General features: G+C 49.7%; 4 protein-coding genes across 5 annotated transcripts; 1 reads left to right on the top strand and 3 right to left on the bottom strand.

The window, feature by feature from the left end:
* Nucleotides 1-20,829: 20,829 nt before the first annotated feature.
* Nucleotides 20,830-33,035, bottom strand: AMER1 (APC membrane recruitment protein 1). The gene is made up of 2 exons (XM_068151949.1): nucleotides 32,937-33,035; nucleotides 20,830-30,226 (listed from the first exon to the last, which is right to left on the bottom strand). Exon 2 carries the CDS (start codon nucleotides 30,130-30,132, stop codon nucleotides 26,839-26,841), a length of 3,294 nt encoding a protein of 1,097 aa, XP_068008050.1. The 5' UTR covers nucleotides 30,133-30,226; nucleotides 32,937-33,035; the 3' UTR covers nucleotides 20,830-26,838.
* Nucleotides 33,036-34,917: 1,882 nt separating this feature from the next.
* On the bottom strand, nucleotides 34,918-39,725 carry ASB12 (ankyrin repeat and SOCS box containing 12). 2 transcript variants are annotated; one of them, XM_068151947.1, is made up of 3 exons: nucleotides 39,546-39,725; nucleotides 36,607-37,449; nucleotides 34,918-36,171 (listed from the first exon to the last, which is right to left on the bottom strand). In XM_068151947.1, exons 2-3 carry the CDS (start codon nucleotides 37,394-37,396, stop codon nucleotides 36,020-36,022), a joined length of 942 nt encoding a protein of 313 aa, XP_068008048.1. In that variant the 5' UTR covers nucleotides 37,397-37,449; nucleotides 39,546-39,725; the 3' UTR covers nucleotides 34,918-36,019. The 2 variants fall into 2 exon arrangements, with proteins under 2 accessions (XP_068008048.1, XP_068008049.1); XM_068151948.1 differs by lacking the exon at nucleotides 39,546-39,725 and adding an exon at nucleotides 39,398-39,471.
* Nucleotides 39,726-46,583: 6,858 nt separating this feature from the next.
* MTMR8 (myotubularin related protein 8) lies at nucleotides 46,584-77,340 on the bottom strand. The gene is made up of 14 exons (XM_068151946.1): nucleotides 77,268-77,340; nucleotides 75,382-75,504; nucleotides 74,546-74,708; nucleotides 71,388-71,545; nucleotides 68,957-69,085; nucleotides 67,387-67,521; nucleotides 64,733-64,865; nucleotides 61,815-61,924; nucleotides 60,163-60,288; nucleotides 58,010-58,059; nucleotides 56,976-57,176; nucleotides 55,232-55,360; nucleotides 53,970-54,096; nucleotides 46,584-52,087 (listed from the first exon to the last, which is right to left on the bottom strand). The coding sequence occupies exons 1-14, from the start codon at nucleotides 77,289-77,291 to the stop codon at nucleotides 51,800-51,802; spliced, it is 1,896 nt and encodes a 631-aa protein (XP_068008047.1). The 5' UTR covers nucleotides 77,292-77,340; the 3' UTR covers nucleotides 46,584-51,799.
* Nucleotides 77,341-103,516: 26,176 nt separating this feature from the next.
* Nucleotides 103,517-105,926, top strand: LOC137448076 (protein shisa-1-like). Its single transcript, XM_068152241.1, has 2 exons — nucleotides 103,517-103,787; nucleotides 105,008-105,926. Exons 1-2 carry the CDS (start codon nucleotides 103,517-103,519, stop codon nucleotides 105,490-105,492), a joined length of 756 nt encoding a protein of 251 aa, XP_068008342.1. The 3' UTR covers nucleotides 105,493-105,926.
* Nucleotides 105,927-124,384: the final 18,458 nt, after the last annotated feature.

Here is a 124,384-nt window from a genome sequence, read left to right as displayed (position 1 = left end):
TAAGTCTTCCTGGAGCCTTCTCTTCTCCAGACTGAGCAATCCCAACTTTCTCAGCCTATCCTTACAGCAGAGACCACACCATTCAGCTTGGTATCATCAGCAGACTTGCTGAGGGTGCACTCAATCCCACTGTCAAACTCATCTTCCCCTTTCCACCCCAGAAAAACACCCCTTGAGAAAAATAACTTCCAAGCAGCACTGCCTGAAAGCTTCTAATGATGCAGTAAGACTCTCCCACCCCAGCTACACGTTGTCCTCCCCACCTCTTTGAGGAGCTCCTGTGCACCCAACGGTGCTCCCAGTCTGAAGGTGCTCTTGCATGCATAAACAGGAACTCACACAAGTAAAGGAGTTGCTTCTGTCAGAAGAAACAGTCTTTCTAACCTTAAAAACAGTGGAGGGAGATGAAATCCTTATTTATGCAAAGCTCAGTGTGTTTAATTGCTGCTTTTCCACTGTGTGTAATCGGTGGTTTAAGTTATATTAGCAATGTTTGGCAGAGAGAAGCAGGTGTGAGCAGTGGAAAGAGGCTGGGATTAATGGGGTAACCACAATTAAGTGTAATTGGGATCAGCTCATCATATCAATCCCTCCCTCCATGGAGCAGCACCTGTTTTCATGATTCTTTCAGTGATGCATCAAACTGCTTTGGGCACAGACAGCCAGAAGTCCCTCAACTTTTTACACCTTCAACCCATCCATGGAGAGTTAACCTGAGGGCCAGAAGTTCACTCCTGTTGCTCCAGCACTCCCTGCAAAAACACATACCTATCCCACCCTGGCTTGGGGTAGAGCCTTCATGCCACAGAGCTGGTGTTTCACTTTTCACTGCAGAGATTTGTTGACATACCTGAAAGCAGGATGGATCTGAAAGAGAAAAGCATCAGCAGGCAAAACTGGCTGCCCTTGAAGGCTTCATTTTCCACAGGAAGAGTGAGATGTTGAGAATGCTCATCAAGCTACAGCATCACTGAATGGCAGGGGTTGGGAGGGACCTCTGGAGATCATCCAGTCCAAATCAGCAGCTGGTGGGATTTGGCTGGGCCACCAACAGCTTGGGCAAGGACCAGGTCTAGCAAAAACTGGCAGCTAGCTGGGGCCATAGACAAGGTGGTGTCCCCCTCAGTTGCCATTGCTTCCCACCCTCAACACCTCTCCCCCAGCAGATCCCTCACTTCAAATACCATCATAGCTTCATAGAGTTATTTAGGTTGGAGAAGACCCTTAGGATCATCAAATCCAACCATTAACCCAGCATCAAGGACATTGCTGCCCTGGGGCTGCCTAAACACGACTCCCTCAGTATCCTGGAAGTGAGAAGAAACCAAAACAAAAGCGATAAGGGATGAGAAATTAACAGCTTCTTGGAAACCCAAAGTTCCTGTAGCCAGGCAGGCATCAGAAGCTGGGCTGCTGTGGGGAGCTCAGCCCTATGGCAATACAAAAGCAGCTCAGCAATCACCCCATGCCTGGTCAAGGAGACCTCAAGCATCTACAGGGCTTCAAATTTAAGGACTGGGCTGGGCTGGGAGTGGGTTGAAAGTGTCCCTGTTTGAGAAGAAAAGGGCCATATATTCTAGTGGAGGGATGCCCAGTCCTGAGGATGTTACCCCATTCCATAAAGTCCTTTCTGCTCTCTATAGTCAACCCACTATCAGACTCCTATCTCTCTAGTGTGCACTGAAAGCAATGAAAACACGAGGTCATAGAATCATAGATGCTAATTTTTTAATTCAGGCACCCTGAGCAGGTGCTTCAGGCTCCTCCTCTCCTTCCAGAAGGGTTAAGTGCACCATTTATTCCTTATCTCTTACCTTCTTCAAGCAGTATCTTGTTAATTGTCTCCTTTGCTTTTCTATTACATTTAGTTCAGCTGAGAGAGGACCCCTGGCCACATCACCCTTTCACCAAAGCTGGGCATCAAATCAGATTGCTTGTAGGCAGAGGATGGGATCTCAGCCTATCCTCACAGCAGAGGGGTTCCAGTCCTCCCACTATTGCTGTGACCTCCTCTGGCAGGTCCATGTCCGTGCTGTGCTGATGATTCCAGAGCTGGCCCCAGCACTGCAGGTGGGACTCAGCAGAGCAGAGTGGAGCAGAGGGGCAGAAGCCCCTGCCTTGACCTGCTGGTGATCTTGGCTTGCAGTCTCAAAGGACACAGGCTCTGGGAGACAAAGTCCAACACCCCATTTTATGATCCATTTCAGTGACCTGTAGGCCAGGCAAGACAGCCCAGGGTTAGCTTGGGGATGTGAATGGGGACAGCTTCCACTCTGCCGGTGCCAGCATGATGCTGTGTTGAGAACGGTGGGCTGGAAGATACAGCCTGGTGCCCAGCAGCATCATTTAGTCTACCTTTTAAACAAAGCCCAGCCCTGCAGCTTCAGTGACACCATAGCATGGTGCAGCAGCAGGAGACTCATCTGCCCCATGGCAGGACAAATGAATGCCCTCACCCTGGAGTTAGCACCTCATCTTTGGAGGGTTTGGTTTTCTTCCAAGTTCCAAGGGCACATCCAAGATAAGACAGTCCCCTATAGCAGGAGATTGGAAACTCTTTTTCTATCCCCTATTTGAAGTTTCAAAGGCTGGAGGATGGGGCAGAGAAACCTTCTGCTCTTGAGCCCATCAGCAAACCACACTCATTAACTCCAGATTCACACCATTATGAGGCTTCATTAATGCTCCTTGTCCCCCTTTTACCAAGCCAGCTGGGTTTATTCATGGGTGACTTCTAATCTTGCCCTGGGCCTTGCTTGTTCCTCATCTGCAAGTGTAATTGGGTAGGGAAGGGAAAGAGAGCCTGGGAGCCGTGTTCCTGGACCTACACAGGAGCCTTCCCAGCAGCTTCACACCCTGCGGGTGGCAAACCACAGTTGGAAGAAAATCAAGGATGGGAAACCTGGAGGAAAGGCTGGGATCCCCAAAGTGAGAGCTGAGCACAGGCCGCATAACTGGTGTGGCTCCACTTCTGCAGGATCTCACAGGACTCTCACCCTGCTGCAGTCCCTGGCTGCTCCTCCATAACTCTGCAGAAAGTTTGACAGATGCAATTTCTTGCCATCTCCACTCCACTGGCTGGTGCTTCCCAGGGCAGGTTTTGCCCTCCTGCAGCACCACTGACTTGCTGCTCTATGTGCAGAGGTTTGTACTTTTGTCTGCTCAAGCATCCACCACTCAGGTCTCCTTCCACCCCCATTTCTGCCCTCCACAGAGCACAGTGTAGACTTCAGCTCCATACATTATGGCTCTTCAGCTCCCTTAGGGCTGTGCCCTGCAGCAGGCTTGGCTCCATCCAGGAACATATTGAGGAGGATCTTGTCTTAACAAGAAACCAACTGGCAGAGGGGCAAACAACAAAGAGTTAGCACACACCCCCGCCACTGCTCAGCGCCACAAAGCCACCCCGTGGAGATGGCAATGTTTCTCCCACCCTCTTGTGAAAACAGATGGGCACTTTTGACAGCAGCTCCACAGGCTTTGGGATTTGGAGCTTAAGTTGCTCTTTGCTGAGCTCAAACCCTGTGCCCAAGCCTCCTGCCCTGAGCACCTGAGAGAACATCCCCACCAGCAGCCTCCCCAGCTACCTGCAGCCATGGGGCCACCTGGGGAAGAGTAGGACTGCTCAGCAGTAACACAGACAAGGTAGGAAAGGAAAGTGGGAGCCTTTTGCAGTTGCACCCAAGGCAAACATGTGCCTGAAGCTGGCAGAGCAGAGCCCATGTGCTGCTGGTCCTTGGAGCTGCAGGAGGGGACTGACCATCAGAGCCACGGTGTGGGAAGGCTGTCCTGTTGTGTCACCTCAGAGCCTGTCCTCTGTGCACCACCTGGTTTTCCAGTCTCCACCTACCACAGAGCTTTCACATAGGACTGGGAGGGAACAACACTGAGAGGTAGGAGATGCCCCATCCCTGGAACCATTCCAGGTCAGGTTGTTTGGAGCTCTGAGCAATCTGTTCCCGTTGCAGATATCCCTGCTGACTGCAGGGGGTCAGACTGGATGAACTCTAGAGGTCCCTTCAACCCAAACCATTCCACTATTCTATGAACAGTGCCCCAAAATCCACAAGTAAGGATACCCTTTCTCCCTTCTCCCCAAGAAAAAGCCCCTAGATCACTCTCCTCTTTCTAAGCTGCTCTGACATGCCTCAGCAAGCCTTTGCTCTCTTGCCATCCCCACAATCCCTACTTCTTTAAACACCTTTTCCACAAACTGAGCTCTCCCAGAGCTATCCTCCAATCCCTGAGTCCAGGCTGGGCTGGGCAAGAAGGGCAGGGAGCAACAGGCAGGGCCCAGAACACCAAGTAGGAAAACAAGGAAACATTTCCACCTATTAACTTCATTTCCTTCATTTCCTCCAGCCCAGCAGCCTCCTTGGTGGGTTATTAATAGCACGTTGCAGAAGAACACTGGGGCTGATCCAGCCTCCCAGCACCCTTCCATGCCCAGGAGGGGACAATGCCAGTGGGATCCACTCATTAAATGCCCAGAAAATCCATGTGCCATGCCAAAAGCCCCTCAGGAAAAGAGCATTGAGGGTAGATCTGAGTGATACCCAGGTTCTTGCTGCTTGCCCAGCTCAGGATGCTGGAAACCACATTTTAAACATCAAACCTCCTGAAGCCTCATTAATTTCTCTTTGTGGAGGAGGAGGATACACTTTCCTGTGTCTACAAAGCAAATGGTGTTGGGAGACAGGGCAGCAGAAGGAGCAGAGGGGAAGCAGCCAAAAGCAAAGCTGCTGCTCAGGTCAGGAGCTTGTCCCAGCAGCACCCACAAAAGCTGAAACCCCAACAGCTCCACCACTCCCAGGATGGAGGAGGCTTCCCTTGCAGATTTCTTAAAGAACATCTTTTAACTCAAGAGGTGGCCTTTTGAGCAAGCAATGGATAAGACAGAACGAAGCTGGATACTTGTGAGGCAGGCAGGGAGGTTTTGGGTCCCCAGCAGCAGCTTTGTGACTGATGTGCTGCCCAGGATGAGCTGGCAAGAGGAAAGGGGGACTCCTCTGCAGCCCCTCACTGACATAACTGGGACCAAAAGCTGTTTCCCCATCAGCTCCCAAGGCCTCCAGGTCTTTCCTCAGGGAGAGGAGCAATTCTCTCACCCCAGCCCAGCTCCCCCATCACTGGGATGCCAAACCATTAACCCAGTTAAGCAGCTCTGCTTCAACCAGTCCCAACGTGCAGGCTGGCGCTGGGCATGATCTCCAAGCGCAGAAGCCAGGAGCAGCCCCGGGGAGATTTCTGCAGCGTGACTCATGCCCACCCAGTCCCAGAGCAGCTCGTGGAACTGAGCAAAGCCACCCACAGCCCAGCAAGGCTGGAGCCCAGCAGAGCTGCCAGCCAGCCCTCACTGCTGGGACAGCTCCTGCTCATGGTAGTCACACCAGTGAGGAGCCTGGGACAACAGTACTGCCAAACTACAGTGAAGATGCAGGAGAGCTGGAAAACAGAGGAGTGCTGGCAGAGACCCTACCCACCTCTGGATCCTTCAAAAATAATCCCCAAGGACCCTTTTCCTCGGTAGGTTCTGCAGGCTGCTTCAGCAGGCAAGGAAAGAAGGAGGTGTGGAGGAGACAGGACAGAAGACCCAGCAGCTGGACAAAATACTGCCGTGCATTTGCAGCCTGGAGGAAAGAATTTTATTTTTCCAGCATGCCCTGACTCTCTGGAGCTGTGGAATATCACCTGCTGATGGCTGCTGACCTGGAGATGCTGCTGAAGGAAAAACCAACGTTGGAGAAAGCACAGAAACAAAGCCTTCAGAGCAACGGAGAGTGGGCCACCCGCCTTGCAAAGCTCCCCTAGGCACCAACTAACCTCTGAAACCCCTGGACTTTGTGTTTTGTGGGAGATGGAGACCCTTGCAGTCCAAACCAGCTGGTTGTTGACTCTGAAAGCTGCATGTGCAACCAGGCAAGTCACACTCAACAGTATCAATCTCACTTCAAACAAGCATTGATTCTGGAGCTGAAAAACTGGTGGCTTATTCATCTCGCCACAGAAGCACTCAGTTCCGTTTCCCACCAGCTCCTGCTCAGCTGCCAAACCCATTGCCTTGGACAAAAATCACTCTCATTTGCTTTGGGAAAGAATGGAAACAGTATTTCCTGATGGCACCAGCAATGGGGTCATGCTCCTTTCTAGGGGAGGGTGGGTGGTGGGACAGCTGCTGAGGTCATGTTAGCACAGTTTTAAAGCCAGTCCCACAAAATGCCTCTTTGTGGCCACCTTTGCCTCTGTTATGTGATACCTTGGTCACCACAGCTTTCCTACTGTGAAGAGCTGAGTGTCTTCTCTAAATTCAGATGCCAGCATCTCTCCCAGATGCTAGGAGACTGCAGGACAGGTTTTGTTCTGTTTAATGGAAAACCAGAGGTGTCTCTCATGCAGCTAGGAAATCTACTGCATCCTCTTGTTTTGGGGGATCTTGTTGCATCCCTCTCTCCACCTTGGCACATGTCTCTCCTTATCCTCAAAACACCCCAAACTGGGAGCTGAGGCAAACAAAACTATTCCTAAAGGAGTCTGGTGTAAGAGGGTTCAAGAAGAGGCAAAAAGGCCCTAACTAAGTGCTGACAGCAGACATGTCACAGTAAAACAGCACCCAAACCCCACCCTGCTCCCTAGTTACTCACCACCGAAGAGCCATCTCCTGCAGACCAGCAGCTTGCTCCATCATCCAGAAGCACCTGAGCTGATGCTGGTTGGGGTCAATATTGGGGGCATTTGCTAAACCAGAGCACAGCAAAACTACAACCATGTCCCCAAAGGTGACTTGGAGCTGTGATGGGTCCTGGAGAAGCAATTCTGTGTCACCAGGTAGCCACCAAGCAAAACCAACATGCCATGAGGCCAGGAGAGACATTTTGGGTGTAGAATAGGAGCTTCAAGACCTGTGCTTCAGGCCCTGGAACCTCAGCCAGCAGTGTCACATTAATGACCAAGCTACAGGCACACACCAGGGAGTTTTCTTTTTCAGACCAGTTCATGGGGTTTGGGGAAGAAACAATGGGGGGGGGGGGGGGGGGGGGGGGGGGGGAGGAAGAGCATCTCCTCCCTCCCTGTGTCTGACTCAGGTCCAGATTTCACTTTTCCCCCTTCGTTTCACCCCAAGAAGCCCTTCACTACTGCAAACAAGCTCTTTCTCCAGAAGGGAGCAGGGCGGCAGGAGCCGGCATCAGGCGGCCGGGATCAGGCAGCCGGGATGAGGCATTTGGGATGAGGCAGAGCAACGCTGCCGGTGGAAGCCGGCAGGGCTGCGCGCATCGCCCTGCAGCGGCAGCGACCCGCGGCGCGGGAGGAAGGGCCTCAGGCACGCCGGGGACGTGTGCGGGCACCAACATGTGAGCTCCTGCCTTCTCTGGCTGCGCCTTGTGCGCAACGGCTCCGGCTCTTCCCACTGCCGAGCCCTCTGCGCCGACACGCAGGCGGGATTGGCCCCGGGAAGAGGCAGGGTGCAGCGCCCGGCGGGCTCGGGAGCATCTCCCAGGGCTGGCAGGAGGAGGTGTCGTTGGTACAATGCCCCCATTGTGCTGGGTGAGGTACTCCCGAGGAAAGAAAACCAGGGTGGAGCCCCACACATGACAATGGGATGAAGGAGGAATCACCCAGGGAATGGAGGTGAGCACCAAATCCCCACCTCTGGCATAAAATCGTGGAAAGTTTCAAGTGGGAAGGGACCTTTAAAGAGCACATACTCCAACCCTTGGCAGCCAGCAGGGACACCTGCAACTAACAGCAGGGTGCTCAGAGCCCCAAGCAGCCTAACCTGCAATGGTTCCAGGGATGGGACATCTGCCACCTCTCTGGGCAACCTGGGCCAGGCTCTCACCACCCTCAGTGTCAAACATTTTTTTCCTTCTCTCCAGTCTGAATCTCCCTCTTTTCGTTCAAACCATCACCCTGTGTCCTTTCACATCAGGTCCAGCTCAAAAGTCGGTCCCCAGCTTTCTGATTGGCCTCTTGAAGCCCTGAAAGGCAATCAAAGAGCCTTCTCTTCCAGGATGAACAACCTCAGCCCTCTCAGCCTGGTCTCACAGCAGAGGGCTTCCAGCCCTCCCGTCATTGCTATGTCCTCCTCCAGCCCTGCTTCAACAGGTCCTTGTCTCTGCTGAGGACTCCTGACCTGGACCCAGCACTGCAGGTGGGGTCTCCCCATCCCTGGAATGAACCAAGGAGCAAGGAGAAGACAGAACATAACAAACAGTGCTCTGAGCTGGAGTCTGGGCGGCTGCATTTGTGCGGTGAAGGTGGAGCCAAGCTCACCACCACCACCCTAGCTGCAGAAGAAACCTCTGCAGGTCTGGTTGAAGTAGCACAGCCTCCCTCCCCCATCTGCACCCACTCTTTGGAGATGCTAAGTAATGGCCTGGAAACCTTCCCGTGCATTTCTGAAGCCTTGGGAAGAGAAGGGAGTCTTCCTCAGCCAGCTCTTGGCACGAGAACAAACACAGCCGGCCTCGTGTGGCTTTATAAAGGGTTGGCTTGTTTGGATGTTGGCGGGTCTCTGGCGCCCTGCCCTTCTGACATCCCTTCTCCAAACATGGCAGCTCTTGCCTGGCCCTACAGCACCCTTTAGAGGCCTTTAGGGGCATCTGAGGTCAGCAGTGATAGCACCAACTGCACTGGCCAAGGGCCAGAAGCAATAACCCAGCTGGCAGAGCAGGAACCGTCCCTATAGCACCTTAGCAAGGTGACCTAGATGAGGATGATGGCCAAGGCTGACCAAGGCACATTCACAATGATGATGCAGCTCCATGGGAAGTCAACTTGTGCATCAGGATCTGAAGTTAGTTGTAGAGAGCAATAAGGTCTCCCCTGAGCCTCCTCTTCTCCAGGCTAAACAATCCCAGCTCCTTCAGCCTCTCCTGGGCTCCTGGCCCATGGGTGTGGGTCCCAGGTGAGGGCTGGTCAGGGCTGTCAAGGGCTATTAGTGCCCTCAGGGTCCTGGCAGCCTGAAGCTGTTCTGCAGGAAGAGAGAGGTGCTATGACCAAAAAGCATGAGTGGATGCAAAAGGAGTTGGGGCTCAGGGAGAGTCTGGTCATTGTTGGGGCCCTCAAAGCTCTCAGCAGCCCCTGTGAGAACAATACAAGGAAAGCACAAACCACCACCTTTGCTCAGCCCTGTTGGACCAAATCCATGCACAGCATCCATGGAGCAGCAAGGAAAGCCCAGGCACAGCAGGAAACAAAAGATCTGCCCCAAAAGATCCAAATGTGTCCCATCCAACACAAGCACAAGTCAGAGCCACTCCTTCTCACTGCTCTCTGGGCTGGGAGAAGCTGAGCTGCTGGGACCAGTGTTTCCATCAGCAGCTGCATAGTTTTCAGCACTGCAATAAATAGAAAAAGAAAAGAAAAAAGGAGGAATACCAACATACAATCCCCCCCAAAGTTCATAAAGAACATCTGTGAGGTCTGGGCTGCATCAGACTCAGGCTCTGAGGCTCTTCTTCAGCTGTGCTGAACATGCTGGGAGATCCCTGGCTTTATCTCATTGGGTTTCTTCCCTCAAGTCCTGTTTTTCAGAGTCAGCCTTAATCACTTTTTAATCACACCTGAGCCTTCTTTGCCTTTGGCATTCCTTAATCTTGGAGATGCTTCCCAGAAAACAGTTGCACCTGTCATCCCTCCTGAGGCTCTCACATGGAGGTCACAGATCTCACTCAAATGTGTCCTTCGTGTTAGCCCTGAAAAGCAAGGGGAAAGTGCACCTCTGCCTCCAGCTCTGCTACCAGCGCTCCAGAGCAGCTGAGGGGTCTTGACTGGGGTGACAGACAGTCTGGCTTGTCTCACTCAGGTGAATGCTCTTCCACAGTCCATGCAGTTTGTCGAGGACCACAGACCCATACTCATTAGGGTGGGTTTCTTAGCAGACTTCTGCTGGGAAGTGTCTCTCACTAACCACAGGCATCTAGTCATCGTTCTTCAGTTACTCTTCCACCTCTAAGAGCTGCCTGTGGCTAATGAAATCATCACCAATACCTCCCTCATGTCATCAAGAGGCTGTGTGACACCAGTGTCTCAGTTCCCTGGCTTTTGACAGAGTGCCAGCATGGTGGGGGTTTGAAGGGACTTCTTCTGGAGACCATCTCTTAGTTGCCACTGCAGTCTTGATGTTAGTGATGGGTAAATCCATGGATTCCCAACCACAGCTCCACTTCCCAGCCAGACCTGGGTCAAACCATGCTGCCTTGGGTTCATTGGGAACTTCGTGGTGCCTCCGCTGCCCCACTTCCTTTGAGCTAGGCTGGAGAGCTGAGCTACACTTGGGGCTCTTCTACCCTTATAAGGGGACAATGAAAGAGCAGTTTGGTCTCCTCCATTTCCCTGAGATCCCACCCAGGAGGGGACAGGGCACCATGACAGAAGATGGAGACACTCCTGTCCCCAGGTTCTCCCTTGAGCCTATCCCACCACAGCCACTCCACATCCCAGCCCTCCCTGCTTCAGAAAATGGACTCTTGTTTTGGCAACACAGAAACAGGAGGAAACAGATGAAAAGCTGGTGCCTGGGAGACTACAACCTCTGTCCTGCTTCCACTCCTTCCCACAGGAGAGACATCCCAGCAGTCAGCCACGTGGCACCTCCTGCTCCCCAGGCAATCCAGGTGAAAGTTATACTATTATCCTCCTCCAGTTACAGTCTGGTGAGACTGGTGGGAGGGAAGTGGGGTTCAGTGAGGCCTGTAGCATGGCTTGGACTCATCTGTCCCTCAGCCAAAAATACCTCCTGGGAAGGAGAAGGATGCAGGGAGGGAGGAAGTCCAGCTGCTTGGCACTGGCATCTCCCAGTGAGCAAAATATGCTAAGTTGGTTTGTAATATCACACCAACCTTCAAGCTTCACCTTATGGTCTCCAGAAAGCCCTAGAAGATACTTCCCCTCCCAAAACATGGCCAGGAGGTAGTTTGGAGGGTGGGAGCAGAGGGTTATGATGGCATCCTGCACTGTCAGCCCCCAAGCTCACCAGAGGGCAATGCCACCAGCTTCACCCAGTGCAGCATGTAGGAGGTGCTTTTGCTCCCAACCTTCTCAACCAACTCTCCAAACAACTACATAACCTCAGTCTGGGAGTGTTGCTGACCTGGAGCTGGCTTTTAAAGGTAAGACACATTCTCAGATTCTGTAACCAAAGGCAATGACCCAGACCTGCCCAGTGGCTGGGCTCTGAGAGACCTGCTGGTCTCAGGGGGGGCACTGGGCTGAGCAGGTCCATGATGCCCTCTGCTGCCTGAGCACGCTGCAGCAGTGCCTTTTCCTAAGCTGGGTCCCACTCAGCTGTGAAGCCACAAAGATTTGGCACCCAGGACCCCTGTCCTGTGTGCAGGAGCTGCTGGTGGTACGACCATGCAAGCCCTCTGCTGCTCCTAGCACCTGAAACACCTCCCAGACAGATGTCCCACAGATTTGGGTGCTACCAAAGCCACCATGGTCCCTGGTCCCCCTCTTTAAAGCAAGACATACAAGTGATGAAATACTGGAACAGGTTGCCCAGAGATGGGGCTGAGGTCCCATCCCTGGAGATATTCAAGGTGAAACTTGGTGGGGCCCTGAGCAACCTGAGATGTCCCTGCTCACTGCAGGGGGGTTGGACAAGATGACCTTCAAGGGTCCCTTCCAAGCCAATGCAATCTGTGATAAGCTCCCAGGGCCCTTGGGGGTTTCTTCTCCTCCTGTTTTTCATGGCTTTGAGGAGGGACAGTGAAAATGGCAACATGTGTGTGGCTTTGATCACAACAGCTTTCCATCATCACTGGCACTCATCCCTTGTGTGTGACACACAGCCACCACCACACCCCCATGAGACCAGCACTGGGGATCTAAACCAGCCATATCAGTGCCCCAGAATACCCCCTCTACCCCCCCTTCCTCTCTTACCTGTTCATTGGGTGGGAAAATAGGGGGGGAAACGATAAGGAAACATGGAGAAGCCCCTAAAGAAGCCCAGGTGGGGTGAAGCAGACCCATGCAGAGGTGGGCATCCAGCTGATGGTGCTGCAAGACCAGGAGGTCTGAGGTTTGTGTCCTTCGGCATGGTGGAGCTTGGCTGTGGCATTTTATAGGCACCACAGCCCTTGCCACGGGGCTGTGACCTGAAGCTGAGGATGCTGAAGGCTTGGAGGGGCAAAGCGAGGCCAGAAGACCCATGGGAGCATGAAGCTGCCTCTCCTCTCTGTGCTCACAGAAAGTGCTCCAAGCCCAAGGAGGGCAGACTTTGGGAACGACCCAGCTCAGCACGGCTCCGAGCAAGTGCAGTAACTGAGCTCTCCCTTAGAGGTCAGCCCAGCACCAACGCTGGTCCCGAAATCCCTGCGGCTGGCTGAGATTCCTGCACAACAGCTGCAAGCTGGTTAAAAAGGCCATTGGGGCGATGGTCCCCGGCACCTGCAGCCCCTCACCCTGCTGTTGCCAAAGAGTATTCCCAAAGGAGGAGCTCTCGTGCCCGCTGTCCAGCTCCTTCCCGTGTTTTAGCTGCTCCAAACCTCAAGTTCACCCCAGTCAGGGGGAGCCCCCCGCTATGGCAGATCCTGGCCAGCTCCAGTTGATGGCTTTGGGGGAGCAGGAGGACCAGAAGCTGCTGCTGCTGTTGTGACATTTTCCATACAAAGCAGCCAGGACCTTTTCTTTTGGTTTAATTCCCTTTTCCTCCCCACTCCCCCATTTCTAACAGACAAATGAGACTCAGAAAAAATGCCCCCACCCAGAAAAACAAACCAAAGCCTCCACTTCCAGGTCATCCCATAGAAAGAAAAGGACTCTTCTCTTTCTTTGCTTTCCCCAAATGCCTCTGGTATAAACCAGATTAACAATAAACCTCCAGCATGAGCCCTGCTAGTAAGCAGCACCCAGGGCTGATGGCAGCAGGACCTCAGGGCTGAGCTGTGGAGGGACTCAGAGCCCCATGGTGATACCAGGAACCCCCAAACCCAACTGCTGCACAGAGGACATGTACCCCAGGGCTCTCCTTGGCTGTGCTGATCCAGCAGGAGCCATTGGATGGGGACCACTGGCTCATGCTGGAATATGGGATGTCCTGGAGAGATGGGGGTGAGTCTCTTCTCCCTGCTACCAGGTGATAGAATGAGAGGAAATGGCCTGAAATTGTGCCAGGGGAAGGTTAGGTTGGATACAAGGAACAATTTGCTTCAAGAGTGGCCAGGCATTGGAACAGGCTGCCCACAGAAGTGATGGAGTCCCCATCCCTGGAGGTGTTCAAGATCAGAACTGGTCAGAGACTCAGGACCTTTATCCAGGCTTGTGGAGCAGCTTTGCCCAGTATCTACAAACTGGGGCTGGATCAGAGAGAAAACCAAACCAAACCAAACCAAACAAAACCAGTTGGAGTGATCACAGAATTGTTTGGTTGGAAAAGACCTCTAAGGTCACAAAGTCCAACCATCATCAACCCAACACCATGGCCATTATTAAACCAGTCCCACAGTGCCATATCCACATGTTTCTGGAACACCTCCAGGGGTGGTGACTCCAGCACCTCCCTGGGCAGCCTGTTCCAGTGCCTGACCACTCCTGCAGCAAAGGAATTGTTCCTAATATCCAACCTAAGCCTCCCGTGGTGCCACCTGAGGCCATTTCCTCTCATTCTATCACTCCATACAGAGCACTCTGCCCAGCACCAAGTGATCCTCAGGGCTGTGATCCAACCCCCCACAATCAGAGAACAATTAACAGTGGCCACTTGTTCCCTGACACGAGCCTGAGATGTCCCGAAGCACCCAGCCCTGCTGCTCCTCACGACATTCTTGTCCACTGTTTGTTCTGGCTCTGCACACTTCAGGCAAGCACAAAGGGGTTTGGATCCTTCCTCTGCCTGACCCCACCAGCTTTGAAAAGGGATTTACCTCGACTGATGCTCAGCTGTGCTGCTTTCACACCCCCAGAGCAGAAGGTTCTGCTTGAAGGGAGGATTTGGAGAGATAAAGATGAAATTAAACACTCAGCAAAGCTTGCTGGAGCAGGTCATGCAGCAAAAGTGGAGTCAGGAGAGCTTCCTGGCCACAGATCCCCACCAACTGCCTTGATTAATGAGTTGGCTGCTAATTACCACACCCAGCTTAAGAAATGAGGCCAGACTGGGCTTTGCCTGCCAGCCTGGCTCTAGCTGGGATCTCAGTGGGATCCAGGGATGTCAGACCCCAGGGAGCTCCTTGGTGCTGCTGTGTCCTCACAGCACCCACATTATTCGTTGAATCCCAGACTGGCTTGGGTTGAAAGGGATTTTTAAAGGTCATCCTGAGGTCAGCAGGGACATCTGCTACTAGAGCAGGTTGCTCAGAGCCACAACCAACCTGACCTGCAGTGGTGCCAGGGACGGGGCATCTCCCACCTCTCTGGGCAGCCTGGGATAAGGCTCTCACCACCTTCAGGGTCAAACATTTCTACCTTCTCTCCAGTCTGAATCTCCTTCCTTGAGTTCAAATCATCATTCCTTGTCCTGCCACAACCAACCCTGCTCAGAAGTCTATCCCCAGCTTTCTGATCAGCTCCTTTAAAGTCTCTCAGCCTGGCCTCACAGCAGAGGGCTTCCATCACTGCTGTGTCCTCCTCTGGCCCTGCTCCAACAGCTCCATGTCTCCGCTGTGCTGAGGACTCCAGGTCTGGCCCCAGCACTGCAGGTAGGGTCTTAGCAGAGCCAAGCAGAGGGGCAGGATCCCATCCCTTGGGCTCCAAGTCCTTGGAGCTCTGCAGCTGCCCTACATCTCCCACCTTTTCTTCCACCACGGTGAAGCTCACAATTTCCTCCTTGGGGTTTTTTAATGAGTGTCCTCAGCTGAGACCACAGCAGAACCAGGTTCACCCCTAGAAAGACTCAAGGGCTGGACCACCTCTGCTGTGAAGATAAGCTGAGGGAGATAGGGATGTTCAGCCTAGAGAGGAGAAGACTCCAGGGGATCTTATAGCTGAAGGGATCCTACAGGAAGGCTGGAGAGGGATTTCCCATGACAGTGCCCAGCAATAGGACAAGGGGAATGGTTGTAAGCTAAGGGAGAGCAGGTTTAGAGTGGATCTTAGGAAGAAGTTCTTCAGTATGAGGGTGGTGAGACTCTGGAACAGGTTGGCCAGGGAGGCTGTGGATGCTGCTTTCCTGGGGGTGTTCAAGGCCAGGCTGGATGAGGCCTGGAGCAGCCAAGTGTAGTTGAGAGGCACCCCTAGGGGCCCATGGCAGCGAGGTTGGAGTAGGTGATCTCTAATGTCATCTGCAAATTTACTGATGATGGACTCAATGCCCTCATCCAGATCATCAATAAAGATGTTAAAGAGCATGAGGCCCAGAACTGATCCTTGGGGCACACCACTGGTGACTGGCTGCCAGCTGGATGTGGCACCATTCTATGAGGAGAGGCTGAGGGAGCTGGGGTTGCTTAGCCTGGAGAAGAGGAGGCTCAGGGGAGACCTTCTTGCTCTCTACAACTACCTGAAGGGAGGTTGTAGCCAGGAGGGGGTTGGTCTCTTCTCCCAGGCAAGCAGCACCAGAACAAGAGGACACAGTCTCAAGCTGTGCCAGGGGAGATTTAGGCTGGATGTTAGGAAGAAATTCTTCCCAGAGAGTGTGATTGGCCATTGGAATGTGCTGCCCAGGGAGGTGGTGGAGTCACCATCACTGGAGGTGTTCAGGAGGAGACTAGACAGGGTGCTTGGTGCCATGGTTTAGTGGATTAGATGGTGTTGGGTGATAGGTTGGACACGATGATCTTGAAGGTCTCTTCCAACTTGGTCCATTCCATTCCATTCCATTCCATTCCATTCCATTCCATTCCATTCCAACCTCAGCCATTCTGGAGGTTGTGTGAATGTGCTCCAGGCCCTGGGAAGCAGGAGTCAGGAGGCAGCCTGCAAGTGACAGCTGCTCGTGTCTTGGTTCGTGGAGCAATGTTGTTGTGTCAGGGATTTTTCAATTGCTTTGGAGAAGAAAGAGGGGAAAAGGAACACTTCAAAGTGTGAAATGCATTTGCATGCTGACAAGTGACTCCTCCTGGGTTGTTTTTTTCGGTAGGACCTTGTTTGCACTGAGGGAGATGATTTGTATTTACTAGTGAGCAATTAGATCTGAAGGGCTGAACCATCCCCCGCGCCAGTCATGGTGTTCTCACCAGCAATGCTCTGCTACCACCATCAAATGCTTCTCCTGCCACCTGTACAGCAGGAAAGTGGTAGGAGAGGGAGAAAGCAGCATAGGGACAAGGTGAAATCCATCTCCTACAGGATCCTTATGCCAGTCTGTGCCAGATCATGGAACTGTTTTGGTTGGAAGAGACGTCCAAGATCATTGAGTCCGACCCTTAAACCACCACTGCCAGGTCTCTCAGCACATCATCTCCACAACTTTGAAAGCTCTCGAGGGATGGGGACTCCACCACTGCCCTGGGAATCCCAGGACAGGCTTTGACAACCCTTCTGGGGAAGAAATTGTTCTTTATGTCCAGTCTAAACCTCCCCTGGGGCAACTTGATGCTATTTCTTCATGTCCTATTACTTGTTCCTTGGGAGAAGAGATCAAGCCCCACCTTGCTCCAACTTCCTTCCAGGGAGTTGTAGGGAGCCAGAAGGTCTCCTATCAGCCTCCTCCTCTCCCAGCTGAACAACCCCAGCTCCCTTAGCTGCTGAGATCTGAGTGCATGACCCAAGAAGCACCAAGCACCACCAGACACATAACCCTCACCCAATAGCCCTTTTTTTCCTTCATGGATGAGATTTCCATCCTGGGCTGGGGACAGCTCTTGGCACTGCTGTCTCAGCCCCATGCTCCATGTCTCCCAGCTGATTAACTTCCAGGCCTCTGCCCATGATTGAAATGAAGGGAAATAATTGGAGCTGATCAATCAATGGCAGCAAGTTCCTGCCCTCTGCCCTTTCCCCTGGTGATTTTTGTCTTCCCTAAATTCAATTAGGGATGAGCAGGAGCTTGTCTCCTCAGAGACACACTGCCTGGTGGCCTCTCCCCCCGATGGTCCTGCTGTGCTTGTTGTCAGAGGTGGCCTCAGCTGTTGCCTTTGTCCCTCACTGTCTCCACCACGGGAAGGTCACACAAGTGTGCAGTCCCGTGGGATGGTTGTCAGGGACAGAGCAGGGGTGGAGCTGCTCAAACCCCCATCTCAGAGCTCACTTCTTCTTCTACAGCTCCTGGGTTTGGCAAAACACACCAAAGCTGCAACCAACATCAACCTCCCTGGGTGATGTGGTCACATTTTAAACTAGAGCAGGGTAGAATTAGATTGGTTCTTTACTCTGGGGGTGGTGAGGCACTGGAACAGGCTGCCTAGAGAAGTTGTGGACACCTCATCCCTGGAAGTGTTTAACACCAGGCTAGGTAAGGCTTTAAGCAACCTGGTTGAGTAGGAGGTGTCCTGACCATGGCATTGGGGGCTGGAATTAGATGATCTTTCAGGTCCCTTCCAACACAAACCATTCTGTGATTCTGTGAGATCTCCTCCCCATGGTAAAGCAACCAAAAAGCCCTTGGTTAAACCCAAAGGGAAAGGTACTGCCTCACCCCAGTGCACCCTGGCTTTGGGTGCTGCACCCTGGCTCCAAACAGCCTGAAGAAATCCTTTCCCTGAGGACTGGGAGATATTCCCAGCAGGTAGCCAGGAGACAAGGCAATGGGTGCAGCCTGTGGTCCCTTCCTGCCCCACTGAGCTCCCTGACAACCCCCAGCATCTCCTCCAAGCCCTAGAGCAATCAGCTCTTGAGTGTGGATTTCCCTCTTTCCATGAGGCTTGAGGGGGAAAAAAGGCTGCAAGGAGGAAAACCAATGAATTTGGTTAAAAGCCCTCTTTTGCTGTGGTGTGTTCACAGCATGAGGTGGGACCCGGTGGTGGGACAGCCTCAGGACATCTCTGCTGTGCCCAAAGCAAGAAGCTATTTGCTCTTCTCTGTTGAGAAAGCTCTTTAGATAACTGATAACCTTCTCAAGAGCCTCCCCACTGTGTTTTCTACTCCTTTACTACAATAAATGTTGGGTTTACACGTCACACCACTAGGCCCCAGCTGTCTCCCAGTAAAGGCATCAAGCATAAATGGAGGTGGCCTGTGCAAAGCTGAGCACAGAGTCATGGAGTAGCAGAATCACAGAATCCTTCTGGTTGAAAGCACCTTTAAGATCACCCAGTCCAACCATTCTCTAACACTACCAAGTCTGGTGCTAAACCATGTCCTTCAGCACCACAGCTCTGAGGCTTTGAAACTCCTCCAGGGTCTGGTGCTGCAGCTTTTTCTTCAGCTACATGCATCAATGGTTGGATGAGACAGTGGAAGGTGGCTGTGCCAAGCCTGGATTCCCCACAGCTGGTCTCTGGCCACAGCTGAAGGGGCAAAATTGGTGACCATGAAACAGCATGCTTGAGTAAAATCCAGGCTTGGCATGGGAAAGTGCTCCAAGGTGCAACGCTGGGGAGGTTCCTGTGGAGTGACAGAGGAGAAATCTCCACTTTCACAGATTTATAGAGTGGTTTAGGTTGGAAGGGACCTTCAAGATCATCTAGTTCCAACCCCCCTGCCATGGGGAGGGACACCTTCCACTAGACCAGGATTTACAGAGAGGATGCTCCCACCTGAGGAGGTTTGGGGCAGCACAAGGACAGGAGATATGAAACCCTGGTTGCTTGTAAACCTGCAGCAGAGGTTTTCCCCTCCCTGCAGCCTGATGGATGGAGTCAGAAAGGACAAAGCCTCCCCAGGGCACCTGCTTTGCAGCTGGGGCTCCCTCTGTGGCCGCTCTGGACTCATTAAGGCAGCAGCTCGTCAGGCGCGACAGATAATTACAGCTCCTGCAGATTGGATTTGTGTCTGGGGAACGGGGGGGAGGAAGGAAGGGAAAGGGGGGAAGAAGGACTCCTGGGCCTTTCAATGCAGTTTGGAACCTCGGGAGGTACCTGAGGAACTGCTGGCAAGGAAGGTGAGCTTTTGGGTGACGCTCGGAGCAGGCTGTGTGGGAAGGATGCTCCTGGAGCCTGCAGCAATGTTATGGAGATAGCATCATCAGTGCCACAGCAGTGCTGCAGCAGGACACTGGCAAACAGAGAAGGTGCCACCAGAAATGCAAGTGTTTGGCCAGGACAAAAGCCCCATCTCACTCTACTGCCTCACAGAATCATGGAATAGTTTGGGTTGGAAATGACCTCTAAGATCAAGTCCAACCTTCAACCTCACACTACCAGGGCTGTTAAACCTTGTCCCCAGGTGCCATGTCTACCTGTTTTTTGAACACCTCCAGGGTCCTGAGCAGCATCCCACACTGCTGCCTGCCCTTAGTCTGCACCTTGAGCTTTGCAGATTGTCAGCAAAAAGCCATTTTGTGGTGTGGTGTCTGCTGGGAGCCTCTCTAGTGCCCCACCAGCAGTGGGAGAGGTCCTGTATGCCCAAACAAACACGGGGTGATGCATCCCCATGGCTCTTGGGCCGGTGTTTCTGTGCTCTGAGGGCTGACCCCAGCTTCAGGGAGGTTTTGCAAATCTCATTTCAGCTTTTCTTTGGAAATCAGCAGTGAAATCTCCCCTGAGGCTGGGCAGTGAAGAAGGGGAGGAGGAGGAGCGTGAAGCAGGAGCCAGGCAAAGAAAGATGGCTTGCTGTTAAAGAGCTGCTGGAGCAGAGAGGGAAGAGCAGCTGCCCCAGCTCACCTCACCTCACAGGCTGCCCCATTCCTCACTCAGCCACATGCTTCTGAGCACCTCATCACCCAGAGCCATGCTGGAGAGGCTGGTAAGTAAAACCCACCCAGAGATCACTGCTCATCAGCTGGGGGAAGATGCAGCTCCTTGGTGCCTTGCCCAAGGGTACTCCTGAAGCCCTGGATACAGGGCTGCAAGCAGACACAGCCTGGCAACACTGACAGACTAGGAGTGAGAAACCAATGCTGCCAAATCCCTCCTCCCTGGAGGTGTTCAAGGCCAGGGTGGATGAGGCCTTGAACAACCTGGTCTGGTGGGAGGTATCCCTGCCCATGGCAGGGGGGTTGGAACTGGATGATCTTTAAGATCCCTTCCAACCCAGCCCATCCCATGATTAAATAATAGTGCTGACAACTTCCCTTAGAAATGCTTCTTGCAGAGTAAAAGCCCCAAATTAAACCCATCCCTTCAATCCTTCTACACCATGGAATCCACCAGTGAAGCCAGCCAGGTAGCACTGTGGGGAGGCAAAGCCATCACTGGTTTTCCCACCCCCAGAGATGAAACTGGAATTGCTGTTCTAGTAAATTGTGCTGAAAAGGAAGTAGCCCAACTTACCTGCAGCTGCTGGAGTCTGGTGAGGATGGAGGCCACCAGTGATGCTTTGGTAACTGGGAGCCACATGATTCTGGTTCCTGTCACCCACATCAGCACTGGTCACTGCCCCAGTCCAGTGCCAGCAAAGGATAAGAAATGAAGGGGAAAAAAATTCATTGTGGTGCCTTCTTCTCCAGGAAGAAATTCTTTACAGTGAGGGTGAGGAGACACTGGAACAGGTTGCCCAGGGAGCTTGTGGATACCTAAAGGTATCCAAGGCAAGGTTGGATGAGGCCTTGAGCAGCCTGGACTAGTGGAAGGTGTCCTTGCCCATGGCAGGGGGTTGGAACTGGATGACCTCTAAGGTCCCTTCCAACCCAAACCATTCTAGGATTTGACATTTGGCAGGGTTCATTTAACACCACAGGGCTTGCTGAGCAGTGTGTTGTGGTGCTCTTTAAAGCATCTCCTTGTTGCCTTCTGTCAGACAAGCCACTTGGCTTGCAAATAATCAAGAGATGGGAGAGGAGGGGAAAGAAAGAGGTTCTATAAAGCATGAAGCAAGCAGGGGTTAAAAAAGGCAAACCACGAGTGGAACTCCACGTTCTCTAAAAACCCAAAGTTTATTCATCAGTTTGCAGTGAAAGGAACATTCAGTTTAAAACACAATCAATACATTAAAAAGTCTGAAGGACTGGGGGCAAAGGAGACCAGAAAGGAAACGGGGGGGGGGGAATAAAAACCAGACAAGTTGGTCACCAGGAGCCACCCCTGCTCCCTGGGAACCTGCAGGGCAGTGGGATGGCAGCAGGGGAGCTCGGGGTGACCTGGCACACGGGAGAATGATTCTGTTTCTTTAGAACCCAGAGGCTTTTCTAGCTTTGCATTCAGCATTTCACCAAAGTGTAGCTTCTAGGATGGCTCCAGGATGCCAGTGAGAAGAGCTGGGAGCTCCAGCTGGAGGGGGAAGCTGGGAAGTTAAAGGGGCAGAAGGAATGAGAAATGCATCCCAGGAATGTTTGCTGAGTGATCCGCCCAGGGAGGGAGGATCTCCTCCCACTCTGCTCTGCCCTAGTCAGGCTACAGCTGGAGTGCTGCATCCTTCTGGGCTCCCCAGTTGAACAAAGACAGGGAACTACTGGGGAGAGTCCAGCAGAGGCTACAGAGATGCTAAGAGCCCTGGGGCTGTTGAGCCTGAAGAAGAGCAGCCCCAGAGGGGATGTGATCAATGCTCAGCAAGAGATACAGGGCTGGGGGCAAGAGGATGGGGCCAGACTCTGGCAAGTGGTGCCCAGGGACAGGACAAGGAGCAATGGGCAGAAACTGGAACCCAGGAGGTTCCACCTGAACAGGAGGAGGAACTTTATTGTTGTGAGGGTGCAGGAGCCTTGGAGCAGGCTGCCCAGAGGGGCTGTGGAGTCTCCCCCTCTGGAGAGCTTCCAACCCCAGCTGGCCATTGTGATCCTGGGCAAGCTGCTGTGGGTGCCCTGCTTGAGCAGGGGGGGTTGGACTGGATGATCTCCAGAGGTCCCTTCCAACCCCACCATGCTGGGATTCTGTGGACTGGGGCACATGCATTTCAGACAAATAGTTTCAAAAGCACCATTAGGTGAAGACCTCTTTCACTAAAAGCCATAAAAAGCTCTGCAGATCCCAATGCCTCAGCAGCACTCACTTCCCCTCTCTGCTGGCACTGAGGTGGGGGGGAAAGAAGGGTTAAACCCACTGTGCTTTTGGCTGTAGGCTTTTATCTTTTCAGCATTTCCTTTCCTTTTCACACCTCACTGAGTGGCACTGCTCTTGAGTTAATCACTGGGGGCTTCTGCTGAGGAGTTATTTCAGCCCTTAGACCCCACACAAGGTGGCAAACTCCACAGGGGCACAATTCCTGCAGAGCCAGGCAAACCAACAACATATTTATTCAACTCAATGAAAAAAACCAACCCAAACCAAGACAAAAACAAAAGCAAGAAGAGTCCCATCAACCACTGTGAGGCTGTGGCTTACCAGGAGCTCTCCTTGCTCTTCTGATCCTAATATTCAAGGCAGTGTTATTCAGGAAGATGTTTTGCCGATGCTGGAGCTCCCCAGGCTCCAGCCTGGCACAGCAGAGGAGGGGAAGAAGGTGGAAAGCCCTGCTAATCCCACATGGATCCTGGGATTATTTAAAGAGCCATCCTCAACCACAGAAGCAGGGCAAAAACTGAGCTGCCAAACCCAGCTGGGGAGCACCAAAGGGAGAGGAAATTGATCACTGGGTTCAAGAGCATCACCACGCACAGGCCAAGGGATTTAAGAAAGGCCTCAATTTTAGGATCAAATAATTTAAGCCACACAGAGGGAAAAGCCCCAACTGAAATCTGTAGGTTGCTACTTAAAAAAAAACAACCAAAAACAGCCAACAAGACTTGAGGGAGAAATCACCAACATCCACAAACTCAGCTTCAGAGCTTAAACAAAAGAACGAAGTAGACGAGGGCGACACAGTGACATCAACACAGCGACGGCTCGGCCATGTGTGCAAAGAGGGAGAGGGTGGATTGGTGAGGGACTGGTTGTACTGGTAAAGGGCTGGTTGTTCTGGTAAAGGGCTGGTTGTACTGGTAAAGGGCTGGTTGTGGGGCCAGTGCTGGGTATGTAGTGGAGCAGCAGGTTATGGAGGAGACGAGGAGCGCGGTGGTTCCCTTGCATTGCACGGGCAGCAGCAGCAGCAGCAGCAGCAATTGTCTGTTCTCCATCAGAAGCATGAACCCCAGCACTCCAGGAGGGGCACGAGTCAAAGAAGCAGTCTGTACAGTTTCCCCCAAATATAAAATGCAAAATGATACAAAAATAGAGGAGAACCTGACCGGTTTCTGATGTGTATAAAAAACAACCCCCCCAAAGAAGTCCCCCGAACGCAATGCAGAACCACTTGGTAGGCTGACCCAAATGGCAGTGGTTTCATCCCAAGTTAACAGCCAGAATTCCTCACCAGGAGGGCAAAACCTCCCCCAGAAGGGACACATCCAGGTGAGTCCCTCGAGGGGATGTTTTCCCTTCATCTCTTGGCTGGACAATCTGCCACGGCTGACTTTCAGCACTTCATTTTTTGGTTCCAAAGCCCTTTTTTCATGCCAAGCTTCAGTCACCATCCTCAAATCACTGACCAGGCTGCCCAGAGAGGTGGTGGAATCTCCTGCTCTGGAGTCATTCCAAACCCACCTAGACACATTCCTGTGCAACCTGTTCCAAGTGACCCTGCTTTGGCAGGGGGGTTGGACTGGACAATCTCCAGAGGTCCCTTCCAACCCCGACCACGCTGTGAAATTTGAGTTCCTTAGGTAAGGCAGTGTTTGACCAACAGCTTGATCCAGATCAAGGCCAGATCTGCTCCTATTTGCCCCGGGTGCTTTGGGACATTAGGCAGTGAAATCCAATCTCTACAGCAGTGATAACTCCCAGGCTGGTTTTAGCACGTGGAAAAATCTGATTTCTTTGGGTTAATGGGGCAGAAAGCGCCAAGAAACCAGCAAATGAGCTCCAAAAATACCCATCCCTTGAGGAAGCTCATCTTCCATCACCAGATATTTGCTTCATCAAGCTGACATCAAATGGAGAGGAGAAACCTTTGGTAGGAAGTCAGATTATCAAGCCCTGCCTGTATTGCTTTCACACATTCAAGTCTAGGAGCTGGCTTCACCAAACCTCTCCGTTCCGTACCTATGACCAGAAGGATTAATCCTAGAGACATGCAACTGGACATTCATTGTAGCACCAAAACACTCCCACACCTCACCAAGACTTTGGCAAAGGCTGCACCACGTCCAACCAACCCCCCTTGATGCCTTTGGTGAGATGCTAAACGAAACAGTAACTAAAAAAACCCAGAACCAGTAAGGGGCTGCTGCTCAGGGCAAGCGACCAGCAGTGCTTGGGGTGGTTTCTGTTCTGTGAGTGGTGGTGAAGAGTGAAGTGCTGGGACCTGACCCTGGACTTATTCTGAGACTAAGGAAGGGTTGTGATAAGAAGAGTGTGGCCAGCAGGTCCAGGGAGGATCTCCTGCCCCTCTGCTCGGCCCTAGTGAGGCCACAGCTGGAGTACTGGGGCCTGTTCTGGGCTCCCCAGTTCAAGAGAGATGGAAAACTACTGGAGAGTCCAGTGGAGGCTCCAATGATGCTGAGGGGCCTGGAGCATCTCTGTGAGGAGCAAAGACTGAGAGCCCTGGGGCTGTTGAGCCTGGAGAAGAGTGGCCCCAGAGGGGATCTAATCAACACTCAGCAAGAGATAAAGGGTTGGGGCCAAGAGGATGGGGCCAGACTCTGTAAGTGGTGCCCAGGGACAGGACGAGGGTCAGTGGGCACAAACTGGAACCCAGGAGGTTCCACCTGAACAGGAGAAGAAAATTCTTTTTTGTGAGAGTGCCTGAGCCTGGAGCAGGCAACACAACAGAGAGGTTGTGGAGTCTCCTTCTCTGGAGAGATTCCAAACCCAGCTGGCCATTGTGATCCTGGGCAAGCTGCTGAGGGTGCCCCTGCCTGAGCAGGGGCTTGGACTGGATGATCTCCAGAGGTCCCTTCCAACCACCCCCCATGCTGGGATTCTGTTCCAATTAGGCTATATTCCTTAGTAGACACTCACACCCTGGGGTAATGAGGGGAGAACACAGCCTCAGGGCTCTTTTGCTGGAAGATGTTGGGCCAGCATCAATAGACAGGTTTGTCCCATGAAATTCTCTCCAGTTGTGCAGTGGGATGGAAGAAAAGGACAGGAGAAAATAAACCATGACACAGCAGGTTCCTGCAGGAACTCCCTGCAGCAGAGCTGGTAGGAAAATCCTGGCAAATGATGGTTTAAGGCCATGGATACCCAAATGGGTCTGCTTCAGCCTCAGCACTCTGCCCAGGGAAGGGAAAAAACCTACTTAAACAAGTCAATCCATAGGCAAGCAAAGCCTGGCTTTGCCTTTCCCTGCTCCTTCACAGGTACATGAGGACAGGGCAGTCAGGAGCCTCTACTCAAAAAGGAATACTGGGACCTCAATTTGCTTGGGAGGGGAAAAAAAAAGACCTCAGACCAGCTCCTTGTGCCTGTAACTACAATGCCAAGGAACTGTTGATGTTTCCAACCAGAGCACCAGAGACACATTCATACCCATCATGGGCAGGGGTAGGCAGGGAAAGCAGGTTGGGGTGGGCAGAGCCACCCCTAGCCCCACACTTTGCTCTGGAGATGGAACAAAACTTGGACTATTCCCAGCTCAGGATTGTTTTGTTTAATGCTACCACCTCAGCTGCAAAGAACAGGGGCAGCTTGGAGGGTGAAACAGAAATCACCTTGGGAAACAGGATTAAAATCAGAATACAGAGTTTGGAGAGAAGGAAAAAGCTTTCTAAGTCATGGAGAGGGAAGTCTGAAGACAAGCATGTTTGAGGTCACAAAGGTGGGAGACACCTCAAGGACCTGAAACAGATGTTTCTAGGTGCTCACAGAACCTTCTCAGACACAGTGTGCCTCCATAGCTAGAGTCCCTCCCTCCATACTCCAAGAGGAAAAAAGAAATCCCAAACCAGCAGCAACCTCCAGCTTTTTTGTCCCCTCCAGCTAGGAGGAAGAAGCCACGAAGCCTAATTTAGGCTGCGTCACACCCCCTACTCCCGTGGACAGAATACTCTCCTCCTAGGAGTTTCTGCCAAGAAAACAACCCTACAACAATAATTCAAGAACCAAACCCAACCCACAAAACTTCCTTTTGAAGGAAGCAACAGCATCTGCAACCCCACAGCTACAGGCACAATGCAAATGCTGCTCGTTTCCAACACCTCATGTGTGTACCCACGGCCTGGGAGGCGAGGAGCATGGGAATGGTTTCAACCAGGAATTACAACCCCGTGAAGAGAGACCACAACAAAGAAGGGCCCAGTATTTTGTACCATGAAGGGGCACCACCAGCAGCACATCTCTCTCAGCGTGGGTATCCTTGGGCAAATTCAAAGCAGACCTGGGAAAGGTTACCAGCACACACACAAGAAGCTCCTGCTTTCCTTTGGGGAAAGGAGAAAACAAGTAATAAATAAAAGGTTACTGGAAAGATCCCCTTTCGGCTGACACCCCTCCTGCCCTCGCTCTCAAACAACTGGCACCCTTCCTCTCAGCCTCCCCAAACCCAGACTGAGATGGAAGACATTCAACATGAGTCTGAACCAAAACATTTCACCAAGGAAAGGAAGAAAGCAGACCCCCAATTCCTTCCCCAAATTCCCCCAAGGCTTGCTTGCCCATCCCGCAGCAAAGCCCCAAACCTGCCACGCTGGCAGCGGGTCCATTCCCAGCTCTTGTTCTAGCAGCAGCAGGAGCCTGTGGCAGGGGCTGCCAGGCACTGGGCCATGGAGGGCATGGGTTGGAGGGATGGGCTGGAAAACAAGACAGTGCCTGGGAAGTGACCTACAGATCCCAGCAGCAGCTCCAAGCCCTGCCAGAGCACCCACAGAGGCAAGGCCACGTACCACAGTGGTGGGAGAGGAGCTTGCCCTCACCAGCCCGGCTCTGACCCCACCTGCCTCACAAACTCCTCGCTGAAGGTTTCTTCTCTCCCTCCCTGGCCCTCTCCACACCCTCCTTGTAGCAGCTACTCAGTGTCAGGGATGTTGATGGTGGCAGGCAGCACGGGCAGCCCAGGGGTGGCTCTGCCCTTCAGGGGCTCTGCGCAGCGCTCCGGGCTCCAGAGGGCATCGGTGCTGCCGCTGGGGTGCTGAGGAACGCCCTGGGCGATGCCCACGGGCTTGCACTTGGGGCGTTTCTCCGGGGAGCAGGCGAAAGGGAAGCCGAGGGGCAGCTCGGGCTCCATCTCTCCCGAGGGTAGCAAGTGGGGCAGCTTTGTGGTGGTGGTGGCTTCTCCGTGGTACCTGTAGGACCCAGCTGCCTCCCGGGACCTCCTGGCCTCACCCTGCAGAGGTAAGTTGGAGGGTCTGAGAGGGTGTCTGTTCAGCTCTGCCTCCTGGGGCTGCATGTCCAGGGTTTCTCCAGGGATGCTCCGGGAAAGAGAGAGGAAAGGAGAGGACACGGTGCCAGGCTGCTCTGCTGGCTCCCAGGTGCTCTCCATGGCCACAGCTGGAGCAAAGTCCCAGTGCTTCACCCCCCCAGCGGCCATCTCAGTGTCACGCTGGAGGTGCTGCAAGCCTGGCCAGCTCAACCCACCATCAGGAGCCACCAACTCACCGTCCTCCTTGCTCCTGCTCCTCCTCGCTCCGCCCGAGTCCTTTTTGCCGCCCTCTCGCTTGGCCCAGAGGCGGCAGGGCTGAGGGCCACCCTTGGCACCCTGCGTGTCACCGAGCTCGAACTCCAGGCTCTCGGTGTCAAGCGAGCGGCTCCTGCGGTCGATGGAGAGCGGTGCTGGCATGGAGGGGCTCAGGCTGTGGAGGCGCAGGTGGCGGGGCAGGCTGGTGACACCCCAGTTGCAGCTCTGGAAGGAGCCCGGGGAGTACCCCGGGGACATTCTCTCGTCACATTCAGCCAATGACTCTTTCCGTCCGTAGCCGTCGTCGAACTCCTCAGCGATGTCCTCGCCGGCATTCATCTCGGGGTGCTCCTCGCACTCCCCCTCTCCTTCCTGCTCCACATCCACCACGTCGAAGGTGACCATAGTGGGGAGGGCAGGGAGGTTCTGGGTGAAGGAAGAGCCAGAGGCAGAGCTCCCCAGGCTTTCAGAAAGGCTGGAGAAGAGGGTCCCGCTGCTGGCAAACTCCACCAGTGCTTGGGAGAAGTTCACAGCGTGCTCGGGCTCACATTCGCTGTCCGCCTGTGGCTGGCTGCTGGTGGTTTCCACTCCACCATGCTCATGCTCTTGGAGTCTGTAGCCAGGGAACATCCCTGCTTTGGCTGGGGCCATGCCGAACAACCCACAGTCTGGGTCCGAATCGAACCCCGAGCTGCTCTTTGTGAGTTGATTAAGGCAACTTCCTGGGGCCTTTGGGCTGCTGTAGGAGCTCTCTGGGCACAGGGGCCCTGCAAAATCCCTCCACTCCGCATTTTCAGCTCTAGCCACTGAAACCCCACCATTCACACCCCTGCTCGGGGCATGGGAGGCCACCTGCTCGCCACCAAGGCCACTCTGACTCTTGCCGAGCGAGCCGGCCGCTCTGCTTTTACATTCCACGCACTGCTTTTCCCGGGGACACTTCTCCTTGCTGGGGACATCGAAGCGTTTCAAGATGGGCTCCCTCTGCAGCTCCCAGAAGAGCAGCTCCTTCTGGATGGCCGCCAGCCGCTCTTCTTCTGTTTCCATCACGCCTCTCTTCTGATCCATCATCTGGATCAGGCTCTTCTCAGCGGGGAGGCAGAAGTCCAAGAAGTAGCTGAAGATGCCCGGGCGCGAGATCTTGCTGTCGAACAGGGACTCCTCGCCATGAGAGGGACTCATCAGCGCGTCAAACTCGTAAAGTGCATCGCCGCTGTAGCTGTCCCGGGGCAAGCGGTCCTTCTTGATCTCACCCAGCCCATCCCCGCCTTCATCCTCTGGCCCTGGCGTGGTGGAGTCGTAGTAACCCTCGTCACTGTTAGGGGCAGACTCCTGCTGGTCACTCTGTGGTGTCAGAAGGTCAACACCGTCCATGGCCTCCCCCAGGTAGGGATGGGCTTCCGCCTCGTGTGAGGCGTGCGTCTCCAAACTGCTACTGGACACCTGGGCTCCGTATCTCCTGTCCCCTGCCACGCTGCCGTCCCATATCTGGTGGAGATACTCCTCTGCCTCCTCGGGTATGGCCATCTCCTCCCCACCGCCCTGGTAGGTGACCAGGCAGGAGCTACGCTTGGCAGCATCTCTGCTGCGCTCCACGGGGATGGTGCTCTCGGTGATGTCAGGCTCGGCGATGTCATCACCGCACCCTGTCAGGGAATCAAAGCTCTTCAGGGATGTGGCATCTCCCAAGATGAGGCTTAGAAGATCCCCAGAGTGTAGGCAGGGAGGGTCATTGTCCATTAAGTCTGGATGGAAATCCAGCAGCATGTCACTGTGGTCAAACTCTGTGCAGACAACACCATCAGCCTCTAATTTTGTATCCAGAGTGTCCCTCTTCCCTGCCATCACCACCACATCACCACCACAGTCCTCAGAGCTGCCTTCATCAGCCACAAGGCAACCAGGCTCAGCAGCCTCCCCACAGTTGGCCACTGTCCCTGCTGAGTGGTCATCCTCAGAGCTCCCTGGGCAGACTGTGGCAAGAGGGACAGGTCCTAGCCCTCTTTCCTCTGCAGTCTCTTGGCTCTCCACTCCCACTCCAGGAGCTTTGGTGGCCTCCTCCGAGTCTCCAGTCCACTCAGGGAGCTCTGTTTTCTCACACTCAGCAACTTTGCTCTTCCGGTGACGCCGGATGCTGTTAAAAAACCCTTTCAGGCCTTTTTTGGGTCTGGGAAAGGAGGACTTCTCACCATTGGGCTTTTTCTCACAGCCCTCAATGCTCCCTGGTGGAGAGCTGTCCCCCTGGCCCAAATCACACCTGGCGCTGGTGTCTACAGCTGAGTGAGCACTTTGGGAGCTTGGCAACAGGCAAGGCCGCGAGTCCCTGCTGCCCTCCGAGGAGCTTTCCAGCTGCACCCCATCGTATGCAGCACCACTGAGCCCATCGTGGGTCTTGCATTTGATGAGGCCCTTTTTAGAGGCTGCTTTCCCCTGGCCTTTGCTCCTGCCTCCAAAGAAGCTGGGCAGAGTACATATGCTCCTCTTCCCTCCAAACAGCTTGAAAGCCGTTTTCTTCAGCTTGCCAGGCGGTGGCTGAGGCTGCTGTGGCTCTGCAGCTGCCACAGAGACACTGCCCAGCTCAGGCCGCTGCTCCCCAGCCTCCTCCTGGCCACATCCCTCTGGCTGCCCACAGGCCACTGACTGTGGCCTGGCCTGGGCAGGCTCCTCTGGGCAGCCTGTTTCCATGGCAGCTGCTCAGTTTGGGTGCATCTAGCTGGAAACAGTGACTTTGGTGGCAGAGTCCTGGTCTGGCCGTGGAGATCGGAGCATCCCAGCAGATCTAAAGCCAAGATAAAGGGGAGAGAAGTGAGGAGGCTGAGAGGGGATCTTACTCATGCTTACAAATACCTAAGGGGTGGGTGTCAGGAAGATAGAGCCAGACTCCTCTCAGTGATCCCCAGTGACAGAACAAGAGGTAAGGGGCATAAACTTTAACATAGGAAGTTCCATCTAAACCTGAGGGGGAACTTCTTTACTGTGAGGGTGGCAGAGCACTGGAGCAGGCTGCCCACAGAGGTGGTGGGGTCTCTGTCTCTGGAGACTTCCAAGGCCCACCTAGACATGTTCCTGTGTGACCTGCCCTAGGTGATTCTGCTCTGCCAGGGGTGTTGAACTCTATCTCTAGAGGTCCCTTCCAACCCCTACCATTCTGTGAAATGCAATGGAGAGTGCAAAGCCAGAGGCATAGATGTAAAGAGACCAAGAACTTCTTCAACAGATGGACCCAGAGCTGCAAAAGCTGATGACACCCTCTCAGCAGCATTCACACCTTAAAGTCAAGCATAGAAACATCACATTTACCAGTTTTCAAGTGCAGGAAAACTACCTGTCTCCATATGGCAGCATCCCCACTGCAGAGGGACAAGCAGGTCTAGCCCTGATGCCACCTTGTTCCAAATCCTTTGGCTTCCCAGTCATTTTGCCACAGGGGTCACTGGTTACCAGTCACATATGAGAGGGGAAACACCAGTTGCTCTGGCACAGAGAGGGACTAACACCTGCTAAACCCCTCTCCCAGCTCTCTCAGCCTTAGTGCCAAGCTACAGAATCACAGAATGATAAAATGACAAGGGTTGGTAGGCACTCCTGGAGATCATCGAGTCCCAACCCCCCTGCCAAAGCAGGGTTACCTACGGCAGGTCACACAGCAATACATCCAGGGAGCATTTTGCTGAAGTCAAACCAGGGCACAGCCCTCACCCTAACCCCATGCCCAGGAAGAAAGCTGCTCACTGCATTTATTTATTCTTTTTAGGTGATTTCAGTTGTTTTTCGCCATCATCTGTCCAGCCAGGAAGAAGTGCATTAAAAACATCCACCATAAAGCACCCTGAGCAGATTATCTCCGTGGCACTGAGGTAGGTTTTAAATCCGATCCTGGATTAATATTGGAGGAAAGCTACAATAATGACAGTGCTTGGTTTGCAAAGGTGAGGTTGGAGAAGGTAAATGCAATAAAATCTTGAACACACTGCTGAGCTGGAACGCCTGGGGCGTAGCTCTTACTGGTGTGAAGCTTTGCATAGTGCTCAGCCTGAGATGTGGAATTAAAAATGCACCCAAATGATGGCCTCTGGCTCCTGCCACCCCGCAGCAGGCCTGTAAAGGAGGATTGCATTTTTTTTCCCTTCAGTCTGGGGAACAGTGCAGCTTTGCCTCTCAAATTACTGATAACCCCCAGCACCAGCCTGTCCCCCTCAAACCTATGCTGGGGCACAGCTGATGAGCAAACCATGCCTTCCATCAACAAAATGGGCTTCTCCAGCTCTGCCCAACAGCAGACCTAGGGTCCAAAGCCCCTCTGGAGTACCACTGCGCTATCTCTGTTTGGTTAGAGCTGGTGAGAAAGGCCTTCCACCACCTCAGGAACAACACTGAGGTGCTGGAGGGGGTCCATAGGAGGGCAATGAAGCTGGTGAAGGGTCTAGGGAACAGGTCTGGTGAGGAGCAGCTGAGGGACCTGGGGTTGTTCAGCCTGGGGAAGAGGCTCAGAGACCTTCCGGCTCTCTACAACTCCCTGAAAGGAGGTTGGACCCAGATGGGGTTGGTCCCTTCTCCCAAGGAACATGTGACAGGAGAAAAGAAAACGGCCTCCAGTTGCCCCAGGTAAGGTTTAGGTCAGACATGAGGTGCATTTTCTGCCCCATAAGGAATGTCAAGGCCTGGCTCAGGCTGCCCAGGGCAGTGGTAGAGTCCCCATCCCTGGAGGGGTCTCAAAGCCCTGGAGATGGGGTGCTGAGGGCTATGGTTCAGTGGTGACCTGGCAGTGGTACGTTAAGGGTTGGACTCTAATCTTGGAGCTCTTTTCCAACCCAAACCGATTCTGTTCTGCTCTCTGCTCTGACCGAAAATCACACACGTGCCTCTGCACAGACAAAAAGCAGGGGGGGATGAATCGAGACAGAAACGTGATTTCCAAAACCCTCTTTGAAGATGATTGGTGCCCAGCACCACGTCACCAGCAGCCACCGCTGCGGTCCCGCAGGTATCGGGAGGAGAAGGGAGGCACGGGAGGCGAGCAGCACCGCCGCGAACCGCTGAGGCGGGAGGTCACCCCCAGAGCCCCCAGCACGCGCAGACAAGGCGCGTCCCGGCCGCGCTCGGTGGCCCAGGGCAGGTTCGGGTGTAGCGGAGAAGGGCGGCTCCGCTCCGGGCCTCACGGAGGGGCCGGGCAGGGCAAGCCCAGGTGGCCCCGAGTTGCTGGTGGCCCCGTGAAGAGCCTCCGCCGCCCCGAGCCCCAGAGGAGGCACTGCAGCGCGGATCGCAGCCTGCGCTCAGCCGCGCTGCCCGAACTTTGCGGGGTGGGCAGCACCCAAAGGAACACGACCCCCTCGACAAAAGGAGCCGGGGCAGTACAGGCCCCCACAGTACCCCCCCAGCCCCGGACGGTGGCATAGGCGGGAGCCTGCGGGGGCCAGGCCCTCTCTCCGGCCGCAGCAAACCCACTCACGTTGCCCTTCCCGCCTCGATCCCCGCTCCCCGGCACTTACCGGCAGCGGCAGCCCCGCGGGGTGTGCGCGGAACCCGGGGGGTCGGGAGGGGGAGGACTGCGGCCGGGCCCGCCCGGGCCAGCCCAGGCCGGCGGCGAGTGGCGGGGTCCGCCCGGCGCGGCCGGCAGGGGCGGGGCGCCGTCACCGCGGGGCGGGGGCGGGGCGGGTCCGGAGATACGGCGGGGGCGGGGCTAAGGAGGACTGCGGGGGGGGCGTGGCCACTGATTGGTGTCTGCGGGGAGGGGGCGTGGCTCGTGATGAGGGCGTGGCCTCGCAGTGGAGGCATGGCCTTGGCGCTGGCGCGCGGACACCGCAGCGTTGTGACGTCAGGCCAGCCGATGGTATGACGTCAGACGGGGGGGGATATGACGTCAGGCATGGTGAGCGAAGGACACGGTGTGTGAGATACTGGTCACTGCCAGGGCCACTGAGCCCAGGGAGGGGAGTTTGTGACAGCAGGGAGGGGCTCCTGTGACATGCGTCCCACAAGGACAGGTGTGTAGGATATGCCACAATAGGCAGGGGGTGGTGCTGGCAGAGTGCCAGAGCACCCACAGTAAGTAACACCCCACTGCGCTCCCCCCCACTACAGCATCAGCTCACACCCCCCCTCCCCTCACACACCCCCTCCCAATTTCATCCCCACCCTCTCACTCCCCCTCCATCACCTCCACCCCTGGCACTGCACTCTCACACCCACCATCTCCCACCCCCTCACTCTCACCCCCCTAGTGCAGCCCCACCCCTTGCCTTTCCTTCCTTGCTCACCTACACATTGCAGCCCCAGCTCACAACCACCCATTAACCACCCTGCTGTGAGCACCCATCAGCAAAGATCAGCCTCATCACCCCAAACTGGGAATCTCCAGGCTCTGGGGGGTTATTCTGGGGAGACATCAGCACAAACCAGAACCTGAGTCACCCTCAGGTCCTTTGCGTTTCAGCTGGTGCTGCTCTGATGCACTAGATCCAGTTGGCAGCTCTTGGCACTTTTGTAGTGCCCCAAGAAACAAATCTTCTCAGCCTGGTGGAACAGTTCAGAATGATATCATCAAGCATCCAACACTGGGTTAGGGGTCTAACACATCTTTACCAACACTTCACAGCAGCAGATGGCTACAGCATTGCTGCCACTGGAGGTCGAGGTCAAGGGCATCCACCCTTCTGCTGGCCTGCTTCATGTCTTCCAGCAGGAGGTGGGTTAAAAAGAGGCTGCTTCAATGGGCTGGGGAAAAGCAAGAGCCTGCACCAGCCTCGTTTCCCACCACACCATCATTCTCCATGGAGCATTTCCCAACAACTTTTCCAGGCAAAGCCCTGATGATCCCCTCAGGAGATGCCCCACAGCCTGATTAGTAGATGCTGATCAACACACTCCACAGCCTTCGAAACAAGCCCATAAACAATGTAAAAATGGTTGGAGAAGATCAGTCCTTGAAGCTCCCCAAGGCCACATCCTTCTACCCCAACACCACTTGTTTTCAAGATTCAGTTAGGGTAGGTGGACCATGGGGATGTAGAATCATAGAATGGTCCAGGCCCGAAGAGACCTCCCAGTCCAGCCTCCCTGCAGTCAGCAGGGACATCCTCAACCAGACCAGGATGCCCAGGGCCTTGTCGAGTCTGACCTTGAATATCTTCAGGGAAGCGGCCTCAACCACCTCCCTGGGCAACATGTACTGCTGCATCCCAGATGTGGCCCACAGCATCTCTGGCAAATGTGTGCTGAGGAGCAGAGTGGTTCATCCATCAGGTCCTGGCATGGGGAGAACCATCAAGGCTCCTCCCATCACCACTAGCAAGGGCAAACCCTGATGTCCAAGGCTTATGAGCACTGTCCCCAGCACTGGTCACCAGAGCTGAAGAGCCACAGAAGACCTGCTCCAGGCTCAGCCTGGAATTGCCCAGCTGCATCCTCTCCCAACAACACTGGCTGGGCTCTTCCCATTAGAGGCCATTTCACCAAAGGGGTCACAAGAGATCAGGAATACCAACATTTTTAATTAAAACCCCCAAACCTGCCCCATCACAGAAGATCCATCAGCCATAACATCAACCACTTTGGAGAACAAGACGACGGAGCTGGGGTGGGGAGATGAGTGTCTGGGGACTCCAGATGCTTATCAGGGAATGGCTTGGGTTGGAAGAACCTTTGAAAGGCCATCTACTCCAACTCCCTGCAGTCAGCAGGAACATCTACAACTAGAGCAGGCTACTCAGAGCCCCAAACAACCTCACCTGAATGATTCCAGGGATAAGCCATCTACCACCTCTTGGTGTTGTTCCTTTCCAGTCTCATGTGAAAGCTCTGTGGTGATGGAGACTGAAAAGCCAGGTCCCACTTCTCTGGGTAACCTGGACCAGGGTCTCGCCATCCTCAGTGTCAAACATTTCTCCCTTCTCTCCACTCTCAATCTCCATCTTTGAGTTCAAACCATCAGCCCTTGTCCTGCCACAACAGACCCTGCTCAAAAGTCTGTCTCCAGCTTTCTGACTGCCCTTTTGAAGTCCTGAAAGGCCACCAGAAGCCCTCCCCAGAAACATATCCCAGCCCCTGCCTGGGCTCAGTGACACAGCAGTGATGGGCCAGGCATGCATGGCCAGGTCCAGCTCTATTCTACCCTCCTGAGCAAAGGAGGAGCTGGAAGGGTGGGACAAAAGGGTTTGGGGCAGCTGAGGCCATGCAGGCATGAAGCTGGTCATGGCCCCCTCCTTCCTGCTCTTCCCCAGAAGGGAATGAAGTGAAACCTGCCTTTTCTTCTCTGCCCTCCCAACTTCTTCCATCACCTTCTCCAACCACTATCAATTAAAGGTGTGGTGAAATCCTTCATTAAAGAGGCTCTAAGGCCAAACTCAACTATATCAGACCCTGCTCCACCATCACCCTGGTGTGGAGCTAGGGCTGAGGTCTCTGTTTTGTCCCACCCTTCCCTTCCCATCCTTTCACAGGGGCACCTCATTCTGGAGACACCTGGTAAGCAAACACTTACTTTGGGACCACAAATCCATGGTGGTTTCACACCCTACAGATGTCAGAGCAGCTTTTAATGTGGGTGCTCAACACTGGTATGGGGCAGGTGTCTCTAGTGGTGGGCTCTGCATCGTGGCTGGTGTTGGAGATAGTTCACCAGGACAGCTGGGATCTCCAGCTTGCCAAGGATGGGTGGGTAGCCAGCCTGCTTCAGGAGACGTCTCATCGCCAGCCTGGACTGAGACAGCAAGGACTTGGGGTGAGCTGAGTAAGAGAAGAAGGAGAAATCACAGAATCAATCAGGCTGGAAGATCCAAGATCATCAAGTTCAACCCTAACTAATCAACTAAACCATGGCATAAAGTGCCTCATTGAGTCTTTTCTTAAGCACCTCCAGGGACATCGACCCCACCACCTCCCCAGGCAGCCCATTCCAATGGGCAATCTCTTTCTGGGAAGAACTTCTAAGATCAAGCCTAAACTTCCCCTGGCACAGCTTGAGACTGTGTCCTCTTGTTCTGGTGCTGATTGCCTGGGAGAAGAGACCAACCCCCTCCTGGCTACAACCTCCCTTCAGGTAGTTGTAGAGAGCAATAAGGTCCCCCCTGAGCCTCCTCTTCTCCAAGCTAAACAACCCCAAATGAGAAGGTCACCTTCCTGGCAGTGCTGTGCTGACGGTCGGACCCCCAAGCCCATTACCTCTCGCCTGCAGCAGCAGCTGCAGGCCCTCGCTGTGGGTGGTCGCCTCATCTGGCCTGAGGTTGGGCAAGTACACATTGGCTCCAAAGTCAATGAGCAGCTGGACGAAGTCACTCCTGCAGCCGTGCCTCAGGCAGGTCTCCAGCACAGTCTTGGGCTCCTTGATCTGGGCGATGACCCTCTCGTCGGTGCAGTTGTAGTTGGGGTCGGCACCATACAGCAGCAGCAGCCGAAAGCACTCCAGGTGCCCGTAGGTGGCCGCCAGGTAGAGGGGCCCAGAACAAGCCACCGAGTTGGCAGCCCAGGGGGGCAACCTCGCGTGAACGTTGGCTTCTGCGCCGTGATCCAGGAGCTGCCGCAGGATGTCCGCGTTCCCATCCCTCGCGGCAATCAGCAGTGGGGAGCAGTTGTTGTAGATGCTGCCGGCGGGGCTGGCACCTGCCTCCAGGAGAATCTTCACGCACTCCTGGTGGCCGTTGCTGACTGCCATGAAAAGTGGTGTTTGAGCCTTCACGTCCAGGCTGTCCACCTCTGCTCCGTGGGCCAGGAGGACCTTGATGCTCCTGACGCAGCCCCAGGTGGCGGCCAGGCGCAGTGGGGTGCTGGGCACACCCCAGCCGCTCCTGCGGTTGATGAACCTTTTGTACCTGTCTTGGGACAGGAGCTCCTCCAGGGTTTGGTAATTGTCCTCAGACACTGCTTGGGTCAGCTCCTCGCTTTCTCCATTGTCATCTTCATCTTCTCTGGGCTGGAGCATGCAGAACATTTTGTTGATATCTATTAGGCTCATTTTCTCTTGCTCTGACTTCCATGTACTGCTTTCATCATAAAAGGTAGAGAGATCTATGGGACACCAAAACCAGCACCACCCCTGGGTTAGAACCAGCTTCCTGACTCCAACATCATCTTCTTCCTTTTTTATACACAATTTAAGGAACAGTCTCAATAACCCAAGAAAAATTAGCATTGGATGATGCTGCTGCTGGTATTCTAACTGCCCTGCCACCACAGGTGAGGAGATCAACTCTGGTGCAGGGCTAAAGCAGAAATGGAGGTGGTTGTGCAGCACACACGTGGGTCACCTCCGATTAAAACAGTGACCAAGAACGTGCTGAGGTAATTGACTCTGGTGCTGAGGTTCAAATGCTGCATGGGAGAGCCCCTGAGGTGGTAAAGAGGGTGGAACTACTCATGGTGTGCTCAGACCTGGAGCTCAAGAAGGCTCCTGGGTGGCCACAGGCTCCTGCAAGGACTCTGCAAACCCACTGCTGGACAAAGCCACCCACTTCCCCAAACCCCTCAGGAGTCACTCCATCCTTCTGTTCTCTGGAGGAGCTGCATGGTGGAGGTCATGTGGGGAAAGAGCCAGCATCAGCTCTACTTTCTACCAGCTACAGCTTCTGCTGGAAGCAACACCAGCACTTCCAAGTATTTTGGGATCCATGGAAAACTGGGAGGAGCTTTCTGCAGGAGGTGGCAGCATGGCAGGGGTTCTACACCCTGCCACCTTTTCAAGTGATTGAAACATTCAAGGCAAGGTTGGACAACAGGGCTCTGAGCAACCTGCCCCTCGGTGCAGATATCCCTGGTGACTGCAAGGGGGCTGGACTGGGTGCTTTAAGGTCTCTTCCAACCCAGCCACTCCATGACCCTGGGATTTGAAAACAGGAGATGAATGAAGGTGGTGGTTTGGTTACAGACCCTCAGTACCACCCTTCCCATAATTACACTGGTGTTTTGAAGTCACCAAACCCTCCCCTCTGTCCTGCTTGAGGAGCAGACAGGGAGCACAAGGTGGTGGAAGGTGAGGAGATGCTAAGCTGATCACTCTGGGACTGGGACTGAGCCCCACACGCTTGCAGATGCTCAGATGCAGGACCTGAGCAGGACAGAGGAATGCTGTGTCCTGGCTGGGAAGGGCAGAGGAATGTCTCACCACACATCTCAGATTTCCTCGGGAAGCGGCAGGGGAGGCGGAGCTGGGTCTCCCCAGTCACCTCCTCTGATCCTGCCTTGGAGGAGGCAAGGAGTGCACCAAGCAATTAACCTCTTTCTGCTAACAAGCCTGAAGGCAATGGGGCAGACACAAGAGGCTTGTCCCACATCTGCCTGCAGTGAAAGACTTGTGAGATGGGAGAGATCTCCACAGCTTGGTTAAGTAGAGCAAGTTTGATGTGAGGGAATGATGGAAAAGCTCTGCTGAGCTACCATCAGTTACCCAAAGCTGGGGAATTTAGACAGAAACACAACAAATCAGAACATCCTGTTTTCATTAGGCATGTTCCTAACAAGCTGTGGAGGTCTGGAAACCTGTCACTCATGTGGCTAACTGGGAGGGGGATTATTGAAGATTCAACTCAAAAAGAAGGTCCAAGAGAATCTGAGAAAGTGACAGCTGGCTCCAAGGTTTCCTGAACTCAGAATTAAGCATCTCCACATGACGTTACTTTGGCAGCATAAACATTCATATGTGGAGAATGGTGAGGTTGGAAGGGATCTCTGGAGATCATTCAGTCCAACCCCCCTGCTCAAGCAGGGGCACCCACAGCAGCTTGCCCAGGATCACAATGGCCAGCTGGCTTTGGAAGCTCTCCAGAGAAGGAGACTCCACAACCTCTCTGGGCAGCCTGCTCCAGGGCTCCAGCACTCGCACACCAAAGAATTTTCTCTGGTTCAGGTGGAACCTCCTGGGTTCCAGTTTGTGCCCATTGCCCCTTGTCCTGCTGCCAGGCAGCACTGGGAATAGTTTGGCTTCATTCTCAACCAGCAGAGCCCAAACCAGAATTCTTACCTGAAAGAAGCTGTGCTTGAATCTGCAGAGCCCCAGAGACAAAGGTTATGTTGGAGCTGAAGGTGACAGTCCACTCGTGCTTTTATAAGCGGTTACCAAGCACCCTCTATTGCCCAGTGCTGCCAAGGTGTCATCTGTTCTGCCTTACCTTTGGGAGGTGATGCTCACAGGCAGGGTGGAGGAGGCAGTGGTGGTCTCATGGTGAGTTCTTCCTCAATTTCAACCAAAAAAAGAGAAGAAAAGAGGGAGGCTCTTCCTCTGTTGGGGACTGACGGCAGCTCCGAGCGACCAGAATGATGCAGGCTGTGCAGCTCGCAGCTGAAATGCCACCGTGGGGAGCAGGGCCAGGGCTCTGGGGCTAATTTTAGCCCCTTCAGGAGGTTTTATCTTACCACTTCCATTCTTGGAAAGTTCCTCCTGGGTAAATATAGAGAGGGGCAGTGAGGCGGGGGGAGGCTAGGACAGGTGCTGGAAGCTGCTTGACCCATCTGAGCAGACACCAAGTGTTTGCTTCACACTTTCCTTGCAGAAATCACAAGGTAAGAGGTGATTTGAATCTTCTACCAGGCCAGCAGCTTCCTAGCCTCTGTGTTCTTTTGGCTGCTGTCAATCACCTATGTGGATTGATAGACTCACAGAATGGTTTGGATTGGAAAGGACTTTAAAGATCATCTAGTTCCAAACCCCCTGCCATGTTCAGGGACACCTCCCACTAGACCAGGTTGCTCAAAGCTTCAGCCAGCCTGGTCCTAAACACTTCAAGGGATGGGGTATCCACAACCTTTCTGGGCAACCTGTTCTAGTGACTCACCACCCCCAGAGTAAAGATCATCTTCTTAATGTCCAATCTAAATCTCCCCTGCTCTAGTGTCAAACCATGGCCCCTCTTAACCCCTCTCCCTGCTGCCTTTCCCTCTTCCAAAGCAACACAAATGACCAGGGAGGTGGTGGAGTCACCATCCCTGGAGGTATTTAAGAGACTGGATGGGCTGCTTGGTGCCATGGTTTAGTTGATTAGATGGTGTTGGGTGATAGATTGGACTTGATCTCAAAGGTCTTTTCCAACCTGGTTAATTCTATGCTATTGGTAACATCCAAAGTTGTTTATTAAACACAAGGAGAAAAGGGGCCAAAGATGGTCTATTTCTCACCTGAGCTGCTCCTCAGGGCTTTTCTCCCTGCTTTGGCTTCAGGAAATGAAACAGTAAGCCTCTCAAGGGTGAACACAGCAGCACTGGGCCTGCCTTATCAAAAGCTGTCAGCTGGGAAGTGGAATGCTATTTTATCCAGCTCCCTTCAAACCTCTCCCAAACCCTTTGGCTCGGAGCAGGAGTGGCCTGACAGTTCCAGGCAGCATTATCAGCCATGCTAGATAACAAGAGGCGAACCCCATTACCCAGCAGCAAAATCTCTGCTGCTCCAAGAAGTGAGTTGAGTGGGCTCAGCCACACATTTGTGATGTCCCCCCACTGCCACCACTGTACTCACTGTTTGTGGTCATGCTGTGGAAAGCAGAGAGAGCAGGAAAACGTTCAGCATGGAGAAATTTGGGCTTCTTTGTAGCTTCACTCCCTCCACATTGATAGAATCACAGAATGCTTTGGGTTGGAAGGGACCTTAAAGATCCTCCAGGGACTCCTTCCACTAGACCAGATTGCCCAAGCTGGCCTTGAACACCTCCAGGGTGGTGGAATCCTTGCTGTGCAACCTATTCCAGTGTCTTACTACCCTCGGTGTGAATTCACTCAAAATAGGTTGTTACTTCAAAAAGTGATTACTATGAAGGGAATTGTGGAGGAGGAGAAACATGGATAACCATGAGAATACAAGTAGGGAGTCCAGGGTTTGTTCAACATCAAGAAGCTACAACTTGATCAGGCATTGGAACAGACTGCTCAGGGAGGTGGTGGAGTCCCCATCCCTGGAGGTGTGGAAGAAATGAGTGGGAGTGGCACTTTATGACATGGTTTAATGGCCATGGTGGTGATGAGTTGAAGGTTGGATTGGGTGATCTTGGAGGTCTCTTCCAGCTGAAACAATTCTATGATTCTATGAAATGTGGATAAACATAGGAGCATGAGTGGGGAGTTCAGGGTTTGTTGAGCATTGAAAAGCTACAGAGACAGCATAGCTACTGTGGTCATAAAAGCCCAGCCTGGCTGGAAACCCTGTCAGCAGAGGCAGAAACAGAAGCAGCAATTAACAAGACGAGATTTTTAAGGAGCAAAGGAGGAAGCAGACAGCAACAGAGTACACCTTAGAGCACGTGAAAGGAGGAAGCTGCACAGGAACCTGCAGATGAAAGGAAAAACCTTTGAGTGGAAAATTGGATGCTAAACTGCATCCTTTTTTGTTGTTGCTGTTGAGTTGTTACCTGAGAAATCTGAGAGACAAGAGCAGCTCTTGGGTGAGGAGCAGATTAAACTGAATACTAATGAAGCAAAACAGCCAACACACTCGCTGGTAAATCCTGCTGCCACCCTCAGCCGACAGGACACGAACTGACTTGTGCTTGTTCTGCTCCCTCAACAGCCAAAGAAACGCCTTCAGTGCCATCCTGTGCCAGCAGCTCCAGCAGCAGCTGGAGACAAAGCCCCACAGGAAGCCCAAGGAGAGGTGACTGACGGGTCTGACCAATTGTCATAGAATGGTTTGAGTTGAAAAGGACCTTGAAGATCATCCAGTTCCAACCCCCTGTCATGGGCAGGGACACCTCCCGCTAGACCAGGCTGCTCGAGGCCCTGTCCAACCTGACCTTGAACACCTCTGGGGAGGGGACATTCACAACCTCCCTTGGCAACCTGTTCCAGTGTCTCACCACCCTCACTGTAAAGAATTTTTTCCTAATCTTCAGTCTCAGTCTCCCCTCTTCCAGCTCAGAGACATTGCCTCTGGTCCTGTCACCACAAGCCCTTGTAAAAAGTCCCTCCCCAGCTCTCCTATAGCCCCCTTGAGGTACTGGAAGGCTGCTCTGAGGTCTCCATGAAGCCTTCTCCAGGCTGAACAGCCCCAATTCCCTCAGCCTGTCTTCATGTGGGAGGTGCTCCAACCCTTTCATCATCTTTGGGTAAGCTTCCCAAGACTTGGTCCACCAGGGAAAGCTGAGGAACTGGGAGAGGCCTCCACCTCCTGCCTGAGCCCAGAGCCAGTTGCCCCAGGCAAAGCAACTCCTTCAGCAGCTCTCTGTTATTTGGGGGAGAATTACAGGGCAGAAGGACACTGTCCAAGGCCAGGTTGGACAAGGCCTTAAGCAACCTGATCTAGTGGTAGGTGAGAGGACTGGAACTGGATGATCTCTGGGGTCCATTCCAAGCCAAAACATTCTATGATTGTGTGAGTGCCAGTCAAGAAGGTTTTTGGGGAAGGTAAATCCTGTCCAAGGGAGCTGCTTCCATTAAAGGGATTATTGTTCTTAAGGCAGCTGAAAGGAGGTAATGAGCTTGCTGATTTAAGGCTGCTAAGCGTCCTGGTTTAGAAGTTTACTGCTAAAGAGCAGCATATAAATCAGGGAGCAGGGATTAAGGAGTTACCACTGCTCCTCAGGGCTGGAAACAAAGAGTTACTGTGTGGCTGCTTCTGAACTCTACAGAACAGCCAAGCCGCAGCAAAGCCTTGGACCCCCTGTCCGAGCTGACCACAACATCTGCTCACAGCAGCCTTCTAGATCTCCCAGCTGCCTATTTCCCTGGCCACTTTCTCAGCACCCAGCTTGGGGGGGTGGGTCTCTAGCAGCAAAGTGATTCAGGTGAACCATGAGAGGGCAAGAACTTCTGCTCGCCATCCTCACCTGCACTGCACAGGGCCCCTTCTTAGGTGCTTCCCAATTCCTGGGTGTGTTAACACACTAAATATGTACTGAGAAACGAAGGAGGAACCCAGGAACAGTTTCTTCTCCTCCACTTGCTGCAATTCCTTGAGGAATTTCATCACTGTCAGAGCCCCAGGTGTTTGATGGTATTCCCTGCCCCAGCTGCCTTCCAGAAGCCCCTTTCCTTTTAGATCCAAGGACATTCTGGAGCCAGTGGCTGTGAAATGATGTGAGAAGGTAGAATCATAGAACCATTTTGGTTGGAAAAGACCTATAACATCATCAAGACCAACTGTTAACCCACCACTGCCAGGTCATCACTGTCCCTCAGCACCACATGTCCACAGCCTTGAAAGTCCTCCAGGGATGGGGACTCCACCACTGCCCTGGGCAGCCTGGGACAGGCTATGACAACACTCAAGGGGAAAAGCATTGTTCCTCTGGTCCAACCTAAAACGCCCCTGGCGCAGCTGGAGGCCACTTCTTCCTGTCCTATCGCTTGTTCCTTGAGAGAAGAGACTGACTTGGAGTCTGGAGCATCTCTGAGGAAAGGCTGAGAGCCCTGGGGCTGTTGAGCCTGGAGAAGAGCAGCCTGAGAGGGGATCTGATCAATGCTCAGCAAGAGCTAGAGGGTAGGAGGCAAAATGATGGGGCCAGACTCTAAGTGGTGCCCAGTGACAGGACAAGGGGCAATGGGCACAAACTGGAACCCAGGGGGTTCTGTGTGAACATGAGGAGAAGCTTCTTTGCTGGGAGGGTGCTGGAGCCCTGCAGCAGGCTGCCCAGTGGGGTTGTAGAGTTTCCTCCTCTGGAAGCTATCAAGACCTATCTGGATGAGTTCCTGTGTGATCTGCCCTAGGTGATCCTGCTTTGGCAGGGGGGTGGGGTTGGACTCTTAAGATCTCCAGAAGTCCCTTCCATTCCATGATTGCTTGGTACATACCTCCAACAAAATTCATTGCTCATCATTTTTACTCAGCAGAAGCTATTTGCTGAGAGCTGCTGATAACCCAAATTTTAGCAGTACTCCTAGCATGCCTCTGAATGGAAGCTGCCCCCTTGAAGCTCAAGTTGGCTTCCAGAGGGGAGTTTCAAACCACCCTCAGCAAAGATGCTGTCAGACAATGACTGTTCCCCAAACATGAATTGCAGCTTTATCAACTCCAGCCAGTGCTAATGCTAATAATCCAATTAAAGACGAGCAGGGCTCACTTAGGGAAATGAAGGACTTCTCTGCCAACATTAGCAGCACTTAAAATTAGCAAGAAGGGAGAAAAAAGCTTTTGAAACATCCAGGGACTGAGAATACTCAAGTGTCAGGCATGTTTTTTGCCTTAATACATAGCAAATTACCCAACCAATGCCCACCTGCCTGCAACCTCCTTTCAGGGACTCAGTGAGCCACAGTCACTCCTCAGCCTCCTTTTCTCCAGGCTGAACAACCCCAGTTCCCTCAGCTGCTCCTTACCAGACCGCTTCTCCAGACCTTTCACCAGCTTTGTTGCCCTTCTCTGGACCTGCTCTAGCCCCTCCATGTCCTTCTTAGAGTGAGGAGCCCAAAACTGAACCCAGTACTCAAGGTGTGAGCACAGGGAGACAATCCCCGGCCTGGGCCTGCTGGTGACACTACCTTCAGCCAGCTGTCAACCAGCACCCTCAGGTCCTTTTCCCCCAGGCACTTGTCAGCCACTCTGTCCCAAGCCTGAAGCATTGCATGGGGCCCTCGTGACACCAGGGCAGGGCCCAGCACATGGCCTTGTTGAACCTCAACAGAGACAGGGTAAGAAGACCTGGGTTTATCCCTTGTGCAGTCTTTCCACTCCCCAGCTGATGACAGAGTTCAGGGTTTAAGATTAAAAGCTGGGTGCTGTGCTGACCCGCATAAAACAGTTCCTGCATCTCCTGCTGACCCTCTGTGTGTAGAATGATTTGGGTTGGAAAGGACATTAAGGTGCATTTAACAAGTCCCATTCCTGTCAATCAGCTCCCCCACCACCCACACAGAGCTTTAAAACTCTCTGAACACTTATTTTAACATTAATTCCTAAATTTGCCTGCTCTGCTAAGCAGAGATGGAATTCATTTACATGAGCTCACCAATCCAAGGGGCACCCTGAAGCGTTTTGTAAAGCTCTATAAACATCCAATTAACTGGAATCACCTCATTTCTCTCTGCTTTGGGCATCTAGATTTAAGCCTAGGCTTTGGCTGGTACTGCATGGCTGTATTAAAGCACCAGCTCCAACCTTGGTTATGGACACCAGGCAAGTTTTGCACTCGGGAGACTCCTCCTTCCTTGAGTGATCTCCCACCTTGTAGTCAAAAACACCCTCCCTGACTCACAATCCAAAAGAATTGGATAAAAGAGCAATTTTCAACAATGCTATCAGGAGACAGTCTGATGATCCTCCACTCAAAGCTGCAAGAGCAAAAAAAATATCCCTTCACCTGGCACCACATGATGTCCATAATGGTCAGACTCACTTCCTTACAGCAGGTCAGGAGGAAGGCCTTGCTTGCTCCTCAGAGAGCTTTTGAAGTCAGCCTGGAGCCACCTGTAGAGAGACTTAACCATGGGTGAGGGACAGCTTTGCAGGAGGAAGAACACTCTACAGAGTGGTTTGTTTTAATATACAAAGAAAAAATATCTCATTACCACAAAATTACCAGGCCAAGCAAGTGCCCAGAAGACACAAAGATCTAACACAGCTTCACCAGTATGAGCAGCTGGAGAGGGACAGCTGGATTGGAGAGCTGCAGAGGGACTTGCTACAAAGGCCTGGAGGGACAGGGCAAGGGGTGATGGCTTCAGACTGGAAGAAGCTGGATTGAGATTAGACACTAGGAGGAAATTCATCCCCATGAGGCACTGGCACAGGAAGCTGTGGAGGCTCCAAGTCTGCCAGTGTCCAAAGCCAGGTTGGATGGGGCCCTGTGCAGCCTGATCTACTAGGAGGTGTCCCTGCCCATGGCATGGGGACCTGAACTAGATGATCTTCAAGGTCCCTTCAAACCCAAATTGTTCTGTGATTAGGTTTGGTGTTTTCAAAGGCACTGAGCAGTCCCTCCAAAACCAGGGAGGTCAGGGAGTTTCTCTTCCGGGTGGGAAGAGAAAAGAGAAGGGAAGGCAGAAGGAGAAAAGGGAAGAGAAAGAGGGAGGGAAAAATTAAAGTTTAAAAAAAAAAAAAAAAAAGGAGGAAGTAGGAGGAAAAAAAAAAAAAAAGAGAAGAAAGGATTAAAAAAAAAAAATGAGAGAGAGAAGCAAGAAAAAGTGGCATCACACTTTTCAGATAAGCTCCACTACTCAGGAGTCTTTAATTGACTTCACACTTCAAAGTGACTCCTGCTTTGCGTTTAAGCACCAGACAGACAAGTTGCTCACTTTAAAAAGGTATTTAATCTTTTTGTTTGCTTGTTTTGGTAGGGAATAAAAATAAACTGTGATACAAGTGAAACAAATACAGCCAGAGAAAAAGAAGACACAGTGCTCCTCTAACCACGGGACAATTTCAAGCAGCACATTCACGAAACGCTGGAGGCGTCCACAGCCAGCGCAGCACATCCCACGAACACAGGATTTCAGCACTCACAGTTTAACACCACCCTCCCTCAGGGCTGACACCACCACCACCAGCAACTGACTGACACAAACAGCACCACACAGTCACCAGCCTCACCCCTTCTGGGGAAGATTCCTACACATGGTCAGTTTGTGGAGGGCAGGAGGAGGACAGGTGGGTGCTGGGGTCATATGTGGCTGGATCCAGTGCTACGAATTATTCCAGTAGTACTCAACACAGACTGACACCCACAGAGAAATGACAGGCCAGCAGGTAACCTACCCTGCTTCTGCATTGATTCTGAGCTGAGATGCCAAAAGGGCAGAGTGCTGCCACCTTGAAATACTCACCCTAGTTATACCAGCTGCAGTTGGCACCAACCTGGCCTCTTACAAAAGCATGGAAGTTAGCATCTGGCTCAAGGCATTTCTCACCCAATTCATCAAGTGCTGTGGATTAATTGCAACAAAACTACGACATTCAGAACAGATTCTTACCCCACTCCACACCAAAGCATGGGAAGTGCAAAAGGGACAGTGTGTAAACTCTATTAGGTTCACAAAAGGAATGACCCCAGTGGTGGGATGGGGAGAAGAGCAAACAGACACACCTGGAGTTCTTCTGGTCACTTGTGAATCTTCATCACAACACAGAGCCAAGAAATAATCCCTTTAGGTGAGCGACCACCAGGTACTGACCTACCCAAAGACCAGCTTTGCCAGACAGGGAACTGCAGACTTGTCTGGCACAAGAGCCCTTGAACTGCTTCCCCCAGGTGCTACAGTTATATGAGGTCTAAGGGTGCTTCCTGAGCACCTGGGAGTGCTCAGCACCTCCAAACCTGATAGAAACAAGATACAGGACACTTCAACATGGAGATTTCCACCTTTAACCCAGGCAGAGATCTTGTGGCTCTGCACACCTTCAGCTCCCAGAAAATCTGAGCAGGGCTTGAGCAGCTCAGTGAAGGCAACTGAAGCAAATCAGCTACCTGCAAGCAACTCTCCTCCTCCATCCTAATCAGGGCAGTAAGTACCAGTGAGCACCTACCTGGTAGGTGGATTTTACTCCAGAACACTTTAATGAAAGGCATTTACTAAGAGCAGGGAGAGAATGTGCAGCTCAGAGCGTATGATGCCCACAGGCTTTGACAGACTGCTTCTCCTCTCCCATCCAGGAGGGTCAACCAAGAACTCCACCTAGGGGCAAACCAACGATTCCCTTTTTGTCTGGACACAAACAACAGCGATTGGATTCGCTCTACCACAGGCAAGGACAGCAAAACAAAACACAATTGAAGAATCCAGCATTGGGAAGTTCACATTAAGACACTGGAAATGAGAAATAAAGTTCCATGAGCTCTCTCTTCTACTCCAAGGAGCAGATTTAACACAGAGTATTACAGGCACTTGCCCACTGCATTTGTAGCAAGAGACACACTATGTAGAGCCATGAAAGCATGAGAACAGAGAGTATCTTGGTAAAAGAGACAGGGAAGTTTTACACAAAGAGAGTCCACCCATAGCAAAAAAATCCTTGCACCCTCCCAGTTGGAGGAAACCAAGTGGAAAGCAGCAAGTTGCATTGTTCCCTTTACAGCTCCAAATCAAACACAGTATTTGGGACTTCACAAAGCAGGGAAGGAATAAATAAGTTAGAGGAACTTTTCACCCCCACACACAGAAGATTCCTACAGAAGAGTTTTTTCCTTTACCACCTTTAGGGAACACGTAATCCAGTCAGTAACAAGCGAGCACAGGCGTCCTGCGAGGCTCTGGGAAGCTGATCCTGGCTCAGCAGAGACCTGAGGACATGCTGCAGCTCTCCACACAGCTTCTCATTTTGGTCTTGAAACACCCAAGAGTTCCCATCAAAACTAAAAAAAGCTTCCAGCTAATCAGTTTTCAAAGACATAATCTCATGGAAAGTCAGGAACCCCTGGATTCCAGCTCTGTAAACGTGGAGCACCAGCAGGAATGACTTTTGGGACGTTGTAGACTTTGCAACACATTAAATCCAAGAGGTTTAAAAAGACAAGACCATTACCTTGGGGTTTGGGGTTGGCTAGGGTTTGGGTTTTTTTTGGCTGGATTTTGCATTTCAAAGTATAAAATCATCCCTTGGTTTGTTGCTGAAGTCAAAAGCAGCGAGGCTACTACAAGCTTACTAAAGCTTTCAGTGCATGGAGTAATCTCTTCATGGTTACATGCACCTGCAGCAGTACTGCAGCCAGGAAGGATTCATGGAGGTGTCAGAGTCACGTTTTAGGGATAAGCAGAGATGCTTCTGCTTTGATGCAGGTGGTCTGTGGTAACTCCAAAGGCAAGGTGTAAACATTTAGAGAAACCTCCTGTGAAATGCTTTTAAACAACAACTGACTTGACTACTACAGGATTTAGACATGCCAACAGTTAACATCTGCTGCCATTCTGCATCTCTCAATTTTCATTAGCAAGGGCATTAAAAGAAAAACAGAACAGCTAGAAAAACTGGTCCTAAAAGATGCCTGGTTTGGTCTCATTGAGCACTTATGGGCTCTCCAAGAAGCTGTCACACTATATCTAGAAAGAAAAGACAGGGTTGATCCATCAGTCCCAAGAAATAGGCTCCAAACTGCAGATGAAATTGAGCTTTGACACTATCAAGAGGCAAAGGGAAATAATTTCCTCAGCACTCTCCAATAACAATCTCCAGCAGATCCCATCCCTGGGTATCTAGAGCAGGTTGATTTAGGCTTTAGGGTGCACTTAGGGTTCACATTGGTGGCCAACTCAGATGGCTGGTGGACCATCCAACTTCACGTTAGCTTAGCAGGTGTCTGGTTAGGAGCAGAGAGACTCAACCGCAGATCTTCATTTGAGATCAAGAGAAGATGCACCCAGCAACATGCAGCATTCAAACTAAACCCTAAAGCTGTTGCATGAGGCAGTATTTTTGGGATGGACTCACAGGATAAATTTCCAACACCTCGTGCTTAAGCATTGAGGATTGCATGTGCTGAGTTGTGAAACGTTGTAGTTCTCACTCCTGCCTTGAACACAACTACTTCACTCTCTTTAAAGGCTGAAAAACCTGCAACACTGAACCCCAAGTTCCTCTGGGCCACTGTAGGCAGTGAAGGATCTCTGTGTTCTCAGGCACTGCCCTTTTCCCTTGGGTTTGTCAAGATGCTTATTAAAAGACATCATTTTCTTACCCAGAGTGAGGCACTCAGGGCACTTTTGGGGCTTTTTCTTTTTCACTTGGTCTTGAACCCTGAAACTAACCATGTCATTTCAGCATGTGAACAACAGCTACTGCATTTTATGATGGACTGTTTCTGCTTCTTACTGTAGATCAGGATGGCTAACTTGGGCAAAGAAGCAGAAAAACACCTTGAAATCAACCTGCACAAAGGGACTCTCACATAGGAAACCTGGGTTTCAGGCCTAATGGCAGCACCTAGTTTAAACAACAGGATCCAACAGCAAGCAATAAAGCATCTTGAATCAAGCTGCACAAAGGGAAACTCACATCTCCAGGAGTGCTTTGGAACAACCTTCCAGGGCCATCACTTCCTTGGGGAGCCCTCAGTTCTTCACAAGACTTCTGTATAAATGGAGTATCCACCACTGTTTTCAAGCTGCAACTCTAAACTAGTATCTCCACCTGAGATGGCTGCAGCTTAAAAAGACCAAGTAGTGTTAAGAAGCACCACAGTTGAGTCCAAGACAGGGACAGCCATAAGCCAAGATGTCCACTCCTCATTCCAACAGGGGAACATCCCTTAATACCCCTTTCATGGAATGTTGAGTTCACTGCCATGAGATCTATTGCTCACCTCACCATGTCCACATCCAAGCTGGAAATGGCTCTGAGCAACCTAATCCAGTGTGAGGGGTCCCTGACCACGGCAAGGGTGTTGGAACTAGATGATCCTTGAGGTCCCTCCCAACCCTAACAATTCTATCATTCCATGTCTGGACAGACACAACATCTCTAAGGTTCACGTATTTTAACACTCACTGTAAACACTCAGTGTGGGAGGTGAAGTCACCATTTCAGGCCCCATTTCAATACCAGGACACACCTCACCTGCTGTTACTGCCTCATGGATGATGTGAGGAAACCACACTGAATCTAGTTTGAAACAAAGAGTTCCTCTCTTGCTGTAGTTGAATTTAAGATCATAAAACACGAAGAAAAAAAATATCTCCATATAACATTTTCCTCTCTTTTCTCACTTCTAATCAAGAATCCCTCTGTCTCAGGTTGTCTCTGGGGCTGGCTGCACCCTCACAAACAGTAAATGAGGTCCATAAAAGCTTATTCTTTGAAAGGTCTGCTTAGAAAGAAGCTACTAAAACTCAGGGGATCTGCAAAGATCCTGGAGAAGCTGGCAGCAGATAAAAACCTTACCTAAAAATACTGACTCCAACAAAGACCAAACACTGCACTCTAGACTACACCAATAAAACCAGTAGGTTGGGTGGCTGGACATCAAACTGGTCTCAGTAAAAAGGCACAGGGGGGTTTGGCTTTGTTTAACAAATCTGCATAGGAACCAAAAGACAAACCAGTTCTGCCACGAGGTGAGGGTCCATGCACTGACTCTTTCACAGCTAAGAGAAGGGATGGGGTTGTTTTTTGTCTTTTTAAGATGAACTATTTTTTTCATATCATTTTAAGATGGTCTTGGACCATCAGGAATAAATAGGTTGCATCTTTCCTCCTCCTCCAGCAGCTCCTAAGACTTCTTTCATCCAAGGTTTCTTTCGGCTTGAAGCACCAATCCTGGCAGGCAAACCTTGTGTGTCCACTGAGAAATGAGGTTTACACCAACTCAAGGGCAGCCTTCTGGGCAGCTCCTCATCATTTTAGCTGCCAAACAATGCAAACCAACCCATGTGCAGACTTTTCTCCCCAGGAGCACAGCTCCCTGCAAACACACCTACTCACAGCTCTCACAGGTTAGGGATCTCCAACCTGGTAGGGGCACAGCTCCCTCACACCTCACCACAAGCATCTGGTGCACTGGACAGAGTTCTGGGCTGGTCAGTGGTGCTGCAGCTTTCCATCCTTAGCTTCAGGGCCTAAAACCTCAGTGGAGTCATTAAGATCATGCAGGTCCTCCTGGTGATGGGACAGGCTGTCCTTGTGCTTTTGGTCCACAGCTGGCAGAAGATGAGCGTCCCCTTCTGAAGCACCGTTGCTCAAGGCGGGAGGTGGCTCCCCTTCGTAATCCTGAGGAGTGTTGAGCATTGGGGTTTTGGAAGCAGCACGCCCTGCTTTTGGTAAGGAGCAAGCTTCACTGGCCAAAGGACCATCAAGGAAAGGAAGTTTCTATAGAAATAAAAAGAGAGAAACCCCCATTCATGACAGGCCTTACTCTCAGTTGTTAAGGACATGCAAAACCCAACTGTCATCACACAACAGCTCTGTGCCAGTGCCTCTTCAGCTCTCCCATCTTACACACCTTGAGGGATTCAAAGGAATGAGTAGATGTGGCACTCTGGGACATGGTCATGGAGGTGGTGGGTAGAAGGTTGGACTTGATGATCTCAGAGGCCTTTCCCAACCTTAATGGTTCTGTGAGTCTCTATTTCAGCAACCTGGTCTAGTGAGAGGTGTCCCTGCCCAAGGCAGGGGGGTTGGAACTAGATGATCTTCAAGGTCCCTTCTAACCCAAACCATTCTGTGATCCTCTAAATTTTGAGGTCTGTGGTGACAAGTTGGACTCGATGATCTTTGAGGTCCCTTCCAACCTTAGTGATACTGTGAAATTCTGCACCAAATTGATACAAACATCACTGTTCAGGTCATCAGCAGTCACACCAACCTGGCAAAGTACACTGATAGGTCTCCTCACTACTGCATTTTTTGGGGCTTTTTTGTGGTTGCCTTTTTGGTTGGTTGGTTGGTTGTGGTTCTAGGTTGGGGATTTTATGGTTTGTTGGTGGTTTCTGAGGTGGTTTTTTGTATGCATAGAAAGAACATGCCAAGGAGGGGTTTAAGCACTGAAGAAAAGCCACTTTCATATTACTTGTGGGGGCTGGGGGTGGAAGGCAGGCCCACTCTTTTCTTCTCCCTTGAGGTTTGCTGTGAGTGGAGGTGAAACTCAGATTTCTTTCAACACCTCCTTCATATAGGGAAGTAGAACATCATGAGCCTGCAACAGGACTTGGCCAGTCACATCCTATCTTTCACCTAGCAGATGAGAATTGGGGTAAATCACATCTATTACAGCAGCATCACAGAATCATTTTTATTGGAACAGACCTTTCAGATCACGAAGTCCAACACTTAACCCAGCACTGCTATATCCCTCAGCACCACATCTCCAGGGTTTTGAAAGCCTTCCAAGGACAGGGACTCCACCACTGCCCTGGGCAGCCTGGGACAGGCCTTGACAACCCTCAAGACAAGGAAATTGTTTCTCATGTCCAGCCTAAACCTCCCCTGGGGTAACTTCTGTCCTATTGCTTGCTCCTTGGTAGAACTGAACAACCCCCACCTCACTCTAACCTCCTTTCAGAGAGTTGTAGAGAGCCAGAAGGTGTCCCCTCAGCCTCCATTCCTCCAGGATGAACAACTCCAGGTCCCTCAGCTGCTCCTCACCAAACCTGTTCTCCAGACCCTTCATCAGCTTCATTGCACTTCTCTGGACACGCTCCAGCCCCTCAATGTCCTTCTTGGAGTGAGGGCCCCCAAAACTGAACCCAGGATTTGAGCTCCAGCCTCACCAATGCCCAGAACAGGGACAGAATCACTTCTCCACTCCTGCAGGCCACACTATTACTGGTTCAGGCCAGGATGCTGTTGGCCTTTTTGGCCACCTGAGCACACTGCTGGATCATCTTCAGCCACTGTCACCCAGCATCCCCAAGTCCTTTTCCACCAGATGGTTTCCAGACGCTCTGTCCCAAGCCTGTAGTGTTCATGGGGCTGTTGTGACCCAAGTGCAGAACTCAGGCCTCAGTGAACCTCATCCCATTGGCTTCAGCCCATTCATCCAGCCTGGCCAAAGCCCTTTGCAAAGCCTCCCTACCCTCCAGAAGATCCACACTCCCACCCAGCTTGGTGTCATCTGCAAATTTCCTGAGGTTGCCCTCAATCCCCCAACTCTGCCCAGCACGCTGAAACAGCAGCTCAGTGCCAACGTCCAGTTCCAGCTGCAGCTGCCAAAACCATTATGTGACTTTCAGTATTAAGACCCAGGGCTCACATTTTCCAATTCAGATGCATTGTCCTCCAGTTTCATCTTCTGGCTCATGCAGCTCAGCAGATGATCCAGCACAGGCTGTTTTGGGTGCATTCCTTTGTCGAAGCGATTGTACATCCCACACCAAAACCTCAGGGGCAAGGCAAGACAAGAGAATTAGGCAGGCACTTGGGTGCTGCAGGCCAACAAAAAGATGCTGGTTAACAGAAAACAAAAACAATTTCAACAAATAGAGATTAAGTCATTGAGTTTAAAACACTGCCACAGCCTGGGGGTGGAAAATTCAGTCTCAATGGGCAAATGGTAAAGCTCTAAAATGCTTCCGAGGATTTAAGCATTTCTATGCTCCACCCTTTAGAGAGTTTCTCCATCATGTTGTGCCTGACCTGTCTCTGATTTTCCTTCCCACAGGAAGAAATTATATTGGAAGTAGAAATCTTTTCTCTTTCTGTCATTTCATTCACTTAAGAGAAACCTGAGTTGACTGTTTTCAAGGAAATGAGATGTTTGGGTTTTAACTCGCACCCTGGCAGCACAAAAGTCAACCCTGAAATTGGACCTGAAATTGTCTACTCCCAAACAGCATTTTGGTTTTGATGATCCTTTGGACACCTCCTGCTTTGTCACTGAGAGCTGCTCCTCCTCATGTAGCACAAGATGAAGACACTTTACTCTGTAGCAGGCTGGGCAGTTCACATTTAAGCTCTCAGCTTGCTCCACCTTCCTGCTTCTATGAATGCCTTTGCCCAACAACAGCCACACAGCACTGGAACAGATTTCCATCCCACTTTTCCTCAGCAGGGATCAGGAGTGAGCCAGAAACCAAGGAAAACTTAACCACTGCAGCTGTAACACCTTGGGCAAAGCAGAGAGACATGGCAACAAGGAATGCCTCTTGTGAAAACCACCCTGACTGAAATTCCTGTTGGAAAGGCTTCCTTAATGTACCTTGGAAAGGAGGAACTTTAACCATTACCTAGCCCATCACAGAAACTGGACAGAGAAATGAGGAGGTGGGGGGGGTTGTCAATATCTGAAGTTCATCTTTTCCTCACCTCATTCTTAACACCAAAGACAACAGATTTCAAATGGCAATAGCTGCACTTACTTCACACTATCCCTTCAGGTTATGGGTGAAGAAGGGACCAGAAAGGTAAACCAAACCAAGCTCATCAGGGACAATGTATCCCATGAAACCTGAACCTACCTTTTCAGAAAAGAAATGCCCCCCTTCCTTCTGCCCCTGCTTCAAATAACCAACTTACTGGAAACTGAAAGGCAGAGTGTTTGGCTGAAGCTCTTTGTAGGCTGTAAATCCTCTGTACAAAGGATTTCTGAATTCCTGCTTCTTCTGTAAGAGGAAAGGCCACAGAGAGTGGGTCTTCTCAAAGATTCTGTCAAGTACAAAGAACACCTGATCACTACAGAAAAAGAAGTTAAGGGGATTGAGAAGGCCAGCCCTTCCAAGCAGGCTTAGATTAAGGAAGCCAAGGATTCTTTTTACACAGTATTTGATTAATTTCATCAACACAAGATCATAGAATCAGACTGGCTTGTGTGGGAAGGAACCTTTAGAAGTTCTCTGGTCCAGCCACCCTGCAGTCTTAAGGGACATTTGCAACTAGAGCAGGTTGCTCAGAGCCCCAAACAACCTGACCTGCAATGGTGCCAGGGATGAGGCATCTCCCACCTCTCAGGGCAACCTGGGTCAGGGTCTCACAACCTTTAGGGTCAAACATTTCTTCTTTAGATCTAGATACATCCCTGAGGAATATATAACCACTTAAAATGGGCACTGTCCAGTCCAAAAGGGGATATTTGCAGATTAAAACATCTTAGATTAAAACTGTCCCCAAAACCTTCATTTTTTGTTTCACACTGCAGAACACAAGCCTCTGTCAAGACAATGTTATCCTTAAAGAGCCTACAGTGACATTAAAAACACAAACAAATACAACCTGCCCTTTTTCTGACATTTCAAGCAAGAGTGAGGGTGGTGAGGCACTGGGACATATTGCCCAGCGAGGCTGTGAATGCTCCCTCCCTGGAGGTGTTCAAGGCCAGGTTGGATGAGGCCTTGAGAGGCCTGGTCTAGTAGAAGGTGTCCCTGCCCATGGCAGGGGGTTTAGAGCTAGGTAATCTTTATACTGTTTAAAATTGCTTCAACCACAGATATCTAAAACTAGACAACCAAGTAGGTAACTGTGTCCTATTATTCCTAAGGAGACAGAACATTTGTACCTTCCATCAACTTCATTTAACAATGTCAATTCTTAGCACATTTAGAGTTAAGGAAGTGTATTTTCATGCTAAGACAAGAACCTAAGTGAACTTTCTAACCCACGTCACTCTTAAAACTCAGGCAGAAAACACAATACATACTTAGAATAGAACAGAATTAACCAGGTTGGAAAAGACCTTTGAGATCAAGTCCAACCTATCACCCAGCACCATCTAATCAACTAAACCATGGCACCAAGTGCCTCATCCAGTCTCTTCCTAAACACCTCCAGTGATGGTGACTCCACCACCTCCCTGGGCAGCACATTCCAATGGCTAATCTCTCTTCCTAATATCCAGCCTAAACCTCCCCTGGCACAGCTTGAGACTGTGTCCTCTTGTTCTGGTGCTGGTTGCCTGGGAGAAGAGACCAACCCCCACCTGGCTACAACCTCCCTTCAGGTAGCTGTAGACAGCAATAAGGTCTCTTCTGAGCCTCCTCTTCTCCAAGCTCCCCAGCTCCCTCAGCCTCTCCCCATAGGGCTGTGCTCCAAACCCCTTCCCAGCTTTGTTGCCCTTCTCTGGACACATTCAAGCAACTCAACATCCTTCCTAAACTGAGGGGCTCAGAACTGGACACAGGACTCAAGGTGTGGCCTAACCAGTGCTGAGCACAGGGGCAGAATGACCTCCCTGCTCCTGCTGGCCACACTATAGGCCAGGATGCCATTGGGCAGACTTTCCAGCCCAAACCATTCTATGGGTCTATGCTGCTGGCTTCCAACTCACTTCAGATCCTGGCGCTCCTTGTGGCAGGTGCCCAGGAAGTTGCCGAACTGGCAGGAGTAGACGTGGTCATGGATTTCAAGCAGGAAACGCTCGTTGAACTCGAAGGCGCAGGGGAACTGCTGCATGAGCTGCCAGACACATTCAATGAACTGTGTGAAGACAGGGGACACCTCTTTGGGGTCACCATCCAAATGGCCACACCTGGAGGGATGCAAACAACACAGGGTGAAGTCTTCCAGCAGAAAAAGAACCCCCCTGACGTTAAACATCTCTTTCCTCTGTGTAAACATAAGAAGTAACTCAAGGTGAAACCCTTCCTAGATGAGAGCTACCTGGCCTGGAGGCATTCAAGGCCAAGCTGGATGAGGTCTTTAGCAACCTGGTCTAGTGGGAGGTGGCCCTGCCCATGGCAGGGGGGTTGGAACTAGATGAGCTTTAAGGTCCCTTCCAAGCCAAACCATTCTAGGAAACTATGAATGACAGGAATGGCAGCATTTTAATCTGTCAGAAGAATGAAAGGCAGATGGGCTTTGAGCACCCATATTGTGCTCAAGCTTATGCTGTGAACCTGGTAAATGTCCTGAAAAACCACCAGCTGAGGTTCTCTTCCAGAAATGACTGCACAGAATGAACATGTCTTGCCAGAACATTATCACTCCTCATGCAAGGTGTGGACATGGCATTTCAGGATATGGTTTAAAGGCCACAGTGATGTCAAGTTGATGGTTGGACTTCATGATCTTAGAGCTCTTTTCTAGCTGAAACAATCCTGTGATACTAAAAGTAGCAAAACACTCACAATTCAAACAATTTGTTGCAGAATGTATGATTTTGCCAAGTAGCAAGAGAAGCACTGATGAAGTAACTCCAGCAGACACTGCATTTTTGTCACCAACTCCAGTATTTCCCAGACCTTCCCTCCTCTGTCCTGTATTTCATTTACATTTGACATGGGAGAACATCAACCTGCAACACTGGGTGAGTTTCCCAGCCTTCACCTAGACACTACACCCAAGACAAGATACAGCTCCTACCTGTGGGAGAACTTGTGGCCCATTGCAATCCATTCCTTTTCTATGAGGATCTGTCATTTCAAAGCAGAGAGGGAAAGAAGAGCATTACTTGGATTAGAAACAGCAAAGTGAAGCCTTAAACTCTAAAAAGTTGACAACCATCACTGCCTACTGCTAGTGGTCAGCAGGTTCGCAGCCTGACCTGCAATGGTTCCAAGGACAGGGTATCTCCCACCCCCTCTGGGCAGACTGGCTCTCACCACCCTCAATATCAAACATTTCTCACTCCTCTCCAGTCTGAATCTCCCTCTGAGCTCAAACCATCACCCCTTGTCCTGCCACAAAAGGCACTGCTCAAGTCCATAGCTCTCTTCTGGCCCCTTGAATCCTGAAAGGCCACAAGAAGCTCTCCCTGGAGCCTTCTCTTTTCCAGGCTGAACAACCCCAGCTCTCTCAGCCTGGCTTCACAGCAGCCCTCCCAGCATTGCTGTAGCCTCCTTTGGCCCTGCTCCAACAGTTCCATGTCCCTGTTGTGCTGAGGACTCCAGAGCTGGCCTCAGCACTGCAGGTACATCACAGTGGACAAAAAACCATTAATCTATTTTAGTTCCTAACCAAAAAATCTTTCCTGGCTCATACAAAATTGTCCAGAGGGAAACCCCAGGCACGAAGTGTCATGCCCTGATGTAATTTTATTTGTTACAAGACTGCAGTGTAGCCTGCAAAGAACAATAAGAAACCCAGCATGGACTGCAAGGAAACCAACCTAGCAGTGCAGCACACCAGAGGAGGTAAAATTTGTGCTGTTCTGATTTCGGGGTTTTGTTTAAGGAACTCCTCTGAGCGAGGGCAGCAGTGTGTCTGTCAGGGAATTAACAAGAGGAGAAGACAGACAAGAGCACAGACTGCACTGCATTTATGCAGTGATGGCTTCACGTAAGAACAAGCCTGCAGCAGAACCAAATTGATGTGTAATGGCTTTTAAAAAGGTCTTAAATGAATCATACAATCATAGAAGTGGTTTTGGTTGGAAAAGGCCTCTAAAATCATCCAACCACAGCCATTAAACCATGTCCCAGGAATGTGTGGGCATGGCACCTTGGAACACCTCCAGGAAAGGTGACTCCACCACCTCCCTGGGCAGCCTGTTCCAATGCCTGACCACTCTGGCAGGAAAGAAGTTTTTTCCTAATATCCAACCTAAACCTCTCCTGTGCCATTTCAGACCATTTTCTCTCATTCTATCCCCTGATACTAGGGAGACAAGACTGACCCCACCTCACTGCAGCCTTCTTTTAGGGAGTTGTAGAGTAATATGGTCTCCCCTCAGCCTCCTCTTCACCAGGCTGAACAACCCCAGTTCCCTCAGGTGCTCCTCACCAGCCGTGTTCTCCAGACCCTTCACCAGCTTCACTGCCCCTTCCTGGACCTGCTCCAGCACCTCAATGTCCTTCTTTGAGTGAGGGCCCAAAACAGAACCCAGGATTCAAGATGTGGCCTCCCCAGTGCCTAGCACAGAGGCACAATCACTTCCATACTCCTACTGACCATGCTCTTGCTGATCCAAGCCAGGATGCTGGTGGCCTTCTTGGCCACTTGGGCACACACTGGTTCATCTTCTGCTGTTGTCAGCCAGCACTTCTACATCCTTTTCCACTGGGCATTTCCCAGCCATTCTGCCCCAAGCCTGAAGCACTGCATGGGGTTGTTGTGACCCAAGTGCAGGACTGAGCACTTGATGCACAGATTTTGCACAACACACAGGTTTGATGCTGCTCTGTGTACAAAAACAAGTTCATCTGCTAGGTATTAAAGTTGGGTGAGAGATTATTCACTGCAAGTCTTAAATGACCGCTTTTTCACCACTTTTTTACTGGACTGCTGCCAGAGCTGCATCCATTGCTCACTCATCTCTTGCTGCAGTGCCTCATTAGTGGCTCTCATGTGGACATTCAAGGAGACAAAGGTTTGGGATGTGTAAATTAACCACTGCCAGGCTGTGCTGCTGCTGTTCAGAGCAATTACAGCTGGCTTCTAGAATCAAAGCTGGGTCTATATAGGTCACCTACTGCTTGTGCCAGGAAACGGCCTAAAACATTTCATTAGGGCCTGTTTACACTGCACAGCCAGGAAGTGCCTTTTATTTTGGGGGATTCCAACATGGGTGTCCTTACCATGAAGCCTTTGAAAGTCCTGTAGAAGGGATCCAAGAGAAGGCCAGCCAGGGAGCAGACCTGTGCGGTGCGGTCCCACCCATCGGAGCAGTGGACCAAGACGCTGGCGTTCTCATCTCTCACAGCCTGGCAGCAGAGAGCAGACACAGCACTGCAGCAGCTTTCTAGGTCAGTTACCACAATTAAACGCTCTCCCTTCATCTGCATTTACCTGACTGGCCTAAAACCCATGAGGAGAGTTAGTCATTTGTCATCTGGAGCGTGGAAATGTGCCACTTCTGGGCAGGGAGCCATCAACCCAAAGGAAAAAAATGACTGGAATAAAATGCTGTAGCATGTCCTGTCAGCAGCACTGACTGACTGCCAGCAGGCAGACACACTCACAAGGCTCAGGCCTCTGAAAGGCCAAGAATTCTCCATCACAGATTCACAGATTGCATCTGGTTGTAAAGGGACCCTCAAAGGCCATCTTGTCCGACCCTCCCCCCCGCAGTGAGCAGGAGCACCTCCAGCTAGATCAGGCTGCCCAGGGTCACATCAAGTCTGATCTTGAATGTCTGCAAGGACAGGGCCTCAATCACATCCCTGGGTTGAGTACCCTCCTCTGAGGAAAAATTGGGTGGATGAGTAAAGAATAGTAACTGGTCACAAAAGGACTGGGAACCTCAAGGGAAAATTCATAGTATCAGAATTGTTTCAGACGGAAAAGGCCTTTAAGATCACTGAATCCAATCACTAGGAAGAGCTCATCCCATATGGATCATTTCCTTCCCCTTGTACTGGTGGCTGAAGAGAAACACAGCAAATCTCTCTCTTATAAAGGTTCCTGTGAAGCTAAGATTGACAGGTCACTACTCACAGGATCACAGAACACTTTTGGTTGGAAGGGACCATATAGATGATGTGGTTCCAGCCCCTCTGCTGTGGGCAGGGACACCTTCCACTAGATTAGATTGCACAAGGCCCCCATCCCAACTGCTTCTGAGCACTTCCAGGCTTTCAGCTTCCACAAATTCTCTGAGCAACCTGGTCCAGTGCTTCACCACCCTCACTGTAAAGAATTTCTTCCCAATGTCTTCCCGCATCTTGCCTTCCCACATGTCCTTCACTAGGACCAAAGAGCCATGTGCCTCAGACTTTTCTCCTTTTGCCTTAGCAAAACCTCTACAGAAGTGAGGACTGTGTTTAACCACCAAAATCAGCAGTCCCCACACCACCTAGAACCAGGAGAAGAACTGGTCTAACAATCCCTCACTCAAAGCAGAACAGTTCATTAACCAAGGAGCACAAGGTCATGAATGTTTTCCACTGGTGAGTAGGTGCTAGAGGTATTTCTAAAGGTCATTTTTCACAGGCTGTAGATTTATTTCTTTCAAATGAGTTCTAACAAAGCCTGGAGATGTGTGTGGTACAACACAGTGCCAGGACAATGTCACAACCCCTACAGCATTTTGTTTAGCCACAGGAAGCCTCTAGGAGAGAGCCAGTTTTATGTTCTACAACTGCAGGCTTGCTTTTGAAAGCTGAGGCCAACCAGAACAGCCATCTTTTCCCCACCTTCTCTCCAGAACCAACTTGACAGCCTTTGGAGCAGTCCCTAACACACAAGCACACATCTTTTCATTCCCCTGCAAGATGGAGTACAGTTTTACCTTGGCAAGAAAGACACTTGCATCCATCACAGCCTTAATGTGCCGTAACCAACCCGAGTTCTCCAGCCCAGTGAGGAAATCGCTCATTGAGGGGGACTTCATTTCACACACTAAGAACACAAACAGAGCAATTAGCTGACATCTCATTAACAACATCTCTCTCTCACACACACACACACACACCCCCTTCTCATTATCTCCTCACAGCAACAGAGATGGGGAGACCCTCAAAGCTATTATTTCCACACTTTTTAAGAGTCAGCAGCAATACTTTGTGTCTAAAGGACACACAAACTGGAAACTCTGCTGGTTGCACAACTGCAAACACAAACCAGCAATTTTTAGCTCCAAGAGAACATGAAGACCTGAAAATATTCTCCTTTCTTAGCTAGTTAACTCATGAGTTTTTTCACACTACCTCAGAGGTTGGAAGGGACCTCCAGAGATCATCCATAGCAAGATCACCTGGGGCAGTCTTCACGGGAATACATCCAGATGGGTTTTGAATGTGTCCAGAGAAGCAGACTCCACAACCTCACTGGGCAGCCTGAGGTTTGTTTTTATTTCCAGCAAATTAAATGTTTACTGATCTGTTACTGCACTACCAAAGTGTGTGTGATGGTGAGTTAACACTCAGCTGCCACCACAAGGACCGGGAGAAAGGAGAGTTCCAGCTCAGAGAAGGAAATCGCATCTTTAACCTTGGTGGCACCTCAGACACTGCTGAAACCCAGCATAGAAAACACTCAAGAGTAATGCAGCTCATATGGGCACCAGTGAAAGAGATTTCCTCACTGTCCAAGAAGAAAATGAGAGCAAACAGGTATTTATTCTGCCTCTTCTTCCACCACAGAATAAATCTGCCAGGAACAGGCAACTGAGGATTTAAAGTTGTGATCAGGCCAAGCCCTTGGTTACGCGAACAGCTTCATTTTTCACCAAGGTCACCACAGGTGCTGCAGTGCTACCTGGTCAGGCAGCTGGCACCATAAATTATTCAACTGTTTTGAATTAAGATGACCATTGGGCTGGTTACTAAAATATTAAATTCATCTTCTGAATGGCAGCACTTGTATTAGATTTTAGAAGATTAAGCACAGGAAGCAAGCAGACTGATTTGCAGCATCCACTCTGCCCTTGTGTTGCAGTCTTTGGCTGGTAAGAGTGCTGGAAACCAGCTAGCAGAGCCTGCTGGTTTGATCCAAGCTGCACCACCACCTTCTAATTTTGGAGGAGGGACATTAATTAGTGAAAACACAGACCTGATTCACCTCTTGATCTCCAACAGCTCAGGTATTTCTTCTGCCCTGCCTGGTGTTCCTCTCCAAGATCACAATCTCAGAAAGTAGCTTAATGCAGAGCTGCTTCTGCATTTTAATGTATTTTCATGTAATAAAACATTAATTTATAATCCATTTTAATGTATTAAACCCAAGCTCAGGTAAGGAAATCTGAAATAAATGAAAAACCAGAGCTGTGCAGGAAGACTCTTCTGGAAGCATTCCAAACCTGCCTGGATGTATTCTTGAGTGATTTACTCCAGGTGACCTTGCTCTAGTAGGAGGGGACGACTAGATGATCTTCAGAGGTCCCTTCCAACCCCCACCTTGCTGGGATTCTGGAAGATTAAACTCTTTGGAAGAGCATGGAAAGGCTGTGGGGTTTTTCCCCCCCATCAGAAATAACTGTGTGAACACTGAAATACTCCAAATTAAAGCAAGCAAAGTTAATTTCCTCAACAACCTAAGTTAGTTTTCTTTCAATAATTACTTTTTTCTTCCTGAAAACCTTGCTGCTTTTTACTGAAAACCTGCTGCTCCTCTGGCCCTTTCATTTGGCACATTTCAGAAATGCACCTTTTATGCACACTTAAGAAATTAATGCTTGATGTGCCCAGCACAGCTGAGGAATGCTGTTGGGTTTAGTTGCTATTTTTGAACCCCTATAAAACCAAGCACAACAACAAACAAAACGTCTTGCAGCAAAGCCTCTGGACAACATTAATCCTTCCAAGCCATTTCAATACAGCAAGCAAAGCAAGGTATTGACTTGCTGATCTGCTTTCCTCACAACAGCCAAGTGCAGGCAGCAGATTGAACACATCCAAGTGCCGGGTTCTGCACATTGGCCGCAGCAACCCCATGCAGTGCTACAGGCTGGGGTCAGAGTGGCTGGAGAGCAGCCAGGCAGAGAGGGACCTAGGGGTGCTGGTCGATGGTAGGCTGAACATGAGCCTACAGTGCACCCAGGCAGCCAGGAGGGCCAATAGCATCCTGGCCTGCATCAGGAACAGTGTGGCCAGCAGGAGCAGGGAGGTCATTCTGCCCCTGTACACTGCACTGGTTAGGCCACATCTTGAGTACTGTGTCCAGTTCTGGGTGCCTCAGTTTAGGAAGGATGTTGACTTGCTGGAGCATGTCCAGAGAAGGGCAACAAAGTTGGTGAGGGGCTTGGAACACAAACCCTATGAGGAAAGGCTGAGGGAGCTGGGGTTGCTTAGCCTGGAGGAGACTCAGGGGTGACCTTACTGCTCTCTACAACTACCTTAAGGGAGGTTGTAGCCAGGTGGGAGGTGGTCTCTTCTCCCAGACAACCAGCACCAGAACAAGAGAACACAGTCTCAGGCTGCACCAGGGGAGGTTTAGGCTGGAGGTTAGGAGGAAGTTTTACACAGAGAGAGTGATTGCCCATTGGAATGTGCTGCCTGGGGAGGTAGTGGAGTCACCATCACTGGAGGTGTTGAGGAGGAGACTTGATAGGGTGCTTGGTTGCATGGTTTAGTTGATTAGGTGGTGTTGGATACGATGATCTTGAAGGTCTCTTCCAACCTGGTCTGGTCTATTCCATTCCATTCTATTCTATTCTACTTCAGCAGCCAAGGGTAAGGAAGAAGAGGCACCTGCACAGACCGTACCCACCTTCCAGGAGCTTCTGCAGGCTGCTGCGCATCACGTGGATGTTTTCTATGCCAATAAATTTAAAGCAGATGTTATCATAATTATCTTCATTCTCATAGCCCTTCCCAGCTGCTCGGTTGGCCATGGCATTCAACTGCCAAATTGAAGGGAACAGGGTAGGAAAAAAATAAGAAGAGAGAAAAAAAAATTGTAACAGACAGCATGCAGAAGTCACCGAGGCTGTTCTGCAAGTCCCTCTTTAAACCCCCCCAGAGAATGTTGCTCAGCTCTAACTCCCCACCTCACAAACATCACTTCCAGCTGTTTCATGACAACCACACCAGTTATCTCCATCCAGTCCATACAGAGAGACTTGTTAAGACCATGAAGAGAATTTCCTAGGGCAGGTGGCATCAAAATGATTGTGTCCCTGCAGTGGCAAGGCCACGCCTCAAAACCTAGGTTCAGTTTTGAGGCCCTCACTACATGAAAAACATTGAGGGGCTGAAGCAGATCCAGAGGAAGGCAAACAAACTGGTGAAGGATCTGAATAACAGGTCTGGTGAGGAGCAGCTGAAGGAACTGGCTTGCTCAGCCTGGAGGAAAGGAGGATGAGGGGAAACCTCATTGCTCTCTACAGCTCCATGAAAGGACATTGCAGTGAGGTGGGAATTGGTCTCTTCTCCCTAGTACCAGGTGATAGAAAGAGAGGAAATGGCCTGAAATTGTACCTGGAGAGGTTTAGGTTGAAGAAGATGACAAATTTCTGTCCTGTACAAGTGGTCAGGCATTGGAACAGGCTGCCCAGGGAGGTGGTAGAGACACCATCCCTGGAGGTATTCAAGAAATGTGTGGACATGGTTTAATTGCTGTGATGGTGTTGACTGTTGGACTTGATGATCTTAGAAGTCTTTTCCAACCAAACCAATTCTATGACTATGATTGCTGCTCAGACCTTATTTCCCACCTCCCAGGCAAACCCTCCAGCTGTTTCACCACAACCATGCCAGTCTCTCCATCTAGTCCATATGCAGAGACTCCTTAAGAGCCTGGAGATAATTTTCTAGGGCATGTGATATCAAAACCATGCCAGATTTCAGCACATTGCTGTCATCAAAACAGTTAGAAAGGGAGTCTGCCCTGACTGTGAAGCTACCTAAAGATTCAGATAGCAGCAACACAGGAAAGTAAAACTAGACAGGCCATTTTCACAAGTAACATACACATGTGGGGGTGCAGAAAGACAATTCCCAAGCTGTTCACAGACATACACACACAGATGAAATAAAACAACCTGAGGGAAAGAGAAATATTAATGTAGAGCAGAAAGAATAAAGAAACCAACTGGAACTACAGGAAAAAAAGTCCAAAAGAAGCCAATTGCTCTAATAATTACCAAGAAAAGTTCAAGAGCTACCAAGGCAAAAAAAAAGAGCACCTCAGTCCTCCACTTATTATTTTGGGAAGAGGAGCAATTTGCCTCCACAGAGTGGAGGCAAAGAGACTCAGTATGAACACCTTTAGAACAAATAAGTAAGCCTAGTGCTTTAGTTCTACCACTCAGAGTAAGACAGGCTGTTAGGAGTCATAAAAAGCCTCCTTTTTCACCAAGAAAAACCTGTTTGGTGAACAAAACTGCCATCAAGTATGTATTTCATGGGAACATTAATGATGCTGGAAGCTGTCTGTCCCACAAGAACATGCAGAAATTGTTATCAACAACCCACTCTGTAATTTTGTGTCTCTCTCTCTGGGGAATGTCAGATGACAGAAAGCCAAAACACATCTTGGAACAACAGGTGAAGCATACCCTTGTTCTTCAAGAAGTTGTTTTTCCTTCTTGCCCTTGTCAAGGTTTAACTAGACCTGTAGTTGCTGTAAGATAACTACAGGATCTGAACAGGGAAGGAGGTGCTCAGAAAGCTCTGCTCTCAAATTATCAGAGGACTCTGAAATCTTTGCATTTCAGTAGCTGTGCACTATGAAAATCCTCCTGTTCCAATTTGCTGATATCAACATTCCCAATCAGTACACTTACAAGGCAACCATTGGAATTGGTTTTTAAATTCAGGTCCTCGAGATGATAGTCAGAGATTTCATCCTGTGACTGCTTCTTCACTAGCCTCTCACAGCGACACTCAGCAATGAAGTTCCTGCCCCAAATAGTGCCTACAGACCCAAGGAGCTGCACTGTATAATAAACTCCAAGCTGCATGTCATCAGAAGTGCTATTTCTACAAAGGCAAAAACATGGAGACACTGCCTTTCCCAATTGTTATCCCACATCAGAGAGGCCCCACTTTTTCCTCAGGTCTACTGATAAAACCACTTCAGGCTCCTGGAACTGAATCTTGAGGCTTCTCTTCAACAAAATATTAAAGACCCTGCTCTCTGCAGGGAAATGCTTCAGTGTCTCAACCAGCTCCAGTTGCTTCAGGTCATCCTTAAAATCCAACCCAGAAGACTCCAGGATTCTTAACAGCAGTTAGCACTGCAGTTTTACTCTGCACACCAAACCAGGAGCTTGATGCTTGAATTCCTGAGAGAGGACTGACACCATTTAACCCAATACAGCACAAGAAAGCACCAGCAGAGTGGTGACAGAATGAACTGGAAACAGCATTGCTACATGAGACTTAAGATTTAAAAGTAGCCACAAACCCCCAAGAAGGTACCTTTGGCCTTGTGTCTACAACATACATGAAGGAGCTCCCAGGGTTGGCTTCTCTGATGGCCTGCAGCATCTGTTCATCCTCCAGACAGCGTGCGCTGAAGCCAGAGAGGGGCTGGCTGCAGCGACATATGGCAGCCTGCAACACACAACAGCTCACATGCTTATCTTTACTGCACTGCCCCAAGCAACACCAGCTCCTGGGGCTTGAGAGGCCTGTTCCCTGCTTCTCTGAAAAGCTGCTGCTTAAAAGGACACACACAGATGCTACAGGAATATTTCTCAGAGCTACAAGTTTGGGAGTCCCACAGCAAGCCGGACTGCTGTGTTCTTTATTGGAGTGGATTCAGAGCAGGCCATGAAGATGATCACAGGTCTGGAGCACCTGCCCTATGGGGACAGCCTGAAAGAGGTTGGAGATCCTCTCCTATGGGAACAGGCTGAGAAAGTTAGGACTGTTCATCCTGCAGGAGGGAAGGTTTCAGGGAGACCTTAGAACAGCCTTCCAGTACCTGAAGGGGGCTACAGGAGAGTTGGGAATGGACTTTTTTAGAAGGGCAATGGCTCTGAGCTGAAAGAGGGGAGATTAAGAGTGGAGATTAGGAAAAAATTCTTCACAGTGAGGGTGGGGAGACACTGGAACAGCTTGCCCAGGGAGGCTGTGGATGCCCTCTCCCTGGAGGTGTTTAAGACCAGGTTGGATGAGGCCTTGAGCCATGTTGGTTCAGTGGGAGGTGTCCCTGCCCATGGCAGGGGGGGTTGGGAATGGATGATCTTTATGGTTCCTTCCTATCCAAATCAGTCCATGATTCTCAAACACACTAAACTCTGCCTGATGAGCAGAATCCCAAATACTGGCATTTCTCATGTTTTCCACTTGCATTCTACTGTCCAAATTGTTCTTTTCCACAACTTTGCTTCTCAGCTGCTCCTGCTCCACACTCCGAACTGCACTGAGTATGGCTTTAAGGAAACGTTAAGAGCTGCCAGCACAACTCTATACAGTTGCCCAGGTCAAGGCACACTTCCTCAGGAAAACAATTTGACTATGACAGCACTTTCTTAACATCAAAAACACTGAAACATTGCTGAGCCAGCAAAGTTGGTTTACATTCTGGTCTTCAATGGAAAAAAAAAAACCAACCCCAACACACAACAAACCAAAGCTGAAACTTTCACTTATTCTGAGCTACTGGGGATTTATTTCAAGGTGGTTCCTCCTGGTCCATACGAAGAAAGTTTAGCTGAGTTAACATGTAACTTGTTAAAACATTATCCTGGCTAAACAGGAGATAAACCCCCACACACACACAAAACAAAGCCCTGCTGGAAGCTGATAAAAAAATTCCAGACAGGAAGCTTTTCTGCACAGCTCTGGATGTGTCCCAAGTGCTTGTCTTTAACTAGGTTATCCTGTGACTCAGAACAAGCCAGTATTAGGTTGGAAAGAGAAGCACAGTTGTCAAACATGACATTAAAACGCTCTAATAATCAGCTCATTCTTTCACTAACAGGGGACTGGACAGGAAGGGGGACCCTTACCCCCCACAGAGAGCAGATGATGAACAACTAACATTGTTTTCTTTATATAGGTAGGAAAGCACCGGAATCCGCCCTCTGCTTCGGAACCGGGAGCTCCCGGTCACCACCGTCTGGCTAGCAGCTCTTGGTACCACGATTTCGGGAGGATACGTGTTGCAAACCTAGGTGGAGAAGGAAAACATCCAGGTGTTACTGCTTAGCAATTCAAAACTCATTAAAAATTCACCCCTAGCTCTTGATCAAGCATTTATGGGAGGTGCTGGGGGATGAAAAGCTGGAAATGAGTTGGCACCATGCGCTCCCAGCCCAGAGCCAGGTATGTCCCGGGCTGATTCCCTGCAGCATGGGCAGCAGGTGGAAGGAGGGGATCCTGCCCCTCTGCTCAGCTCTGCTGAGACCACATCTACAATGCTGGGGCCAGCTCTAGAGTCCTCAGCACAGGAGATACATGGACCTGTTGGAGCAGGGCTAAAAGAGGCCACAGCAATGATGGGAGGGCTGGAAGCTCTCTGCTGTGAGGCCAGGTTGAGAGAGTTGGGGCTGTTCAGCCTGGAGAAGAGAAAGCTCCTGGGAGACCTTCTGATGGCCTTTCAAGACTTGATGAAGCAAGAAAACAGCTGGGGACAGACCTTTGAGCTGGGCAAGATGTGACAGAGCAAGGGGTGATGCCTTAAACTAAAGGAGGGAGATTCAGACTGGAGAGAAGGGAGAAATGTTTGACACTGAGGATGGTGAAACTGTTCCCAGGGAGAGAGAGAGATCCTGACCTGCAGTGGTGCTAGGGATGGGGCATTTGTGGCTCTGAGTGACCTGCTCTAGCTGCAGATGTCCCTGCTGACTGCAGTGGGGTTGAACTAGATGACCTCTAAAAGTCCCTTCCAAGCCAAACCACTCCCTGATTCTATGATTTACAAGCGAAGGCCACAGCAAATGATCTGTTCCTGTATCTAACACAGACCACAGCCAAAGTTTCAAGTCATTAAGATGCACTTAGGAGCAAAATAGAACTATGTGGCTCAGGAAACAATCAATTTTGCAATCAAACCTAACAAAAAGAGTGCACAGTGCACAATATATATGAAAAGTTCTTTAGACCCCTAAACAGCAAGGAAGTTTCTGATCTGACAGTAAGAAAGAGAAAGAAGGAATTAAGAGCAACAATATTTTTCAAGTCCCCTCTAAATCTTATCCAACTTGAAATGAGCTTCCAGCAACCAGGCAGCACCCTCAGAGACCAGCTTTACCGTTTTTGCTCACACAAGCAAAGTCTTTTCAGCAGGTACTTCACACATAAGCTGTTCTCCAAGTCTGGCTTTCCTTTAGGCTGGGCAGTTTGAAAACAAACTGTAAACCCTGAAGAAATAATGAAGCACTGGCACCTGAGTGCTACACAACAGCAGGGAAACCTTCACAGTGATTAATGATTTTAGAGGCCCACACTCAGATGTCCTCATCAGCTAACACAGTATAGTATCATAGTATCAGTCAGGGTTGGAAGGGACCACAAGGATCATCTAGTTCCAACCCCATGGGCAGGGACACCCCACACTAGATCAGCCTCATCCAGCCTGGTCTTAAACACCTCCAGGGACGGTGCCCCAACCACCTCCCTGGAGAAAAAGCAGTTCTCCCATCATATTTCAATTCAGGCATCCAAAGATACAGTCATTTCAAATGACCAGCACAAGATTGTATTGCCTTACCTCAAAGCATCACAATAAAGAAAACTACTGGGGAAGGGACTTAAGAGCATGGGGAACGGATTCAAGAGTCAGTATGTTGCTGTTTTCCCCAGAGCTGTTAGACAGAGAGGTCTGACTGACACCACCAGAAGAAATAAAATGGGCAATTACATAAAGAAGGACTCTGAGCAAGTCTGATGAAAAAATGTTTTAATTTAATGTTGTTTAGACCCTGCCTAGCCTTACAGAGGAGTCAGAGAAGAAAATAGCTGCAGCCAGTCAGGACTGAAGTAACTGAGAGCCCTTATTGAGCAGAAGATCCAACCCAGCAGGAAAAAAGGCATGTCTGTTCTCTGCTACTGTTTATTCCCTTCCTCACCTATTCCCTCTCCACTCTGCCTCATTCCCCATCAAGCCAAACCATTGCCATTCATTCCTCTGCATCTGTCAGCAGCCTGGCAGAACAGGCTTTGGGAAGACCAGAAGCAGTGAAAGGTACTTCAGGTCTAACCTAACAGCTGGTTTGACATTCCTCCAGAAAAACAAGGAGCTGGTATTTTGCCAGAGGGATCAGAGCAAACCAAGGTGACTCTGCAGCTCTGTGCTGCTGTTCCACAGTGTCATCATCCAAAACCTCCCATCAAGACAACGCCGCTTTGATTCAAGCCAACCCAGCTGGCTGCCACCCTGAGGCATCACTGATGCAGCAGCAGGACTGCTATATGTCACACCACCAAGGAAGAGATGCTGCAGTAAAATGGCTACTTTGGGCAAGAATTACCTCATAGTCTTTGTTAAGATCCGTTATCTCCCAGTACTGGTTGGGAATTCCCATCCGTTGGTAATCCACCTTTAGGTCAATCAGCTTCCAGCCAATCTCCCGGCTCTCTTTAGACATTTTGGGATTGTAGGAGAAAGCATAAAGGTCTTCAGCTCTCACTGGGAGCAGGGGGAAAAAAATAACTGGTTAGAGAGAGATAAAGACATAGGGAGAGGTCAACACTTCCTCCTAAAGGCTGCCTTTTGGCTGAGCCCCCCTGTGCACACTGATGAGCTGGAGGTGTGCCCCAGCTGATGGAGGGGATGGAAAAGGTGTCCAGTCAACAAACCATGGAACCCCAGACTGGTTTGGGTGGGAAGGGACCTTTAAAGCTCAGCTAGTCCAACCCCCCCTGTAATCATCACAGATATCTGCAACCAGAACAGACTGCTCAAAGCCACAAACATTACCTGCAATGGTTCCAGGCATGAGGTATCCCCCACCTCTCTGGGCAACCTGGGACAGGGTCTCACCACCATCAGTATCAAACATTTCTCCCTTCTCTCCAGTCTGAATCTCCCTCTTGGAGTTCAAACCATCACCTCTTGTCCTGCTAGAAAGTCTGTCCCCAGCTTTTTTTCTGGCCCTGTCAAGTCTTGAAAGGCCACCAGAAGGTCTCCCTGGAGCCTTCTCTTCTCCAGGCTCAACCACCCCAACTCTCTCAGCTTGGTCACACAGCAGAGGGCTTCCAGCTCTCCCATCATCGCTGCAGCCTCCTCTGGCCATGGTCCAACAGGTCCATGCCCTTCTTGCACCGAAAATCAGGAGACTTAGGAATGATTTGCTGTGGAATCCAAAGGGCTGTGCCGCTGCACTGCACAGAACTTTGATCTACCTCATGCTTCTGCTGCCTCAAAGATCAGAGCCCTGATGTTTTCTTTAATCTTCCTGCATTCTTGACTGCTGCAAACCAACTTAGATTTTTTTTTTTTTAAGAGTGAGAATCAGACATGATAGTAACTGAGCACTAGATAGAGGAGAACAGGTATGTAAAACACCTCCAACTCACAGGTTTTCATTTGGGCCAGTACTGAATGTGGCTACTTCATCCCAAAGTCCTCAGGAATTTCCAACACTCAGTTCCCACATGCAGGGAGCTAAAACATTTTGTTGGAATGAATTCAAACTTCAAAGCAGAGATACTTTTTTTCCTTCCCCAGAACAAATTATTTCCAACTGAATTCACTGCAATAAGCATGTTAAGTGAGATTTATATCATAGGAATTAATCCATAAATGAAAGTATGTACTGAAAGAGAGATTTTTCTGTGAGGAGCTGATGAAACAGCTCCTGCACACCTGTAAGTTCATGGCTCAGCAGTGAGTTCTGAGGCACATGGAAGGCTTGATGGATGTCTGGAAGATTACTGTCAGCCCAACAAAGGCTTTGGGCTGTCTCTGACAAATGGTAATTTCTTCCTTTTTCCATCTCCAGCACCCCAGTTTCCCTCCCTCTCTTCATCAAATGCAAATCCAACCACTACCTCATTCAGCTGATTCCCAAGGCAGCGAGTGCTGCACAGAGAGTGAAACCTGTCAGAGCCTGATAAAGTGGCTGGGTTTAGGGACAGGTAACCCACGGCTGTCACTCAGGACAGCTGCAAATCACCAATAATTCTATGCCCTGCACAATAAACCTGAAGAAAAACAGGCAGGAAGCATACACAGAGGACTTTTAAAGGAAGAGAAAAGAGAACAGTTAAAAATCCATAAATAGAAACAAAAGAGCTGCAGCTTATTACACAAATAACCACAAGACCAAGGGAACTGATGTAACCTCTGCAGCCACAGTACCCCCTGCAGCCACAGCTCCCAAGCCTTCAGACACCCCCCAGGCCTTTAGTTTTCAGACTGAGAAGTGGCAGCTTTTCAAGACAGCACCAGAAACCTGACAGATACAGCCTTAAAACTTCCAGAACTCAGCAAACTGCCAAACCCAGTGCACAAGGGAGATACTGGGAATAGACATCAGCCTAACTATCAACCAAAAACCAGAAAAATCTCAAATTCAGCCAAAAAAAAAAAGCCTTTCTTCCAAGTATCAGACACAGGAGGACAGAATTCTGAGCAGGGCCTGTAGTGACAGGACAAGGGATGATGGCTTGGAAATTAAAAGAGAAAAACAGGAGATTCAGACTAGAGAGAAGGGAGAGATTTCTGACAATGAGTGTGGTAAGAGCATGGCCCAGGCTGTCCAGAGAGGTGGGAGATGCCTCATGCCTGGAACTATTCCAGGTTGGGTTGACTGTAGTTCTGTGTAACCTGCCCCAGTTGCAGATGTTCCTGCTGACTGCAGGGGGGCTGGACTGGATGAGCTTTAAAGGTTCTCTGAGCCTGTCTATGATTCTACTTCTACTCAAGTCCAGCATGGGGCCATCAACTCCCTCCCCTTCGATTAGTGACATAATTACAAACTGCAGTCACAAAGAGCATCCTTATAATAAAGCTGCACTGAAGGAGCAGCCCAAAACCAGAAGTCTGGTAGGAAATTCAGTGGAATGCTGCCCTGCAAGAACAAGGAGCCTGAAGATTCATCCATAATGGACTAAAAAGCTGAAACCATGAGAAGCCACAGGCTTTTGAGCACACTCTGCAATAGTGACTTCAAGCCAGAGTGAAGCACTGGGTTTCACAACAGAAAGAAAACAAACACTGAAGAGCAGCCTCAACATGTTGTTGGGAAACAAATCAAAGGCACCAACATTTAAAGCTTTATTGGGATCTCAGAGTTCTGTGAACATCTGGAAAGCACAGAACTACACACAGCCCAGAGCTAGGCCACTGAAATCACTGATGATGGCTAGGTTTGGGATATGGTACTCAGCATGTGTGCTACAAGAAAAGGCTGAGATGCCACATACAGCTTCAATAAAGCAAAAGAGCTTTGCTCAGGTCTCCAGCAGTTCCTCTTGGAAGACCTCCTTCTTCTCAAAAGATCTGTGCTTAGTTTGGAAGCAAATGCCCAACTTCCCATGACAGCACTCTGCTTCCTGGGCCAACTCACCATCTCTGGTGGTGGAAACAGATTCTGATTTCACATCCTGCCTGTCCTGTCCTGACACCCCAACATGCCTGCAGTGATTCCATGATCTGCAAAGCAGATTTCCCCCCCCTCAGCACCTGGTTGTGAAAGCTTAAGCAGCGAGGTAAACACTTCATGACAGTCACGTTCCTGCCCAATGACAAAGTGAGCCACGTGGAAGTTCTTGCAGTGGATGAGGAGTGGATAGCCAGCTGTGGTCAGAGGCAGTTTCTCTACAGTTGCAATATGGTGATGCAGAATCTGAAAAACAGGAAACAAACCACATTTTTCAGAGGCCACTGATAAGGCTGAGAGCAGTGCAAGCAGGCTATTTGTGCTTCCTGCATCTAACTAGCAGCACAAAATTAGCTTATTTGTGATATTTATCAGCCAAACACAATAAACATCCAGGCAGTCATTCAGCCTTTGCCTGCACTAAGAGCAAGACTGGAAAATTACTGATGCATATAAATTTCTTCTGGGGGCTGACATGCAGGTCAGTTTACCTGGTTCATTTTGCTTTCCTCCCAGCTCCACCTGAAATTATACCCATTTTAATTTAGAATGAATGAAAAAGAGAGGCTCACTGCAGTGCTAATTGTGCACATCTCAATACTGTACATTCAAGTTTGGTGGCCTGGTGTAATGAGTTTGAGAGAGGAAACCAGACACGTTTATGTTCCTCAGCCAGAGACCTCTTCTCCAGTCAATCCCATCATGGGCATTTCCTTCCACAGCTGCTGGCTGTGTGAACCATTTGCTGTCAAAAATGCTATCAGAGATCATCAGAACTCTGGAATCCACAAATCTCTTCATTTTGGCCATGAGGCATAAAGTAATTTTTACACTTGTGTTTAAGCAGACTCCAGGTACGACAGGATTTGGCTTGGTGATCTCAGAGGTCTTTTTCAACCTTAATGACTCTACAACATACCCATGTTTCTTTTCTGACTTCAGCAGAAGCCTCCACATAGATCAAGTGGGTGGCTGTCAGGTATAATGTCCCATTTGCTGCCTTTCTGTTTGTATAACGATCTAGTAACTTCACATTTTCAACCTGCAACATAGAAAGAGCACAAGAAACTCATTTAACTTTGACAGAAGAAACAACTCAGCACCTGTTGAACCACAATCTTTTAACTTCTCATCTAAAGCTCAGGAAGAGAGACAGAAAAATGTAAGAATTAAAGCCTCTTCTGCAACTGAAGCTCAGTTTCACAGGATGAATTCAAATTGTTTCTTCAGCAATTAAAGCAAAAATAGGTTAAGCAAACAGCCAAGGTTTGGTGTAGCATGAGTAACAGGATTACTGGATTTGTAGCCAAGATGATCACAGTTTATTACTGGGTAAAGCTACAGAAATAGCAAGACATACACATTGTGTACAACCAAAGCGTGGCTCTCCAAGGAACAGCTCTTTTGAGCCCGACTTCCAACTGCTCAGTCACTATAAAGAAGTCTTAGAAGCTATTTCTTGTAACCCATTTCCTAGGCATGGAAGTGCATTTCATAAACCACACCAAGCTAATTACTAAAACCAGCATTAAAAACCATCAGCACAGACAGAATGAAATGTTAATTTTAAAGGGTTTTGCACTGCTTTATTCATGTTCTTCTAGCTTATTTGCTTCTTAATGAAGCTAGATATGCATTTTTTTTCATCATTAATGGGAAAAAACTGAGAAGGACAAACAGTTTAACAGCATATATGACAAATTAGTTCAGAGCATTGAACATTGTTTCTTCATGAAGATAGATATGCATTTTTTTCATCATTAATGGGAAAAAACTGAGAAGGACAAACAGTTTCACAATATATATATGACAAATTAGTTCAGAGCATTGAACATTGCTTCTTCATGAAGATAGATATGCATTTTTTTTCATCATTAATGGGAAAAAAAACGAGAAGGACAAACAGTTTCACAATATATATATGACAAATGAGTTCAGAGCATTGAACATGTGAGCTTCTTCATAGGGTCACTGCTGAAATAAATAATGGAAAGTATCAGAATAACAAACTCGAAGAGCAGAGGGCTCAGCTGTGCACGTCATGTTTTTCAGTGCCTGTGATTATTAATATCTAATATTGCCCTTTTCCAGGCCCCTAGAGACAAGCAGCTTCAGCAAAGCCGTTTAGGCAACACGGCTAAGGAGCATCTCCAAACTAACATCCTAGAGAATAAAACAAAACAAAACAAAACACGGCAAGCTTCACGGTGTTTAATAAATAAAGAACTTAAGTAAATAAAGTGCTAGCCTGCCAGCTGCTTGAAGTAAAAGCAAATCTTTTGATCTGCCATGAGCACAGCGCGCCCAGAGCTCCTGTTTCACCTTACACAGCTCCGAAGGCACATTTTGAGCCATTTATGATGACTGAAGAAGGTCCCCGCGCTTTGATATAAATGTTTAACACCAATGGGGCCCAAAACACCTTACAAACGATACCCTCACTAAGATTTTCCTTTCCTGCAAGGCGATACAGTAAGGAACACCTAAACGCCACATCCAACAGCGTTAAGCTTTGCAGACGCGTCCGAGACCCATCGGATAGGAGAAAGGGCCATTCACGGATACGTATGCCTTGGAGGAAAGCAAAAATATCTGCTTTGTTGTAATTAAACACGGATTTAACATACACACACACACAAAAGTAGATAGATGGTACGGCTCTGACAACAACCCCGGCCGAGGCCCGCCGCCGTGGGGGGCTGCACCTCAGGTGAGCCGAGCCTGGGTGAGCTCGGCCCGGCTCTCTTCACCCGAAGGGCCCCAGGGGGTCCGCAGCTAAGCTGTCGGAACCACCCGCCCTCTTACCTTCGGTGTGGTGATGTGCTCCATGACGGCACCATCCGCCTGCCCCAGCCTCACCTCCGCGCCGCCATTTGCAGGGGGCAGCGCCCGGCTCCGCCGCAAACCTCGCGAGAGTTGTGCGGAGTGGCGCCGCCGCCGCCATCTTGGGTAAGGGCAGCGCCTCCTGCTGTGGAGGCCCTTGGTGTCCCAGAGCCCCGGGCTCGGACCTTAGAGAGGACGAGGAGCCTCGACATACTCTTCAGCCCCCAGCTGGGCACTCTCAAACCAAAGAAGTTTCTCCTTCTGTTCAGATGGAACCTCCCAGGTTCTAGTTTGTGCCCACTGCCCCTTGTCCTGTCCCTGAACAGTCTGGCCCCATCCTCTTGCCTGCACCCGTTACCTCTTGCTGAGCATTGGTCAGATCCCCTCTGGGGCTGCTCTTCTCCAGGCTGAACAGTCCCCAGGGCTCTCAGCCTTTCCTGGTCTCCAGTGCCCAGATCCCTGCCCTACACCCCTGGCATGTACAGGAACCCCCTGGGAGATACTCCAAGAGAAAAACAAAACACTTTTTTTCCCTCAGTGTGTAAGGTCATCTGCATTACCCCCTCGAGTATCACTCTAATAACATTCCTCACTCATGAAATGGGGTTTGACCACATTGACATTTCCTACAGGCCCTTCACAGAACTCCTAATACCTGTTTTATTTGGTTTTCCCCAATATTTTAATTTCAAAGCATAACCTGGTCTCTTGTGGATAGCCAAGCTCCATCCTGAAGAGCTGCTGTAATTACCATTCACCCGCTGCTGCCGCTGCCATGAATATTCATCACAGCTCCACAACCCAAGGGCAGCAGTTTCCCCAGGTGTTCATTGCAATCTAAACCCTTAATTTGCTGAGAAATCTACTTCAGGAGGATGACCTTGTATGGAGCCCCAGTATTTACAGTTTTTAATTGTTACACAGTGGGTGATGTGAGTGTAATGCTCCAGCTGAGTGTTTCTCGCAGATTCCCTGCAAGAAAGGCACTCGGACTCCATAAGGTGTTGATTAAAACATTGTTTAATAGAGATCACACAAGAAGGGTTAGCGCTCGTTAGTTTGGCCTTTGCGTTTGTGCTGCACATCAATCCAAGGTTGTTCTGTTCCCTGGTAGCTTCTCCTGGGGTTTGCAGAAGGATGATGATAGTTTCTGACATTAATAATAATCTAGGTGGGGATCATTGAATGGGACTCTACACAATGCCCATGTATAATAGCAACATTTCTTCCTCCTTTTCCCAAAGGAAAGCTCACATACAGAAGGGAAAAAATAAGAATTGAAGAAGCAGGCATGTTGAGGAGGAGAAAACATGGGGTAATAGATACATTTCTCAGCCAGACACTATCACCCTCACAGCTTATTCCCAAACTCATTGTTATGCCACAGAGATGAGCTTTGAGCAGAAATCCCAAGGAATAAAAGGTGCTGACTTGTTCCAGGGAGCTTTTCTCTATGGGCAAAGTAGAGAGCAGAACTGAGGTGCTGAGGCTGGCAAATGTTCACAGTGCAGAGACATATTGATCCAGCTTAATCTGTGAGCAATGTGAAAGGAAAGGCAATTCTAAGCCACCTTCATATGTTGTGAAGGGGGAAGATGCTATCCTACACAGAACTCAGTGCCTCTCACCTGACACAGCAGCAGGTTTGCTGTTCCTTTTTGGACCCTTCAGATCTGAGTCCCCATCACTGACCAAAAATCTGCATTTAAAAGCAAAGGGAGATGTCAAAAGAAAGCACCTAAGAGAGAAGTAGAGCTGCCAAACAGAGAGGGACCTGGGGGTGCTGATTGACAGCCATCTAAACATGAGCCAGTAGTGTGCCCAGGTGGCCAAGAGGGCCAATGGCATCCTGGCCTGCATTAAGAATAGTGTGGCCAGCAGGAGCAGGGAAGTCATTCTGCCCCTGTACTCTGCTTTGGTTAGGCTGCACCTTGAGTCCTGTGTCCAGTTCTGGGCCCCTCGGTTTAAGAAGGACATCGAAACACTTGAACGTGTCCAGAGAAGGGCAACAAGGCTGGGGAGAGGCCTTGAACACAAGCCCTATGAGGAGAGGCTGAGGGAGCTGGGGTTGCTTAGCCTGGAGAAGAGGAGGCTCAGGGGTGACCTCATTGCCCTCTACAACAACCTGAAAGGTGGTTGTAGCCAGGAAGGGGTTGGTCTCTTCTCCCAGGCAACCAGCACCAGAACAAGAGGACACAGTCTCAAGCTGTGCCAGGGGAAGTTTAGGCTTGAGGTGAGGAGAAAGTTCTTCACCGAGAGAGTCATTAATCATTGGAATGGGCTGTCCAGGGAGGTGGTGGAGTCACCATCCCTCGAGGTATTCAAGAGGTGATGGGACATGGCACTTGGTGCCATGGTCTAGTCATGAGGTCTGTGGTGACAGGTTGGACTCGATGATCCTCGAGGTCTCTTCCAACCTTGGCGATACTGAGATACTGTGATACTGTGAACTAGGCCACAGAGTTGAGCTTAGCAAATACATTTTGGTGAACAGAGTGAAATAAATAAAAGAAATAAAAACAATAATAATTTTTTAAAATCTTATAACCAGCCAGATCCATGATGAATATTTCACCTCTCCTCCAGCTTCTTTGGTTCTGGGTTGTTCTGCTTTCTGGTTTTCAAAGACGAGACTTAGACAAATGAATTTGATCAGATTCTTTGCTAAGGCAAGGTTGAGCTGTGTTCCAGGCAATTAATCAGTGCTGTAACCAGCTGGAATGCTTTAAGGAAAAATCAAGCAGCACTGCATTAGCTTAAAAATCACCAAAACTCCACAGCACTACCTTCGAAAACCTTCAAACGCCACTGCATCAGCTGCATCAGAGCATTCACCCCATGATAAGAAACGGTGAACTGGAGGCAGAGCAGTGAAAGAAGCAGCTGCGTTTTCCAGGTGCCACGAAAAGTAGGTGGTGGTCTCCTGCTTCTGACAGAGTTGTTGTCTTGATGTAGATGGACTTGTTACTGCAATGCAGCATGCTCCCTTTGAGGGCTGCAGCATCTCAGGACTTGGCAGTGCTGTGTTAAGCATTGGACTTGATGATCACAGAATCACAAAATGTTAGGGGTTGGATGGGACCTCCAGAGATCATTGAGTCCAACCCTCCCTGCCAGAGGAGGATCACTTAGGGCAGGCCACACAGGAACACATCCAGGTGGGTTTTGAAAGTCTCCAGAGAAGGAGACTCCACAACCTCTCTGGGCAGCCTGCTCCATAAAGAAGTGTCTCCCCGTGTTGAGGTGGACCTCCTGTGTTCTTAGAGATCTTTTCCAACCTAAATGATTCTATTATTCTCAGCTGAGCAAGATGAATTCCTGAAAGGCCTCTTTTACCACTTTGGTTTTAAATGCATCTATAACATTGGCTCCACAGGTACTTCAGATGTGTACTGAGCCAGGTAGAGCCTCACCGAGGATGGGCACTGGTGTACTCTGTAGTCACAGCCAAGGAGATTAGCTCCACGCTCGTTACAAGAGTGGCTTCAGTATTTTCTCTGGACAGAGGCTTTTGAATGTTCTCCACTGGATCACAAGGGGCACTCAGTGTGCTAAAACCCCATTTGATGGATGAGAAAACTGACACAGAGCAGTGAGCAAGGCCACTGAGACAATGTCACAGCCTTGACCAAGCTTCAAAGCTTACAGCATCTTCAGAGTACAGATATTTTTTTTCCCTGTCATGTTAAGTCACATTTAGCAGAGAAATCCTCCTGTACTACAGGAACCTGCAATTCTTTTGATCTTGCTCCAAGTTCCTTCCGTTGATACTGATTCTGCCATTCGGGTGGAGGGAGGCCACCATCAGACTGGCTTTCAGTACAGACCCCAGACATCAGACTGGTCAGGCTCCTGATAGGCTCTCTGCTGAAAGAAGAGTGCCTTTCTAAAATTACTTTGCAATTTGGGGACTAGTTCATCAGTTTGCAGGGCAGGTTAAGCTAAACTGTAGGGCTACAAAGATATTCAGGGGACTGCAACATCTCTCTGATGAGGAAAGACTGAGAGGATTGGGGCTTTTTAGTCAGGAAAAGAGCAGCCTAAGCAGGCAACTCATCAATGTTGATCAACACTTGAGGGGTAGGTGTCAGGAAGATAGGACCAGGGTTTATTCAGTGGTGCCCAGTGACAGGACAAGGGGTGACAGGCATAGACTGAACATGAGAAGTTCCATCTAAACATGAGGAGAAATTTCTTTACTTTGAGGGTGACAGAGCCCTGGAGCAGGCTGCCCAGAGAAGTGGTGGGATCTCATCTTTGGAGACATTCCAAACCCAGCTGAACATGTTCCTGTGTAACCTTCTCTAGGTGAACCTGCCTTGGCAGGTGGCTTGGACTGGAGGAGCTCGAGAGGTCCCTTTCAATCCCTACCATACTGTGATGCTGTGACTGTGTAGGTAAGCAACTCCTGCCATCTCATTTGTGTTAGTCCCTTACTGTTTAACCAAAAGTCTACCAGCTGAATTCTACTACAATAAATCTCTATGAAAAAGAAACAAAACAAACCCAAACAGATCCTGAAATCCTGTGCAATGGGGATGAAAACTACATTTTATCAGAACAAAGAAAAATATATCTATTGTGATGTTTTTATGGCATGAAGGATGGGAAGGGGCATTACCAGACACACACACTGCTAAGCTCCTGGAATATGAGCCCCAAATGGGCTGTTGTTGAAAAAGGAGCCTCATTTATGGGTGTTATAAAGAGACTGGTGCCAAAAATACCTTGAGCTGCTGGGTTTTGATCACTTCCATGCCCAGTTGCAGGCAGTATGCACTCAGTATCCTGCTCAGCTGCTGGCTTCTGTCATTGTGTAAGCAGACAGCATAATGTGTGTGCATGGCCAAGCTGGTGTGCTGATGCTAAGGTCAGCTGAATGACCCCGGGCATGAATTTGGCCTTCAGAGTTTGTTTTCCTCATTTTAATGATACTCAAGAAATAGCTGTCTCAAGAAACAGCCTTAGGGAGCAGAAGGTTTGCCCATATCTTAGAATTTTGATGGTCACAAATAGATTCTAAAGTATCTTCCCAGAAAACAAAATTATAGAAGTACCTTAATCCAGGGAATATGAGGCTGCAGAGAAGCATGAAATCAGAACTCAGTACAGGCTCCTTACTTTAACCCTTTGTCTTGCTCTGAGCCAGAGCAGAGCTGATTCTGGTCAGGATGGGACTTCCCAGCTCAGGCTGTGCTCAGTGAGGCACTTTCTGAAGTTCAGGGCAGGTTTGCACAGCCAGGGGCTGCTTCTAGCAGGGAGAAGCTGATGGGCAGAGTTCCTGCCAAGGGCTGGGCTGCAGAAAGGCTCTGCCTTGGCCTCGCTCCTGGGCACAAGGGCACTGCCACATCTTGTGCCCACCTTGGGGGTGGGAAGGCAGAGGTGGCACCAGTGGGGAGGAGCAGACAGGACAGGTGACCCTCAAGTGCCTAAGAAGGGATTGCATCCCATGGAGGGCATCTTCAGGAAAGAGCTGAGGGATCACCAAGGCCAAGCCTCTTCTTCACTGGCCAATGTCCCAGGAGGACTCTGCCCCTTCTGCCTTCCATCCTGATCCCTGTGTTCCTGAATCCAGCTCCTGAGTCTGGTTCCCATCTGCTGCTGAGCCCAGGGTGGGACTTGCCCAGTGCCTGTCCCCAGCATCAGTGGTGCGAGTGGTGACATCATTGCCATCAGGGTTTGGGTTCCATGTCGCTTTGTGTCTCTTTGTCCCTGTTTCATTGGACTGTTCTTCTTTCCATCCCAGCTGATTTAGGTTTTTTCCCAGTTCATCAGTCTCTCTCCCTTCTTCCTTTTCCCTTTCCTTTGGGAAGGCAGAGGGGTTCATGGAGAGCCTCTGTCACTCCTCTAGTGGCTGGCCCAGCTTCAACCCATGACATATCATAACAACTCTGCTGAAATCTCCTGACACTTCTGTCCGCCTCCGGCTGACCCTAGGAAGCTGACTGATGAACACACAATTTCATCTGGTTTGTTGCTCTTGGAACTGAACTGAGCTGAATGTTATCAGCACAAACAGCTCACACAGCAATGCTCCTTCTCTTTTCTGGTGGACAGCTGGGAGCAGGACTGTAGGGCAGTTTGAGCTGCACTTGTTGGATTTTAATGGCCTTACCAACAAGTGGCATCATTTCTACACCCTGAACATCACAAGACATCCTCATATAAAATTGACTTGTTGCCTGAATTTGAGAAAACAGGGATAAATCTGACCTTTGCAAAGAGCTGGGCTGCTGAGAACTCACGTGCATGAACATTCCTTGAATAGGACCAGGAGAGGAATCTGGGCAAGGCCCAGGCAGATGTGTTTACAGTTTCAAATCAATCTCTGCAGATAATGATGTGCAGAATGTGTCTATCCCTTGTTGTGAAGAATGAAGTTCCCCAGTCTTCAAACATCACAGATTCTGAGCTTCCCCAAGGACACTGAGCTATCCCCCTTGCCCTGTTGTCAAGTGAGAAAGTTGTTTCCTAGAGCTTTAGCAGCCTCCACTGCACACTGGGCTCCCAGTTGGATTGAAGCTCTGCAAGAATGAATCAGTGCCTGTGAGCTGGGAACAGCTGTCCTCCCCATGGCACTGCCCTGCCTAAGCTCAAGCCTTCATCTGCCTGCCTGTCTTCCTACAGCTGGATACAGGCAGTGGCACTGAGACCTGCTGTACAGCAGAGAAAAAGAAGTCACATTGACTCAGAAGCAAAGCATGGTAGGTGCTTCCTAAGGATCTGTGTAAGCAATGTGCCCTCATGGACAAGAAGGCCAATGGGCTCCTCCTGCAGAGCATTAAGAAGACTGTGACTAGCAGATCAAGGGAGATTGTGTCCTCACCCCTATGCTGTCCTAGGGAGGCTACATCTGAAGTCCTGGGTCCAGTTCTGGGCTTCCCAGATCAAGAGAGACAAGGAGCTACTGGAATGAGACCAATGTAGGCTACGAAGTTGCTGAGAAGCCTGGAGTATCTCTGTGAGGAGCAAAGGCTGAACAGGAGGAGAAAATTCTTTGGTGTGAGGGTGCTGGAGCCCTGGAGCAGGCTGTCCAGAGAGATTGTGGAGTCTTTTCTGGAGAGCTTCCAAACCCAGCTGGCCACTGTGATCCTGGGCAAGCTGCTGTGGGTGCCCCTGCTTGAGCAGTGGGGTTGGACTAGATGATCTCCAGAGGTCCCTTCCAACCCCCACTTCTCTGGGATTCTCAGATCTGGTGTAAGACATGCTGTCATAAAATCCAAGTGACCCAGTACACTGAAATATGTCTGGCAGCCAGTCTGCCTCCAATATTCTTTGCAATACTAACATGTTGCAGGGTCTTAAACTCTTTGTTCCAGCACACAAAGGTCTGACCCAGTCAAGCTTGTTAGCAGTGGCAAATTTACTCCTAAATATTTCTCTTTGGTGAAATGGAGTTGTTCTTTTTTGGAGACAGGCCTCAATCCATGGTGACAAAGGGTGGATTATCTGCCTCTCAGCCAGCTATTGAAACCCACCCGAGTGGAGTCGGATGTGGGTTTAGGGAAGCTATTGAAAGCATGCCAAGAGCTGTGTAATACAGGGAAGGGGAGCAGGGCTGGCACTTAAATGCAGCATGATATTAGGATGTGAGCAGTGTCTGGAGAACTGAGATGGTGTTTGGGAAATGACAGAAAGGCAGAGAATTCAGGACTGGAGCCAAACTTAGGCTTCACTTGGCTGCAGGCAGAATGTCCTCTGGGGTTTTCCTCTGTCACACTCAGAAAATTGTTTTTTTTCCCATTTGTAATGAAGCTGAGGTTCCAGGCTCTATGTATGCAGCAACTTTTCAGTGATTTAATTAGCCAGACCTTTTCCTGAGGCCCAGCTTTTATCTGGGGGTAAACAGAGGGCCTTTTGGAGGAAGCTGCTTCTTGGAGATCTGTTTAAGGAGGGATGTCCCTAGGGCTTGCAGGAGGAAAAATAGAACCAGAGAATCATAGAATGTTAGTGGCTAGAAGGGTCCTCTAGAGATTTAGAATAAACCAAACCAGGTTGGAAGAGACCTTCAAGATCATCGTGTCCAACCCATCAACCAATCCAACCCACCCAAACAGCTAACCCATGGCACCAAGCACCCCATCAAGTCTCCTCCTGAACACCTCCAATGATGGTGACTCCACCACCTCCTTGGGCAGCCCATTCCAATGGGCAATCACTCTCTCTGGATAGAACTTCTTCCTAACATCCAACCTGAACCTCCCCTGGCGCAGCCTGAGACTGTGTCCTCTTGTTCTGGTACTGGTTGCCTGGGAGAAGAAACCAACCTCTGCCTGTCTACAACCTCCCTTCAGGTAGTTGTAGAGAGCAATAATGTCACCCCTGAGCCTCCTCTTCTCCAGGCTAAGCAATCCCAGCTCCCTCAGCCTCTCCTCACAGGGCTGTGTTCCAAGCCCCTCACCAACTTTGTTGCCCTTCTCTGGACTCGTTCCAGCAAGTCAACCTCCTTCCTAAACTGAGGGGCCCAGAACTGGACACAGTACTCGAGGTGCAGCCTAACCAGTGCAGTGTACAGGGGCAGAGTGACCTCCCTGCTCCTGCTGGCCACACTGTTCCTGATGCAGGCCAGGATGCCGTTGGCCCTCTTGGCTGCCTGGGCACACTGCAGGCTCATGTTCATCTAGTCCAACCTCCTTGCCCAAGCAGGATCCTTTACTTTAGGACTTTATGCCCAAAATAGTTGAGGATTCTTCAGTGCTGTCTGTCCCAGAGCCTCCTTCCCCATGTGGTGCATGTCTGTGGATTTGCCCCTCCTGTTTAGTGCCAGTTCTAATCACCTTACTCACGCCTCATCTCCCACTGTAAATAAAAGGAATTTTAGGCTGCACTTTTTCTTCCAAGTGGCTGCATAAATTTGCCCTTTTTAAGAAAGTGACTGATTGTTTCATTGTGAAATCATGTGCTCAGCTAGTCAACATGGCTGAGCTGACTCATCCCATTGGCAGGGAAAGCACCCCAGGGAGCAAAGATGAACAATTGCAGGTTATTTGTCACCAACAGTGTGTGGTGTGCTTACACTTTCTGAGTGACAGCAAGTGACAGCAAGATGGCTTTGTACTTACAGGATCTTAGAATCACAGAATTGGTTTGGTTGGAAAAGACCTCCCAGATCATCAAGTCCAATCTTCAACCCAACACCACCATGGCCACTAAGCCATGTCTCCAAGCACCATGTCCACACACTTCTGGAACACCTCCAGGGATGGGGACTCTACCACCTCCCTGGGCAGCCTGTTCCAATGCCTGACAACTCTTGCAGGAAAGAAATTCTTCCTAATCTGCAACCTAAACCTCCCCTGGCACAATTTCAGGCCATTTCCTCTTGTTCTATCACCTGATACTAGGGAGAGGAGACAGACCCCCACCTCACTCCAGCCTTTAGGGAGCTGTAGAGAGCCAGGTGGTCTCCAGTCAGTCTCCTCTTCTCCAGAGTAAACAGCTGCTCCTCATCAGGCCTGTTCTCCAGACCCTTCCCCAGCTTCATTGTCCTTTCCCATTCCAAATACAATACAGTCCTGTGAAATCTTTGGTGGCTTTAGGTACAGGGACAATGGCAATCTTCAAGTGGTAGCAAACTGAATGCCTATATTTTTCCTTCTGTCTCTGACACCCACTGGCTGGAACACCTCTGCTGTAAAGACAGGCTGAAAGAATTGAGGCTGCTCAGCTTGGAGAAGAGAAGGCTCCAGGGAGACCTTATATCTGCATAGATGACCTACAGGAAGGCTGGGGAGGGACTGCATAGAAGGGCCTGCAGTGATAGGATGAGAGGCAATGGTTTGAAACCAGAACAGGGTAGATTTAGGTTGGACATTAAGAGGAAGTTCTTCACAATGAGTGAAATAGTGGAACAAGTTGTCCAGGGCTGTGGTTGAGGCCCCATCCCTGGAGAGATATTCATTGTCAGTCTTGATGGGACCCTGGGCAGTCTGATCTGACTGCAGGGCAATTGGATGAGATGACCTCTGAGGCTCCCTTCCAACCCAATGCAATCTGTGAATCTGTAAATCTGTCTAATAAAGCTGCTCTGTAACATGGGGCTCAGGTAACACTGAAAGCAAAGAGCTTCCCCAAGGCCAGCCCATTACTAAGTTATTCCTGACACACTGTGAAACCTGCCACATGCAGCTTCAGTGCCTGTAGCTCAGGAGCCCCAGGGGAAAGGACTGAGGTCATCCTGGGAACAAAACTGAGCAAAGGAAAAACATCCTAGGCCTTAAATCCTCTCATTAGGATGTTCAACATCATCCCTGACACTGACCTTCCTTCTTTCCTCATAAGCCCTGGCTCACACAGCATGCACAAACAAGAGAACGAAGAAGTTTGTGCCATAGCTGTTCATTTCTCATCTCTCTGCTCTGTATTCCCCAAACATGTAATTGCCTCCCTCATATATACTTCAGCACTTGGTACACCTTGGATGTGAGACATAATCTAACTCTTTATGGCTCTGGGAGCTATTTTGAGAGTACCTGCTCCTGAGAAATCCCCTTGCAGGGAGAACTTTGTGTTTCTCATTCCAGCAAGAAATCCAGTCCAGGGAGAAGTGCTTCAGTGACATTTAGAATTTGCCACCAATCACTCTGTGTTTTGTAACATTACACAAAACACTGCACTGAACAGAGGATTTAGTTTCTTGTGCAGAAGGTTGCAAAAGAGATTCCCAACAATCTTCCCACCATTTCAGCAGCAGTATGTGTGCAATCTGCTGGAAATGTCCCAGCATGGCAATAATCAGAGAATCAGAGAATTGTTTGGGTTGGAAAAGCTCTCTAAGGTCATTGAGTCCAACACTCATTGGTTGGTGGTCATAAGGTGGTCATAAGGTGATTGAGCTAACACTCCCTTGGCCATTAAACCATGTCCTAAAGTGCCATGCTCACACATTTCTGGAGCACTTCTAGGGATGACTCCACCACCATCCTGGGCAGCCTGTTCCAGTGCCTGCCCACTCTTGCAGCAAAGAAATTCTTCCTAATCTCCAACCTAAACCTCCCCTGGCACAACCTCAGGCTATTTTCTCTCATTCTATTTCCTGATACAAGGGAGAAGAGACCAACCCCCACCCTACTCCAACCTCCTTTCAGGGAGCTGTGGAGAGCCAGAAGGTCTCCCCTCAGCCTCCATTTCTCCAGGCTGAACAACCCCAGTTCCCTTAGCCATTCCTCACCAGCCCTGTTCTCTAGACCCTTTATCAGCTTCATTGCCCTTCTCTGGACCTGCTCCAGCCACTCAGTGTCCTTTGGAGTGAGGGGCCCAAAACTGAACCCAGGATTTGGGGGGTGGCCTCCCAAGTGCCTAGTCCAGGAGGAAGATCACTTCCCTACTCCTGCTGACCACACTCTTGCTGCTCCTGGATGCTGTTGGCCTTCTTGACCACCTGGGCACACACTGGCTGATATTCAGACAGCTGTCAAGCAGCACCCCATGTTCAGATGGCTGTCAACCAGCACTTCCTGTGAGCTCTCCTGCAGCCTTAGTGCAGTCTGATGGCAGCCTCCCAGCACAGCAATAAATAAACCTGTGTAAGGGTTTTGACTGAGCTCTCATTAAACTGCAGATATTTGCCCAGCCAAGATTCTATTTGATCTTATGATTTGTTTTCCAAATGGCAGCTTAATGTTTTTCTTTTGCCTCTATCAGCTCTGAGCTAGTCTGATCTTAATAAAATACATTCTGTTTCTATTTCAGGTGCCACTTCTTTCACTGAGAGCCCATAAAGGAAACTGGTTGGTAATTTAATCTTTCATGACCATTTCTTCCGTTGAAACTATTGATCTGGGAAGGTTTGAAGTCCTTTCTCCCTTCTTCAGTTTCTTCTAGTTCACAGGAAGGTTTCTGTAGTGGGCTCTATTGCTTTTTCTTGCAGGCAGCTCTCTGAGTTATTTATAACCTCCAAAGGAAATCAAAGAGTTTAGTAACCAAAGTAACCAGAGCTACCTCAGCTGATCCTGTTTAATCTGTTAGTCATGCTTCTGTCTCCTGCTCTGCCATAGTTAAGGTCTCACTTAGCAGTGTGCAGCCAGACTTCTGTCTCCTGCTGACAGCCACACACACCCACTCACATCCAAACACTGGAGGAACTGTGCTCCTTGTGTTCCTCCTCACACATGTTTGAGGACACAGGGATCTCCTGACTGGAAGCTGGGGACCAACCTGGATCCTACAGCATGTCTTCAGCCACTCACCATGGGTGCAGCTTTTAGAACTAGAGGTGCTGCTGGGAGCACAGAAATGAGCACACTGGATGAATCTTCCAGTGATAGCACAAGGGGCAGCAGGCACAAACTGGAACCTCGGAGCTTCCATCTGAACAGGAGGAGAAACTTCTTTGGTGTGAGGGTGCTGGAGCCCTGCAGCAGGCTGCCCAGAGAGGTTGTGGAGTCTTTTCTGGAGAGCTTCCAAAGCCAGCTGGCCATTGTGATCCTGGGCAAGCTGCTGTGGGTGACCCTGCTTGAGCAGGGAGTTTGGACTGGATGATCTCCATAAGTCCCTTCCAACCTCCACCATGCTGGGATGCTGGGATTCTGTAATTAATGCCATGCACAGAGCTGGTGGCACAGGCTCTGGCTGACAGCAATTAACCTGTTTGGGTCATCTCCCAGAGGTGAAGACCCTGAGCTCCTCAACTTCCAGACTCTCCGCAGGCTCAGGCAGAGGGTCTGTGCTTCCACAGAGGGTATCATGTTGGGCAAGGCTGGGTTTACCAATAACCAAGGTTATATTACAATTTGGAAGTCAATAAACATAGCTGTTGTCTTGACTGCTGCTGTTCTGACACCCAGCAATTTTTCCCTGTCACTGTGCATATCAAACTTCATCTATCACACTCAGCATTGCTAGCAGAGCAGTAGGCAACAAGCCATGGGAAACAACCATGTGCTGGATGTTCTACCAGACCTCTTCAGTTGGAATTTAGCTGGATTTTATGATGATTTTCTTTACCTGAACCATCTCTCCTCTGCTAGGGCCCAGGAGGAATGTGCACAAAGGATCAGCTTCCTGATCCTGGGCTAGCTGTATCTCCAGAGGTTGTTGGAGTTATTCCAGGCTGCAGGATTTAGTGGTGGGCTTGGTGGTGCTGGGTTAATGTTTGGACTTGATGACCAGCAGTGTGCCCAGGTGGCCAGGAATGCCAACAGCATCCTGGCCTGAATCATGCCCCTGTACTAAGCACTGGTGAGGCCACACCTCAAATCCTGGGTACAGTTTTGGGCCTCTCACTCCAAGAAGGACATTGAGGAACTGGAGCTGGGCAACAAAGCTGGGGAAGGGTCTGGAGAACAGGGCTGTTGAGGAGCAGCTGAGGGACATGGGGTTGTTCAGCCTGGAGAAAAGGAGGCTGAGGGGAGACCTGTCTTCTACAGCTCCCTGAAAAGAGGTTGGAGCCAGGTTGAGGTTGGTCTCTTCTACCAAGGAACAAATGACAGAATGAGAGCAAACAGCCTCAAGTTGCACTGTGAGAGGCTTAGGATGGACATGAGGAAAATCTTCACTGAAAGAGTGATTAAGGCCTGTCCTGGGCTACCCAGGGCACTAGTGGAGTCCCCATTCCTGGAGGGCTTTCAGAGCCCTGGAGATGTGTTGCTGAGGGACATGGTTTAGTGTTGGACTGACTTGGCAATGCTGGACTAACACTTGGACTCAATGACCTTGAAGGCCTTTTCCAATCTTAACAGTGTTAAGGATCTTTTCCTACCTGAACGATTCTATGATTCCATGACTCTCTATGTTCAGCTTCACCTCCTGAATCAGAAGAGATGCTGTCAGAGTGGAGGCTTCACACAGCTGCTGTTTGTGTCTGCAGTGCCATCAGTGTCCTTCTGTAACCTGTTCAGAACAAGCTCTGTGTCAGAGGCCGAGCACAAGCTGCCCCCACACAGTGCTGCAAACTCAGCCCTGACTTGCAACAGCCCTGATTTCAGTCTGGAGGCTCGACAGTGCCCTGCAGTCCTGAACTCCCATTGCAGTCCTGAACTCCCATGTCACCAGCCCTGGCTGGCAATCTGCTCTCCTGGGGAGTGTGCCAAGCACAACACAGCGCTGCCTTCGGTGACACTTCTGCAGTGGGAAAGGGAAAATGTCACCCAGCTGAGATGAAGACATTAATTCATGTAGAACAGATGCCTTGCTTGAGCAGATGAAGCTCTTTAGTCTTACAGTTCTACTTGTCTCTGTCATGGCTTCCTGTTCCTGCTCCAGCAGACTGTCCCTGCTGCAGGTTCTCCCTGCCCAGCATTACAGCAGATCTCAGGAGCTTGTTACAGCACCAGAGAGGAGCTTGACTGGGAGAAGTGACGCTCTAAAATCACCAGACAAAATCTTATCCTAGAGTTCTCTCTCTAGGTTGTGGCTGTTCAGCCTGGAGAAGAGAAGGCTCTGGGGAGACCTGATAATGGCCTTCCAGTACTTGAAGTGGTCTACAGGAGAGCTGCAGAGGGACTTTATACAAAGGCAAGGAGTGACAGGACAAAGGGTGATGGTTTCAAACTGGAAGAAGCTGGATTGAGTTTAGATATTAGGAGGAAATTCTTCCCCTTGAGGGTGGTGAGGCACTGAAACAGGTTGCCCAGAGAAGTTGTGGAGGCTCCAAGCCTGGCAGTTTCAAAGGCAGGTGGGATGGAGCCTTGAGCAACCTGATCTAGTAGCCTCCTAGGTGCCCCTGCCCATGGCAGGGTCTTGGAACTGGATGATCTTTAAGGTCCCTCCCAACCCAAACCATTCTGTGATTCTATGAAGACAAAACAGTCTCCAGCCTGGTGTTGCCCAGATTTTCTCCTCAGTGACCAAGAGGCCACTAAAGGGAGTAAAACTGCCATTGCTGCTAATGGGGCAGGTGAGTACACATGGCAAATGGGAAGAGAAATAAAGGGATATTTTTACTTTCTCTGCCAAAGAAATCAAACATTTTAGGCCCAGCTTTCAGGTGATGATTAATCAGGTTGAAAAGCTTCATCTCAGGTGAGGAACTGGCCCTTTAAGTTTTCACATGGTTGGACTAAGGGCTCTTGAAAAATAGCTTTGAGGACTCTTCATGTTAGTTAAGAATGCTAAGAGATGCTTTATCTGACCAAGAGCTACAAGCAAGTTGTGCAGTCTGGAAATTTCTGTGGGTGAGCCACCACCCTTCTCATCATCTCACAGCTTGGTTGGACCAGGCTGCTTCTCTCCAACACCTCTGTGCCTGGGCTGGGGCTTTCTGGTCAGCTCTGTGCAGCTCTGCCAACAAGCTGTATCTCTGCTTCCAAGGATGAAGCTGAAAGTCAAAGCAGATTTTACCAGCTCTATGTATTCCACACTTTCATTAGCATCCCCGGGGAGTACAGGGGTCTCTGCAACCTTGGGGCGGGGTGGGGGAGGCTGCCGAGGGCGGTGGTTCCTTGGTCACTGGCCCCCTCTGGTGGAAGAGGACAGAGGGAGGATTTTATTGCTTAGACAAGAGATCAGAGTTGTATCCCTTGAAAGAAGGGTTTCTTTTCAGACTTCTGCAGTGTTGTTGCTGGTCTGTCCATTGAAGGGCCAAGCCGCTGCTTGCACCTGACCCATTTACCTCCATGTTGTGCTGGGCTGTGTCTTGGGAGAGATGAGGATGAGTTCTGGAAACCAAACAAGGTCATTATCTCCTCAGAGTATGCAAAAGCCTCATCAGTTATGGTGGCAGTTGATGTGCATTCATTCAGAATGAAAATAGCTAAGGGGTCATCTGCAAGGCCTGAGGTTCAAGAAAGCTACACCAGCTTTGGCTGCTGGCTCCTGGAGAAGAAGGTTTCCACCATGAAGGACTGCTTGCTACCTTCCTTCCCTCTGGCAGCACTTTGCTCCTCATCATCCCTAACACCAAGGAGAGAGCTCTGTGCAGGTCTCCACTGTTCCTTTCTCTCCCTGATGTATGGTAAACACCTACCAATGGTGTTGTCATTGCAGCAGCCCCTTGTAGGCAATGAGGAGTTGGGAGAAAGGGCAGGTCACGAGACTGGCCTTGGCCAAGGGCTAAAATGACTGCCCAAGCATCCTGCCAGTTCTGAGCAGTTCTCAGAGCTGAGGGGCAGCTGAGAGCTACCAGTGTGAGGCACTGAAGAGATGTATCAGCCAAACATGTCACCAAAGTGAGAGGTGAGGCAGCTCTGGCTTGGTGAGCCCACAAGCAGAAACCTGTGCTCACACGGCTGCTCCACCCAAGGCTGTGATGTGGGGCTGACAGCCACACCAGTAAAGCTCTCATGAGTGAGCACATGCTGATACTTTTTTACTTTTGGGGGCCAAATGGGTCAGTAATGAAAGTCAGTACTGACCTGGAGTACTGTGTCCAGCTCTGGGGCCCCCAACACAAGAAGGACATGCATCTGCTGGAGGGGCTCCAGAGAATGCCATAAAGACAGATAGCTGGAGCACCTCTCCTACAAGGAAAGGCTGAGAAAGTTGGGGCTGTGAAGAGAAGGCTCTGGGGAGACCTTAGAGCTGCATTTCAATATCTGAAAGGAACAAGAAGGCTGGGGAGGGACTGTTTCCAAGAGCATGTGGTGATAGGACAAGGGGCAATGGTTTGAAACTGGAGCAGGGGAGATTTAGGTTGATATAAGGAGGAAGTTCTTCACAATGAGAGTGGTGAAATACTGGAACAGGTTGCCCAGGGATGTGGTGGAGGCATCATCCCTGGACACAGTCAAAGTGAAACTTGATGGGTGTGAGCAACCTGATGTAGCTGGAGATGTCCCTGCTGACTACAGGGGTTTGGACAAGTTTGTAGTTTGAGGGTCCCTTCAAACCTGATGTAAAAAAAGCACCAAACTTCATGCAAATGCATCTTGTAACCCACAACCAATTCCTAGTGCATCCCAAGAGCATTCCCTGAACCACTATGGCAGCATGAGTTTACCTTTCAGGACAAGCATTCCTCAGATGGCTGGAAAAGGAAGGGCAATGGCTCAGAACATGGACTAAACTTCAAAGCCACACTTTAAATTGCTCCCTTTTCTCTGCTCCCTGATTATTTTGCATTATATCTGAGATCAGTCAGGAAGAAGAGAAAGACTTTGAGCAGGAGACTAAAGTAACACATGAGAGAAGTGTTCAATGTCTTCATGTCTGAGGGATTTGGTCCCTTATCTCTGATGCCAGCTGGGAGAATGAAAGACTTTTCTTGGTATTAGATGAAAATTAAAGCAACACTTAGAAGAAGTAATGGTCAAGCTGAAAGAGGTTCAGAGGCTCACCTTGGCTTTGATTAAGAATCCAGAAATACCAATGCCTCTTTAAATGATCTGAGCCTCTTGATAGTGAGGGGGCAGGGAGCACACTGTTTCCCCAGCATTTTCTGTTGTTCCCTGGGCATAGGAGGAGAGTGAAAAGTGGCCACTTCACTTCTTTTTCTACTCAGAAGTCATTCTGAGAGGGTCTTATTTTAGTGGCCATGGAGCAGAAATAGGCAGGAAGGAAGGAAGGCAGGAGGGAAGGAAGGCAGGAGGGAAGGAAGGAAGGCAGGAAGGAAGGCAGGAAGGCAGGAAGGAAGGCAGGAAGGCAGGAAGGAAGGAAGGAAGGAAGGAAGGAAGGAAGGAAGGAAGGAAGGAAGGAAGGAAGGAAGGAAGGAAGGAAGGAAGGAAGGAAGGAAGGAAGGAACTGGGGTATTGTGACAGGTGGTCCCCAAACCACCAGTCAGGGAAGATAAAGCCAGTTCCACAGTGCCTGTAGGAGTGGCACAGGGTCTGCCAGCAGATTCAAAGCAGCAGGAAGTGACTGATGGGATATAAGGCTTCTCTCAAGTGTCAGAGCAATTGCAGACCTGCCAAGCAGATCACAACTTGTGTCTGCAGAACGTAAGGAAGTGTCATGAGAGGCAATCGCCAGAGACATCAAAGTGATTCCAAGGAAGAAACAAGCAGTAACCAGAAAGCACTCTGAAGACTGGTGCCAGGAAACCGAGGAGTGAGTCTTGCAGTGGACATCTGCTTAATGCAGTCCCCAGTACAGCACCTGGGACTGACCTGCTCTAGGTCAGCATCACACTGCTGGACTCTCCTCTGAAAAGCCCTGGGTGAGGTGGGGTTTTTGGAAGGATGCTCTCTTTGCTGGACTCCATATTTTTTTGTGTGTTTGCCTTCCTTTGGGGCTGACTGAAACCTGGAACTTGGAGCTATTGGGTCCCAAACCTTGTCCAACAGACATGGAAAAGGAAAGAGCTTTTAGGAAGGCACCCACCTTATCTGCTTTTCTTCACTTACCAGGGAAGGAAGTGTTCCTGCAGGAAATTATCGAGAAATTTTCTTCTCTTTTATTTTCAGTCTCTCAAGTGTTCTTAGGAGAAGCACTGCCAGACTTTCAACATATTGTTATGGTTATCACCTTGATAAATATAACCCTATTCTGTCTGCTCACCCTTCTCTTGGAGCCTTCCCTGCTGACTCCTTGCTCTCCTCTTTACCAACCATAAGTTTCTTTTCTTTCTTTTCAGCATCTTCACAGCCTTTCCCCCAACCACTTTCCAAGCCCTTCATGCCAAGTCTTCACCTTTTCTACCATTTCTCAGTCACCACAACAGAAGTTCATTCCAATTCCCGGCCAGCTCATAGAAAGCCTCCAGGTTGTTAAAACTTCAGTGAAAGGCCTCTGGGCTTTTTTGCACTTTTCATTGTCCTGTTGGAGAGAAGGTCTTCACAGAGCTAGCTCCTCCTCAGAGCCCTGCTCTGCTGACTCACAATGCATTGACAAGTGTAGCTCACAGGTGAGCTGACCTCACTGCTCATCCTTAATCCATCTGTTTCATTGTACATTTCCTCAGAATGCTTCATGGGAAGGACTTGGGGTGCTGGTGGGTGAAAAGTTGTTCATGAGCTGGTACCAAGTGCTCCCAGCCCAGATCCAGCCATGTCCTGAGCTGATCCCCAGCAGTGTGGGCAGCAGGTGGAGGGAAGGGACCCTGTTCCTCTGCTCAGACCCCACCTACAGTGCTGGGGCCAGCTCTGGAGTCCTCAGCACAGCAGAGACCTAGACCTGTTGGAGCAGGGCCAGAGGAGGCCACAGCAATGATGGGAAGGTTAGAAGCCTTCTGCTGTGAGGCCAAGCTGAGAAAGTTGGGGTTGTTCAGCCTGGAGAAGAGAAGGCTCCAGGGGGATCTTCTGGTGGACTTTAAGGACTTCAAGGGGCCTGAAGAATGCTGGGGACAGACTTTTGAGCAGGTGTTTTTGTGACAGGACAAGGGGTGATGGTTTGAACTAAGAGAGGGAGATTCAGACTAGAGAGAAGGGAGAAATGTTTGACACTGAGGGTGGTGAGAGCCTGGCCCAGGTTGCCCAGATAGGGGGGAGATGTCCAGTTCCTGGAACCATTCCAGGTGATGTTGTTTGTGGCTCTGAGCAGCCTGCTCTAGTTGGAGATGTCCCTGCTGACTGTGGGGAGGTTGGACTGGATGACCTTTAAAGACCCTTTACAACCAAAACCAACCTGGGATTCTATTATGCTAAGTCTATTAACAACCTAGGGCAGAAACTCTTTCAGACTTCATTTACACAGTCCCTCACACAGTTTCCTTGACTGACACTTGGGTAACACACACAAAAACACAAGTGAAATTACTATTCCACAGCCCTACAGACACCCTGTCAGGACTTATTGCTGACCATGCTCTGATGAACCCAAATGCCTGCAAAGCCCTTGGGTAAAGCTCATATGAAGCATGATTCAAGCTGTCATGATACTTCTCAGTGACTTGACTTCAGTTCAGATATAAAAGCCAAGCCTCTAACAGGAGCCTTTTATGCTTAGTTAGAAAATGCCTACTCCAGAAAAATTCAACAGAAAATAATAAGAGCCCAAGGGGTCAACTACTCATCCAATTCAGAGCAGGAGATTTTAAGAGCAGCTTTGCCTCTGAGATTTCCAGCATTTCAGGCTTCTAATCCTTTAAACTCTGAAGCAGCTGCATCACAGGGAAAAGGGGAAAAAAAAGAAGAAGAAGAAGAAAGAAAGCAAAACTTACAACTAACTCAATAAAAGAAAATATCCAGACTTGTTTGAACTCCAAGCACATTGTGATTGGAGCTGGCAATGAAAGTTTGGCTCAGCTCTTATTGCCTTTGATTCTCGGGTTCCATCTGCAGCAGCAGCTTGTTCAGCACTGCCTGGGCCTGATCTTTACACAAACGGAGCTCACCTTGATCTTCAGCTCCAGGGGCTCCTGCTGACTTCCAGAGAAGCTTCCAGGACTTGTCCCCTCTTGAAAATCAGGTCTATTGTATCTGAGCAATCAAGAGCATTCAGACTGAACAACCCTTCACAAAGCACAGCTCAGTAAATCAGCCTCTCAAGATATTCTGCCATTCTCTTTTCTCATAACCACCTGTAATAGGTGGGTTGTCTTTTTAGCTTAGGAGGGTCATTGGGCTGGCCAGGCTTTTGCTGGCATCAGGAGGGGGGGTCATTCCAGAGGGAAGAGCCCATCAGGGAACACATGAACATCTAATTTTCTCCCTCAAAAAACCTGGGGTAGAAAAGTGCAGAAATAAGTGTAGCTCTTCAGGAAGGAGAAAACATGATGTGCAGTTGGGAGGAGGAAAATCACCAGGAATGAAGGGGCTGGTAAAGTCTAACTCAAGGAAAACTCAAGACCTGAATTTTTACTGAAGTCTCTTGGGAGTTGCTGGATCAGTCTAAGAGCCCCCAAAGGGCTAATGGCATTAAATCCACTGACAGGAGCCAGCTCTGTCCCTTCTCTTTGCTGAGGATGAACAGTGCCAGCTGGGTGTGGTATGGCTTGGTTTTGTCTTTAAAGATAGTGGCAACCTAAACAATGAGAATGTAAAATGCCAGCTCTGTTCAGATTGTTGTGACTAGGCAAGGGATTACACATGGATCTTGTAGGGCTCTGAGTATTAGGTATCCAAAACAACTAGTTGTAACTGTACCTAGAGATCAAAAGCAGAGCTTCTTCATGCACCTCTCAAAGCAGCATGCTAAACTGTTTGTTGTCTTTTTATCCCTTTCCTTCTTTGCTTGTGAAAGCTTTGTGAACATTTCTGACACTGAAACTCAGTTAAATTTGCAGCTCACTTAAAAGAGAGAAGCAGCAAAAAGAAGTGAATTGTCTTGACTCAGTTTTCCTTTCCAGCCTCCCCATTCACTCCACTGCTCAGTCTCCCAAGTCTGGTTCTCTTCCTGCTCTCTCTCCCCACAGCTCACTCTTCGGTTCCTTGCTTAGACACGTCTGGTTCTCCCTTCCTTCACCTCTGAGCCTCTTTCTGTTCAGCATTCATCCTCCACTAGCTCCTTCCCTCTGGGGTTAATCTTTCCATGGGAAGATCAGGGAGGAGGTGATTGTGTGTTCAGTGGTTAAGTGTAAACCTTCATTCTCCGAGGCTCTCCCTCCACCCAGCGAAGTCCATCCTCACTCCACCCTCCTGTGTTGAAGCATTCAGAGGGATAATGAGTTGCAGAGGGACCTCCAGCCTTGCAGTGGTGCACATCACCGTGGTAAAAGCAAAGAGTAGGAAGTGCCTGCCTATGTACCACACAGTATTTACACTGTCCTCATGTCAGGAGGGAACTGATCAGCACCTTACAGGTTGTGAGACCACCACACTGCAGGCTCCTGTTAGTAGAGGGGACTCAGTTCTTCCCTTGTTTTCTCTTCTGTGTTGAAAATTCAGCTAGCATTAAGAAACAAGAATACACCTGAGATCTGGTGGCAGCAATCAACCTCCAGCATTACACAAGACTGTGAAATAGCAACACTGAACCTGGGTGCTGCAGGGAAGGCAAAGCAGCTGCATAGCAGGAAGCTTCCAATATCTGCTTTCTGCTTAGAATAACAGAACATTTTAATCATCTTGCTGCCTCAATAACATTCAGGACAGGGAGTGTGCATTTCCCTAAATAAGAGAAACAGCCCTCAGATGGAAAAGAAGCCTTCTCTCTCAGGGCTATTTCCATGGTAACCTGTAAATACAAAGCTCAAGCTGTTTTGGCTGCAGGGATGCTCAGAAGAGGTAGCAAGATTGGGGGTGGTTGTTGTTAATAATGGGAAACCATCAGCTCTGTCCTCTCATGCAAAGCAGGCTGGATCCTTTTGTTTAAAACTTCCCCAAAGCTGGCAAAGAACAAGTAGGGAAATTTTCACCCTGGCAGATGAAAGACTAAGAAAGCTGAGAGTGACTGAAGTAGAACAGAGACTTACTTATGATTTGATTTACCCTTCTACTTCACAGCATCCCAGAATCCCAGCATGGTGGAGGTTGGAAGGGACCTCTGGAGATCATCCAGTCCAAACCTCCTGCTCCAGCAGGGTCACCCACAGCAGCTTGCCCAGGATCACAATGGCCAGCTGGGGTTGGAAGCTCTCCAGAGAAGGAGACTCCACAACCTCTCTGGGCAGCCTGCTGCAGGGCTCCAGCACCCTCACAGCAAAGAAGTTTCTCCTCATCTCCAGATGGAACCTCTTGCCCTGCATCCTTTAGCTCTTTCCAAGCACTGAGAGGATGCCCTCTCAGTTAAAGAGATTCTTGGATTCATAAATGGGAGACGAAATCTCTGCTCAGAAGTAGAGACTTTTCGAAGTGCAGCCCAGCACACGGAGATGTGCATTTTGCCCTGCTGCTCTTCAGCTCTGCAAGCCTAATGTTGGCTGACTGCATGGCACCTAATCCTCTAAATCTAGAACACAGTGAGCAGCCCCAAAGCCCCTTGCAAAGACAGTCAGAGGTCAGGGATGTGCTTGCTGTCTTGGGCTGGACTCTCAAGTAATGCTTTAAGCCCAGAGCTATATTTGCCTTGAGGCAAATGAGAGTTGATTCCCACATCCCACCTCTCAGCACTGAGAGACTCAATATTAACTTTTACTATTTGTTCTTTAGGGGGAAAACAGCCTGAGGCAGGCTTTAAGCCTGTGCTTAGCGCTTTGCAGAGTTCATCATAACAAATGTACCTCAGGAAAGATAAGGGGATGCAATTATTGCCTTCTGTCTCCCAGGTCTGAGAGTGCAAAGACACCTGCCAAGGCAGGCATTCAAATGCTAAGAAATTCCTAAAGCTCATCATTGCTGTTAATTGTTCATTAGCACTTGGAGTGCTGGCTGCCCCGACGCGATTTCCTCTCTCTGCAGATACTTTAACAACACGGTCATCGGTTATTTATTTCCTGCACAGGATCTTAGCTCGCTTAGAATCACAGAATCGAAGAATCATTTCAGTTGGAAAAGATTTTCAGTTGCCCTTGTGAGCAGGTCTTGTGAGGAGCAGCTGAAGGGAGGTTGCCCAGGGAGGTGGTTGAGTCATCGACCCTGGAGGCGTTCAAGGGGAGATTGGACGTGGCACTTGGTGCCATGGTCTAGTCATGGGGTCTGCGGTGTCAGGTTGGACTCGATGATCCTCGAGGTCCTTTCCAACCTAAGTGATACTGTGATACTGTGATACTGTGATACTGGAGCGGGGGTGTTCAGCCTAGAGAAAAGGAGGCTGAGAGGAGACATCATTGCTCTCTACCGCTCCCTGAAAGGAGCGTGGAGTGAGTAGGGGGTTGCTCTTCTCCCTAGTATCAGGAGACAGAACAAGAGGAAACAGCCTGAAATTGTGCCAGGGGAGGTTTAGGTTGGAGATTAGGAAAATTTCTTTCCTGCAGGAGTGATCAGGCTGCCCAGGGAGGTTGTGCAGTCACCAACCCTGGAGGTGTCCAAGAATTGTGTGGACATGGCATTTTGGTATTGTGTGGACACAGCACTTTGGGATATGGTTTAATGGCCATGGTGGTGTTGGGTTGGTTGGACCTGAAGATCTTGGAGATCTTTTCAACCCAAAAAAAGTTCTATGATTCAATGGTTCTGTAAGATCCATTATCTACCTACCAAATCTGATGTAAATCATGTCCCTCAGCAGAGATAAACTCCCGGAAATTAGATGCAGAGCTCAGGGTCTGCCCATGTGTCTGTGTGTGTTCTGGGGGGAATCTGTTTGCTGGTTCAAAGTCTCTCATCTTCATTCTGTCCCAGCCTGTGCTGTACTGTCCACTGCAGCAGCAGATGGATGTAATTGTGTATAAGAACTGTATATCCTTGCAGAACTTGTGGCTCACTTTGAATTCTGATAGGATAAAAAGGGCTGCATGGATATACTGGGATGTTGGTTGTGAACAGTGTGCAGCTGGGAAGGAACAATCCCCTGCACCAGTACAGGTGAGGACGTGACATGCAGGGAAGAACCTGGGAGTGCTGCTGGACAAGTTCCCCAAGAGCCAAGAAGGCTGACAGTCTCCTGGGGTGCATGAAGAAGAGTATGGCCAGCAGGTGGAGGGAGGTTCTCCTCTCCTTCTACTCTGTCCTAGCCAGGGCACATCTCTTGAGTCCATTTCTGGGCTCCCCAGCTCAAGAGAGACAGGGAACTACTGGAGAGAATCCAGTAGAGGCTACAAAGATGCTGAGGGGCCTGGACTATCTCTGTGAGGAGCAAAGGCTGAGAGACCTGGGGCTGTTGAGCCTGGAAAAGAACAGCCTGAGAGGGACTCTGAGCAATGCTGAGCAAGAGATAATGGGGGGGGGAGCAAGAGGATGGGGTCAGACTCTTCTCAGTGGTACTCAGGGACAGGACAAGGGGCAATGGGCACAAACTGGAACCCAGGAGGTTCCATCTGAACAGGAGGAGAACCTTTATTGTTGTGAGGGTGCTGGAGCCCTCGAGCAGGCTGCCCAGAGAGTTCATGGAGTTTCCTCCTCTGGAGAGCTTCCAAACCTAGCTGAACATTGTGATCCTGGGCAAGCTGCTGTGGGTGAGCCTGCTTGAGCATGGGGTTTGGACTGGATGATCTCCAGAGGTCCCTTCCATCCCCTGTTATGCTGGATTTGGGGATTCTGTGATGCTTGCCCCCAAAAAATCTACCTAATAAATTATTTTATTGGCATGAAAGGTGCCTAGCAAAGGTGACAATTGCTGATTGAAACATGCCTCAACTGAACCTGTGAAACAATTAATAAAGCACCTCCCCTGGCACAATTTCAGGCTGTTTCCTCTTGTTCTGTCTCCTGATACTAGGGAGAAGAGCAACCCCCTACTCACTCCACCCTCCTTTCAGGGAGCAGTAGAGAGCAATGATGTCTCCTCTCAGCCTCCTTTTCTCTAGGCTGAACACCCCCACTCCCTTCAGCTGCTCCTCACCAGACCTGGCTCAGCTGTCATTTAATATTCAAACAAACCACCAGTCAGAAGGGAGGGAATTCTGTGCTACACATTACCAGCACATTGGTCCATAAAAATGCTGCCCTAGCTCCCTGCTTTTCCAAGTGCTCCATTAGCAACCATTTTTCTTCTCAGCAGAGTTAAGCCCAGGCTAAGGATGCTTCAGCCATGGATCCTGTTTATACTACAAGTAGTTAGACTGGTAAGGGACTCAGAAAGGTCACAAATGGTCTGGGTTTATTTTTAGTCCACAGATGAAGAGGTCACTACCACTCCTGTGTTGCTGTGAGGGCTTTGGAACGCTGGAGGATTTTCCTGTGCAGCTGAAACTTGTAGAGATCTTAAAATAGGCATTTTTTGTCCTCTGAAACACTTTGTAGTTCAAGGGTTGCACTGTGCAGGGAAAACAGAAGTCCAAGAGACCCTTTAAAATGGTCAACCTCTAGGTTTTCCACCATGGAGACAGAAATTAGGCCAATGTAGAGCTTTCAAAGTAAATTGTCCCACACTTACAGATGGAAATCTTCTATGTACTGATGTGGTTGATTATCTTTGTTAACAGTGACCACTTTGTAGCAGCTGCACTTTAGAGGAGATGGTTTCTATTTTCTTTATGCTCTAGGAATCTGATTTCTCACTTGGCATCATGTGTTGTCCCCAGGTGCCCACCTCTGACACTTCAGCTACTGACATGCCCCTCAAGGAGTCAAGCTTTGGTCCCAGGACAGCCCTGGGTGTTCTAACCCTGCCATACCGGTCCAAATGCCTGTGGGAACAGATGTGCCAGCTCCAGCAGGAGCCAGCGGCTGCTCCCAGTGGGAAGGAAGGAGGGAAATGAGGAAGGTGGGGCTGGAGTAGCTGCAAATGGTTTTCAATTAGTGGGTCCTTCTTTGTTGCCGTGAAGAGAGGGGATTAGGGGCAGGTCACAGGCCAAGAGATAAAACCTCCTGAAACAGGAGCTTAGGCAGTGCCTTGGTGGGCAGCTGGTGGGCTGGGTGGGAGCACTGGGCTGGATCTGCCTTAAAAGAAGGACAGTGTGGGCCAAGTGGCTGAAGCTGAGCCAGCCTGTGTGACCCACCATGGTCCAGGGGCTTGTGTGTGCCCTCCTGCTGCTGCTGGTCCTGCCAGAGTGCCCCGGGCAGGCTGGGGAGTACTGCCATGGCTGGGCTGGCAGCCTGCAGCGCTGGCACCGCGGCTTCCAGTGCCCCGAGCGCTACGATGGCCCCGAGGCCACCTTCTGCTGTGGGACCTGCAGCTTGCGCTTCTGCTGCTCCTCCAGAGAGGCTCGACTGGACCAGGGCCGCTGTCCTGGTGACCACCAGCAGCCCAGCCCCCGGCCTCCAGTGCCAGGTAAGCTTCCTCTCCCTCTACCACTTCAGTCGTGCTTTCTTCTTCGTATCCTTTGTAGCAACCTTGGTGGCATCAGCCAGGTCCTTCCTCTCTTTCTCTGTCCTTCAGAGCGCCAAGCTGTAACCATGGCAGCGGGAAGGTGTGGAGCCCTGGCACTGTGCTCTTCTTGGTGGCTGCATGGGCCAGAGCCACTCGGTTTCCTTCACTGGGAAGATGCAATAACTTGGATCTTCACTCCAAAGACTTTTCCGTCAGCCCTACCTTGGGGAAGCCTCTAACTTTCTAACAAAGTCCTCTGCTGCCACCAGCAATGTTGACATCCCTGGCGGAACGTGTGTGTTGCTAACCCATTCTGTAGAATCGTTTGGACCTTTAAAGCTCCTCCAGTCCAACCCTGCTGCAGTCGGTAGGGACATCTGCAACTAGAGCAGGCTGCTCAGAGCCCCATCTGAACTTCACAGGGGGTGATGCTGCTTGACCTAACATCCCAGAGAACAGGTTGCAAGTGGGATGCAAAGTAAAACTGAGTTTAATGGAAACTCCTGTTTGTACCAGCCATGATCTGGGACCTTTGTAGCTGCATGGTGGCAAGGGTGATGCTCATCTGTGGGGTTTGTCTGAGTTGTCTCCTACCTTGATGCCTTTAAGTAATGTATTTAACTGAAGCTCTGGCTTGTAACAATGCCTGTAGCCCCCAAACCCTGATTGCACAGCCCACCCAACAGCAGGTGAGGTCCTAACTGTAAAACTCAGTTACAATTTCTGCTTCATCCTACACAGCCTGATCAGTGGCTGTGACACTGGGGTAACTGGAACAGCTCTTGCTTGGATATTCATGGCAGATGCTGTCGGACTGACTGGTCTGACCTTTTACTTCAGGCTGTTTCAAACCAGTAATTGCCAGTTTCTCCTCTTCTTGCTGCAGCCAGAGAAGAGGTGAGAGCAGAACCACTCTGGCCTGCTCCCTGGTGCACCTTGTGCCTTGAGGAATGAAAAGCAGACTAACCTAGGCTGCCCAGGGAGACTGTGGATGCCCCCTCCCTGGAGGTGTTCAGGGCCAGGCTGGATGAGGCCTTCAACAACCTGCTCTAGTGGGAGGTGTCTCCCAGGGCAGGGGCAAGGGGATTGGAACGGATGATCTTGAAGGTCCCTTTCAACCTGCACCGTTCTGTGACTCTCTGACCCCCCCACGCTGGCTAATGTCCCTCTTCCGTTTCCAGTGCCTGGGTACCTGCCGTTCCTTCTGGTTGGGTCGGTGTTTGTGGCCTTCGTTGTCAGCGGTGCCTGCGTTGGAATCTGCTGCTGCAAATGCTTCAAATCCCAGGACGAGGGGCAGCAAAGTGGACTGGCACCTGGCCAGACCTGGCTGCTAGAACCCGACCTTCCCTCTCGCCTCTCCAGGGCCAGCTCTGCCACCAGAAGCTCGCTGAGCAGCGTTCGTCAGAGCAGCAACACCTGCATGACTCTGGCTCCGTCCCTTCCTATCCTTGGGCTGGCTGAAGACGCTCGGTTTCTGAGCCCCCCACCCACCGGCGGGCAGCTCTTGCACCCTTCCCGTCCCAACCCCCGGCTACCAACTGACCATACCACAGTAATGGCTCCAGCACCTTTCCTCAAAAGGACAATTTATGGACACAGCCCCAACACAGCCCCGCTTGGGGTAGCACAGGGGGACCAAACGAGGTACTCTGGAGTTCATGTCTGAGCAGGGGTAACACAGGGGGACCAAACGAGGTACTCTGGAGTTCATGTCTGAGCAGGGGTAACACAGGGGGACCAAACGAGGTACTCTGGAGTTCATGTCTGAGCAGGTGCCACGTCAGTGTACAGCCTGAGCTGGAAGCTGCTTCACTATGGTAGAAGATTCTTTGGGACTGAAAGGAGGACTTTAAACGTTTGATGCTACTGGGAAGTGCATCGATTTTGGCTTTTTGCAGCTCTGAAGCTCATGGATTAACAGAATGAAGGGTTGGAAGGGACCTCTGGAGGCCATCCAGCCCAGCCATTTCTGCTGAGGCACACAGGAAGGTCACACAGGAACACGTCCAGCTGGGTTTGGAATGTCTCTAGAGATGAAGACTCCACCACCCCTCTGGGCAGCCTGCTCCTCCAGTGCTTCATCACCCTTTAATTAAAGAAATTCCTCCTCATGTTTAGATGGGACTTCTTTTCTCCCACTTGGTGCCCATCACCCCTTGCCCTGTCACTGGGCACCGCTGAAGAAAGCCTGGTCCCATCCTCCGGAAAGGATTTAGAACTTATTTTAGGTTCTGGGATTGCTTTTTTTTGTTTTGGGGGTTGGGTTGGTTGGTTTTGTTGTTGGTTTTTAAACATGTATTATTTTAATTCTGTTGGGAAAAGGCAAGATTCTGAGCCCTCTCTACCTGAAATGAGTTTCATCCTTTCAAGCTGCTTGACCATGCTCTAAGGGACATGTCAGAAGACTTAGGTTTCAATTCCTCTAGCTATGTCACTTCTCAGCAGCTTAGGACAGGGTGGTGCCTTAGTGGAGTTATGGACTTGTGGGCACTTGACAGACTGTAGAGCACAGGAAGGTTGTGCTTCTACCAGTAAACTGATGCAGGAAGGTAAACCACTGCTGGTGACTTACTAGCCCCTGATGAACTTGTGCTGGTGCTCAAAGAGTAAATTCTAGCCCTGCTTTCAGTAAAACTTACATTTAATGCAGATCCCAGGGGAAGGAAATAAACCAAGGTTGTGTTGCTTCCTCTCTTCTGGTGGCTCAGTGTGTGTTTTTTACATGTTATTTTATTCCTTTAGATGAGTGGGCACTTTAAATGGATAAAGAATTACAGGGTAAGGAAAAGAGGGACTGCAGCACCTCCGCTATGGAGACAGGCTGAGAGAGTTGAGGGTCTTCAGTCTGGAGAAGAGAAGGCTCCAGGGTGACCTCAAAGCAGCCTTCCAGTGCATGAAGAGGGGCTACAGGAGAGCTGGGAAGGGACTTTCTAAAAGGGCTTGTAGTGCTAGGATGATAGGCTATGGTTTTGAGCTGGAAGAAATTCAGACTGGACATCAGGAAGAAATTCTTTACAGGAAGGGTGGTGAGACTGGAACAGGTTGCCCAGTGCTCACTTCCCTCTCTGGAAGTGTTCAAGGCCAGGCTGGATGAGGCCTTGAGCAACCTGGTCTAGTGGGAAGTATCCCTGCCTGTGACAGGGCATTGGAACTGGATGATATTTAAGGTCCTTTCCAACCCAAACAATTTGGCCCTATGATTCCATGAAGAACAAAATCAGCCTGCATTCAGCGTTCTGGGACTGCTGGAGAAACTTGGCTGCTCAGGCTCCTTGTTCAGATGCCTGCTGCATGATTCCAGCCAGCCCCTTCACAGCAGGCCACCGGGAGGAAGAAGTTGACAGAATAGACTAGTCGCTGCTGGAATGTTTTAACACCTCCTCACAGCACAGAAAGCAGAGTGATTATCCTGGGAATGCATGTTAAAGGGGCTCCACAGGTGTTACCAGTGGGAGTAAGGGCCAAGGCTTAGAAGTCTGATGTGGAGAAGAATTAAATGCTAAAGTCTTTCCTGTGTTAGCACTGCCTGCCTGTCCTGCTCTGAGCCAGAGCAGTGCTGAATCTGTTCAGGATGAGGCTTCCCAGCTCAGGCTCTGCTCAGTGAGGCACTTTCTGAAGCTCAGGGCAGGTTTGCACAGCCAGGGGCTGCTTCAAGCAGGGAGAAGCTGATGGGCAGAGTTCCTGCCAAGGGCTGGGCTGCAGCCCAATCCTGGGCACACCAAGAGCGCTGCCACATCTTGTGCCCCACCTTGGCAGCCAGGAAGGCAGCTGTGGCACCAGTGGGGAGGAGCAGACAGGACAGGTGACCCTCAACTGCCCAAGAAGGGATTGCATTCTATAGAGGGCATCTTGAAGAGACAACTGAAGGATCACCAGGGTCAAGCCTCTTCTTCCCAGGCCAGTGTCCCAGAAAGACTCTGTCCCTTCTGCCTTCCATCCTGATCCCTGTGTTCCTGAATCCCAGTTCCTGAATCTGTCTCCCATCTGCTGCCGAGTCCAGGGTGGGACTTGCCCAGTGCCTGTCCCCAGCATCAAGTGCCCCAGTTTGGAGGGGCAAAGTGATGTACTTGGCTAAATTCCTGACTCTTCCACGGTGTGAGTCAGACATTTCACAGAGGTTAGCTGACTGAGGGCTGTGACATGTCTGCTCAGCCGAGTTCTTGCAACTGGAATAAGAAGCGAAGCATGAAAACAATGCCCTAAAAATAAAAGCTTCCCCCAAATACCAAGACTTGCCATGTTTTAGTACTGAAAAATAAATAACAAGCTAAGGCTTCCAGAACTAGACTGGTGTGAGCTTGAAAGTATTGCCCTTGTTACAGTCAGAAAGGCCACGGGGATTGACTGGTAGCTATGCCAATACACAGTGCCACAGCTGGAATGTTGGGGGGGTAAAAATCAGGTTTCAAACTTGTGCTGCTGAAAGCCCTTAGAAAATGGTTTCCTTTTCCCAAAAGCCCTTAGCAAATGGTTTCCATTTTTTAAAGCAGCTATTTGTTGTGTGCTTAGGAAAACCTGCAGCCGAGGGCAATCGTTTCTCTGGTGAAATGTCCTGTTTCACTAGCACCTCATGCCAAAAACTCAGGTCACTTCAGAGACAAATGAACAATATCCTTCCTGATGCTTTTTTTGTTCTGGGAAATGCAGGGCAACTCGGGTCACATTTACACTGTTAGGAAGATTTATGCTTAGTAGACTGGGACATGAGAAATGGAGAGTAAGTTGGTTTCCTAGGCTGGGCTTTCCTTTACTAAAGCACAATTCCTCTCTGCTGTAGATTTTCTGAGCTAGAAAGGTAAAGGAATATGTGACCTGACAGTCAGAACACTTAAGCCTCAATCTGTAGAGCATATAGACCTGCTGTCAACCCGGAGAGGAATTCAAAGCTCTCCAAGAGGCAGCTTCAGGATAAGGGTTTAAATTAAATAAGAAACCAGAGAAACAGCTTTCCAGATAGCGTAAACCAGAAGAGGGTCAAGAGGTTCGCTGCAACCCTGAAGAATTGGAAGGAAAATAAAGCTGACCAGAAGTGAAGAACAAAAAACCTAAACGGTTTGGTGAATGCTGCCCTAATTGCTCTGTGGGGAGGATTAGCAGACTGTTTGGAGTCAGCGGCTCTTCTTCTCCTCCACCTTCCTCTGTGTATTCCACATCTGGAAAACTGAGATGGAAAAAAGCCCCCCAAACAATCAGGCAAAAGGGGCTTAGCTGAGCAGGCACTCTGGCAAAGGCACTATGGGAACAAGGATTTTCTGAATCCCTAGCAGGGTATTTTCTGTATAGTTCAAGCCCATGTTTGCAGCACAAGAGCAGGGCAAAAATTTGCAAGGGTTCAACACTGCTTTTCGAAACTGTGAGAGACAAGAACCAACCAATTCGTTGCACTCCCGGGGCTGGAGAGAGGATTCTCAAAGAAGCATTCGCTTAACACCTTCCATCAGGCAGCATTGTAGGCTGGGATTACCTCGGTCTGAATTAGCATCTGCAATAAGAGCAGAGCCGCTCCTGTGGGGACGAAGGGAAAACCGCTGTTTTCTATGGAAATTCTAGCCCTTTACTAATTTGAGGAGCCTTGCTACCGAGTTTAGCACATCTTTAGATAGATGGGATATGTTCAGGCTAAATCCCCCCCCTGCCTTTTTTCCTCCCCTAAACTGCTTTTCCTGGTTCAAGCTAAAGAAGAAGCACTTAGCAGAGACTAATAGTCTACTTACCACCTATTGTACTTGGTGCTTGGCTTTGTTTGCCTAATGATGCCCCCAGCCCATTCCCCTCAACTTCTCATTAAGAAATGATTTACTCTCTTTGCTCCTTAATCCTCAGTAATGACACAGGGGAGCCGAATTGTTCTTGGCATATTCTTGCTGGATTTAGAAAGCAAAAGAATTGAAAAGGTGAAGATGACAGCTTTAGCCCTCGGAAGCTCGGTCGAAAGCTGGCAGGCTGCTCTCCATGTGCTTTCCTACAGCACATGGCATTGCCTTGAGCAGGGGTTTTAATTTTCTTCAGCTTCATTCTGTTCCCATTTGATTGGAGATAACCCAAAGTGTATTTTTGTCCGGATTTTTGACTGGAGATAACCCAAAGTGTATTTTTCTCCGGATTTTTTTTTAACAGCTTCAATAGAACTAGCTTAAAGCATGGCAGGTTTCTGTGCTTCCTATAACCCTGCCTTCACATCATTCCTACCTTCCTCCTTCTATTATTTTTTACCCCCCACTGAATCAATATCCAGCGCTGATCAATCCATTTTGTGCTACTAGAAAATGAAGTGGAAGTAACCTAAAAGAGCTTCAAAGCTCTTTTTAAAGTGTTGAATAAAAAGCAAGCCCCCTTTCTAAACAGGTAAATATCTCCATTTTCCCTTGGGGGAACACTAAGAGAAGTCGTTCAAAGTCTTTCACCTCCTTCACTCCTTCCCTCTTCCAAGGCCACTCAGAGTATTGGCAGAACTGTGAAGAGATTCCAGCAGCTTTGGCTCCATAACTTGGAGGAGTCCACTCTTGGTATTAAGAGTGTGGTGAATTTTTGGGGGGGCTAGGAATAATGATCAGTATCTGCCCTGCACTAAGTGACAGATTTGCTCTTACTCAGCAGAGCTGCAGGTATTTAAATGCAAACCCAGAGGTGGCTTTTGAGGCTGCTGGATGATTTTGGTGTTTCTGCGGAGGTTTTCAGAGAGACCTGCAGCAATGCTCTCCAGTCAAGTCACAGAATGCCTCAATCACTCAATCCTCACCAAGAGGTAAAGCAGGGGGGGCAGGAGGATGGGGTTGGATTGAACATTAGGAGGAAGTTCTTCACCATGAGGGTAGTGGAGCACTAGAACAGGTTCCCCAGGGAGGTGGCTGAGACCCTGTCCTTGGAGATATTCAAGCCCAGGCCTGATAGGGCAACCTGAGCTAACAGAGGATGTCCCTGCTCATAGCAGGGGGATTGGACTAGGTGACCTTTGGAGGTCACTTCCAACTCAAACCATTCTTTTCAGTGGTGCCCAGTGACAGGAAAAGGGGCAGTGGGCATAATCTGGAAGCCAGGAGGTTCCATCTGAACAGGAGGACAAAATTCTTTGGTGTGAGGGTGCTGGAGCCCTGGAGCAGGCTGCCCAAAGAGGTTGTGGAGTCTCCTTCTCTGGAGAGATTCCAAACCCAGCTATCCACGGTGATCCTGGGCAAGCTGCTGTGAGTGTCCCTGCTTGAGCAGGATGATCTCCAGAGGTCCCTTCCAGTCTTCACCTTGCTGGGATTCTGGGATATGTATGGAAGATGAACTGAACAGGCAGCTAGGTGGAAGAGACAAACCCTCTATTCTGTTTGGGGGGAACAGCAGCAGCTGCAGTTACAGCTTGGCCACAACATTTATATCACTGGTTTAACAAGCAGGGAGATCAAAGCAGAGAGACTAAGGCCTCATTACACAGAATCAAAGAGTGGTAGGGGTTAGAGCAGACTATCCAGTCCAAACCCTCTGCTAGAACAGCTTCACCTAGTCAGGTCACCCAGGACAGCATCCAGGCAGGTCTTGAATAACTACAGAGAAGGAGAGTCCCCCACTTCTTTGGGCAGCCTGTCCCAGGGCTCCAGCACCTTCACAGTAAAGAAGTTCCTCCTCATGTGTAGATGGAAATTCCTATGTTCAAGTCTGTGCCCATTACCTCTTGCTCTGTTGCTGGGCATCACTGTCAGTCTTGTAAGCAGGTCTTGTGAGGAGTGGCTGAGGGAACTAGGGTTGCTCAGCCAGGAGAAAAGGAGGCCCAGGGGAGACCTTGTGGCTCTCTACAACTCCCTGAAAGGAGGCTGGAATGAAGTGGAGGTTGGTCTCTTCCCCCTAGCATCATGTGAAAGAACAAGAGGAAAATGGCCTGAAATGGTGTAAGGGGAGGTTTAGGCTGGACATGAAGAACAATTTCTTTGTTGCAAGAGTGGTCAGGCATTGGAACAGGCTGCCCAGGGAGGTGGTGGAGTCACCATCCCTGGAGGTGCTGCAGAGACTTCTGGACAAGGCACTTTGAGACATAGTTTAATGGCCATGGTGGTGTTGGGTTGTTGGGTAGACTTAATGATTTCCAACCTTAATGATTCTATGATTCAAGGTATACAAATCCATTTTGAAGTGACAGTTTGTGTCTATACTCCTTAGTCTAGCTCCTAGAATTCCAGGAGTGTTCAGATCTCATTCCCTTAATCACTTGGCTTCCACAACTAGGCCCTGACACTTCTACCAGGGAATTTTACCATTTACCAGCCTAGAAACTATTAGAGCAAACAGATGGATGCTTCTGATTCCCTCCAGAAGAGAGGAGCTGTGGTTGCAAGCACAAACATATGCATTTACCCAAATTAATCACAATATGCACTTGGGGTTTATCTCACAGTTTATCTCCAATACATGAATTAAACACTCTATTAATGTTTTAGCTGCTGTGGGTCAGTGTGCTTTGGCTTTCAGGCTGACTCCTGCCACAATGAAGTGAAGAGAAAATTGCAGCCTGGCTGTGAGACAGCACCTTCAAGGAGATAAAATTCATTTGTCGTGTTTTTCACAAAGCCAAGTTGAACCAAAATAACCTCACAAAATGAAGGCCTGGCAAAAAAACACATTGGTTGAAAGAAAAACTATCACCAGCTGTGTAACTTTGAGATGTACTTCAGAAAGGATGGACAACATGCTCGAGTCTTCTTCAGCAGACAAGCTTCCAGAATCTGAGAATTCCAGCATGGTGGGGGTTGGAAGGGACCCCTGGAGATCATCCAGTCCAACCCCCCTGCTAAAGCAGGGGCAGCCACAGCAGCTTGCCCAGGATCACAATGGCCAGGTGAGCTTGGAATCTTTCCAGCCCCAAGTTTTTCCTCCTCGTAGAGATGCTCCAGGCCCCTCAGCATCTTCACAGCCTGCACTGGACTCTCTCCAGTAGTTCTCTGTCACTCTTGAACTGGGGAGCCCAGAACTGGACCTGGGATTGTTTAGCCTGGGATTAGCTGGGATTGTTTAGCCTGGAGAAGAGGAGGCTCAGGGGTGACCTCATTGCCCTCTACAACTACCTGAGGGGTGGTTGTGGCCGGGAGGGGGTTGGTCTCTTCTCCCAGGCAACCAGCACCAGAACAAGAGGACACAGTCCCAAGTTGCGCCAGGGGAGGTTTAGACTCGAGGTGAGGAGGAAGTTCTTCACCGAGCGAGTCATTCGTCATTGGAACGGGTTGCCCAGGGAGGTGGTTGAGTCATCGACCCTGGAGGCGTTCAAGGGGAGATTGGACGTGGCACTTGGTGCCATGGTCTAGGCATGGGGTCTGTGTTGATAGGTTGGACTCGATGATCCTCGAGGTCCTTTCCAACCTAAGTGATACTGTGATACTGTGATACTCCAGAAGTGGCCTCATTAGGGCAAAGTAGAGGTGGAGAACCTCTCTTGACCTGCTGGCCACACAGTCCTGGAAGCATTCAAAACCCATGTAGATGTGGTGCTGAGGGACATGGTTCAGTGGTGACCTGGCAGTGTTGGGTTGGTGGTTGGACTCGATGATCCTGGAGGACTTTTCCAATGAACACAATTGCATGATTCTACAGATCAATTCATCTCTGCTGAGACACAACAGGGAAGGATGTCAGGGTATAACTGAAAACAGATCCATCCTCTGGTTTGCAAAATGATGGGCTGTAGCTAGCAGTGAGATCTCATCAGTGCCTGCCTAACAACATTGATTCTACATGGCTGTATTTACAGCAGCTATCACAGAAGCCTGCAGACCACCTTCTGTAACCCCTTCTGGGGCCGATCACAGCTCGTGCGTGGCAGTTCCATGCATGCTCAGTGATCTTTCCTCCAGGTGCTGCTGGAAATAATGTCACAGAAGCAGGTATTACACTTTGCCTCTGAGCTCATGTGGAGAAAAAATGTCAATGCACTGCACAGTTAAACACTGGGGTGAGGAGTGCTGGGAAGGTGTTGAAAGGGAGGAAATGGCCTGGAGTTGCCCCAGGAGGTTTAGGTTGGACATTAGAAGAAACTTCTTGGCTAAAAGTATTCTCAAAGACTGGAACAGGTTGCCTGGGCAGGTGGTTGAATCCTCATCCCTGGAAGTGTTTCAGAGAGGCAGAGGTGTGGTGCTGAGGGACATGGTTTAGCATGTTTAGAATGGTTGGACTTCCATGTGCCAGTACATAAAGGGTGGCTACCAGGAGGATGGAGACACCTTTTTTACAAGGAGTCCCATGAAAAAGACAGGGGTGATGGGTGCAAGTTACTGCTGGGGAAATTCCAGTTGGACTCCAGAAGAAAATGTTTCCCCATGAGAACACTGAGACATTGGAATCATTTCCCAAGGAAAGTTGTGGATTCTCCTCCTTCGGTCAGTGTTAAGACTCAGCTCGACAGGGTGCTGGGCCAGCTCATTTCAACTACACTCTCATCTTGAAAACCTAGACCAGATGGGCCTTGGAGTCCCTTCCAACCTGGCATTCTATGATTCTGTGATCTTAAAGACCTCTTCCAACCAAAACAATGATATGATCATATGAGGCCTCGAGCACAAATGCTATGAGGAGAGGCTGAGGGAGCTGGGATTGTTTAGCCTGGAGAAGAGGAGGCTCAGGGGAGACCTTATTGCTCTCTGCAACTAGGTGGTTATAGCCAGGAGGGAGTTGGTCTCTTCTCCCAGGCAACCAGAACAAGAGGGCACAGTCTCAAGCTGTGCCAGGGGAAGTTTAGGCTGGAGGTGAGGAGAAAGTTCTTCCCAGAGAGAGTTGTTTGCCATTGGAATGGGTTGCCCAGGGAGGTGGTGGAGTCACCACTGCTGGAGGTGTTCCAGAAGTGTACAAGAAGGCTGGGGAGGGAATTCTCAGGATATCAGGGAGTGATAGGACTAGGGGGAATGGAATGAAGCTGGAGGTGGGGAGGTTGAGGCTGGAGGTGAGGAGGAAGTTCTTCACCATGAGAGTGGTGAAGCCCTGGAATGGGTTGTCCATGGGAGGTGCTTGAGGCCCCATCCCTGGAGGTGTTTAAGACCAGACTGGATGAGGCTCTGGCCAGGCTGATCTAGTGTGGGGTGTCCCTGCCCATGGCAGGGGGGTTGGAACTAGATGATCCTTGTGGTCCCTTCCAACCCTGACTGATACTATGATACTAAGTGTGAGGTCTTTTCCAACCTTATTGATTCTATGATTCTATATGAAAGGGAAAATCCCATCAGTACCTGTCACAGGTACCTCACAGCTGACTGCTGCAGAAGAAACTGATCAATTAGATACTTGGCACCTATTAGTCAGAGACAAATGACTCCATTTCAATCACAGAAGAACTGAGGAGCAAAGAAACCCATCCAGCTACACTGAGAGAGGCTGAAGCTTCCCCAGGTGCTACTCACAGAGCTGGCCATTATAAAGGAAACCATTTATTTCAGTATCACAGCTACAAACAACAACAAAAGAAAAGGAAGGAAAAAAATTAGACATGGAGGTCCCACGTGGATGCAAAGTGTTTTGCCAAGCAGGCTGTGATGTGTCTCCTGGGTTAGAAGGCATTTTTTTGACATCAGTTCTCCTGTTCCTTCTGCTGAATAAACAATCCCAGTTGATTTCCCTGCTCCAGATGATCTGTCCAAGCAAATAATCTTTTCATTTATTTTCCCCCTGCCTAGGAGGAAATCTTTCTCTTCTGTTAAAAGATGGCTGCATGGGAATATTGGTCAATGGCCTGTGAAATGAGAGAAGGAGTAAGGGAGAAATTCCTTGTGGATAATTTAGATAAAGATCTATCTAGAGCTGTTCTGCTGGGGTGATCCTCTCAGCAACTGTCAGCTCACCAAGCACAGAGGGAACCACATCATTCCAGCTGGAGAGGGTATGAGTTCCTTCTACAGGAGAGAACCAGCATCTGTGGTCATCTGTGTGCCATGAATCCTCTAATGGCAATCTAATGGAAATGTATCCCTGTTTACATCCCCATTTTAGGAAGGAGGAGGCTATTTTGGCACCAGCAGGATCTGACTGGCCTCAGTGCACACACTGCTGACTTCTAGGTTGCATCAAGAGTGCCACAGATTTGTTTCAATAGGAGCTGTCCCTTTGAAGGGGAAAACAGAACTGAGTGACACCAGGTATATTTAGGTAACATCTTAAAAACCACTGAGCCATATTCCAGCATGGTCCCAGAAAGAGTAGGGCTGGCACAACTGAGAAGCAGTGCAGAGCTGGGAAGAGGCAGAGGCATGAGGGAAGAGCAACCTTTTAAGCAGGCAGAGAAAACAAAGCCTGTGCAGTGATGAGCCATTGCTTCAGACAGATACTTAGTCTGCTTTGGATCTCTCCAGAGTTAGTGGAAGGACAGAGGAACCTCTGGAAGGTGATTTAATGCCTCTCAGTTATGCTCTCAATGTCAGTAGCCCTCAGAGATTTGCATGCCCTCAGAAGAGCAGCATGTGTCACTATGTTAGGTACTTATGGTAAGCCTAGAGATCACAGAATGATGAAATGGTGGAGGTTGGAAGGGACCTCTGGAGATCATCCAGTGCAACCCCCTTGCTAAAGCAGGGGCACCCACAGCAGCTTGCCCACCATCACAATGGACAGGTGGGGTTGGCATCTCTCCAGAGAAGGAGACTCCACAATCTCTCTGGGCAGCCTGCTCCAGGGCTCCAGCACCCTCACACCAAAGAAGTTTCTCCTCCTGTTCAAATGGAACCTCCTGGGTTCCTTGTCTATCTTGAACTGAGGAGCCCAGAACTGGACCTAGTACTCCAACAGGGTGGAGCACAAGGAGAGGAGAACCTCCCTCCATCTGCTGGTCACACCCTTCTTAGGGCACCAAAAGAACAGAGAAGAATCCATTGTCAGTGTTTAGTTGTTCAGGCACTGAAGAGACACAAAAGGCAGCCCCTGGTTACAGGGGTTCAGTTTCACAGCAGAGCTGCTGTCTCTGGCTGGCATTTTTCATCCTGCTTGTGTAAGCTTCCTTTTTAAGCAAAATTTCTCTCTAACCCAGCACATCCCCTTGGGAGATCTCAGCCCCTTGGCTGGTTGAGAATGTGATTGCAGATGTTTGCTTTTTTAAACAGATGACTAAGGCTGAACATGATATTGAGATTTAGGAGCTGTGTTCCTGCCGATCTGGGAGGGCAATTTTAGTTTAATCACTGCAAGTTAGAGTTATGAGGTTCAGACAAAATAACAACTATTTGCAATTATGTGGCTGAAGCCTCCTGAGAGAGCTAAACTTCACCTCAGGCTACCATTCAGTAAACATGCTTCTCAGTTCCTAATTTGCCTTGCAGGATCCTTCTCTAAAGGAACTTGGGTGCTTTGCTGGCCCCAGAGGAGCTGATGGTTTAGGCAGACCTGTGTAACCTTTCCAGGCCCTGCTCACCAGGAGATGTTTCAGGTATAATCTGCTGCTTGGGATGCATTTTTTCCCTTGTTTCCTCACCCACATGGTGTCATGGTTGGAACAGGACTTTATTGTCTAGAGGTGGCAAGCTCAGGTGCCGTACATCTTGGCCTTGTCACTGTGCTGCGAGTGACATGCTTGTGGAGAGACCCAAGAAATGCAGAGCTGCTCAGTCTTCACTGTGGAAGATTTTTCTGGAGCTCTTACTGAGAGATTTCAAATTATTTTACTTTGCAATGTGGGCAAGTTAATGTCCCAGCCACATCCATGACTGGTGCTGTGCCCATCTGCCTGAGCGATGCAGTAGATGCAGAAGGAAAGAGCTTACCCAGAGTCCTTAGGTAGATGCAGACAGCAACAGAAACTAGATTGTCCAGCTTCATTTTGGTGTTTGTGCTGTGCAAACAAAGAGCATGTGTAGATGTGATGAGGGAGACGTGTCAAATGAGGTTGCCTGAAGAGGGACTGAATGTAGAGCACTCTGACCAGGAGGAGTTCATTGCTGGGTGGTAAAGAATTCCTGTGTGAACGCTGTGTGCTATTCTGCTCAGGGCAGAGTTGCTGCTGCTCAGCCATACTCTCTTCTCATGGAAGCTGTGGTAGATGTCTCCTGTTTTCGCTCTGTTCATTGTGTTACAGCTCAGGGAGCTGCCTGGGGTTGTCTCCTTCCTTTTGGAGTATGGAAGGATAACTTACAACTGAGAGGCATTATAAATGTATAAAAGCACTAAAGAGAAAGGCTGCCCCACATCTGGAACTGCCAGCTGTAACGAGGAAGAATATAAGCACCACCCCCACTCCCAATAAAATTCAGGGTGATTTTCTTTGTGTAACCACAACGAATGTTCAAAGGCTGGTAAGAGAGGAGACAGACCTCTAGAGGTCCATTCCATAGATAGAATAGAATTTATACAACCATAGAATGGTTTGGGTTGCAAGGGACCTTCAAGAGCATCTAGTTCAAACCCCCCTGCCATAGGCAGGGACACCTTCCACTCCACCAGGCTGCTCAAGGCCTCATCCAACCTGGCCTTGAACACCTCCAGAGAGGAGGCATTCTGTTCTGTGGGCAACCTGTTCCAGAGTCTCACCACCCTCACTGTAAAGAATTTCTTCCTAATCTCCAGTCTCAAATCTCCCCTATTCCAGCTCAAAGCCATTCCCCCTCATCCTATCACTACCACCCCTTGTAAGAGGTTCCTCTCCAGCTTTCTTGTGGGCCCCTTCAGGTACTGGAAAGCCACCCTAAGATCTCCCTGGGGCCTTCTTTTTCGACCCAGTGCAATCTATGATTCTACAGTTCTGGGAAGGTGTGATGAGCACCATGTGTTCTTGAGGCTGGATGATCTATAGCTGGGGAGCTCTGTAATTCTATTAGCATTTCAGATGAACCCTGGAGCTTGTACAGATTTGAATTCCTGCCTGCACACACTTGCACAAAAATGCTAAAATATCTTCTATTTCCAGCACCAGAGCTAACCTTTAGTAAGCAAAGCACTAGGGAGCTGAGGTACCACTTAGAATAGATTACATTGCAGCTGCAAAAAAACCCATCACTTGGATTTTTCTTGCAGGAGACACTATGCTCTGTTTCCTCAACCCCTAGAGTATGAGTAAAACAGAAATGATGGAGGGAAATGGCTTAGGGAGTTTCAAATGAGGATTAGACAATTATATGAGCAAGAGTAGGTAGGATAAAAAGAGAAGGGCTATCAAGTTGCCTGCATCTGCTCCTAAATTCATCACCAGAATACAAGTAAGGTACAAATTCCTTCAGCAGGACTATCAGGGAGAAGATCTCTGTGTGAGCAGCACAGCATCTCTTGCAGCAGTGACTTTGGGTGTGTTTCTAGCTTGCTAACTAGAGGTGTTTTAATGAGCCCTCATTTTTCAGGAGGTGGCTGGTTTGCTCTTTCTGACATCCAAGTTCCTCTATTGAATGGAATCCTTCAGTGAAGAGATGATGCCTCAAATAGCTACATGCTTTCAGCTACCTGTTTGCCATGTAACAAGGATGTTGGAAATCACCCAGGACTCATCTGAGCTCAGAATTAATTGTTCTTGCTCTTACCTATTGAGTTCTGTGCAATATATATAATAATTATTGCCTGGCACCAGAGAAGGGAAGACAGACCCCTTCAGCCTTAGCAATCTAGCAGAGTCTTTGAAGTTCAGCTATCAGGGAAGTCAGCAGGTGTTCCATGAACAAAGAATTTGAAAGCTCAGGGCCTTGTGGCCTGGAATGTTCCTCAGTATGAAGAGTTTACCAAGGTAAATAGGTGCAAGAAATAATAATGGTGCATTCCCTGGAATACAGGACAAAGGAAGGGCAGGTGGAGATAGAGGCATCATGAAAGGAATAAAGCTTGAGAAGGAGCTGGCAGATCAGCCAAAACCTTGAGATCTTCCTTGGGGTAGGTAACTTTCCCCAGCTGAATCCATGCAGCAGTCTGAGGGAGGTTCTCCTCTATGCTGCCCCAGTGAGGCCACATCTGGAGTACTGGGCCCACTTCTGGGCTCCCTCAGAGAAGTTTAACTGCAAAGTAACTAAGGCTACCAGTTTTTAGAGCTCTCCAGCTTAAAGACAATTTCTGAAAGCTTTTGGAGTCAAGGCACCCAAAATAGAATGATACTTTAATGACACTTGGCCCATTAGGTTATTAAAGAGATCAGCTCATTTGTTGCAGTTGCTTTTAATTATCTTCTGTGGAGTCATTCTGGTTTTCCCCTAGTGTAAACACATCCCATCCCATGCTGGTTAATTTCCGTGAAGATTTTGTTTGCCTCTTGCTAATTTTATGAGGGCTTTAACTTCCAGGTGCTTAAATCAGCAAGGAAAGAAAAAGATCATCTTAGAATGAATCAATCCAAACTATCTTTTAACTTTATGAGGGTATCTTTCTTACAGTGGCAGTTCTCAGCCATCAAGCCCAGGCCAGCTATGCTGATGCTTTTAACCACATAGATGCCACCACTGTGAAATGGCTACAGGCTTCTGCTTGTTACTGCTTAAGGTTCAACAGAGGATGCATCCTAAATGGGCCTGTAAGAGAACCAGGTCTGTTATTGCTGCTAGCTGGGGCAATGACTGCCATTATGAAAGCCAAATTACTGCCATTAAATCAAGAAACTAATTAGAATCACATCATCAAGTTCATTTTCCTGCTGAAGACTTGATCCACTGGCAGAGGGCAGAATGATCTACTCAAGGGGGCACGCCAGGGCTGAGCCAAGTCTGTTGCTTTTGTGTATTTCACAAAATTATGGAATCATTTTAGTTGGAAGAGACCTTGAAGATCATGGAGTCCAACTGTTAACCCAGCACTGCCAGGTCACTGCTAATCCACATCCCTCAGCACCACACCTCCATGGCTTTGAAACTCCTCCAGGGATGGGGACTCCACCACTGCCCTGGGCAACCTGGTCCAGGCCTTGACAACTCTTTTTGGGAAGAAGTTGTTCCTCAGGTCCAACCTAAACCTCCCCTGGTCCACCCTGAGGCTGTTCCTCTTGCCCCATCTGTACAGAGCAACCCATTTACCCCATCCCTATCAAAGGCAGCTCCAGTCATACTCTCTTGTCCTCATGGACCAGGTCAGCAGTGTAGTTTAACATTTGGGTCAGGGTGGTGGCTATCAAAGTCCTCTGGCACAGTGCAGCTCACCACTGAATTTGGTGTGGATTCCAAGCTCATCACACAGGATCTTCTTTTGTGTAAGGATCCACAGCTTCCTGATATCCAAGTGGCCTGAAAGAAGCTCAGCAGCTCAAGAAGGTTCCCAGGCAGTTGTGGTGCCCAGATGTGAGCCAGTGACTCACTGAAAGGTAAGTTGGGAACTCGCAGATCTGGACATCTGGCTCATGGCTATGTGTGGAGTCAAAAGGAATCAGACTCTGATCTTCCTCTAGGATCCACATGGAGCCCTCAAGTGACTACATCAAAACCAAAGACACTGTTTTTGTTTTTCCATTCCTTTTTCATAAGTCCTCCACCCCCAAACCCTGACAGCAGAGATCAGTTTGGCCTGCCTGTGCTCATGCTTCTAACACAGACAGAATAAATCTCTCCAGCTCATATCAGGAGATATTAACTACAGTTGACAACACTGGTAAGATATTCCTTAGGCTGAAAATCCTCTTCCATGCACAGGCACTGGAGATCCTCTCTGCACATCACCATTTAACCTGTCTGCCAAAGTCAATGTCACCTTCCTGCTGTCTGTCTGCTCTCTCTGTAGGTGGTTCAGCAACTCAAAAAGAGCATCAGAATCTCATAAATATCCATCAGTGGGCTTCTTAAACTGGGGGAAAAAAGCAGAAAATTCTGATCTGATGTGTATTTCAGAATGCTGTGATGTGGTGATTCACTCCAAGTGATAACATCACCAATTAGTCAACTTTGCATTATCAAAGGATAATAAGGAAATAGATAATAAGCAAGAGGATTCATCTTGTCACAGCAGGAAGTGCCATGATTAGAATCCAGGAATCTCAGCTGTCATGTTTTCTGACCTTAAAGGAGTCATTTAGTCTTTATGCCTTTGATTCCCCCCTCATCATGTGGCAGCACCAATCCTTGTTTCACATATCTGCTGAGAGCAATTAATGTCTGCAATGTTCTTCAGAGATGCATGATGAATCAGTGCAAAATGTGTGCCCATATCTATACTTCGGGGGGTGTTATGACATTCTAGGCACATGCATGCTTATATGTCTAGACTGTCCTGCCAGCCTGGAATAATTGGAGATCAAAGCCCACCAAAATGTACATCTGAGGTCATGAGAGACAGGGAACTACTGGAGAGAGTCCAGTGGAGGCTACAAAGATGCTGAGGGGCCTGGAGCATCTCTGTGAGGAGCAAAGGCTGAGAGCCCTGGGGCTGTTGAATCTGGAGAAAGGCAGCCTGAGAGGGGATCTGACCATTGTTCAGCAAGTGATAAAGGGTTGGGGGCAAGAGGATGGGGCCAGGCTCTTCTCAGTGGTGCCCAGGGACAGGACAAGGGGCAATGGGCACAAACTGGAACCCAGGAAGTTCCATCTGGAGATGAGGAGAAACTTGTTTGGTGTGAGGGTGCTGGAACCCTGGAGCAGGCTGTCTAGAAAAGTCATGGACTCTCCTTCTCCAGAGAGCTTTCAAACCTACCTGGCCATTGTGATCCTGGGCAAGCTGCTGTGGGTGCCCCTGCTTGAGCAGAAGGGTTGGACTGGATGATCTCCAGAGGTTTCTTCCAACCCCTGTTATGCTGGGATTCTGTGAGCCCCTTTTGATTTATGGGACTTCAGAGTTAATAAGTTTACAGGTGTAGGTTTTTTATAACCAGAACACATGGGAGAGAATGATAAATTCATTTAATAGCAGCAGCATTACTCAGCACAGCCTAGCAGGACCTTCCACAGGGCACCAAGTGGTTTGTCTGATCACCTCCAGCTACAGATCCCACAGGAGCTGGAAACATCAGCTGTGTTTCAAGTGAGCTTAATACAATGTCCAAATATTATAGCTTAATCAGTAGAGTGAAAATCCCTGTAAGAGATGAGACAGCCTATTTAAGATTAGCAGATGTAATTGAGATGGTCTAGATGATGATCCTAAAGTTCTCAAATATATCCACACATATTCACACAGGTTTGTGGCCCAAACTGCTTCTCAGACTTCAGGTTAGGATCCATTACTCAGTTCTCAGTCTAAGAAAATTTAGAGAGGCATTCTATCTCCAAAAATACAACCATTGGAAAAACCTCATCTCCTTAGCAGGCAGCTCAGAGAAGCACTGATGTTCTTTCTGCCAGGACAGTCTGGCTTCAGAAGGGTTTGTAAAGGTCTTGAAATAGTGTCATCTGAACAACCTACAAAATCACTTCACCTTCTCCAGCAGAAACAATACTCCACAATTCTGCTCTGAGCTAGACCAGCATTGATTCTGTTCAGGATGGGACTTCCCAGCTCAGGCTCTGCTCAGTGAGGCACTTTCTGAAGTTCAGGGCAGGTTTGCACAGCCAGGGGCTGCTTCAAGCAGGGAAAAGCTAATGGGCAGAGTTCCTGCCAAGGGCTGGGCTGCAGAAAGGCTCTGCCTTGGCCTCGCTCCTGGGCACACCAAGGGCACTGCCACATCTTGTGCCCTACCTTGGCAGCCAGGAAGGCAGAAGTGACACCTGTGGGGAGGAGCAGACAGGACAGGAGACCCTCCACTGCCCAACAAGGGATTCCATGGCATCTTCAGGTGATGGCATCTTCAGAGAGGGCACCTTCACAAGACAGCTGAGGAATCATCAGCGTCAAGCCTCTTCTCCCTGGCTGATGTCCCAGGACTCTACACTTTCTGCCTTCTATCCTGATCCCTGTGTTCCTGAATCCAGTTCCCATCTGCTGCTGAGTCTAGTCTGGGACTTGCCCAGTGCCTGCCCCCAGCATCAGTGGTGTCAACGCTGACATCATTGCCATCAGAGGTTGGGTTCCATGTTGGTTTGTGTCTTTCTGTCTCTATTTCATGGGACTGATCTTCTTTCCATCCCAGTTGGTTTAGTTCCTTTCCTACCCGACCAGTTTCTCTCCTTTCTTCCCTTTCTCCTCCCTTTGGGAAGCAGAGGGTTCATGGAGAGCCTCTGGCATTCTTTTAGTGGCTGGCCCAGCCTCACCCCTTGACATCCATCAATAGAGAATTATAAGATGAAGGGCAGAAAGAATTTTGCTCCTCTGACTTGCAGCAAGTGTAGGACACCTCAATACCATGACAACTGGCATCTCAAAAGCTAGCAGAAGAAGGGATAAATGCTGTGTTTGCACAACAGATGGAAACAGGATGGGTTAAACAGGCTGACAGTATAAGAAGCTGCAACTTGTAAATTAACGACACTTTCTGAAGTGTCAAAACAAGCCATCAGTTTGATGCAAATCCTGAAAGATTCCCCCAAAGAGTCAACCTAGTGCTGCAGAAAAACGATTAGTAAGTCTAGTATTGATCCATGGAAAGCCTAGGATGACTTTGCCTTTCCCTCTGCATGCTCTCCCCACTGCAACATGCTGGGAATTCACGGGGATGGCCCACGGGGAAATCATTAAGCAAAGAATAGTGAAAGGAGAGAAGAAAATGAAGCAAACCTCAAAAGTTTTCTCTGTGGGTTTCTCAGTTCTCCTCTTTATGTCATGTCAGGAAGAAAAACCTAAACCACAGCCTGTCC

This window comes from Melanerpes formicivorus, unplaced genomic scaffold (genome assembly GCF_026170545.1).
Source record: "Melanerpes formicivorus ecotype bairdi unplaced genomic scaffold, bMelFor1.0.p_v2 SCAF_22, whole genome shotgun sequence".
Classification (NCBI taxonomy): Eukaryota; Metazoa; Chordata; class Aves; order Piciformes; family Picidae; genus Melanerpes; species Melanerpes formicivorus.
Note: the sequence above shows the minus strand (reverse complement) of the source record. Positions and strands in the feature narration are given on the sequence as shown.

Bases quoted from the DNA above. Each gene is read 5' to 3' on its own strand.
- AMER1 (XM_068151949.1), bottom strand. From the start codon at position 30,132: ATGGAAACAGGCTGCCCAGAGGAGCCTGCCCAGGCCAGGCCACAGTCA.
- MTMR8 (XM_068151946.1), bottom strand. From the start codon at position 77,291: ATGGAGCACATCACCACACCGAAG. The intron at 55,361-56,975 runs GTGAGTTGGAAG...TGTACTTGACAG, and splicing joins AAGGAGCGCCAGGATCTGAA to AATCTTTGAGAAGACCCACT. The intron at 52,088-53,969 runs GTGAGCCCTGGG...TTATTTCTATAG, and splicing joins ATGCATCTGAATTGGAAAAT to AAACTTCCTTTCCTTGATGG.
- LOC137448076 (XM_068152241.1), top strand. From the start codon at position 103,517: ATGGTCCAGGGGCTTGTGTGTGCCCTCCTGCTGCTGCTGGTCCTGCCA. The intron at 103,788-105,007 runs GTAAGCTTCCTC...TTCCGTTTCCAG, and splicing joins CCCCCGGCCTCCAGTGCCAG to TGCCTGGGTACCTGCCGTTC.
- ASB12 (XM_068151947.1), bottom strand. From the start codon at position 37,396: ATGAGCCTAATAGATATCAACAAAATGTTCTGCATGCTCCAGCCCAGA. The intron at 36,172-36,606 runs GTAATGGGCTTG...TCTCTTACTCAG, and splicing joins GCTGCTGCTGCAGGCGAGAG to CTCACCCCAAGTCCTTGCTG.